Genomic DNA, 144,179 nt, shown 5'->3' with positions numbered 1-144,179 from the left:
TCATATAGCACATTCTCAGTTTCCTTTTCCATTCTTCTGTATTACATTCTTGTATTCAACTTGGATGCATGAGCTGTTAAGCTGATTGTGCGATAATTCTCGCACTTGTCACCTCTTGCAGTTCTTGGAATTTGTGGACATGATGTTTTTCCGAAAGTCAGATGGTATGTCGGCAGACTCATACATTCTACACACCAACGTGAACAGTCGTTTTGTTGCCACATCGCCCAATGATTTTAGATATTGTGATGGATTATCTATTCCTTCTGCTTTATTTAGTCTTAACTCCTCCCAAGCTCTTTTAAATTCTGATTCTAATACTAGATACCCTGTCCCTTCTAAAAGCTCTCTTAAATTCTCATTCTAATAGTAAATCCTCTGTCTCTCCTAAATCGATTCCTATTTCTTCTTCTATTACATCAGACAAATGTTCCCCCTAATAGACGCCTTCGAAGTACTCTTTCCACTAATCCGCTGTCTTCTCAGCATTTAACAGTAGAATTCCCGTTGCACTTTCTGTGTTACCACCCTTACTTTTAATTTCACCAAATGTTGTTTTGACTTTCCTCTATATTGATTCCGTCCTTCCGACAATCATTTTTTCTTCTTCACATTTCTCATGCAGCCATTTCGTCTTAGCTTCCCTGCATCTCCTGTTTATTTCATTCATCAGCGACTTGTAGTCCTGTATTCCTGAATTTCCCTGAACGTTCTTGTACTTTCTTTCATCGATCAACTGAGGTGTTTCTATTACTATCTACATATTTATCACAATACATCTACGTCTATACTCTGAAAAACCACTGTGAAGTGCCTGGCAGAAGGAAGTATCAGTTGTAGCTCACAGGGCTTCTTCTCGTCCCATTAACGTAAGGAGAGCGGGAAAAACGGCTGCGGACATGCAAGAACAGCGCGGCAAAAAATTGTCACGGGCAAGAGACATCACGCGAATACCGTGTAATACCACCTCAGTAGAAAGATGCAGAGGGGCCGCAAGTTTCTTCGGGTACCTCACATCCATATGAAGCCACCCATCGATGACTGGACCCCAGAGAGCTATCAAACTGCGAGGATGTTGCTTACTCCGTTTCACCCACCGTTCCGAAGTTCAAACATTTTCTACGGAATTAAAATCGAGTGATTTACAGGGGCAGCCCAGCCCAGGAACGCATGCTGCCGCCCTAAGAACACAGCCGTTGTCGTCTTTTGTCTTGTCCGTGCTGTCCACGCCATACTCATCATATGCTGTCAGAAGAAAGGACAACACTTGGTAATTGAGAATTATGAAATATAAATCCTGTTTCACGAACATGGTAGCCTGAATGCGTGGACACAAGTCTTTGTGCGAAAAAAAAGACCCCTAAAACATAAGAGAGTGGTATGTGATCTGAACTGCACCTTCCACAGACTTTGGGTTAAACGCCTTCCATCGCTTGAGAGGAGGCAAAACTGCGACTCGTCGATCCATACTACCCGCCCTATAGCTAAACGCAGTCGAATTTTTGTGCTATGTTTATCTTCGTATAGACTGAAACTTCGTGACAGATTAAAACAGGGGTTCGACGTCGGAACCTTTACCTTTCAGCGGCAAATGCTATTACCAGCTGCGCTATCTAGGCGCAACTCACGATCCGCCCTCGCTGCTATGGAACGTAGCAAACAGTAGCGATCCGGTCCACACTTGCAATCTCCCAGGAAGTTTGAAAACATTGTACACTCTCCTACAGTGCAGAAGAGTAATTCTGTTAATCTTAAATTGAAGAGCAGAAAACCATTTCTCAGTTATTTGGGAATGCTTCTGTATGTCTTCCAAATTGTTGGCCATTTGGTTCGTTAAATATATGAAGAGTAGAAGAAGAAAACTTTCTAAGTACCAAACTGATATCACTCAAAAAAAAAAAAATTGGAAAAAATTAGAAAATAAATATTTTATTACCAATGTTCTACGTGCCACACCAGGAAACTGGTTCTAGGTTCCAATAAAAAAGTTTGTTTTACATTCGGTGCTGTTTATGTTAGTAATTGGCTGTTTTTCCCTAAAATTAATGTAGACAGCAACAGATGAAATACAAACGTGAACAGTCTCCTGAAGGTGAACCCGTCGATTCGAAACCGTAACGGCGCTTTTTGTGCAAGTAATTAGCGGTATTAACAGTAGCTGGTTGCTGTTTGTTTCTTTGCAAAAATCAATTTATACTTTATACGCAGCCACGGAAATGTCAGTTTTCGACAAAACAGCAGGAAGAAAGTTTTTGTTAGAAACGTCATTAATACTAAGCCGCTATATTTTATTTGCGATGATATAAGTACATAAACACAGCGTTAGGCTTTTTAAGTATTAGAACTGCGGTCAACAAAAAGTGCTTTTCATAACTCTTGAACTTTGGAACTCCAGAGGGAAGAACAGCCTGGCACAAGGACCATGCGCCGGCCGAAGTGGCCGTGCGGTTAAAGGCGCTGCAGTCTGGAACCGCAAGACCGCTACGGTCGCAGGTTCGAATCCTGCCTCGGGCATGGATGTTTGTGATGTCCTTAGGTTAGTTAGGTTTAACTAGTTCTAAGTTCTAGGGGACTAATGACCTCAGCAGTTGACTCCCATAGTGCTCAGAGCCATTTGAACCATTTTGAACCAAGGACCATGCGACATTTTGTCACGAAATCTGGCAGAAAATCAAAAGAGGCTAGTGGTATGTAAAGCATGCTAGCGGCAAGACACAAACAGTGTCTTCTCTGGGCGATAGCAGTGAAATACTACCGATGACAGTGCTGCTAAAGCAGAGTTACTAAACGCAGCATTCCTAAATTCCTTCACCAAAGAGGGCGTAGTAAATATTCCAGAATTCAAATTAAGAACAACTGCCGATATGAGAAACCTAGACTATCCTCGGAGTAGTGAAGCAACTTAAATCACTTAATAAAAGCAAATATTGCTGTACAGACTGTACCACAATTAGGTTCCTTTCAGAGTATGCTGATGCAATAGCTCCATACTTAATAGTCATATACAACCGCTCGCTCGACTAAAGATCCGTACCCAAAGAATGGAAAGTTGTACAGGTCACACAAGTATTCAAGAAAGGTAGTAGCAGTAATTTATTAAATTACAGGTCCATATAATTAACGTCGATATGTAGCAGGATTTTGGTACATATATTGTATTAGAACATTATGAATTACCTCGAGGAGAACGGTCTATTGACACACAATCAACACCGATTTAGAAAATATCGGTCTTGTGAAATACAACTAGCTCTTTACTCACATGAAGTGCTGAGTGCTATTGACAAGGGATTTCAAATTGATCCCGTGTTTCTAGATTCCCAGAAGGCTTTTGACACTGTACCACATATGGCGGCTTGTAGTGAAACTGCGTGCTTATGGAATTTCGTCTCAGTTATGTGCTTGCATTCGTGATTCCCTGTCAGAGAGGTCACAGTTCGTATTAATTCTAGGAAAGTCATCGACTAAAACAGGAGTAATTTTTGGAGTACCCCAAGGTAGTGTTATAGGCCCTCTGCTGCTCCTTATCTATATAAACGATTTAGGAGACAATTTGAGCAGCCGTCTTAGGTTGTTTTGCAGATGATGATGTCGTTTATCGACTAGTAAAGTCATCGGAAGATCAAAGCAAATTGCAGAACGATTTAGAAAATATATCCGTATGATGTGAAAATTGGCAGTTGACGCTAAACAATGAAACGTTTTAGGTCAACCACACGAGTGCTGAAAAGAATCCTTTAATCTTCGTTTACACGATAAATCAGTGAAGTCTAAAGGCCGTAAATTCAATTAAATACCTATGAACTACATTTACGAACAACGTAAATTGGAAACGTAAATTGGAAACAACACATAGAAAATGTTGTGGGGAAGGCAAACCAAAGACTGTGTTTTATTGGCAGAACACTTATGAAACGTCCCGTTAGAAAAATTATAAATGACTGTGCTTAAACTGACACACAATATTTTTAGCGCAACGCAATCTGACTTTCAAAAATCCCTACAAAAGAATGGCCCTGACTAACAATAACCTATACCTTTCACGAATCACTTACCTCACAAAAATCTTCGTCACTCAAACTACTGCAATACAGCGTGCGCCAATACTGCCAGCTAAATAAAAGATTCTAACTACTGAAGGCACTAACTACTGATAGGCATAGTTAGCAAATGAAAGATTTTGATAGAGAACAAGCAATGTATTTACATTAATGGTGTTCAAAAGTCATAATATATATATCAGTTCATGACATCCAGTCTTAGAAATGTACTGTCTCTGATGGATCATCCGCTCTCAAAACTCCGCCATCTCTCTCCCCACATCCACCACTGCTGGCGGCTCACCAACTGCGCAACGCTACGCGCTGTTCACATCCAGCTGCCCAACACTACAATAGCAAATATTGCAACAAAGCCGACCAGCCTCAGACTGCACACAACACAGTCAGTGATTTTCATATAGAGCGCTACATGGCGTTACCAACATAAAAACCTAAACAGCCTACTTACACGTAGAGCGCTACATGGCGTTACCAACATAAAAACCTAAACAGCCTACTTACACTTAGAATATGTAACAGATCTACTACAGAGACTGCCTACACTACGCTTATCCGTCCTCTTCTGGAGTACTGCTGAGCGGTGTGTAGTTCTCACCAGATATGATTACCGGAGTACATCGAGAAAGTTGACACCGTCCCGCATTGCCTTTTAATGAAAAAACTACGAGCTTACGGAGTATGGGAGCAGACCTGCTATTGGATTCAAGACTTTCATGACCGGAGTACCACAGGAACGTGTAATAGGACCGTTGCTGTTTACAATATACATGGTGTCCATAAAGTTCCTTTACAACTTTAAAATTTTATTGTTATACGCTTACAAAGTGCAACTGCTACAGACTCTTGAGCCAAATGACAAGCTAAAAAGGACAGAGTTTGCACTCCACATGCTGGAACGCCTTTCGGAGGGTGAAGCATTCCTCAAGCGAGTTTGTTTCAGTGACGAGGCAACTTTTCATGTTTCTGGGACATTAAGCAGGCACAATGTGAGAATCTGGGTATCTGAACACCCCCATGTAACTAGGGAGCTTCACCGGGATAGACCAAAAGTGAATGTGTGGTGTGAAATCATGTGCAACCGAATAATTGGTCCATTTTTCTTCAATGAGTCAACAATTACTGCAGATGTTTACCTCGACTTTCTGACCGAATATGTAGCACCACAATTGATTAACTTACAACAAACTACCATTTTGCAGCAAGATGGTGCACTATCACATTGCGGACTGCATGTTCGTCAGTTCCCCAATGAAACATTTCCAACCAGATGGATTGGGAGGGATGGGCCCATTTCTTGGTCACCGCGTTCGTCAGATATCACTTCCTTGGACATTTTTTTATGGGGGTATGTAAAAGATATCATGTATCAAACACAGATGCGGGACACTGCTGACTTGAAGCAAACGATTCGTAATGCCATTGCCACCACTGATGACGCTATCCTATAACGAACATGGCAGGAAATCGAGTACCGCATGATGTGCTTCGTGCAACTAAAGGCGTCAATATAGAGGTCTATAAACACTGTCAAAACATCTTTTATAAACACTGATTACAATAAAAGAAATGTTAAAATATTTCAACAACTGCCATTGTAGTAAAATTTTAAAGTTGTAAAGGGACTTTATGGACACCTCGTGTATACAAACGATGTAGTAGAAAGCTTCGGATGCTCTCTAAGGCTATTAGCAGATGGTGCAGTTGTCTATACCAAAGTAGCAATGCCAGAAGATAGTAAGAATTTTCAGAACGACCTGCAGAGAGCTGATGAATGATGCAGACTCTGGCAGTTGATCCTGAACGTAAATAAATGTAAAATATTGCTCATACATAGGAAAAGAAATCCACTACTGTACAGCTACACTATTGATGACAAACAGCTGGAGACAGCATCTGCCGTAAAATATCTAGACATAACTATCTAGAGCAACCTTAAGTGGAATGACCACATAAAACACGTAGTGGGAAAAGCAGACACCAGACTCAGATTCATCGGAAGAATCTTAAGGAAATGTAACTGATCCACGGAAGAAGTGGCTTGTGAGGCGTTTGTCCGTCCGATTCTTGAGTACTGTTCACCTATCTGGGATCCCTATCAGGCAGGACTGATACAGGAGATAGAGAAGATCCAACGAAGAGCGGCGCGTTTCTTCACGGGATCGTTTAGCTGGTGAGAGAGCGTTACGAAGATGCCAAACAAACTCCATTGGCAGACGTTACAAGAGAGGCGTTGTGCATCGCAGAGAGATTTACAATTGAAATTTCAGGACAGCAGTTTTCAGGACGCCAGTCTGTATAGCCGAGCGGTTCTAAGTGCTTCAGTCTGGAACCGCGCGACCGCTACGGTCGCAGGTTCGAATCCTGCCTGGGGCATGGATGTGTGTGATGTCCTTAATTAGATTTAAGTAGTTCTAAGTTCTACGAGACTGATGACCTCAGATGTTATGTCCCATAGACCCATTTGAACCATTTGAACTTTTCAGGCGGAGTCGGACAACATATTACTTCCCCCCACATACACCTCGCGTATTGACCACGAGGAGAAAATTCGACAAATTAGAGCCAATACAGAGGCTCACCGACAATCATTCTTCCTATGAACTATTCGCGAATGGAACAGGGCTGGAGGGATCAGATAATGATACCGAAAGTACCATCCGCCACACACCATTAAGTGGCTTGCGGAGTATGATGTAGATGAAGAGCACCACATTCTCTATTATCGCGAAGTAGGGCAAAGAGGGTCACTGACATGATACAGGATTTGGGGTGGAAGTCATTACAACTAAGGCGTTTTTCGTTGCGACGGAAACTTCTCAAGAAATGTCAAGCACCAAATTTCTCCTCCGAATGCGAAAATATTTTGTTGTCGACGGTCGGCGAAACGATCATCATAATAAGATAAGGGAAATCAGAGTTCGCCGGGAATGATATAAGTGTTCGTTTTTACGGCGCGCTGTTCGAGATTGAAATAATAGAAAATTATTTGTGAAGATGGTTCGATGAACCCTCTGCCAGGCACTTAACTGTGATTTGCAGAGTATCCATGGAGATGCTTGAAAGAGTATCTCCATAGATCAGTCATAGGGATATGCCACAGAATTTATAAAACACAGTAACAATGGAAACGTGATTATTAAAAGAGAGAATGGAATTTGGAACATTCTGCATTTGCGGCTGCTAGTGTGTAACGCTGACTGTGCCTCGTTGTTGAAAGCAGAAGGTCGCATGCGTGTGTTTCTCGTCCTGGCGCCTGCTGAGGACTCTGTTTTCAGTACACGAGCGAGTACAATGTTTGCTCTAGTGATATTCCATTCATCACCTGCGAGGGGTTAATGTTTTGTGGAATCTTGAATGGGCTTACGTCAGACGAGTAGCAGCCGCCCTTACCGGTTTGTTCCAGTTCGTAATGTCTGACAGCGATAAAGAAGGCAACGAAATGGCAGTGGAACCTTACCAGCACCGCAAGGTTACCTAACAGAAGGCATTTCGGGAAACTACGTCCTGTGTTATTACCTCAGGAGAAGGAAACAGCTGTACCAGATGTACGAGGGTTGGAACTTAAATAGTGGCAACTATTTATTCACAGCTCGTACAAAATAGATACGTGTTTCAAAGTTTTACTGACTTTCAAGGTAGACACCAGCATTGTGTATAACCCGTTGCCAGCGATGTGGAAGTCGTAGGATACTGTTAGCAGTAGCAGTTGTGTTGACAGTTCGAGCGGCGCGGTCTAATGCCCGACGAATTTGTAGCAGTTGTGAAGCGAATGCCGTGAAGTGTTTCCTTCAGTTTAGAAATCGAGTTGAACTAAAAATGGTTCAAATGGCTTTGAGAACTATGGGACTTAACGTCTATGGTCATCAGTCCCCTAGAACTTAGAACTACTTAAACCTAACTAACCTAAGGACAGCACACAACACCCAGTCATCACGAGGCAGAGAAAATCCCTGACCCCGCCGAGTTGAACTCACGAGGGCTTAAGTTAGGGGAGTGCAATAGGTGGTATAGCACTTAGCAGCCCCATCTGTCAAACAATTCAGTAACAGCTTGTATTTTACGTGCTTTAGTATTGTCCTGCAAAATGATGGTCAGGTCCTGCAGAAGGTGTCATCACTTCTGTCTCTATGCTGTTCATTTTTGGAACACAACCTACGACCAATTTAGAGAAAGAAGTGATGACACTTTCTGCAGGACCTGACCATCATTTTGCAGGACAATGCTCAAGCACGTACAGTGCAAGCTGTTACTGATTTGTTTGACTGATGTGGCTGCTAAGTGCTATACCACCTACTGCAATCCCCTGACTTAAGCCCTCGTGAGTTCATCTCGATTTCTAAACTGAAGGAAACACTTCGCGGCATTTGCTTCAGAACTGCTACAAATTCGTCGGGCAACAGACCGCGCCGCTCGAACTGTCAACACAACTGGCACTGCTAAGAATATCCTACGACTTCCACATCGCTCGCAACGGGTTATACACAATGCTGGTGACTACTTTGAAGGTCAGTAAAACTTTGAAACAGGTGTCTATTTTGTACGAGCTGTAAAATAGTTTCCACTATTAAAGTTCCAACCCTCGCACTTGTGGAAGGGGAAACTTGTAGTACGTCAGCATTACTAATTGCAACGGGACGTTGAGCAGTATAGGGGAAAAGACGGCTTCAGAACATTCATTCATTTGTATTTACGAGGGGAATTTACAAAGTAGTAATTATCATCTCTGTTTAAAGAAGTTATAAATACATGTAAAGAAGTCGTCTGGATTGGCCTGACACAGGTGCAATATTTCCACTGCTCCTAGCGAAAACGGATTAGCAAGCAGTTTTCCACATTATAAACAGGCAGTATGTTTTACTGCATCTAACCGACAGTCCGATCTCTGCAGGCCACGGACTAATGTCACCCACAACCCAATTCACTAAATAATTTAGTTTCGGCTCCTCTAGCGGAGTGAGGAGTTAAGTGTTTATCATGACTGCAAACATGTACCTGCAAACAAAACAAAAAGTTAACCACATTGTTTTTTGGAGGTGTTAATACTTTATGACTATCCTGCCATTTTTTACTGTGAAAAGCTTAGCGAGTGACGATATCCCAATTCCATCACCAAGGATCCTACTGTAAAGATTCTGCTATATTTGGACACAGTTTTCTTTTTAATAACAAAGTTATCAAATACTGTGCAGTACTGTTAAGGCAAAAATACGATGACACCCATCTCGCACTTCCAGAACCGATACTGCAGCGTTCATATACCTGATGAGAGTGGGTACTGGGAAATTGTTTAAGACAACGAAATGAGGAAGCCTACTTAAACGTTGAAAGCCAACTACTCTTTTGTGTATCGCTCTGACTATATGAAAGTACGTCTTCAGAAAAATAGCCTGAATAATTGACCCTTTCTGCAAGTAGTACGAAGTTCGTTCAATAAGTAACACCCTACATTTTTTAAAAAGGTATTATTATACATAGACAAAACGTCCGTGTTGGTGCTTCTCATTTGATGTTTGTTCTGTGCGGCGGTGAAGTTTCGAATAATTTTGGCTGATGACTGAGCCGTAGTACAAGGTCAAAATGGCGTCTATATACGACTCAAGGTACAAGGAGCGTGCTGTTATTGAATTCTTGTGTGCAGAAAAAGAAACCGTGGTGAACATCCATAAACGTTTGTGTGCAGTGTATGGCGATGCTGCAGTTTATAGGAGTACAGTTGGGCGATGGGTAAAGAAAGTCACAGCCTCAGGAAATGCAAAAACAGAGCTCCATGGTCAGACACGCTCGGGACGTCCTGTCACAGCCACTGCTCCAGACGTGCTGAATCGTGCGGATGCCATTATTCGTGCCGACCGGCGCACCACAACTCGACAATTAGCTCTATAGTTGTCGGTCAGCATTGGAAGTGTATCTGCAGTGATCGAGATATTCAAAGAGGTGCTCACTATGGGTTCCACGAATGCTCACAGCGGACGACAAGATTCAAAGAACGGTCATTTGATCTGAATTGTTGGAGCTTAAAGTTTCTCTACGGGGAACACACTTTGAAGATGACGAGTTTGTCATGCATTGAAACCATGGCTGCGCCTACAGGTGAAGAGTTTTTACCAGCCGGGAATACATGCTCTTCCACAACGTTGACGTACGGCCATAGAACGTGATGGAGACTACGTAGAAAAATAGGACATGGACAAGACATGTTGACGTATATTGTCACTAAATTCTGACTCTTAACAATAAATATGATCTGAGAAAAAAATGTGGGGCATAACTTATTGAACGACCCTCGTAATTTGTAACGCGACCTGACCGTACTTCGAAAGCATATTCAAGAGTAATTAGGGCTGACTTTGCGCAACAAAAATAATTGTGGGTATAAATTGATACTTTACTGACTTTTATGATCACAGTCAGTTCTAGCGATTTCATAATCTGATTGGCAGAACATGTAGAAGGCATACATGACGTCCCAGGAGGAATGGTGCATATTAGGGGATATGACAACAACGATCATTCGAAGCAAAAAACTGTAATAAACGTGGATTCTAAAATCCACATCTTAAGAGCGATGGCCACTTCTTCATCTTCGATACCGTGAAACAAATCTCTTCACTGCAAGCTCTTTGCTTCCCATTTTTGGGAGGTTGTAGTACTGACCAAAACACGAAAAAAGTCCAGTAAACATCGGCTCTAAAGTGCCTACCTTAGGAGCTATGAACACTTGTTCGTCTTTGCTACTCTGGAACGCATCTGTTCTACAGACTAAGTTCTCAAACCTCTTGAGATAAGTCCATGTTTGCTGGACTTTTTTTTTCCTTGTTTTGGTACATACTACCTACCACCTCTCAAAATCCAGAAAGCAGAGAACTTGCTGTAGAGGAGATTTGCTTCACAGCATCGAAGATGAAGATATGGTCATCGCTCGTAAGATATGGATTTTAGAACCCACGTTGACTACAGTCTTTTGCTTCGAATGATCGTTCCTATCGTACCACTGAATATTTACCATTCCTCCTAGGACAACCAGTATATGATGCGCCTTATAGATGAAACATGTCCTATGCGTGGCTCTGTCTGATAACTTAACGCGTTTCTATAAATATAAAGGTCCAAAGAAATCACATCGAATATAATACGACCATCAAGCAGTCTCGGAACCTCCAGACTGTCACTTACCTTCTAACCAGTAAACCATGCAAATGATAGCAAAAGGCTTGTACTGACAGCAGTTCCGAAAAAGCTATACTGACTACAATTGTGGGTCACCTTGGCTGACATTATTGCCGAAGGCAGAATGTGGATGAGCATTCATACTTGAAGGTAGATTGCAAAATGCGTACAATTCCACGTACGTAGTCGTATCTTTAAACACGAAGTCATCAGTGACGCAGGAAAGTAAATAAATGAAAGAAGCTTCACTCCAACTTGTAATATGCCGTCCCGAAGACGAATACAGTTCTTCGCGCGTGCAGCACGTCGCGCAAGGGCGACCACATAAGAAAGAAACGAATAAATAGAAATTTAAGACACATTATAAAACCTTGGAATCTTTTAACTAAATAAGAGTATGATGTATTCAACACGCTTACTATTTGGGTGGATTCATGAAAACTTAGTTATGTACACTACCGGCCATTCAAATTGCTACACCACGAAGATGACGTGCTACAGACGCGAAATTTAACCGACAGGAAGAAGATGCTGTTATATGCAAATGATTAGCTTTTCAGAGCATTCACACAAGGTTGGAGCCGGTAGTGACACCTACAATGTGCTGACATGAGGAAAGTTTCCAACCGGTTTCTCATACACAAACAGCAGTTGACCGGCGTTGTCTGGTGAAACGTTGTTGTGATGCCTCGTGTAACGAGAAGAAATGCGTACCATTACGTTTCCGACTTTGATAGAGGTCAGATTGTAGCCTATCGCTACTGTCGTTTATTGTATCGCGACATTGCTGCTCGCGTGGGTCGAGATCCAATGACTGTTAACGGAATATGGAATCGGTGGGTTCAGGAGGGTAATACGGAACGCCATGCTGGATCCGAACGGCGTCGTATTACTAGCAGTCGAGATGACAGGCATCTTATCTGCATGTCTGTAACGGATTGTGCACCCACGTCTCGATCCCTGAGTCAACAAATGGGGACGTTTGCAGGACAACAACCATCTGCACGAATAGTTCGACGATGTTTGCAGTAGCATGGACTATCAGCTCGGAGACCGTGGCTGCGGTTACCCTTGACGCTGCATCACAGACAGGAGCGCCTGCGATGGTGTACTCAACGATGAACCTGAGTGCACGAATGGCAAAACGTCATTTTTTCGGATGAATCCAGGTTCTGTTTACAGCATCATGATGGTCACATCCGTATTTGGCGACATCGCGGTGAACGCACATTGGAAGCGTGTATTCGTCATCGCCATACTGGCGCATCACCCGACGTGATGGTAAGGGGTGCCACTGGTTACCCGTCTCGGTCACCTCTTGATCGCATTGACGGCACTTTGAACAGTGGACGTTACATTTCAGATGTATTACGACCCGTGGCTAACGCTCTGTTTGACTCAATGCCCAGGCGTATCAAGGCCAGAGGTGGTTGTTTTGGGCACTGATTTCTCAGGATCTATGCACCCAAATTGCTTGAAAATATAATCACATGTCAGTTCTAGTATAAGATATTTGTCCAATGAATACCCTTTTATCATCTGGATTTCTTCTTGGTGTAGCGATTTTAATGGGCAGTAAGTAGTGTATCAAGTGCATCGAACGCTAACACCCTCACTGAACAACATTCGTTAAGTTTGAGGACAAGTACAGCAAATTACTCCATTCGTTAGATTGTTTCAGAATAGATTTCTCATAAGAATAGTACTATTTTAGCGTATCTTTTTCCAATTATAGTTGATTATTTCCGAGACGTGAAGCAATATACTTATTCTAAGGATTTATAACACCAAAATCATTCACACAAAGTTCAATTGTTTGCAGTACACCATGTACCGTTTTTACGTAAATACGGTCAAGCCTTTGGTACGTGTTTAATTTTGATATTTGACTTGAGCATATCTGCTCGAAACTCTGACCATTCCTTTCTCGCAATGTAATTTTACGGTTTGTTAAAACTTCATTCTATTGACGAAATCCTTGGAGGTGTTGAAACCTAGGTCAGTGTACCAAACAGTTATTTGAAAACGGTCAGCTGTGTAATTCCTGTGCTGAGACTTCATGTCAGTTACCTTGGTATGCAGAGAGCAAAGTGCGCCTTCAGTTCGTTAACTATTGTATAAACCAGTTCTGTTGTTTCTGTTGGAATCGATAGCCACTGTTTTCGGCGAGTAAAACTTTGTTTCTCTTTCAACGGACTAAAAAAACTGCCTTGTTAGTAATTCATTTACGACTCGAAGCTCTGTAGGATTTTGTCCCTGACGCCGTAGAACCGTTGCTTCTGCTTCAGATGTCACTAGTTTTAGGATGATTAGCTGTATTATCGCAGTCTCAGTGAGTTGCCTTTGAACAGCCCGCAGCGCACTTTGTCGTCGCATAGGCACAAATTTTTTGCATCACCACGCTTTGTACTTCCGGTCTTCCGTCGTTCAAAACCCTGCTGTTTTCATAAATTTATAACGTATCGCCTGCAGTGGCACGGTCTGCACCATTACACGAGTCACTAAAACCCCTTTCTTCCAAAAAACATCGAATTCCCGTCGTGACTCACTGGGCACACGAAACGCGGACTAAATGCACGCAAACTCGATCTGACGCCTCAGTTTCAGAAATGCGCAACTTGTGCCATCTAACGGTATCACTCCATAACAATTACGGAAAGCAGCGACCTACACAAGGCTCGCTTGTTGGTGTCTACAGTGCCGCACTGCAACACACGAGTGTCCTATGACGGCTGTACCAGTTACTGTACGCGAATGGGTTAAAACATCATACTTTTGCAACTCGTTGCGTGAGAATGGGCATCAGAAAGCAACTTCAAAACAAGTCACTACATCAGTCGTCCATGGCAAAACACGGGCACGCAACAGCCGGACCTACTAGTGGAAGACCAGCCGAACACGCAGGCAGGAATAGCTAGACCGCTTTGTGTCACTCATCTGAGCCACATCGCCGAGACCACGCAGACGTGATGGCTTAATATTGGCTCAGACCTCTTCACAGGCAGTCAGATTCCTCCCAGAGAATGTAGACACAAAAGCTCCATATTTATAAGTCACATACAGTCGTTCAAAGATCCGTACCAAAAGACTGGAAGGTTGTGCCAGTCACACCAGTACCCAAGAAAGGAATTACAGACCCACATCGCTAACGTCGATTTGCAACAGGATTTTCTAATGTATACTGTGTTCGAACATTACGAGTTATCTCGAAGAAGACGAGCCAAAACAGATACAGAAGGTATCGTTCTTGTGAAACACAACTAGCTGTGCAATTCAAGTGTCATGTCTGTGGCACTATCTCCCCTATTTTGCAATAATACAAAAGGAGCTGCCCTTCTTTGTACTTTTTCGATGTCATCCGTCAGCCCCACCTGATGTGGATCCCACACCGTACAGCAATTCTCCAGAATAGGGCAGACGAGCGTGGTGTAAGCAGTCTCTATGGTAGACCTGTTGCATCTTCTAAGTGTCCTGCCATTGAATCGCAGTCTTTAGTTTGCTCTACCTACAATATTCTCTCTGTGATCGTTCCAATTTAGGTTATTCGTAATTGTAATCACTAAGTATTTAGTTGAATTTACAGCCTTCACGTTTGTGTGACTTATCGCGTAATCGAAATTTAGCTGATTTCTTTTAGTACTCATGTGAATAACTTGACACTTTCCTTTATCCAGGGTCTATAACCACTTTTCACACCACAAAGATATCTTATCTAAATCATTTTGCAATTCGTTTTGGTCATCTGATGAATTTATAAGACGGTAAATGACAGAATCATCTGCAAATAATCTAAGAGGGCTAGTCAGATTGTCCCCTATGCCGTTAATGTGCCGAGTGATCAAAAAGTCAGTATAAATTTGAAAATTTAATAAACCTCGGAATAATGTAGATAGAGACGTAAAAATTGACACACATGCTTGGAATGACATGAGGTTTTATTAGAAACACCCCATATTGCTAGACTCGTGAAAGATCCCTTGCGCGCGTCGTTTGGTGATGATCGTGTGCTCAGCCGACACTTTCGTCATGCTTGGTCTCCCACGTCCCCAGACCTCAGTCCGTGCGATTATTGGCATTGGGGTTACCTGAAATCTCAAGTGTATCGTGATCGACCGACATCTCTAGGGATGCTGAAAGACAACATCCGACGCCAATGCCTCACCATAACTCCAGACATGCTTTACAGTGCTGCTCACAACATATTGGGGGATTGAAGAATAAAATTGATGAGCTTCTGCTTTGTTTAGAAGATATAGAAACTGAGAATGTAATAGATGTACTATGCCTGTCTGAGCATCACATTGTCACTGATATGCAAAAGGTTAGCATCAATGGGTACAAATTAGCTGCACATGTAGGTAGAGATAATATGATGAGAGGAGGAGTTGCCATATATGTCAAAAGCTTCCACAGTGTAAAAAATATAGAAACTAAAATTTTTTGTGTAGAGCAACATATGGAAGCATGTGCCACTGAACTAAAACTAAATGATGGCACTTTCATAATTGTAACAGTGTGTAGGTCCCTCTCAGGGAATTTCCAGCTATTTCTAGAAAACTTGGATGCTTTGTTGTGTTATCTGTCAGACAGGGGGAAGCAAATTATCATTTGTGGGGATTTCAATGTTGATTCCCTGAAAGAGTGTAATAGGAAGAAAGACCTTGTAGTATTACTCAGTTCTTTCAATTTGAGCTCCGTCATTGATTTTCCTACTCGGATAACAAAGAACAGCAGGACATTGATAGATAACTTTTTTATAGACCAAGATAAGTTTAAGGACATAGATGCTTATCCTGCTGAGAATGGTCTTTCAGATCATGGTGCACAGCTGGTTACAGTACATGACATAGCTCCATGCAGTATATCAAATCAGAATTTCAAAGCAGTGCGTTCAATTAACAATATAAATATTGCAAACTTTAGGGAAAGCCTACAGCAGCTAGACTGGGATGAAGTGTATAAGGAACCCGATGCAAACTTGAAATATAACTTATTTCACGATACATTTTTAAGGGTATTTGAAAATTGTTTTCCCAAGGAAATAGTTAAACATAATTCCAAGAAAACATATAAAAGACCTTGGCTAACTAAAGGAATAAGAATATCTTGCAACCGTAAAAGAGAACTGTATCTAACAGCCAGAGGGAGTACTGACCCAGAAATTGTTCAATATTATAAAAACTATTGTGCGGTACTAAGAAAAGTTATTAAAAAGTCCAGAAGCATGTGTATCATGTCTGAGATCAGTAACTCTGATAATAAAATTAAAGCAATTTGGAATATTATTGAAAGGGAAACAGGGCAACCAAGAGCACAGGAAGACTCTAGTGCCTTAAAACTGAATAACAAGTGTACTAACAAACAATCAGAAATTGAAAATATTTTCAATAATCATTTTTTAAATGTTGTGGAGAAAATAGGATCTAGATCTTCACTAGAGGAGGCAAGGCAACTAATAGAAGAGGTCATACCTGTGCAGTTTGAAACAACTGTATTTCCACCAACCTCTCCCACTGAAATCAGTAAAATAATAAACTCACTGAAAAGTAAAAGCTCTTACGGAATTGATGGCATTTCCAGCAAGGTACTTAAAGCTTGTTCCCCACAGATAAGTAGGATTCTCAGCCACATATGTAATAGCTCTTTGGAGCAGGGTGTATTCCCCGATAGACAGAAATAAGCCATTGTAAAACCATTGCATAAAAAGGGGGATACTCGGATGTCAACAACTACCGCCCAATCTCTCTTCTGACAGCTCTATCAAAAATTTTTGAGAAAGTAATGTATTCAAGAGTAGCCTCCCATATTTGAAAAATAAAGTACTAACAAAATGTCAGTTTGGTTTTCAGAAAGGCTTTTCAACAGAAAATGCTATATACGCTTTCACTGATCAAATATTAAATGCTCTGAATAACCAGACATCACCCATTGGTATTTTTTGTGATCTCTCTAAGGCCTTTGATGGTGTAAATCATGGAATTCTTTTAGATAAGCTACATCATTATGGTTTGAGGGGGGCAGTGCACAAATGGTTTAATTCATACTTAACTGGAAGAATGCAGAAAGTTGAAATAAGTGGTTCATGTAATGTTAAAACAACAGCTGATTCCTCAAACTGGGGGGCTATCAAGTACAGAGTCCCACAGGGTTCGGTCTTAGGTCCTTTACTGTTCTTGATATACATTAATGACTTACCATTCCACATTGATGAAGATGCAAAGTTAGTTCTTTTTGCTGATGATACAAGTATAGTAATAAGATCCAAAAACCAAGAACTAAGTGATGTAATTGTAAATGATGTTTTTCACAAAATTATTAAGTGGTTCTTAGTAAACGGACTCTCTTTAAATTTTGATAAAACACAGTATATACAGTTCCATACATTAAATGGCACAACTCCAGTAATAAATATAGACTTTGAACAGAAGTCTGTAGCTAAGGAAGAATTTTCAAAATTTTTAGGTGTGTCCATTGATGAGAGGTTAAACTGGAAGCAACACACTGATGGTCTGCTGAAACGTCTGAGTTCAGCTACGTATGCTATTAGGGTTATTGCAAATTTTGATGATAAGAATCTCAGTAAATTAACTTACTATGCCTACTTTCATTCACTGCTTTCGTATGGCATCATATTCTGGGGTAATTCATCGTTGAGTAGAAAAGTATTCATTGCTCAAAAACGTGTAATCAGAATAATTGCTGGAGCCCACCCATGGTCATCCTGCAGACATCTATTTAAGGATCTAGGGATCCTCACAGTAACCTCACAGTATATATATTCACTTATGAAATATGTTGTTAATAAGCCAACCCCGATCAAAAGTAATAGCAGTGTGCATAGCTATAACACCAGGAGAAAGGATGTTCTTCACTATGCAGGGTTAAATCTGACTTTGGCACAGAAAGGGGTAAATTATGCTGCCACAAAAGTCTTTGGTCACCTACCAAACAGCATCAAAAGCCTGACAGATAGCCAACCAACATTTAAAAATAAATTAAAAGAATTTCTAGATGACAACTCCTTCTACTCATTGGCTGAATTTTTAGATATAAATTAAGGAAAAAAAAAACAACTTAAACATTTGTGTTATGCAATATTTTGTGTAATGTAATATCTTGTACAGACATCTTTCATTAACCTGACACGTTCCACATCATTACGAAGTGTCGTATTCATGATCTATGGAACAAGTATTAATCCAATCTAATCTAATCTAATCTAATCTACTACAGCTGTTGTTGAGGAATGATGGTGGACATATTGAGCATTTCCTGTGAAGAACATCATCTTTGCTTTGTCTTACTTTGTTATGCTAATTATTGCTATTCTGATCAAATGAAGCGCCATCTGTCGGACATATTTTGAACTTTTGTATATTTTTGGTTCTAATAAAACCCCATGTCATTCCAAGTATGTGTGTCAATTTGTACCTCTCTATCTACATTATCCCGTGATTTATTCAGTTTTCAAATTTATTCTGACTTTTTGATCACCCAGTAGATCAGGAGCAACAGAGGGCCTATAACGTGTCCTCGGGGAACGCCGGATATCACTTCTGTTTTACTCGATGACTTTCCGTCTATTTCTACGAACTGTGACCTTTCTGACAGGAAATCACGAATGCAGTCGCACAACTGAGTCGATATTGTACAGGCACACAGTTTGGTTAGAAGACGCTTGTGAGGAACGGTGTCGCAAGCCTTCTGGAAATCTAAAAATATGGAATCAATTTGACATCCCCTGTCGATAGCACTCATTACTCCATGAGTATAAAGTGCTAATTGCGTTTCACAAGAACGATGTTTTCGGAATCGGTGCTGACTATGTGTCAATAGATCGTTGTCGTGGAGGTAATTCATAATACTCGAACGCAGTATATGTTCCAAAACACTACTGCAAATCGACGTTAGTGATATGGGGCTGTAATTCAGAGGATTACTCTTATTTCCCTTTTTTGGGATTGATGTGACTTGAGCAATTTTCCAGTCTTTAGGTACGGAGCTTTCTGTGAGGGAGCGGTTGTATATAATTGCTAAATACGGAGCTATTGTATCAGCGTACTCTGAGAGTAACATCACTTGTTTCTCATCTTGGCAGTTGTTCCTGATTGGAATTCTGGAATATTTACTTCGTCTTCTTTGGTGAAGGAGTTGCGGAAAACCGTGTTTAATAACTCTGCTTTAGTGGCATTGTCATCAGTAACTTCACCGTTGTTATCGCGCAGTGAAGGTATCGATTGCGTCTTGCCACTGGTGTATTTTATATATGACCAGAATCTCTTTGGGTTTCCTGCCAGATTCCGAGACAGAGTTTCGTTATGGAAGCATGCGCTATATTTCGAACTTCTGGAAAACATTGCCAATCTTGGGGACTTTGCGTTCTTTTAAATTTGGCATGCTTTTTCCTTTGCTTCTACAAGAACGATCTGACCCGTTTTGTGTTCCATGCGGGATCAGTAGAGGAAATTTATTCTGTATTTGGATCACTGTTTAATTCGCGACTATGTTGCAGCTGATGCCACTTACAGACTTTCCAAGTCACGTGATCGCAATGCCACTTGACTACATTCTACGTCTGCGTCATCGATCCGCAAGTCGCCTGACGGTCTGTGGGGGAGGGTACTTCCGTTACCATTGACTGATTCCCCCTTGCCGGCCGATGTGGCCGAGCGGTTCTAGGCGCTTCAGTTTGGAACCGCGCGACCGCTACGGTCGCAGGTTCGAATCCTGCCTGTGTATGATGTCCTTAGGGTAGTTAGGTTTAAGTAGTTCTAAGTTCTAGGGGACTGATGACCTCAGATGTTAAGTCCCATAGTGCTCAGAGCCATTTGAACCATTTTTGATCCCCCCTTCCCTTTCCCCATGCCCGTGGCCCGTGGGAAGACAGATTGTAAGCCTCTTTATTAGTTCGAATTTGTCCGATTCTCGTTCTGGTCATGGATGTACCTACAGTCAAGCTCATAAAATAAGGATAACGCTGATACATTGTGAAACAACGCTCTGGTTGGCGGTTTGCGGGTTTAAATCACCTCGGGGTATGACCATGCGGCGCATTTGACCTGCGGTCGTCGCACGGTGGCGCTGGCAGCAGCCCACATACGCAGAGGTATGTTGGTGTATGTCAGAGAACGATGCAGCGAGTAAGTCTGCAGACGTTTCCAGACATGCTAATTGTGACTGTGTGTTGAAAATGACTCAAAGAACACAGGTCATAGCACGGGCCCTCCGTGTGTCACAAAGTGTGATCTCAAGATTATGGCAACGATTCCAGCAGACAGGGAACGTGTCCAGGCGCTACAGTACGGGGCGTCCACAGTGTACAACACCACAACAAGACCGATATCTCACCATCAGTGCCCACAGACGGCCACGGAGTACTGCAGGTAGCCTTGCTCGGGACCTTACCGCAGCCACTGGAACAGTTGTATCCAGACACACAGTCTACAGGCGACTGAACAGGCAGGGTTTATCCGCCTGAAGACCTGCAAGGTGCATTCCACTGATCCCTGGTCACAGGAGAGCTCGGAAAGCCTGGTGTCAAGAACACACTGCATGGTCATTGGCACAGTGGTCCCAGGTTAAGTTCACGGACAGGTATAGGCTGAACAGTGATTCTCGCCGGGTTTGCATCTGGCGTGAACCAGGAACCAGATACCAACCCCTTAATGTCCTTGAAAGGGACCTGTATGGAGGTCGTGGTTTGATGGTGTGGGGTGGGATTATGATTGGTGCACTACACCCCTGCATGTCTTTGACAGAGGAACTGTAACAGGTCAGATGTAACGGGACGTCATTTTGTACCAGTACGTCCGCCTTTTCAGGGGTGCATTGGGTCCCAACTTCCTCCTGATGGATGATAACGCACGGCCCCATTGAGATGCCATCGTGGAGGAGTACCTTGAAACAGAAGATATCAGGCGAAAGGACTGGCCTGCCTGTTCTCCAGACCTAAACCCCATCGAGCACGTCAGGGATGCTCTCCGTCGACGTATCGCTGCACTTCTTCAAACCCCTACGACACTTCAGAAGCTCTGACAGGCACTGGTGCAAGAATGGGAGGCTATACCCCAGAAGCTGCTCGACCACCTGATCCAGAGTATGCCACCTGCATACGGCTGTGTATGTGTGCATATCCCATATTGATGTCGGGGTACATGCACAGGAAACTGTGGCGTTTTGTAGCACATGTGTTTCGGGACAGTTTTCTCAACTCATCAACAATACCGTGGACTTACAGATCTGTGTCGTGTGTGTTCCCTATGTGCCTGTGCTATTAGCGCCAGTTTCGTGCAGTGCCACGTTGTGTGGCACCATATTCTGCAATTATTCTTAATTTATGAGCATGAGTGTAGGAGGAAGTAATATGTTCCCAGAATGAAATTTTCACTTTGCTGTCTGGTGTATGATAACATGAGACTTCCTGGCAGATAAAACTGTGTGTAGGACCGAGATTGCCGGCCGCGGTGGTCTCGCGGTTCTAGGCGCTCAGTCCGGAACCGCGCGACTGCTACGGTCGCAGGTTCGAATCCTGCCTCGGGCATGGATGTGTGTGATGTCCTTAGGTTAGTTAGGTTTAAGTAGTTCTAAGTTCTAGGGGACTGATGACCACAGATGTTAAGTCCCATAGTGCTCAGAGCCATTTGAACCATTTGGACCGAGATTCGAAGTCGAGAAAGGCAGTATATGAGGAACTGGCGGAAGTAAAGCTGTGAGGAGAGGTTGTGAATCGTGCCTGGTTAGCTCATTCGGTAGAACAGCTCCCTGCGAAAGGCAGAGGTCCTGTGTTCGAGCCTTGGTCCGGCACACACTTTTGATCTCACAGGAAGTTTCAAGTAATATTTTCATCGACCCTTCCGGGAAAGCGCTTCCTCGAAATTTCAGGGGTGAATATCTCCGTGATTCACAATGCCTTCGGAGTACCTCAAGGCAATGTGACAGGACCGTTACCATACATATTGTATACAGTAACGGTACTATCACACTACCTCTGGCTACTCCGGATATTTAAACTCTTTTTTTTTCTCTAAGTGACAGTGTGTGACTACGACTTGCATTTAAAAAAAGAGCGAACTTTTGAAATAGCGTGCCAGCCGGAAGAGGGAGCTCGCTGCGGCCAGGCTACAAGGCACCCGGAGCGGCAGCTGTAGACAACAACCTGCCATTACCAGAATGAGATTTTCACTCTGCAGTTGAGTGTGCGCTGATATGAAACTTCCTGGCAGATTGAAACTGTGTGCCGGACCGAGACTCGAACTCGGGACCTTTGCCTTTCGCGGGCAAGTGCTCTACTTGGAAGGTAGAAGACGAGGTACTGGCGGAAGTAAAGCTTTGAGGACGAGGCGTGAGTCGTGCTTGGGTAGCTCAGTTGGTAGAGCACTTACCCGCGAAAGGCAAAGTTCCCGAGTTCGAGTCTCGGTCCAGCACAGTTTTAATCTGCCAGGAAGTTTCAATCTGCCATCAGCCTCGTTTCAGTCTGATAGTTAGTAAATGAGCTGCAACTAGTGAAGAGATCAGGTGCACAAACAGCTCGTCGGATTACTGCCAAAGTGACAATGAAGACCTTGAAGAAGAACGTTTGTGTGTGTGTGTGTGTGTGTGTGTGTGCGTGAAATTTCGGCACAGACTTGACAAAATGTGCTAGGCCAAGCATATGGGAAGGACTGTACGAGTTCGACGCAGTGCTGTGAGTGAGTTCATCGTTTCCGGAACAGAATGACGGTCGGAACAGATTCCAAGCCTGGACGACCCTCTACATCGACAGATGATGACCACGTCGAGATAGTTCGTGCTGTGATCTTTGGAATTCGTTGTCTAACTGTTCGGCAAGTTTCTGACGAATCCTAGCGCACGTGAGGGATGCTATGCGCACGAAGAGGCCTATTGTGGAGAGACAAGAGTCACGCGTTGCACGACAATGTGCAGGCTCAAGTGCCGCTCCTTGTCCGCAACTATGTAGCAAAATTTCACATTCCCGTTCAACCCCGTCCACCGTATTCTCTTCACCTAGCCCCAGAACACTTTTCCCGAGCATGAGATTTTCACTCTGTAGCGGAGTGTACGCTGGTATGAAACTTCGTGAGTCGTGCTTGGGTAGTTCAGTTGGTAGAGCACTTGCCCGTGTAAGGCAAAGGTCCCGAGCTCGAGTCTCGGTCCAGGACACAGTTTTAACCTGCCAATAAGTTTCATTAAATGGCACACTCCGCAACAAAGTGAAAATCTCATTCTGGAAATATCCCCCAGGCTGTGGCTAAGCCATGTCTCCGCAATATCCTTTCTTTTAGGAGTGCTAGTTCTGCAAGGTTAGCAGGAGAGCTTCTGTAAAGTTTGGAAGGTAGGAGACGAGGTACTGGCAGGAGTAAAGCTGTGAGTACCGGGCGTGAGTCGTGCTTCGGTAGCTCAGATGGTAGAGCACTTGCCCGCGAAAGGCAAAGGTCCCGAGTTCGAGTCTCGGTCGGGCACACAGTTTTAATCTGCCAGGAAGTTTGATATCAGCGCACACTCCGCTGCAGAGTGAAAATCTCATTCTGGAAACATCCCCCAGGCTGTGGCTAAGCCATGTCTCCGCAGTATCCTTTCTTTCAGGAGTGGTAGTTCTGCAAGGTTCGCAGGAGAGCTTCTGTAAAGTTTGGAAGGTAGGAGACGAGATACTGGCAGAAGTAAAGCTGTGAGGACCGGGCGTGAGTCGTACTTGGGTAGCTCAGTTGGTAGAGCACTTGCCCGCGAAAGGCAAAGGTCCCCAGTTCGAGCCTTGGTCCGGCACACAGTTGTAATCTACCAGGAGTTTTCACACTTTTCCCTGTTTCCCAAACTTAAAGCAACGTTGCAAGGACGTCATTTCCAAATAATAGAGGAGATTCAGGACAATGCGATACGAGTCTTGCGTTCCATGACAATGTGCGTTCCGGGAGGCTTTCCGAAAATGAAAGAAACGGTGGGAACGGTTTATTGTTAGTAGAGGCGACTACTTTGAGGCGACAGTGCTTAAAATGTTGTACGACAAGGAACAAAAGTTTAGTTAATACTTCATTTTGAATACATTTTATATATCAAATGCCTTCCTGAAGTCAAGCAATACGGCACCAGCCTATCTGCTGGGTAGTGGCCATAATGTTTTGGTTCCTCAGTCGTATACCGCGTGTTTCCGTGCAAAATTTGAGAGGACATAGAGGATGCTGCAATCAACAATTTGGGGTAAGAGAAACCAGCTTACGGAGATAATAGGAATAAAATGACATTACTGCGTATTTTATTATTTACATGAGCTACAGTTAACTGCAAGTATCGTCATTGACAGAATGACGTACTGTTTGTACTGTATCTTACAAAAGTTGATGAAACTGACGGCCATCAACATCAATGCAAGCATGACATTGGCGAAAAAGATTGTGACGCATCCTGCAAATATCCCTGGTGTGCTCCTCATGTTGCCAGGTCCCTCGTTTCTTCTTTCCAATGAACCAGTCACCCGCATTCGTCGATCGAGAGAACCAAGCACTTATTGTGAAGGATATCTGTTTCGGAAATCGTTTTTTGTACAGCCTTTCAGCAGCGAGAGTACTGCAACGTAGTTTCCCATACACTAGCTGCATATCACTGAGTTCTGCGATACTGTGCTGGTACTGCTCCAACGTATTGCACTGTACGTACACTATGTGACCAAAAGTATTCGGACACCACCGTAAACATACGTTTTTCATATTAGGTGCATTGTGTTGCCATCTGCGACCGGGTACTCCATATCAGCGACCTCAGTAGTCATTACACATCGTGAGAGAGTAGAATGGGACCCTTCGCGCAACTCATGGACTTCGAACGTGGTCAGGTGATTGTGTGTCACTTGTGTCATACGTGCCGGTCGGAGTGGCCGTGCGGTTATAGGCGCTACAGTCTGGAACCTCGTGACCGCTACGGTCGCAAGTTCGAATACTGCCTCGGGCATGGATGTGTGTGATGTCCTTAGGTTAGTTAGGTTTAAGTAGTTCTAAGTTCTAGGGGACTGATGGCCACAGTAGTTAAGTCCCATAGTGCTCAGAGCCATTTGAACCATTTTTGTGTCATACGTCTGTACGTGAGATTTCCACACTCCTAAACATCGCTAGGTCCACTGTTTCAGATGTGATAATGTAGTGGAAACGTACAGGACAAAAGCGTACAGGGCGACCACATCTGTTGACTGACAGAGACTGCCGACAGTTGAACAGGGTCGAAATGTGTAATAAGCAGACATCTATCCAGACCATCACACAGGAATTCCAAACTGCCTCAGGATCCACTGCAAGTACTATGACAGTCAGGCGGGAGGTGAGAAAACTTGGATTTCATGGTCAATCGGATGCTCATAAGCCACACATCACGCCGATAAATGCCAAACGACGCCTCCCTTGCTGTAAGGAGAGTAAAGGTTGGACGATTGAGCAGTGGAGAAACCTTGTGTGGAGTGACGAATCACAGTACACTATGTGGCAATCCGCTGGCAAGGTGTGGGTGTGGCGAATTCCCGATGAACGTCATCTGCCAGCGTGTGTAGTGCCAACAGTAAAATTCGGAGGCGGCGGTGTTCTGACGTGGTCGTGTTTTTCTAGGAGGGGGCTTGCACCCCTTGTTGTTTTGCGTGGCACTATCAGAGCACAGGCCTACATTGATGTTTCAAGCATCTTCTTGCTTCCCACTGTTGAAGAGTAATTCTGGGATGGCGATTGCATCTCTCAAGACGATGGAGCACCTTCTCATAATGCACGGCCTGTGGTGAAGTGGTTGCACGACAGTAATATCCCTGTAAGGACTGGTCTGCACAGAGTCACGATCTGAATCATTCAGAACACCTTTGGAATATTTTGGAATGCCGACTTCGTGCCAGGCATCACCGACCGACATCGATACATCTCCTCAGTGCAACACTCCGTGAAAAACGGGCTGCCATTCCCCAAGAAATCTTCCATCACCTGACTGAAGGTATGCCTGCGATAGATGAAGCTGTCATCAAGGCTATGGGTAGGTCAACACCATATTGAATTACAGCATTACCGATGGAGGGCGCCACGAACTTGTAAGTCATTTTCAGCCAGGTGCCCGTATACTTTTGATCACAAACTGTATCTGAACAGCAGTGAGTGATCAAGAATGGTTCAAATGGCTCTGAGCACTATGGGACGTAAATGCTGTGGTCATCAGTCCCATAGAACTTAGAACTACTTAAACCTAACTAACCTAAGGACAGCACATACATCCATGCTCGAGGCAGGATTCGAACCTGCGACCGTAGCGGCCACACGGCTCCAGACTGTAGCGCCCAGAAGCGCACGGTCACTCCGGCCGGCAGTGAGTGATCGGTCTATCGTTCATTCATAGCGGGTTCCGTCATGAGACTTTGTGAATACGATACAACAGAGCCACCTTCTGGACAAGCAAGTAAACAAAGCCTGTATCAAGACTTCCTAGTAATCAGGCTTATCATCATTGTTTCCTTGCAAGAAATAAATACTGTACGAGTGCATGTAAATAAACAGCACAGTACGTGTAAACCTGTTCAAATGTTATAAATAAACTGGAAAACAGTAATGCTAGACGAGGAGGTTGACAAGTTAACTTCGATATCTCCTTAAGCTGGCCTCTCCGACCCCAGGTTCCCTACCTCAAATTGTTCAGTGGAACATTCTCTATGTCCTGTTAAACCGTGACGTCTGTTGTGTTGTTGTATTGTAAGGCGCCACGTATACCGTTTGTATATGTGTACGTGTATGTCTTCGTTGTCGTCTCTTCTTTCCCTCGTCGATATCAGAGCATGAGAAATGTTTATGTTTGTGTTTACCTATTTGCTGTCGAGAACATACAACTACACGGACACGGTATCACCTGATTCCGGAATAGCTAGCTTAATATAGTATAGTGGGTTTCGGTGCAGCCTTATTTAAGTTTGATATTAATCTTCACTTAACCTTTGAGACTTTAAGAACAAGCTACTCTTAATCAGGCCCAAAACTCGACTTGTAACGAGAGCACTTACGATCAGTCTGTCACAATATTAATAATACGGAAGGCTCTACACCAGTATAAGAAAATATCACTGTTCATGAAATAACAAAATATACGAATAAACTTCTTTATATTTTTCCTTTTATTTAATCAAATGCTTGCAAATGTTTATTTCGCGCCCACAAATCATCCACACCTCGATATAGAGTGTAAACGTGTGCATGAAAAATAGCACACTGTTTCTGCTGATAACCACGTATGAGTTTTTGGGTTGCTAGGCTAATTCGATCAACAGGATTTATATTGGATTTTGAAAATGATCTTTCTATCCAAACTTACGCCCTCCACAATGGCTCATCAAATACCCTTTCGCGATAAGTATTCGCGTAAATTGTATTTTCGCGAGTTTAAAGCAAACCATCGGCGGCGCGAAAGCAGTCTTGATGCCGCGACACACCCGCGACGCTTACTAGCCTCTCACGAAACTGATCTGCATACAGCTACAACCAATTTCAAGGTCATAATTCACCCTACACGATTGTGTGCAATTGAACTGCGTCAAATCAATTATTTCTGGAATCGTAATCGCTGATCTCGACACTGACCGTCCATAAACGCACATAACACTCCTTTTTTTTCTAAGAGTAAACGAATGACGTCACGTCATCTACATAGTTATTAAAATATTATTCCAAATGATCTCAAACATTTATCGTCATTATATTTTAATGTTAATCAGAAAAAAATATGATTTATTATCGGAAAGTAACACATAACAGCCAGCCACGGTGGCCGAGCGGTTCTAGGCGCTTCAGTCCGGAACCGCGCGACTGCTGCGGTCGCAGGTTCGAATCTGCCCCGGGCATGGATGTGTGTGATGTACTTAGGTTAGCTAGGTTTAAGTAGTTCTCAGTTCTAGGGGACTAATTGACCTCAGATGTTAAGTCCCATAGTGCTCAGAGCCATTTGAACCATAATACATAACAGATTGCAAATGTCACGTAACTAAACGACAGTTTTGCATAGCGTCGGGACTTAATCACGCAAATTTATACAGGGTGTTACAAAAAGGTACGGCCAGACTTTCAGGAAACATTCCTCACACACAAATAAAGAAACGATGTTATGTGGACATGTGTCGGGAAACGCTTAATTTCCATGTTAGAGTTCATTTTATTACTTCTCTTCAAACCACATTAATCATGGAATGGAAACATACAGCAACAGAACGTACCAGCGTGACTTCAAACACTTTGTTACAGGAAATGTTCAAAATGTCCTCCGTTAGCGAGGATACGTGCATCCACCCTCCGTCGCATGGAATCCCTGAGGCGCTGATGCAGCCCTGGAGAATGGCGTATTGTATCACAGCCGTCCACAATACGAACACGAAGAGTCTCTACATTTGGTACCGGGGTTGCGTAGACAAGAGCTTTCAAATGCCCCCATAAATGAAAGTCAAGAGCGTTGAGGTCAGGAGAGCGTGGAAACCATGGAATTGGTCAGCCTCTACCAATCCATCGGTCACCGAATCTGTTGTTGAGAAGCGTACGAACACTTCGACTGAAATGTGCAGGAGCTCCATCGCGCATGAACCACATGTTGTGACGTACTTGTAAAGGCACATGTTCTAGCAGCAAAGGTAGAGTATCCCGTATGAAATCATGATAACGTGCTCCATTGAGCGTAGGTGGACGAAACTAAAATGTAACACCCTGTATAAAGAAATCCCCCAAATCTCAATTTCTCCATACCAACTGACAGATACCAATAAGATATTCAATACCTCATAGGTCAATCCCGACATGTAATATTATACAATTTTACGCGCTGTTACAGAAACGCCCTGTATGGATGTAAATGTAGACAATGCCCGAGATGGACCGGCGATGTGACGTACGGTAGTTGGTTGCCGAACCGAGCCTCACTGAATACTGTGTGGGCCTCCGTGCTCCAGATGCTTGGCCACGCCGTGACTGCCCCTGCGATAAGCGCCGGACCGCCTATCGTCTGTGGGCGGCCGAAGGTCCCCGGGATGGGCAGTACTAGAGCAGTGCGCGTGCGGCGAGCTAATGCGTACGTAGCAGGCGGCGTCACCCACCGACAGCCACGCCCTCCAGCAGGTAAACGCCGCCGCTGCGGTACTTAACACGTTTATGCACTTCGAGAGACACTTTACGGTGTGTGAAGGTGGCGCGCGCTGCACATGGATTGTTTTCAAAAAGTAGCGGGAATTTTGTAATTTCGCGTGTTGCATTAGTCCGATTCTCGCTATGTTTTCATTATTGTTTTGGTAAACATCTCCGCAAAGTCTCGGTACAGTTAAAAATACCATTATACAATAAACAGCTGTACCACTATTTTTTTGGGGTTCCGTAAGTGAATCGGTAAAAACTGATCACTTTTTTTTACAAGGGAACCTCCCCATCGCACCCCCCTCAGATTTAGTTTTAAGTTGGCACAGTGGATAGGCCTTGAAAAACTGAACACAGATCAATCGAGAAAACAGGAAGAAGTTGTGTGGAACTACGAAAAAATAAGCAAAATATACAAACTCAGTAGTCCATGTGCAAGATAAGCAACATCAAGGAGAGTATGAGCTCAGGAGCGCCGTGGTCCCGTGGTTAGCGTGAGCAGCTGCGGAACGAGAGGTCCTTGGTTCAAGTCTTCCCTCGAGTGAGAAGTTTAATTTTTTATTTTCAGACAATTATCAAAGTTCAAGCACTCACACATAATCAACTTCGCTCTCCAAAATTCCAGGACATGTTCAGATTTGCTTGGACATATGCAGGATTCGACGGTCTACACAGGGAAAAATTTGAAAACGTTAAAAACATGTGTTTTGACAGAGCACAGGGAAAACTGTGCGACTGTGAAACTGTTGCATTCATTTGTTGCATTTTTGTGACAAACTCTTATGTTTTCATAACTCTTTTGGGAGTGATTATTACGTCCACAAGAAAACCTAAATCGGGCAAGGTAGAAGAATCTTTTTACCCATTCGTACCCAAGTGTACAAGTTAGGTGGGTCGACAACATATTCCTGTCATATGACGCACATGCCGTCACCAGCGTCGTATAGAATATATCAGACGTGTTTTCCTGTGGAGGAATCGGTTGACCTATGACCTTGCGATCAAATGTTTTCGGTTCCCATTGGAGAGGCACGTCCTTTCGTCTACTAATCGCACGGTTTTGCGGTGCGGTCGCAAAACACAGACACTAAACTTATTACAGTGAACAGAGGCGTCAATGAACGAACGGACAGATCATAGCTTTGCGAAAATAAAGAAAGTAATCTTTTCACTCAAGAGAAGACTTGAACCAAGAACCTCTCATTCCGCAGCTGCTCACGCTAACCACGGGACCACGGCGCTCCTTAGCTCACACTATCCTTGATGTTGCCTATCTTGCGCATGGACTACTCAGTTCGTATATTTTGCTTATTTTTTTCATAGTTCCACACAACTTCTTCCTGTTTTCTCGATTGATCTGTGTTCAGTTTATCAAGGCCTATCCACTGTGCCAACTTAAAACTAAATCTGAGGGAGTGCGATGGGGAGGTTCCCTTGTTAGAAACGGGTCGTTGTTATCAAGTTGAAATTTACACTCCTGGAAATTGAAATAAGAACACCGTGAATTCATTGTCCCAGGAAGGGGAAATTTTATTGACACATTCCTGGGGTCAGATACATCACATGATCACACTGACAGAACCACAGGCACATAGACACAGGCAACAGAGCATGCACAATGTCGGCACTAGTACAGTGTATATCCACTTTTCGCAGCAATGCAGGCTGCTATTCTCCCATGGAGACGATCGTAGACATGCTGGATGTAGTCCTTTGGAACGGCTTGCCATGCCATTTCCACCTGGCGACTCAGTTGGACCACCGTTCGTGCTGGACGTGCAGACCGCGTGAGACGACGCTTCATCCAGTCCCAAACATGCTCAATGGGGGACAGATCCGGAGATCTTGCTGGCCAGGGTAGTTGACTTACACCTTCTAGAGCACGTTGGGTGGCACAGGATACATGCGGACGTGCATTGTCCTGTTGGAACAGCAAGTTCCCTTGCCGGTCTAGGAATGGTAGAACGATGGGTTCGATGACGGTTTGGATGTACCGTGCACTATTCAGTGTCCCCTCGACGATCACCAGTGGTGTACGGCCAGTGTAGGAGATCGCTCCCCACACCATGATGCCGGGTGTTGGCCCTGTGTGCCTCGGTCGTATGCAGTCCTGATTGTGGCGCTCACCTGCACGGCGCCAAACACGCATACGACCATCATTGGCACCAAGGCAGAAGCGACTCTCATCGCTGAAGACGACACGTCTCCATTCGTCCCTCCATTCACGCCTGTCGCGACACCACTGGAGGCGGGCTGCACGATGTTGGGGCGTGAGCGGAAGACGGCCTAACGGTGTGCGGGACCGTAGCCCAGCTTCATGGAGACGGTTGCGAATGGTCCTCGCCGATACCCCAGGAGCAACAGTGTCCCTAATTTGCTGGGAAGTGGCGGTGCGGTCCCCTACGGCACTGTGTAGGATCCTACGGTCTTGGCGTGCATCCGTGCGTCGCTGCGGTCCGGTCCCAGGTCGACGGGCACGTGCACCTTCCGCCGACCGCTGGCGACAACATCGATGTACTGTGGAGACCTCACGCCCCACGTGTTGAGCAATTCGGCGGTACGTCCACCCGGCCCCCCGCATGCCCACTATACGCCCTCGCTCAAAGTCCGTCAACTGCACATACGGTTCACGTCCACGCTGTCGCGGCATGCTACCAGTGTTAAAGACTGCGATGGAGCTCCGTATGCCACGGCAAACTGGCTGACACTGACGGCGGCGGTGCACAAATGCTGCGCAGCTAGCGCCATTCGACGGCCAACACCGCGGTTCCTGGTGTGTCCGCTGTGCCGTGCGTGTGATCATTGCTTGTACAGCCCTCTCGCAGTGTCCGGAGCAAGTATGGTGGGTCTGACACACCGGTGTCAATGTGTTCTTTTTTCCATTTCCAGGAGTGTATGTCACATTCTCAGGTCTGCACACCTCTGATGGTGTCTGTCCCCGGTAGCTGAATGGTAAGTCTGCCTTCGGCAGGGCAACAGAGCGGACGCGTACGTGTTGACTTCGTGCGGCGCGCGAGCTCGCCTTGTTTACTTTCCGACGGCCGTTGCTTAAGTGCCGGCTTACCTTGTACGATCCATGGCGAACCGTTACCGTAAATCAACACTCCGATTTACTTTCTGCAACGATTATGCCCGACCCAAAGCACTTGAGGTGGAGCGTTTTCTGCGAGAGGAAGTGAAGATCCCGGCGACCGATATTATAGGCATACATTTGTCCATCGTGAGCAGCACGGTCTATGTGAAAATCATTAACGACGCGGCGTGCGAACGCATACTACGTGAGACCAAACAGGGGCTCCGCTTCTGTCACGCTGATGGCAATGTGGGAGAGGTAACCGTCGACCACGCAGGCTTAGGTATGTGAACGATACGCATTTTCGAATTGCCATTCGAACTTCCAGCTGAGGAAGTCGTCGCGGCACTACGCCCATACGGCACAGTCCACGGCCACACTGCGGAGAAGTGGACACAGTTTCGGACGTATCCTGTCCTAAACGGGGTCCGACAGGTCACCATAGATCTCCGAAGCCACGTCCCGTCCTACTTACAGATCGGCGGATGCCGTGCCATAATTATATACGATGGCCAGCCTCGGACCTGTTCCGGGTGCGGCAAAGAAGGCCACCTTAGATCCGAATGCCTACAACGGCGTATTACGCAACTTCCAGCTGCCGAAAAACCACCCACGTCGCAACCTACAGTGCTACCGGTGACCTATGCCGCTGCTCTGGCTTCTCCTACCGCTTTGCAACGTCGCCCGGTCACCACAAACGACGCCACCAACGAGCCCGACCAGACACTGACGGAGAGCGCCTCGGACGACCTGCCGCCTCGGCCGGCCATTGACGCCGCTCCGAAGATGCCGACGCAACCAGACGCTGACCCTGATCTCGGAAACACGATGGAGATCGACTCGCTCATCGTTCCTACAGCGGCCTTTCTGCCAGAACGACGTGACTCCCTTCCGTCGTCGGACACGGAGGGTCGCACAAGGAAACAACGTTCCCCGAAACGTCGCAAGCGAAGACGTCGCACCGTTTCCGGCCAAGAGGAGACGTTACAAGTCGAGGAGGACGTACCCGTCGACCAGCACGAAGCCTCCGAACCCGCTACTGCTGACGAAGACGTCATGAGCGCGGAGACATCTATCGGTGTGCCTGCGCCCCGTGCTGACGCTGAACTAAATCATGAACGTCTCACAGGCGACACGACACCACGCACAATTACAACATCTTCTGAAGACAAAATGGACGATACACCAGTTTCCGCTTCCACGGCGTGGCACGAGGAGGAGGTCACGGAGCAGGAGCCGTTACGGGACCCTGCGCCGTCACGGCCGCACCACTAATCTTACTCTCCCCAGACTCCCCTGCGGCCCAGCGGGATAACGTTCCGCTGCGACGCCCACACCCTTGCGCGGACGGCGGAGTGGACCAGCCACCAACAATCCGACACCAGGCCTACCGGATAGCAACCATCAACACCAACAACATCCGTTCCAGGGTGAAAATCCGCCTTATGCAGGAGATGTTCTGGGCTTCGGATATCGATTTCGCCCTTCTGCAGGAAGTTCACTTGGCTAGTCTCCCGGATATTAATGGCTATACCGCCCACGCCTCCGCGAGTGATCCTATGGGCCGCGGGGTGGCCATCTACGTCCGCCACGGGATTTCTGTGACCGATGTCGCCTTCCTTCCATCAGCTCGGGGCATGGCACTCACTGCCATGGGGACACGCATCATTAATGTCTACGCTCCCTCAGGCACCGAACGACGGCATGAAAGAGCCCAGTTTTATTCCGAGGAAATCGCTCCCCTGTTTTTAGGGCGTTATGACCATTGCCTACTAGGAGGTGACTTTAACAGCGTTCTGCATCCTAAAGATCAGATCCCCCACTATACTACATGCCAGGAGCTACGTATAGTGGTGCGAGACCTCCTGCTTCACGATACCTGGGAAGTACAACACGGCGACCTTTCTGGCCATACCTTTCTTACAAGTCATTCCGCAAGCCGACTAGACAGGATATATGTCTCACAAACTCTTAGATCTGCGATACGGGGCGCCGAACGCTGGCCGCTGGCCTTTTCCGACCATTGCGCTTACATCTGTACGGTCCTCCTTCCGCCGCAATCAGTATGGCGCAGCCGTGCGCCATGGAAACTCAATACCTCACACTTGCATGACCAGGCGTGTCGCCAACAAGTCACTGACACGTGGACAGCCTGCGAACGACGCCTTCCCCGCTACCCCTCGACATTGACATGGTGGTTGGACTGCACCAAGCCGGCGATCCGGAGGACACTGATGAGATACGGGAAGGACATGGCCGACTGGCATCGCACCACTGTTGACTTCTATTACGCGATTCTCCGAGATCTGGATGCTCAACCGCCAACCCCGGACAACCAGTTGGAACGGCAAAGAACTAAGGCGAAGATAATTGCGCTGGCACGCCGGAAATTGCAAGGGGTCGTGATACGGACGCGGCGCCACGATCACGCGGATTTAGAAATTCCATCCATGCATGATATAGTGTCCGACAACCGAAGGCGTCGTCGGCAGATCATCAGCACTTTGACAACGCCTCATGGAATGCAGGTGATCACTCAGAATGACATCGTCCGCGCATTCGTCGAGCACTACCGTCGTACTTATAGTGATGACGACTCTGAAACTGCAGCAGACGACTCCATTTTGAATTACGTCACGCGCACCCTCCCCCACACGGAGGCGGATGCTTTGACAGTGGCGGTCACGCTAGACGAAGTCAACAACGCAATCGCCAAGGGTGCAGTCAACAGATCGCCCGGCATTGACGGCTTACCGATTGAGTTTTACCGTACCTTTCGGGACCTCATGGCCCCACGGTGGACGACTATGTATCAAGAACTGATAACATCTGACCAAGCAATCCCACCCGCCTTTGCTGAGGGCATCATTATACCAGTCCACAAACCAGCCCGTGGTTCGATGGTCACGAGTTACAGACCGCTCACCCTCCTCAATGCCGATTACAAGATTTTCGCGCGCTTACTGGCAATGCGGCTCCGAACTACACTCCCTCATATCCTCTCGCCAGAACAAACGACGCCTGGCGGACAGATTAACATACAGACTGCCACAGGGGAATGCCGCGACTTAATTGCGATAGCGGCGGCATGCAGGCTCCGGGCAGCGCTCGTCGCTATAGACTTCGACAGCGCCTTTGATAAAGTGCGTCATCGTTTCCTGTTTTCGGTGGCAGCCCGAATGGGCATCCCCCCTCCGTTTCTCGACGTCATCCGGCGTCTTTACGACAGTGCCAGTTCACGTGTCCAAGTCAATGGACGTATAGCAGGGCCGGTACCTATCTGCCGTTCGATACGGCAGGGGTGCCCCCTCTCTACCCTCCTGTATGCTATTGCCCTTGAGCCCCTTATTGGGGGCTTGACGACCAAGCTTTCTGGCCTCACCCTACGCCAACACACTTTTCGCTGTCGGGCATATGCTGATGACCTCCTCCTCCTCATTCACTCCGGCTCTGAGATTCGGGATGTCCTCGACTTGATTACCCGTTATGGGGCTGCCGCTGGCAGTGCCATGAATGTCGCCAAATCTTCTGCAATGCACATTGGACGAGGCCTCCAGGAGGGTGAAGTGGCACCACTGCCGCTTGTGCGGACTTTCCGGTACCTGGGCATTACCTTTAGCGCCACGGTCACACGCACAGCGGCAACGAATTTCCGTCGCCTGTTACACGTCATCCGCAACGACGTCCGCCAGAACCTCTTGCGCCGACAGGACACACTTCAAAGGGTTGCGCTTATTAATCTTTATGTGGCATCAAAATTGGTTCACATCGCGCAAGTTCTCCCTCTGCCAACTGCAATTGGGCGCAACCTTCAGGCGGCTTTTGGCTATTACCTCACGGCTGGTGCAATGTTTAAAGTCCGTTATGAGACACTTACCCTGCCCACACGGTATGGTGGCGTTGGGCTCGTCAATGTCCGTATGCGATCTGCAGCCTTGAGTACCATGAGAAAACAGTGGATGGGCCAGGGTACATCTCTAACACGCAGCTTGCTTGAGGTCCTCCTACCAGCTTCCACCTCACCACCAGTGACTGTCGGCCATATCGTGCCTCATTTGTCCCATCTTTCGACCTTTTTCGTCGACTACAGTTATATACATACCAGTCTCCCAGATACACGCCCACCTAGGACTAAGGATTTTTACAGCTTGTTGCTGCGCTGTGTTCCCCGGAATGTGATGGAGACCAAACACCCCTCCATCCAGTGGCCCATAGTGTGGACTACCGTCCACCAGCCCTTCCTCCCTACGACCGTCCGGGCACTGTGGTATCACATAGTCAACAGGAAATTTGCCACGAAGCAGCGCCTGCACAACATTGGCTTGTCAGAATCCCCTCTTTGTCTCCTTTGCCAGCAACTGGACACTGATGAACACCGTCTGACATGCGCCTCATCGCAAGATGTATGGCGCTTCGTGCAGCAAATCATTGCCTGCTATCTCCGGGTGCCACCAGACACAGTCGAGCCTCGAATGTTTCTATACCCGGAGGACCGACATTTTCCCGCCACCAAATGTCATGCTATTACGTGGGTCAAAGGGTGGGCGGTCGCTTATCTCTTTAATGAGGGACCTAAATCCCGCCTGGACCTATTTACGAACAGCCCATGCAGCTCTCGAAAACACGCCACGTTACCGAACATTATTTGCTAACTATCTTCGAGCGGTCCTTGTTAGACCTCCACTGAGTTGGGGGGTGCCTGGCACAGAGGGCACCCACCCCTCCTCCCCCGGCGGTGTCTGAGTTTCAACCGCCTACGATCTATTCTACTTCTGACCTCCGCGGATGGGAGAGCGCGTCGCAGATTGCGCGGATTTTATTTCTTTTTGCTTTTCCTTTTTCCTTTCTTTTTCTTTACCTAGAATTTATAATTCTTTTGTCTTTCGCATATGTGTTCCCATAATTTCATGCTATTAGTGAATATTACAAAAACACATGCAAATAAATAAATAACAACGCCTTCCACTACTGTTGATTCCTGTTTCTCCCACTTCCCTAAGCACCACAGGCTCGGTGGTGGTGCGGGGGACACTGTGGCCAGGCCTCATGTTCCGACCCCTGCCCACTTTGCCCCCCGAGCCCCCACCGGTCCCAAAAAAAGGTAAAAAAAAAAAAAGAGAAAAAAAAGAAATAAAGAAAAAAAAATGGTCGGTGCGACAGAACGTCAATCATAAGGGCCCGGGTTCGATTCTCGGCTGGGTCGGAGATTTTCTCCGCTCAGGGACTGGGTGTTGTTTTGTCCTAATCATCATCATTTCATCCCCATCGACTTCGTCGAAGGTCTTGGAATCCCTGGGACCTATATCTTACCAATATTAGTGTCGACAGCTGCCAAAAATCGTCGAGATCCTCCGTCCCGGAATGGACGAACTGTCTATGTGTACACAATTAAGTTTGTACGGAGCCCTGTGTGCGCGAGTCCGATCCGCACCTGGCCAATGTTTCATTAAAGACCTAGATTGCAGACCAATGTCAGACAATTTTAGGGCCTCAAAAGCAACAAAGGTATGCATTCTCCCAGTTGCAATACCAATAGACCGTCAACAGTATAGTCCGAGATAGTTTATAACTTACAATTGATACTGCAACTGGAAAAATGCGCAGGCCGGTGTGGCCGAGCGGCTCTAGGCGCTTCAGTCCGGAACAGCGCGACTGCTACGGTTTCAGGTTCGAATCCTCCCTCGGGCATGGATGTGTGTGATGTCCCTAGGCTAGTTGGGTTTAAGTAGTTCTAAGTTCTAGGGGACTGATGACCTCAGATGTTAAGTCCCATAGTGCTCAGAGCCATTTGAACCATTTTTTGGAAAAATGCATAGCTGAGTTGCTTTTCAGATCCGAAGGTGGTCTGATGGACCGACATCAGAGTTTTCAATAAATAATGGTGATTCAGCTGTGTATTTTGTGATGGAATTCTTAACCTTTGTAAAAGCTGTTCAACATCACCATCACAAAATATTTCCATATATACCGTGTTAGCCGTATAGGATATTTAATCCATTGTCAGCTGGCAAAAAATTTACATGTGTTTCGGCAGTACGGGCGATCATTGCTTAATACACAAAACGCGATGTCTTGACTGACAAACTCATCACCGTCCAGCCCAAACCGCCAACGACAGACACTTGACATTTGCGCAGGGTGTTGATCTTGTACTGTAGGAGTCGTTCAAGAAGAGATTTTTCGGAATTCAGTGGATGAAAGAGTTTTCGAAAATACGTTGCTGTTACGGCAGTTTTATAGCTAGATCTACGAAAACTGGTATTTGGTTTCTCAGTCAGAAATAAAGAAAGACGAGTTTCAGAATTTTTGGAAATTTAGCTCCTATGGGGGGAGGGGGAGGTAAAACAGTGGGTATTTTTTTTAAATAAACCACTAGTAAGGAACTATCAACGTACCTTTAAAGCTTACGTCTATCACAATTGGTAGCTGACTTACCGGTTACAAATAAAAAAAATAAGTGTTTCGATGTTCTGGGAAATACAACCCCTAATTGGGGGAAATTGGGGATGGAATGGTTTATGAATAATTTCCTTATGAAAGCCGTTTTAAGGCTAAATCTATGAACTTTTTAATTTGGCTTGTCAGTTAGAAATAAGAAAACACATGTTTCATTAAGTTTGGAAATTTAGCCACTAGAGAGGAGAAGTAGGGTGTGGTAGTTTTATGGAAATACTTCAGCATGCAAATATTTTTGAAGCTCTAACTATGAAAATCTGTTTTTCGCTTCTCTGCTAGAAATAGAAAAACACAAATATCACTGGTTCTCGAAACTCGGGCCCTAATATGGTGAAATCTGTGCCACAATGTTTTATGAAAACATTTGATTGTGAAAGCATTTTTAAATCTATGTTAATTGGTACTTGCTTTCTCTTTCAGAAATAAAAAAATCCGTGTTTCACTGTTTTTGGAAATTCAGCCCGTAATGGGGCGAAACAGGGGTGAAAATTTTTAAGAAAATATTTCGTTATATTAAAAAAAAATTAAATCTAAATGTAAAAGTTGGTATACCCCTTGTTGGTTGGATGTAAAGAACTACCTTAGGGGATGAATGTTTCTATAGAAATATCACAAGAAAGCAAAAGTCATAATTAATAAAAGCCTTGGGCTCCACCTACGAGAATCGCTTTTTGCTCAGAATTAAATTCGGAAAAAACCATGCTTCTACGGCCTTAATTAGCTTAAAAGTGTACACGATGTTGCAATTTTTGAACAACATAAAATTTCGATTAAAGAACAAAAAAAGAAAAAAGTGGGACTGTACAGTCTACGTGAGCGAAGCAGAAAGCGCCATGCAAGTTGCATTACAAAACACAAAACTGTATCACCACATTTTTTATTGACAACATTGATTTCGGTCCAACATCATACACTATTCGGGTATCAAGGGCAGCTCAGTTATGCATTCTCCCGGTCGCAGTACCAATAGTGTGTCAAACGTATAGACTGAGACAGTCTCTAGGTTACAGTTGGTATTGAAACTGAAAGAATGCATAGCTGAGTTGCTTTTAAGGCCCAAAGATGGTCTGATGTTGGATCCAATTTGATGTTTTCAGTAAAAAATTGTGGTGCAGTTGCGTTTTTTATAATTCAGTTTATAACCTCCCTAAAAGCTGTTCAACACCGCCTACAGAAAATATTTCTGTCTGTATGGTGTTAGCCATATGGGATATTTAAACTGCTGTCAGGTAGCAAAAAACTTGCGTGTGTTTTTGATAGTATGGGCGATAGTATACATGCTATAAAAATGTGTGTGCGTGTGTGTGGGTTTTTCGTATGTCCTCCTCAACCTATGGACCGATTTCAATCAAACTAGGTATACATATACCTCACTGCCAGACATCAATTGTCGTGTGGGTAAGAACCACATACTTATCAAAGGAATGGGGGCGGGTGTGAAAAACAAGCGTAGTCCGCGACTCATGTGTTCCCAGAATTCATTCATCTTGTATTTGAGAATGACAGCGACGAGCAACAAACTTTACACATAATTTCAAAAATTTCAAATCTTTACGAAATCTTTTTCTCTCTGAGCTCCTGCTAAGTAATGAAACGAAAAATGTTTATGGCTTAGTACTTTTTCGCTGCTTACGCAGTAAATGTACTGCATGAGGTATTACTTCTTTACTACTAATTGCATTCGCGAGACATCTTACAGACAGTATGCACATATATCAGTGAACAAAAGTGCAAAATTACATCATTGTGCGACAGATAATTCAGTAGACATGGACTCATAAGCAGTGAGACGCTTGAAAAACTGCCTCATCATGCATGATGTGTAAATTTATTACTTCTTTGCGACTAACTCTGTTCGCTATAAATTTCTCAGACAGTATCCACATGTGCCGCTGAAAGTACCTACAACATTACACAGTTCCGGAAATGTGAGGTCATAAACAGTGAGATGCGTGAAGAACCGTCACATCGCACTTGGCTTTTAAATTTATTACTTCGTTGATACTACCTCCACTGGGAACACATTTTGCAGACAATATCCACATGTGCCGCAGAACGTAGCTACATAATTATATCATTCTACTACACACAGTTCAGGAGATACGACGTCACAAACACAAAGCACAAGGCGAGACGCTTCGTGGCACGGGCGTGGACGCACAGCTATGAACAATTACCCGGGCAACGCCGTGTTTCTTCGCTAATTGCTTATAAAATGGATCAGAGAATATGTAGTAAATTTTACTATAAGTACTCAATAAAGTACAGCAAACTTTTAGAGCCGTTAAATACTCCTTTTGAAGAATATGTTACAGGTAGAACTAGGGATTACGAGTGGTATAAGCGTTTCAAAGCAGGGCCTGAGGACGTTGAAGATGGCGTGCGACCTGCATGCCGCGGCACGTCATCAGCCGATGAAATCTTGCAAAATGTGAAGGAAACCATAATGCACGGCCATTTGAAAACGGTGTGAGAAGTCCCTTAAACGGCCTTAGTTTCATAAACATAGATGAGATTAAAATCGCATCGTTGGAAACGGTCAAAAATCGAGTTCGAGAAGTTTTCGAGGACTGGAAAAGGGGTGGCATATGTGTGAAATATCTATTGAAGACTATTTTAAAGGGGATAACATTCATGCAGAGATAAAAAACTTCCTCTCTACAAAGCAAAAACTCTCAAAAACTCTCGAACTCTCGCTTTTCCTTAACATATGCCGTACGCTATACAATACTGTAATTTTATTTAGGTACTATGTTGAGCTGATACTGTTACACTATGTGATCAAAAGTATCCGGACACCACCAAAAACACACTTTTTCATATTAGGTGCATTGTGCTACCACGTACTACTAGGTACTCCATATCAGCGACCTCAGTAATCACAAGAAATAGGTCCAAATGGCTCTGAGCACTATGGGACTTAACATCTGAGGTCATCAGTCCCTAGAACTTAGAACTACTTAAACCTAACTAATCTATGAACATCACACACATCCATGCCCGAGGCAGGATTCGAACCTGCGACGGTAGCGGTCACGCGGTTCCAGATTGAAGCGCCTATAACCGCTCGGCCAGACCGGCTGGCAGTCATTAGACATCGTGAGAGAGCAGAATGGGGCGCTCCGCGGAACACACGGACTTTGAACGTGGGTAGGTGATTGGGAGTCACTTGTGTCATACGTCTACACGCGAGATTTCAACACTCCTAAACTTCAGTAGGTCCACTGTTTCCTATGTGATAGTGACGTGGAAACGTAAAGGGACTCGTACACCACAAAAGCGTGCAGGCCGACCTCGTCTGTTGACTGACAGAGACTGCCGACAGTTGAAGAGGGTCGTAATGTGTAATAGGCAGACATCTATCCAGACCATCACACAGGAATTCCAAACTGCCTCAGGATCCACTGCAAGTACTATGACAGTCAGGCGGGAGGTGAGAAAACTTGGATTGCATGGTCGAGCCGCTGCTCATAAGCCACACATCACGCCGGTAAATGCCAAACGATACCTTGTTTGGTGTAAGAAGCGTAAAAATTGGACGATTGAACAGTGTAAAAACGTTGTAGGGAGTGACGAATCACGATACACAATTTGGCGAGCGGATGGCAGGGTGTGGGTATGGCGAATGCCCTGTGAACGTCATCTGCCAGCATGTGTAGTGCCAACAGTAAAATTCGGAGAAGGTAGTGTTGTGTTGTGGCCGTGTTTTTCATGGAGGGGTCTTGCGCCCCTTGTTGTTTTGCGTGGCACTATCACTGCACAGGCCTACATTGATGTTTTAAGCACCTTCTTGCTTCCCACTGTGGAAGAGCAGCTCGGGAATGGCGGTTGCATCTTTCAACACCTGTTCATAAAGCATGGCCTGTGGCGTAGTGGTTGCACGACAATAACATCCCTGTAATGGACTGGCCTGCACAGAGTCCAGACCTGAATCCCACAGAACACCTTTGGGATGTTATGGAACGCCGACTCTGTGCCAGGCCTCACCGACCGACATCGATACCTCTCCTCAGTGCAGCACTCTGTGAAGAACGGGATGCCACTCCCCAAGAAACCTTCCAGCACCGGATTGAACGTATGTCTGCGAAAGGGGAAGCTGTAGTCAAGGCTAAGGGTGGGCCAACACCATATTGAATTACAGCATTACCGATGGAGGGCGTCTCCAACTTATAAGTCATTTTCAGCCAAGTGTCCGGATGCTTTTGATCATATAGTGTATGAATGCTATGAGGCAGGCGTCGCTCGTAGTCAAAGGTGCTCGGATGGAGCCGCAGCGAAAGTTATGTGAAAGTATATTTTTCAACATTATAGGTGTACACTGGCTGACAAAGAAAGTGAAGTACTTGGAAGTCAACGTACCGCCATCCGCGAATTTTCTTTTATCTAGTCTATCCCTGCAAATCTTCGTCCTTTCAACGGGGTTTTCAACTTTGGAAATAAAAAAAGTCCACAGGAGCCAGGTCTTCAGAGCACAGAGGATGAGGCAGCACAGTGATTTTGTTCTTTGTGCAATAGCGACGCACCAGCAGGGATGAAAGTGCGGGTGCGCTATCGTGATTCAAGAGCCATGAATTGTCTCGCCACATTTCATGCCGTTTCCTTCTCACATTCTCTCGCAGGTGTCGCAACATGTCCCGACACTACGATCGAATAACAGTTTATCCCTGTGGCACGAATGTGTGATAAACTATTCCTTCAAAATCAAAGAACACTTGGGCAGAACACTACACCCCTCACCTGACGAGTTTTTTTTTAAATCTTGGAAAACGTTTCCTGACCCATTGTGAAGACTGAACCTTGGTGTCAACATCATAAGCGTTGATGCACGTCTCAATACCAATTAAGGAACATTTCTTTCTCAAATTAAAAGGAAGGTCAGCGTTGGTCGTAATATTGATAGCAGAATATCATCATCAATATTACGACCAACGCTGACCTTCCTTTTAATTTAACATACATGGTCGTTGTGCACACAGCACTCCACTCCATGAAGTCGCCAGTTTCTTTCTCATCTGCGTGATTCAATTGCTCTTCACGCATTGCGAAGACAAGGTCTTCCTGGTCCTGATTCATCAACCGTGGGATGAACTCGGCGGCAACGTGATTCATTCCAAGATGCTGTGTCAGGATTTCGTGACACGATCCAGCTGAAATGTTACATTTTCTACCATCTCTCGGACAGTCAGTCTTCGATTGGCACGCACAATTTCTCACATGGGCGTCGTCGGTAGACGTCCAAGGCCGTCCTAAACGAGGGTCGTCTTTAACCTCCGTCCGGCCACTTTTAAATCGTTTGTGTCATTCGTAACACTTCCCCCATGAACCATGGACCTTGCCGTTGGTGGGGAGGCTTGCGTGCCTCAGCGATACAGATGGCCGTACCGTATGTGCAACCACAACGGAGGGGTATCTGTTGAGAGGCCAGACAAACGTGTGGTTCCTGAAGAGGGGCAGCAGCCTTTTCAGTAGTTGCAAGGGCAACAGTCTGGATGATTGACTGATCTGGCCTTGTAACATTAACCAAAACGGCCTTGCTGTGCTGGTACTGCTAACGGCTGAAAGCAAGGGGAAACTACAGCCGTAATTTTTCCCGAGGACATGCAGCTTTACTGTATGATTAAATGATGATGGCGTCCTCTTGGGTAAAATATTCCGGAGGTAAAATAGTCCCCCATTCGGATCTCCGGGCGGGGACTACTCAAGAGGACGTCGTTATCAGGAGAAAGAAAACTGGCATTCTACGGATCGGAGCGTGGAATGTCAGATCCCTTAATCGGGCAGGTAGGTTAGAAAATTTAAAAAGGGAAATGGATAGGTTAAAGTTAGATATAGTGGGAATTAGTGAAGTTCGGTGGCAGGAGGAACAAGACTTTTGGTCAGGTGATTACAGGGTTATAAATACAAAATCAAATAGGGGTAATGCAGGAGTAGGTTTAATAATGAATAGGAAAATAGGAATGCGGGTAAGCTACTACAAACAGCATAGTGAACGCATTATTGTGGCCAAGATAGACACAAAGCCCATGCCTACTACAGTAGTACAAGTTTATATGCCAACTAGCTCTGCAGATGATGAAGAAATTGATGAAATGTATGACGAGATAAAAGAAATTATTCAGGTAGTGAAGGGAGACGAAAATTTAATAGTCATGGGTGACTGGAATTCGTCAGTAGGAAAAGGGAGAGAAGGAAACATAGTAGGTGAATATGGATTGGGGGGAAGAAATGAAAGAGGAAGCCGCCTTGTAGAATTTTGCACAGAGCATAATTTAATCATAGCTAACACTTGGTTCAAGAATCATAAAAGAAGGTTGTATACCTGGAAGAATCCTGGAGATACTAAAAGGCATCAGATAGATTATATAATGGTAAGACAGAGATTTAGGAACCAGGTTTTAAATTGTAAGACATTTCCAGGGGCAGATGTGGATTCTGACCACAATCTATTGGTTATGAACTGCATATTGAAACTGAAGAAACTGCAAAAAGGTGGGAATTTAAGGAGATGGGACCTGGATAAACTGAAAGAACCAGAGGTTGTAGAGAGTTTCAGGGAGAGCATAAGGGAACAATTGACAGGAATGGGGGAAAGAAATACAGTAGAAGAAGAATGGGTAGCTCTGAGGGATGAAGTAGTGAAGGCAGCAGAGGATCAAGTAGGTAAAAAGACGAGGGCTAGTAGAAACCCTTGGGTAACAGAAGAAATATTGAATTTAATTTATGAAAGGAGAAAATATAAAAATGCAGTAAATGAAGCAGGCAAAAAGGAATACAAACGTCTCAAAAATGAGATCGACAGGAAGTGCAAAATGGCTAAGCAGGGATGGCTAGAGGACAAATGTAAGGATGTAGAGGCTTGTCTCACTAGGGGTAAGATAGATACTGCCTACAGGAAAATTAAAGAGAGCTTTGGAGAGAAGAGAACCACTTGTATGAATATCAAGAGCTCAGATGGCAACCCAGTTCTAAGCAAAGAAGGGAAGGCAGAAAGGTGGAAGGAGTATATAGAGGGTTTATACAAGGGCGATGTACTCGAGGACAATATTATGGAAATGGAAGAGGATGTAGATGAAGATGAAATGGGAGATAAGATACTGCGTGAAGAGTTTGACAGAGCACTGAAAGACCTGAGTCGAAACAAGGCCCCGGGAGTAGACAACATTCCATTAGAACTACTGATGGCCTTGGGAGAGCCAGTCATGACAAAACTCTACCATCTGGTGAGCAAGATGTATGAGACAGGCGAAATACCCACAGACTTCAAGAAGAATATAATAATTCCAATCCCAAAGAAAGCAGGTGTTGACAGATGTGAAAATTACCGAACTATCAGTTTCATAAGTCACAGCTGCAAAATACTAACGCGAATTCCTAACAGACGAATGGAAAAACTGGTAGAAGCGGACCTCGGGGAAGATCAGTTTGGATTCCGTAGAAATGTTGGAACACGTGAGGCAATACTAACCTTACGACTTATCTTAGAAGAAAGATTAAGAAAAGGCAAACCTACGTTTCTAGCATTTGTAGACTTAGAAAAAACTTTTGACAACGTTAACTGGAATACTCTCTTTCAAATTCTGAAGGTGGCAGGGGTAAAATACAAGGAGCGAAAGGCTATTTACAATTTGTACAGAAACCAGATGGCAGTTATAAGAGTCGAGGGCCATGAAAGGGAAGCAGTGGTTGGGAAAGGAGTGAGACAGGGTTGTAGCCTCTCCCCGATGTTATTCAATCTGTATATTGAGCAAGCAGTAAAGGAAACAAAAGAAAAATTCGGAGTTGGTATTAAAATTCATGGAGAAGAAGTAAAAACTTTGAGGTTCGCCGATGACATTGTAATTCTGTCAGAGACAGCAAATGACTTGGAAGAGCAGTTGAACGGAATGGATGGTGTCTTGAAAGGAGGATATAAGATGAACATCAACAAAAGCAAAACGAGGATAATGGAGTGTAGTCCAATTAAATCGGTTGATGCTGAGGGGATTAGATTAGGAAATGAGACACTTAAAGTAGTAAAGGAGTTTTGCTATTTAGGGAGTAAAATAACTGATGATGGTCGAAGTAGAGAGGATATAAAATGTAGACTGGCAATGGCAAGGAAATCGTTTCTGAAGAAGAGAAATTTGTTAACGTCGAGTATAGATTTAAGTGTCAGGAAGTCGTTTCTGAAAGTATTTGTATGGAGTGTAGCCATGTATGGAAGTGAAACATGGACGATAACCAGTTTGGACAAGAAGAGAATAGAAGCTTTCGAAATGTGGTGCTACAGAAGAATGCTGAAGATAAGGTGGGTAGATCACGTAACTAATGAGGAAGTATTGAATAGGATTGGGGAGAAGAGAATTTTGTGGCACAACTTGACTAGAAGAAGGGATCGGTTGGTAGGACATGTTTTGAGGCATCAAGGGATCACAAATTTAGCATTGGAGGGCAGCGTGGAGGGTAAAAATCGTAGAGGGAGACCAAGAGATCAATGCACTAAGCAGATTCAGAAGGATGTAGGTTGCGGTAGGTACTGGGAGATGAAGAAGCTTGCACAGGATAGAGTAGCATGGAGAGCTGCATCAAACCAGTCTCAGGACTGAAGACAACAACAACAACAACATTCGTAACACCGAGTACGGCTTGAATACTCATCACCGTAGGCTTCCTGCATCATTTGGTGTCTCTGTAAAGGTTTTCTTGGGTTTCACGCAAAATTTAATGCAGACGCATTGCTCCTCTAACTCTGCCATCTCGAAAGTTCCAGACTGCGCGACGCAACGTTATACTCAATACAGCGCTGAACAATAACTAACAGACATACAACAATGAAGGTTTTGGGAGTTACACATTAAACACAGGCGTGTGCGGGGATCCGACCACATTTCGCTGCAACGCACCATTGCTGCGAAATTACGATGTTCCGGAATTTTTTTGCGCAGGCCATGCATAAGGCGACGCGGACAGCACCAGATACTTACTGATGACTGTGAAGGACAAGGAGCTGCCGTATACTGGTCTGAGGCTTCGTTATCAGGAGCGTTGTCAAGAGTGTAGCATAAGCCGGTATGGGAAATTACCGTCCCATGCCTAGATGACTCTAACAACACAAACAGCTGTTTTTGGAGCCTGTGATGACCTCACCCCATACGAAAAATAATTATCAAAATCTGAACTGTGAAGTTACCCAAAATTCTAGTTAGAAAACAAAACTATTTGTTGTACTTCTCAATTGGTCACAATCCCACTTCATTTATAAACTGAAAAACCGAATGTTTAAGAGAAACTGCTCTGAAAATAACCCGAGTCAACAAAATTGTGTATGTAGGCCTACTCTCTGAAACTTCAAAAACATCACAGATAATATCTGATAGAATTTAGAGAAGGTGACAAAATTACGTGAATCACATAAAATACTGTTAATAACTGCATGAACACTGGGGAGATTCACCATACATCTACCCACTTCTGTGTATAACCAGTATCTCTCAATACTACGACTCGTAGCAATACAAAATCAAAGCGTTTAACACTGTGTAAACATTCCCCACGTGTTTTTGCAACTGGCATATGTGATTCCCGCTCTAATAACCGTACCACAACAAAGGTTAGCATTTAATAACGATTGTGGTGTTGCTCACGCTGCTAAATACTGCATTTTCGGGCAACAACAGTCATATTATGTGGCAGGTGTTATTAGAGCACAGTTAATAAAGTCATTTCACGTAATAATCAAAAAACTAGGCACTCATTTTTTTGTGTTTCCCACGCTGGTCTCGTCGTAAAATCATGGCTCAATCGTTGAAAATCTAGGTGCAAACGGCCTAGGTTTTATTCTGCTATATTCAAAAGTTATGTAGATGCGCTTCACAAACCATCCTTGAAGACTACACTTTTGCTGGACAATGGTGATGTAAAAAAATACTCAGCACTCCGAAATTGTGTTACACTTCCTTTTAATTGCTTTTATTGCAATATCACGAAAACACAAAACATCACTTCACAATACAAACAAAAAAAAAATCTTGAAAACATCTTCCTCACAGTCACTGTTAAAGTTCACATTTTATAAGCGGACTACGTTATGCGTCTTTCCAACATGACGTCCAATACTTGACTTTCTCAAGGTCCGACTCTCTAACAACTTAACAACTAACTAACTATCGCTTACGCGCCCAAAAATCAGAGTTACAAGTACGTCAAAGATCATAGTGACAAAAGAAAGAATACACATAAGAATAATATCATTGCAATATAAACAGAAAGTGAAGAAGATTTGAGAACACTCTTACTGAAGGTGAAAGACGAAAGTGAAAATGCTGGTCTTATGCTGAATGTGAAGAAAACGAAAATTATAGCAACTACACCTACCAATTCGTGGGATATAGCAGGAGAAACCATGGAGGTAGTGACCACATTCAGTTATCTCGGTTACCAGATCTCTGCTGACGGTGACTGCAGCCATGAAATCCGGAGACGCCTGTTGCTCGGTAGACAGGCGATGTCAAACCTTGACAAGGTTATAAGGTCCAGAGATATAACACTAGCAATAAAGATCCGTATTGTGAGGGCTATGGTCTTTCGAGTTGTGATGTATGGATGTGAGACCTGGACCATTAGAAAGGCTGAACGGCGAAGAATTAACTCCTTCGAATTGTGGTGTTGGAGGAAACTTCTTAGAGTTCCATGGACTGCAAAGAGAACCAACAGATCAATATTGGAGCAAATTAAACCAGATTTCTCCCTGGAAGGTCTAATCTTAAAACAAAAGCTGACCTACTTTGGACACACAATGCGAAGGCATGCCTCGCTGGAAAAAACATTAATGCTGGGGAAGATTGAAGGAACTAGAAGAAGAGGACGTCAGAGGATGAGATGGATCGATGGCATCACAGAAGCAATGTGTTCCAACCTGGAAGGTCTACGGGAGAAAGTGCAAGACAGGAAAAAGTGGCGTGATTTGGTTCATGGGGTCACGAAGAGTCGGAACCGACTAAACGAATAGAGAGAGAGAGAGAGAGAATATAAACATATCGATGTATCAAAAGTGAAATCAAATCTGAATGTTGTCTCAGAAATATGCAAACTACTTTACAGAAACACAGTAGAATACTACTGGTATCGAGAGGTTCAGATGAGGTACCATAATGGTTACGTAATTCAAGTACCATTACAGCGCTCATGACGGGAAATGCACCAATGGTGAAATAGTAGCTTTTATGTCATTGGTAGGATTTCAGCGCAATTATGGCGTTCGCCGTAATTTACGGGCGCAACTGTATTTTGCGACAAAATACTCTTATTAGTCACTATCACATTGCTGTACTCATAACGATACACAAAACCACCTAAAAGAACGCGGCTACAATAATTTTGACATGCAAGGAGAAAGAGTTGTAATGAGAGGAAGAAGTTAACATTCACTGGTGTTTCAACATTGACTGCCGTGCAAGTGTTAGTTCACTAATGGTACTTTTATTTTCGATAGCATAAAGCAAACAAACAAGCAGAGAACTGATTTGAATCGAGTCCATAATTCTAATACTTTTAATATAGAAAGAAAGTTTTTCGAACAGGGGATAACGTTCGGCGAAATATCTTAACTTTTCGTTGCACACGAAGCGTTGCGCTGGGCAGCACGACGTCGGCGGGTTACGATGTTGGGGGCAGGACACAGGCAGTTCCGCTTGTTAATCTTCTCCTGCGAAACGCAAACTAAGTTTCTGCACAGCTGTGTCAGTAACCCAGTGTCGGTTAACACACCACGAGACGCTGGTATGCGACCGTTGTTGACATGTCCCCTCTTGCAAAGCACATTACGTAGGCAGCGTTCGTTTACATACTTCGTGCACTGTCCGTGAAGCTTTCGTCCATAACTACACAGTTCGTCACGTTCGTAGAGGCGTAGCCACAAACACACAGTTCATAGAATTCTTTTTTACGTGATTCGCACTGTAAACAATGCCCACTCTGTTCTCGCAGTCGAAACTTCTGCGACGTCATTGAAATTCATATATACTGCACAGATAGTTGCGGAGGTTTTCGCACTTGGCCGAATGCCAGGGTGTTAACATCCTCTCACTAGCCAAGAAAATATAAGATCACACAGGAAAAATCCCTACTGAAATAATAAATTGTGCCCCCACAGCAGTACATAAGATAAGCTAAGGCACTAAAGAACATTAGGCCCCCCCATGTGCCCGCACCCCCCCCCCATCAGGAGCAGGAATGAAAGATGGAAAAATAAGTGTCCACTGTCGTAGGTTGATGACAACAGCTCCACCACCCGAATGTCAGTGCCAGCAAAGCTCCGCTCGTGTCGGGCACAACAAAGTCTCGTGTCCTGCACTTCCGCAGTCCAGCTTATTATCCCCTGGCGATGGCATTACGTACCGCCGTGGTAAAACGAATTGACATTCTCATAGTTCGGCATCACTGTCCATACAATTCCGGGTGCTAAAAAAATGGCTCTGAGCACTATGGGACTTAACATCTGTGATCATCAGTCCCCTAGAACTTAGAACTACTTAAACCTAACTAACCTAAGGACATCACACACATCCATGCCCGAGGCAGGATTCGAACCTGCGACCGTAGCGGTCACGCGGTTCCAGACTGAAGCGCCTAGAACCCAGCAAAGCTCTGCTCGTGTCGGGCACAACAAAGTCTCGTGTCCTGCACTTCCGCAGTCCAGCTTATTATCCCCTGGCGATGGCATTACGTACCGCCGTGGTGAAACGAATTGACATTCTCATAGTTCGGCATCACTGTCCATACAATTACGGGTGCTAAAAAATGGCTCTGAGCACTATGGGACTTAACATCTGTGATCATCAGTCCCCTAGAACTTAGAACTACTTAAACCTAACTAACCTAAGGACATCACACACATCCATGCCCGAGGCAGGATTCGAATCTGCGACTGAAGCGCCTAGAACCGCACGGCCACAACAATTCCGGGTGCTTTTCATAAAAACATAGTTTCATTTTCCTACCTCCGATTCACTTTTTTTTCTCTAGGGTCTGCTGAAAGCCTACTTTTTTCAGGCGACCAATAGGTTAACACTGAACACTCTTTCGCAATCTGCATTGGTTCCTGTAATAGCGAAAATGAACTCCACGAGCCTTTCAAATTCTGCATAGAAACCACAACCAGCCTTCATACAGCACTGTAGGACAGTGTCCCATTTTTTCTGAGGACATCAAGTATTCTTCAGTTACTGACTTTATGGTGCAGTTGTAACCTCCCCACCGAAATTTTAAAAAGATGACAACATTTAATAGAAATGATGGAGCCAAACGTAACCTCCCTGCAATGAAAGGTACTGACAAAGGCAATAAAAATGTGAGAATCGCAATCTGACTCAAGGTGTAAACTCTCATGAAAATAATGAAAAACAATTCAATGCTAATGAGACTTCAGTGACAATGTAAACTCAATTAAACCGAAATATCGGTCTTTGGCCCTGTGCAAAAAATCATAATTAATTTCTTACCTCATTGAAACTGCATGTCAAATTTCTGCTCTTATTGTTGGCCACGGCTTGGAGGAAATGCATTGCAAATAATATTTTTTTTTAAATTTAACTGAAACTTTTCTTTAAGGGAAATGGAAGGAAATCGTTGGTTCAATTAAAAGGTTCTTTTGTAAAAATTGCTTTGAAATCAAAATTATTATTGGGGCGATTATTGCACAAATTAGTTACAGTTGATTTACATTATTAGCTGAGCGCATTTAAAAATAATATACCTCATCCTGAATCTTGACCAGAATGCCGTGTCGACGCCCGCCGACTCCTCACACACAACTGCACTCGACTGCTACTACCGACATACTGCACTGCTCACAGACTGCCCACTGACAGACTGCTCGCAACTGTACTGCACGACTACTACCGACCGACTACTGGACGCAACTGAACTGAGCTACTGCTACCGACAGAGTACACTGCACGACGACTACCGACAGAGTACTGCTGGTAACACTCGCACGGTCAAGCGCAGACTAACCACGATAAAAGGCTCTCTGGTCAAAGATTTTATCATGCCTCACCATCGCTGCTACGTTACATACGTGTTTCATAACCCTCCACTGGGGGGGCAAAAATTTGGCAGCGATGGTGAGTCATTTGGACTTGCCATCGCAAGAAATTTTTACAATTTACAGAATACTCAAATGTAGTACATAAATTAAATGTGGTGCACACGCACCAAGTACAAAATATATCAGACAAAGACAAAATGTGAGTACAAAACATAGTAGCAATTCAGAAAAATGTACACTCCTGGAAATTGAAATAAGAACACCGAGAATTCATTGTCCCAGGAAGGGGAAACTTTATTGACACATTCCTGGGGTCAGATACATCACATGATCACACTGACAGAACCACAGGCACATAGACACAGGCAACAGAGCATGCACAATGTCGGCACTAGTACAGTGTATATCCACCTTTCGCAGCAATGCAGGCTGCTATTCTCCCGTGGAGACGATCGTAGAGATGCTGGATGTAGTCCTGTGGAACGGCTTGCCATGCCATTTCCACCTGGCGCCTCAGTTGGACCAGCGTTCGTGCTGGACGTGCAGACCGCGTGAGACGACGCTTCATCCAGTCCCAAACATGCTCAATGGGGGACAGATCCGGAGATCTTGCTGGCCAGGGTAGTTGACTTACACCTTCTAGAGCACGTTGGGTGGCACGGGATACATGCGGACGTGCATTGTCCTGTTGGAACAGCAAGTTCCCTTGCCAGTCTAGGAATGGTAGAACGATGGGTTCGATGACGGTTTGGATGTACCGTGCACTATTCAGTGTCCCCTCGACGATCACCAGTGGTGTACGGCCAGTGTAGGAGATCGCTCCCCACACCATGATGCCGGGTGTTGGCCCTGTGTGCCTCGGTCGTATGCAGTCCTGATTGTGGCGCTCACCTGCACGGCGCCAAACACGCATACGACCATCATTGGCACCAAGGCAGAAGCGACTCTCATCGCTGAAGACGACACGTCTCCATTCGTCCCTCCATTCACGCCTGTCGCGACACCACTGGAGGCGGGCTGCACGATGTTGGGGCATGAGCGGAAGACGGCCTAACGGTGTGCGCGACTGTAGCCCAGCTTCATGGAGACGGTTGCGAATGGTCCTCGCCGATACCCCAGGAGCAACAGTGTCCCTAATTTGCTGGGAAGTGGCGGTGCGGTCCCCTACGGCACTGCGTAGGATCCTACGGTCTTGGCGTGCATCCGTGCGTCGCTGCGGTCCGGTCCCAGGTCGACGGGCACGTGCACCTTCCGCCGACCACTGGCGACAACATCGATGTACTGTGGAGACCTCATGCCCCACGTGTTGAGCAATTCGGCGATACGTCCACCTGGCCTCCCGCATGCCCACTATACGCCCTCGCTCAAAGTCCGTCGACTGCACATACGGTTCACGTCCACGCTGTCGCGGCATGCTACCAGTGTTAAAGACTGCGATGGAGCTCCGTATGCCACGGCAAACTGGCTGACACTGACGGCGGCGGTGCACAAATGCTGCGCAGCTAGCGCCATTCGACGGCCAACACCGCGGTTCCTGGTGTGTCCGCTGTGCCGTGCGTGTGATCATTGCTTGTACAGCCCTCTCGCAGTGTCCGGAGCAAGTATGGTGGGTCTGACACACCGGTGTCAATGTGTTCTTTTTTCCATTTCCAGGAGTGTATATACAAATTATTCTACAGATAACAGAGTGCATACGCACTGAAAAAATTCTTTAGCATTTTCAGAACAAATAAACAGAATGGCAAAAAATCATGTTGACAAGTGACATGAGTGCACATGCACTGCAGTTGAGAACGTATCAGCAAATGACGAAATGTATATACAATGAGTAACAAATGACATAAGTGCATATGCACTGAAGTATTGAACATATCAGGAAATCATAAAAGGTATACAGAATGAGTACAAATCATATTGAAAAATGAGAAAAGTGCACAGGCACTGAAGTTCAGTAGAAAACATATTAACACATAATATAAATGCACATGCACTGTAGTTCAGAACATATCATCAAAATAAAAATGTATATACAATATAAAAGACAAGAGTGCACATATACTGTACTTCAGAACAAATCGAAAAATGTCTTTAGCATTTTCACAACAAATAAACATAATGGCAAAAAATCATGTCGACAAGTGCCATAAGTGTACTCGCACTGGAGTTCAGCGAATCGAAAAAAAATGTATAACCCATGAACAAAAATGATGTTAGCAAAAAATGATTTTCACTATTAGATTAGGAAAGGGAAGGATTGCATCATGGTTGTAGCACTTTAGATTGCACACAGCTGTTCTGAAAGTCCATATCTTTCCACAGAAGTACAACACCAAGTGACACAATTTGAAGTTCTTTTCCCATCAGAATTTATCAGCGTACCCAAGACACTGAACTGTCGTAGTAATGTTCCATGTTTTCATTTTGGCAGTACACTAGGTACACCAAACAGTGCGACCATAATAACGTCTTCATCGCTCACGGTGGTGGACAGCATGTTGTGTCAACACCACGCTCTTACAAGGCACACCAACGTAGAATTAGTGCAAAAACCAAATATAGTGCTCCATGATCATGAGGATGGACAGGACAAATCGACATTCCAGTAATTCAGGGTAGTTAGCTCATAAGGTGAAGGACATTAAGTCACATAATATTGAGAATTACAGTAGTAGTTTGCGGCATTCATAGCCTAGTTATTGAACATTTCTGTACCATGTATTTAGTATTACAGAATAATGTTCACAAAATTAAATTATTGGCATCATGGGTAATCGTATTACAATAAACAGTGGCAGTCCTTGGCCAGTTACAAAGCATATTTAGTACGACAGAATAATGTTCATCAGACGTCTTAATTGAAAAGGAGAGTCAATTATTGGCCTAGCATTAACATAATACATTGAGTGATACAAATTATTGGCACTCATTGGCCATTTACCAAAACATGAAAAGTCAACATTGAAAACAAGAGCTAATTAATGGCATAACTAATAACATAATTCATTTAGTGGCTTTAATTATTGGCACTCAGTGGCCAGTAATAGAACATGAAAAATCATCATTGAAAACAGGAGCTAATTAATGGCATAATTAATAATGTAATTCATTAAGTGACATTAATTATTGGCACTCAGTGGCCAGCAAGTATTGAATAGAATAAAACATTGTTCATCATTCAGTATTATTCAGACCATTAAGAAGTCATTATTAAAAATCAGTTAATTACAGTATTGGCACTCAGTGGCCATCAAGTATCGAATAGTATAAAACATTGTTCCTCATTCAGTATTATTCAGTCCATTAAGAAGTCATTATTAAAAATCAGCTAATTACAATCATAGCATTAATAATCACAGGCATTATAAGTAGTCTCATTACAATAAACAGTGGCAGTTATTAGCCAGTTACAAAGCATTATTTTATATATATACTTTTTTTTGTCTCATTAAGAAGTCATTACTCAAGTGACATACTATTCAGAGCTAATCAGTATTATTCAGAATTATGATAAACTAGTGACATTATGTGGGACTGGTCATACATTTTTTTTGTTAGCAAATCATTGCGTTGGGATCGATAATTAATTGCTGAGGCATAGCACTATTTGCTTTTGACCTACTGCTGCAAATGAGGATAGGTAACGTCATTCGTCATGAGTCAGCTGTAGCAAGGTTATGTAACAAGGCAGTATATGTGATCACATTTATAAATGATAGACACAAATGGGTAAAAAAAATAAAAATGCAAGTACTAGAACAGGTATAATGAGTAACAGGTTTAGTAAGTATCATGAAAAGCTTCTCCTGGAAAAAATACAAAATGGATTATTGACCTGAAAGAAGAAACACATACTATGCTGAAAAGTAGTGAACTTCGAATTAACAGGTAGTGAAATGTGTATAAAAATGTGTTCCATAGCTGTCCTTTCCAGAACTTTCCGTCATCCTACTATGCAATATAACACCTGCTGTCAAAGCAAACTGCAACAAATACTTAAATAACTACATAGCATAAATACATAACTTCAACATTATCCTCATCTGTAAAGAAAAAACTTCATTATCAATCACTTCATTATCCATATTATCATAACTTCATTATTATCATCACCTATAAAGAAAAACTTCATTACTCATAACAGCATATCCTTCATCATTATCCATCAGCATTCATTATCATCTGCAAAAAGTCACTTCATTACTCATTACACAACTATTCCTTATCTCTAGCATATTTCATCACTAAAACTAAGATGTGTAGTTCTGTCTGACAGCCTGCATCAATCGCCTTGTATTCTGAAAGAAAAATTAGTTAAGACTGCTATTCTATGATGAGTATAGTATATTCTTGTTAATGCTTGCTAATCCTGATCCATTTCCTCTTCCTCATAAAGTTATTGCATCTTCTTTCGTTTATTCCGTAGGTGAAATTCCCATTTCTGTTGAATTTATTTCTTACACGCATAATTTCTTTCTGAAATTGATGAACAAAGATTAATGTCTTGCATTTAAATCATATAACCACTAAATAATGACTGGTTTATGGTGACATAATTAACCATACAGCATAACATGACAGAAAACGTAATATGTCAAAGACATTGACAGTGTTCAGAGGCAAAATGTACAGAGAATATCACAATGCAGCAGCAAAACGAAAAATGTAAAACAGTCACGATGTTGAGATATCATAGGACAACAAAAATGTCAAAGTCAACTGGTGTGTGTTATATCTTAACTATTTCACAGTGCATACAAAAAAAACTGGAATACAATCATATACACAAAAAAATGGAAAATGTGCACGGTCTGATGTGTAACGACAAGAAAAGCGACCTGCTAACCTTACCTTGTCGGGCACTTGCCAAGAAAAAATACGATAATCATCAGTAATTAGTCATGTGAAGATAATTGCATTAGTAAATGGCATCATAGTGTGTTGAATCATACAGGTCTTCATTCAATAAAGGGTTTAATAGTTGACCAATGGTGGTTGCCTTTCGATTTTCTGCTTCTCAAAGTTTCGACGTGTACAACATTCGGGTGAGGAATGCTGCGAACCCGATATGGACCTGCGTATAGAAGTTCAAATTTACTGCACTTACCTTTTAATTTGCTGGATAAATAGTGTGTACGCACTAATATCTTCTGTCCAACGTGAAAGTCGCGGCGTGTACAATCCTGTTTTTGCTGTCTTCTCCGGCGCTCTGCGGCACGTTTGATGTTGTTCAGCGCAATGTCAATTATTTCGTGGTGTCTTAGTCGACGACAGGTAGGGAAGTTTACTAATTCTTTAATTTTGTTTGGTGGTTCAACGTTTTTCAGTATAACAGACGGAGTTAGCATAGTGGATTCATTTGGAATGGAATTAATTACATCTTGGAATGAGAATATGTGTTTATCCCAATCAATATGTCTTTTGTGGCAGTATATTCGGCACAGCTTACGAATTTCTTTCATTAACCGTTCACAAGGGTTCGAAGAAGCATGGTACTTGGATATATAAATCGGAGAAATGTTTCTAGCTCGTAACATGCGTGTCCATATGGCATAACGAAATTGTGATCCATTGTCAGAAATTACTTTCATCACATGCCCTACATGAAATAGAAAATGTTTTACAAATGCTTTCGAAACAGTTTTAGCAGTAGCTTTGCGTAACGGAGTGAAAGTAACAAATTTTGAAGTGAGCTCAACAGCGATAAAGATGTAGCAAAAACCTCTGTTAGTTCTCGGAATTGGACCAAAAATGTCTACTGCGGCCATATGTCTTAATTTAACAGGTACAATGGGATATAAAGGAGGAATATGTGAAGTGGTGTCTGATTTAGCTTTCTGGCAAATTTTACAAGACGTTAAAACTCGTCGTATACGTTTCTCCATGCTGGTAAAATAACAGTTCTGTCTCAGTATAAGAAAACATTTTCTTGCTCCGTAATGTGCGTAACTTAAATGAGTGTACCAGATTAGTTTGTTAACCAGTTCGTCAGGAATGCATAATAACCAATTGTTGCTGTCAGGATGAGAGCGGCGAAACAGAATGTCATTGCGTACAGTGTAATGGTTTCTAATCGTAACATTATTCTTATCTTGCCAAAGGTGTTTAATTTCTTTCCACACGTTGTCTTTATTTTGTTCTTGTGCTATGTCCTGTAATGACGATGAAATAAAGTTTTCAAATGCAACTTGCTGAATGTACATGACACTGAAATTTGCTTTGCAGAAGTTGGTTGCTACGTCTTGCTGATTGTTGCTCAGAGAACGCGATAGTGCGTCTGCTATAACATTTTGTGTGCCGGGAATGTGAACTATTGTAAAATTAAATTCCTGTAAATAAAGTTTCCATCTGCTTAATCTGTCGTGAGTGAATTTAGCCGAAAGTAAAAATTGTATCGCTCTGTGGTCTGTGTAAACGGTGGTATGTCTGCCATAAAGAAAGTGCCGAAATCTCGTAAAAGCCCATACAACACATAGTGTTTCCAATTCTGTAACGGAATAATTTCGTTCAGCAGGTGACAGAATGCGGCTTGCAAATGCGATGTTTTTAATTACTATTGAACCATCTTCTTCAATTTCCTGGAAAATATGTACGCCTAAAGGAGTGTTGGAACTGTCGGTGGCAATGGAAAAATTTCTGGTAAGATCTGGGTGCGATAAAAGTGGAGCATTCAACAAAGCATGTTTCAGGTTCACGAACTCAGAGTGTGCTTGCTTATCCCATGACCAAATACTGTTTTTACCTGTTAATTGGCATAATCTGGGTGTGTCTAAAGCAGAATGATGAATAAATTTACGAAAAAAGTTAATTAAGCCCAAAAAAACTGCGTAATTGCTTCTTCGTCGTAGGAGCAGTAATGTCACGTAGAGCTTGAAGTTTTTCCGGATCAGGTGCAATGCCTTCTGCTGAAATTACTTGTCCAAGAAATTTTATAGAAGTTTTGCCAAAGTGCGATTTACTAAAATTAACTGTAAGTCCTTGTGCACGAAAAGTTTGTAACAGTTGTTCAAGAATCAGATTGTGTTCATACCAGTTAGCTTCTGCGATAAGAATGTCGTCTACGTACGTTGTAATTCTGTCCTTAAGTTCTGTCGGAAGTATTGTGTTCAAACCGCGAATAAAAGCTGCAGAAGAAATAGTTAAGCCGAATGGTAATTTTCAAAATTGATAACAGTCGCCAAAACAGAGAAAAGCTGTGTATTTTCTGCAGTACGGATGAAGTTGAATTTGCCAAAATCCCGATTTCAAATCTAATGTGGAATAAATAGCTGTACCGTGAAATTTCTGTAGAAGTTCCTCTAATGTCTGTGGTCGATCTGTTTCATTAATAATAATGTCATTAATGTGACGTGAATCAAGTACAAGGCGAAGTGAGCCATCTTTTTTCTTAACAATATGTAGCGGGTTTATATACGGACTAACTGCTGGTTCAATAATTCCTTGGTCAAGCATATCCTGCAATTCTTTTTTAACCTGTTCTCTGTGGATATATGGAATGGGATAATGCTTTGCTTTAAATGTGTCGTGCTGTTTCACTTGAAATTCATACGTAAAGCCGGACATAGTACCAGGAATGTTGTCGAAAACTGGAGCTTGCTGTAAAAGAATTTCGTGTAATTGCGTTCGTTCGTCGTCTGTAGTTGCACTGCTTTGTTTAACTTTATCGGAAATCATCTGTATTACGTCGTAATCAGCTTCGTCTGGCGTATTATAGTTATGTACGTACGTATCCGTGAACAATGCAGAACTACAGTCTATGTTACGTGTTGCGGAAATGACCTCTGTGCGGTTAATTGTTTGTTCTTCCGCAGATAGTGAGTGCTGAAATTCTAAAGCAAGTTGTACATTTTCATCCTTTAACATTAAATAAGAATTTTGAAAATCAATAACTGCGTCGTGTTGTACCAGAAAATTAGTACCTAAAATTACGTCTGTCGTCAATAAAGGAACAATCCAAAAATTTGAGTGAAAAGTATGACATCCAATACAAAATGATAAATGCGTCTGTAATTTGACGTCTACTCCTTTACTCGACACTGCTCCTTTTACTTTCATTTTGCCTAATGGTAATGTAGGATACGTATTCTCTTTGTTGCACTCGTTAAAAGTTTCTTCATTCATTACTGATATCGGTGAGCCGGAATCAATTACTGCTGAGAATTTCGATGAACCAATTTTAATTTCGATGACAGGATGTGAAATGGTTTTCTGAACAACAGGTCTTTCCTGTAAAAGAGTGTCTCTGATGTCGTCAAAAGTAATTACATTTTCGTGAACAACATTTTGCGTGTCAAAGGTAGTGCTTGTGTTATTGGAAGATGCGTCCTGTGCAGTATCTAGTCAGATTCTATCTGACGTGTTACTATTATTAGGACGATTCTGTGGCATTTCTACTATTTGAACTGTTCTATTACTTCTTCCAGACGTATTACGTTCTGGATGGTACCTACTGTCGGGTTCATTCATGAGAATATGTTTTTGCGTATGATTTTGCTGTTGGTGAGACCGACTGTTATTATATGTACGCTGATAATTGTGCTCATCGTTTTTACGTCTGTCGTGATAGTCATTCCTATACGGTGCATTGCGATAGGAATTGAAATACTGAGTTTTCTGTACGTAGTTATTTCCTTGCTGCCGTGCGTTACTATTTGTTGGAGGTGAGACTATACGTGCACGCGGCGAAACATTAAAGTTTGGTTGACCTTGTAACTGCATTGTTGGTTAGGTATGCTAAGCGGCTGACTTTCATGCTGTTGTGGTGAAAAACGTCTATTGTTACTAAAAATGTGGTTCCGATTGCTCAAAATTTTATACATACTGATGATTATGATTTTATCTGTTATCAAAATTACGGCGGTAGTTGTCATTACGGGAGTACTTAATAAAATTGTCACATTCAGTAAAGATTTGTCATATCCGGTTTTCATTACATATTCTTCATCCTAGATAGAGCAATAGTTAAAGAGCAGTTTTGATAGATATAAAGGATAGTAGAAGAGAAGGCAGCAGTGCAGAAAACTAAAGATGAAACAGCACTACTACAGCTCGGGGCCCTATGCTCGCTATGGCACATATTCATTAAAGCGTAATGAATCCTCGAGGTCTTTTACGCACTGCAAATAAATTTTAGCTTTTGCGTTGCAAGCAATAGCGGTAAAAATTCAAAAGCAAATAGTTGTATCCATGTTAATTCAAGTTTCCTCATTACAGGCAATGCTGATGAAAATGCAATAGCAAATTGTCGCATCAGGTTCAAAGCTAGTTTCTGCATTACACGTAATAGCGGTGAAAGCATAAAAACAAATTGTCGTATACAGCTCAAAGCGTGTACCTGTGTTCTGTCATTATTAAATTCTTTACATTTTCTTGCGGATAAAAATTGCTCGTAATCTACGTTCTCGTCATTGAATTTGAAAACACGTTCGGGTTTGTGTGTGAATCTGTTTGTCTGTGTCATTTCGTGCTTCAAGTTGCGTAGCTTTTCAGATTTCAAGTCGCGTAGCTTTTCGGATTTTAATTCGCGTAGTCTCTGTAAATTGTTCACATTATACACGCTGCGTGACTCTGACAAATGTTCGCAAAGTAGTGGATTCTGTGACGTATTGGTGACTGAAATAGTTTTCAACTCTGTTACTGTAACACTTTCGTCAATTTGGTTAGTGTAACCTCCCCACCGAAATTTTAAAAAGATGACAACATTTAATAGAAATGATGGAGCCAAACGTAACCTCCCTGCAATGAAATGTACTGACAAAGGCAATAAAAATGTGAGAATCGCAATCTGACTCAAGGTGTAAACTCTCATGAAAATAATGAAAAACAATTCAATGCTAATGAGACTTCAGTGACAATGTAAACTCAATTAAACCGAAATATCGGTCTTTGGCCCTGTGCAAAAAATCATAATTAATTTCTTACCTCATTGAAACTGCATGTCAAATTTCTGCTCTTATTGTTGGCCACGGCTTGGAGGAAATGCATTGCAAATAATATTTTTTTTTAAATTTAACTGAAACTTTTCTTTAAGGGAAATGGAAGGTAATCGTTGGTTCAATTAAAAGGTTCTTTTGTAAAAATTGCTTTGAAAACAAAATTATTATTGGGGCGATTATTGCACAAATTAGTTACAGTTGATTTACATTATTAGCTGAGCGCATTTAAAAATAATATACCTCATCCTGAATCTTGACCAGAATGCCGTGTCGACGCCCGCCGACTCCTCACACACAACTGCACTCGACTGCTACTACCGACATACTGCACTGCTCACAGACTGCCCACTGACAGACTGCTCGCAACTGTACTGCACGACTACTACCGACCGAGTACTACTCGCAACTGAACTGAGCTACTGCTACCGACAGAGTACACTGCACGACGACTACCGACAGAGTACTGCTGGTAACACTCGCACGGTCAAGCGCAGACTAACCACGATAAAAGGCTCTCTGGTCAAAGATTTTATCATGCCTCACCATCGCTGCTACGTTACATACGTGTTTCACAGTACATATCAGGAATAATGTTTCGTCACCATGGTGTTCAGTTATATTTTCGTACAGTTCAAAGCATGTCCGCCTCGTTAGCTGAGTGGTCTGTATGAAGCTTGGCTGTGGTGTGCCGGCACGGTAGCTCAGCGTGTTCGGTCAGAGGCTTAGCTACCCTCTGTAATAAAAAACTAAGTGAACGGGTCAACGAACAACCTGAAAGGGTGTCATCGGACGTCCGCCCCGAAGTAATTCAATGGACAATATAGAACAAAATGAGATCACAAAAAAGTGGTCAGCGCGGCCGAATGCCATGGGACTCGATTTCGATTCCCGGCTGGGTCGGAGATTTTCTCCGCTCAGGAACTGGGTGTTGTGTTATCCTAATCATCATCATTTTATCCCTATCGATACGCAAGTCGTCGAAGTGGCGACGGGTGTCCCTAGCCATACGACATTTGATTTCTGTTCAAAGCATGATTTAAATTATTCGTATGTTATAACAAAATTTAAGAGCAACTTCCTTAGTTCAAGCATGTCTGTAATAAATCGTCTAGAGCATTTTTTTAACTATAGGATACATGCGTAGTAAAATGCCCTGACAGTTTCCTGAATCTGAGTTTTGTTTCGAACACCATTCTGTGCTGATGTGCTCTGCAGTGTCAAGACTGTACATCGAATAAACGTATTCACTTGCCTGTCTTATAACTTCTGGAGTAGATTGTTATATTCTGCTGCTACTTCAATTGCAGTAATATCTTCCCTCTGAATTCTTGTAAGAAAATTAGTGAACAAATTAAGTTGTGCATGAATAAACCGACCACAGTTCACTATATTGCTGTTCAAAGAACTTTTTAAGGTTATTGGTATTACTTAAAAAATAGCTCTACAACGGTTCAAACAGTTTTAGGATACGCTCCGCCACAGAAAAGAGAGAGATCCACCGAGTCTTCCCATGCTGCAACACTTGCTGATACTGGATTCCAATCAAGTCACAGAATTCTTTCAGCTTATTGACACGTGCTGTGTAAATGTATTGTTTATGTCAACAGGTGTCGTCTTTCCCATTGAAGATTTCAGTGCATTACGAATAATATGTGCAGCACGCGCTACTGTCAGTATCTCCTTCTTAAATGTCTTTTACAGTGCAGAGTGTACATTGTTACCTTGACCTGTTTTTGCCAGAGAGCCAAAATTGACAGGTGCACTATCTGCAACAACATAACCAATAATTCTTTCTTCCAACATGCAACACCTTACACAGACTGAACATGTTCTGCAACAGTCTCGGCAGTCTCGTTTGGAAGAATGCAAACTCGCAGAAGCCTTACTTTTCCATTTATATTCATGTTGTTAGGCATGATGTAAAATTTGCAGAATCTAATCAGAACAGGAAGCATCTTCTTGTCTTTCCTATTTGCTGAATCAGTTGCCAGTACTCCGAAACTTGTTGACTTAATCTGTTCTATAAATCTTTCTTCGTAACAACTTCTGATTTAGTCCTTGCAACAGAAATTCGCTGACCACATGACTTCTTGAGCAGAGTGTTTGTACAGCACATACTTCTAAACGATTGACTGTGTGCAGCATTATGGTATGATATCACGAGTTCCATGTAAAGCAGTTTCAGCTCCTCTGAACACAGCTGCTTTGGTCTAAAGAACATTTCTAACCTAGCTTTGGGACCTGAACGCTACGTTGTTCAAATAGTTCAAATGGCTCTGAGCACTATAGGACCTAACTGCTGAGGTCATCAGTCCCCCAGAACTTAGAACTACTTAAACCTAACTAACCTAAGGACATCACACACATCCATGCCCGAGGTAGGATTCGAACCTGCGACCGTAGCGGTCGTGCGGTTCCAGACTGTAGCGCCTAGAACCGCTCGGCCACCCCTGCCGGCCGTTAAGTTGTGCAGTGGCGTACTTAAATGCTGTTCACTATCGTGCTTACCTTTGTTTTGAATTGACAAAATTGCATTGCAGGTGACAAATTTTGGCTTGCAGTCGTCGTCTTTAAGGGGCTCCGGAACGCCCTATACTTGCAATGTTAAAATAACGCTTATAAATTACATCTTTCCTCACAAAGTATTTGAGGTAGGAAGTTGAACTTTTTACAGATTATTTATTGGAATATGGGCTACAACTTAACACAGGGATTTTACAAAATTTTAGTTCAGTTATTAAAGATGATTTTTTTTCAATTGTAATGAAAATTCGCAACATTTTTTTGCAATTTTTTATTTATATATTCAAAAATATACAGTTTTTTGGAAAAAGGCTGTGTTAAATTATGCAGAAGGTACTGTGTAACATTTACTGAAAGTTTGAAACAAATATGTTTGGAAGATCCTTAGAAAACATGTAATTAGTATGAGAAAATAAAAGTTTTGGGAATCGAGCGACAAAGATTGGATTAACTTTTTAGTGCATTCCAGGCCCATAGGATGGATTATCTTCATCCTCTGCAAACTCCTCCTCCAGCTTCCTCTTGTTCCTCCTCCTGTTTACTCTTGCTTGTATTTCTAGACTCTTTACAGCCCTGTCTGCAGCCCGAAGGCGTTCCTTGTCTAAGGCAAGCATCGCTCGTTGTTGTGTTCGTTTATTTTGCTACCATTTTCTTCAGTTGCAGTTACTGCAACACTGTTCCAAAAGGTGGTCATGTATGAACACTTATCACATTTCATTTGTATTTCACTAGCAAGTCCTACGTGCTTTATTATGGAGAATTCCAGACCAACTTCACTACAATGAATACATCTTACACAGTTTGAAAAAATTCCTTTGAGGACCGACATATCATATATTTCATTCACATCCGATTCGCCCATAAAACATTCATAGTTTTCACTCATTGAACCAAGCTTCTTCTGTGAAGTATTTTCTTTCCCACTTTGACTGCTATGGGCAGGTGTACTTGAGAGGTTAGGTTCACTCACTTGGTTATCGTCTTTATTGTTTACAGTAATAACACATACCTTTGGCTTTCCAACATTTCTCCTTTTCTTAAAAGCCTTCAGAGGATTTCTAATAACTTTACTTTTACTCATTATTATACTTCAACAAAACAGAGACTCAAGAAACAGAATTAATTACGGATATTTTCGAGATAACGACAGAGTAAATAAACATGAAACAATCGACAATCACACCAGCGATATATATTGAACCATCACAGGTTAGCCATAACACATACTTTATCTCACATCACTAAAATGTACCTGATGAACACGGACGTTAATAATAACACTATTTGACAGCAGTTTAACAGCGCCACAGTGGGTCACGCCCATGTAGAACACATTTCAAAAAAAAAATTTAAAAATAGTTGTACTCTTCGGGATTGAATAAATTATATATCTATTAAAAGGTAATAGTGTGCAGATTCAGAAAACGCAAAAAAGTAAAAATTGAACTTTTCATGATTTTGAGCCTTTCCGGAGCCCCTTAATCCGATTTATGCCAGGGATCTCAAAACGCTCTTGAAATTTACATTTCCGGCGTGCCATTTCAGTTTTTCCGCTGTTCGTGTTGAGCAGCTGTTCTCTAGTTAATCATATATCGTCCACAATGAGGTAACAAATGCAAGCTAATCGAACAAAGACCCACATTCACTTGTGTGCATGTACAACTCTGCAGGTAAGTGCGGTGACGGCTAGACAGTGGTGGGGCTGCGTTGCAAGTTGGCGTCTGCTCAGTAAAGGCATTTCCATTCTAACACAGACAGCTTCTCCCTGCAATTAACGGAAAAGTCTCATCCTGGGTACACGAAGAGAACTGGTGTACAACACATTTGGCACACTGTGCCGCGATACGCCACAAACCGTCATCAGCGCTGCCAACTTCGCACTCAAAGCATTTCAGACTATGCGAAACTGAGTAGAGTACAGCGTAAGTAAACAAAGGGAAAGTGTAGAGTATATAGAGAATAAGATGTAAAAGAGTACTTGTACTCTATTTAGAGTATGCCTGGTCATCCTGCATGGACATGATTCATAAAATATATGACTGCATCGTTCTATTCAAGGAACTGAGCGGTCCATTTCAAAATACGGCAAACGAAAAAAAATGAATACTGTAAGTTATCCAGCCACTTAAAAATGTTTCATTGCATCGTTTTCTAAAATTAGTTTATTTTGAATGGCGTAGCAAGTCTTTCCAGTAATACGAAAATGGCTCTGAGCACTATGGGAACGTCTATGGTCATCGGTCCCCTAGAACTTAGAACTACTTAAACCTAACTAACCTAAGGACATCACACACATCCATGCCCGAGGCAGGATTCGAACCTGCGACCGTAGCAGTCGCGCGGTTCCGGACTGGCAGAAATACGAAGTTTTATTAGTTCAGGAACAGCATTCATTAAGTATAGGGACCATTATTTTCAAGTTTTGTTTTATTACCAGGACCAATTTCAGATCAGTAGTGTTGCATCAGATGCAGTTTTCGTATTACATAAATCTATGCAGTTTTGGTTTGATTTAAAGTTATTGACAGTTTACATTCTCGCAGCTAAATTACATTTTCGCAGTGAGAACAGTTCAGTATAAGCAAAGTGCATATACGACGAGATAAAATGCACGTTTACATGCCATTCCTATTATAACAGTTATGCTTGAAATTACTGTCAGGTGTGTAATTTCGATCATATTTCAAACGTACATGTTGCAGCACTTTTTTGCTTTTACAATGCCTGCAGAAAAACCAGGAGTTCTCAATGTATTAATAATTCTCCATTTCTTGCTCGGTATTCTGAAGGCACACTCTACGCACCTTCGTACGCTGTAAAGACGATAACTCAAAATTCTCTTTACAGCTGTCGAAACTCCCCTCCATACGGTCGAAGAAAACGGCCTTGCAGTCCAAAAGCCTCGTCCGTCCACAAAAAAAGATATCTTGGGGCTTACTTCTGTGGCAGATGTAGTTCGTCGAATATTGATAAATTCATTCGAAAGTACTGGAAGAGTTTCTCGGGATCACTACAGAATTCTTGAAATACAACGTGAAACGCCCGCATTCGTTCTTTTTTAAATTAATGGGATGAATCAACTGCATTCTGCTTTTTTTTCGCCTTCTTTTTAAACGACTATAAAGCAAAGTCCATGCAAGCACTTCATTTTACGACTCGCCCGGATCGCACTGGAAGAATTGGAAGGAAGAAAATGATGAAAGTGCCGTGACCGTCGTGCACAATAGCTGCCGGATAAACGTGGAGCCACCGTTACGGCGAACCTTGTACTCGGTGCCGTTTAGAGGGCTGCCGCACAAGTGTGAAACCAGAAACAACGCCAACCTGACACACTGAGAACTTGGGTCTTCACCCTTATAATTAACATAACTGATAATATTCATGTGAAAGACCTATCATCTATGGACAAACCATCATAGACGCTGGCTTTCATTGTTTTGTTTAAGAAATCCAACACCGATTCCTAGGAGTTATTGTCACTGATGCGGAAGGCACATCGGAGTGACGAGCGCTTCTAGTTCAAATGGCTCTGATCACTATGGGACTTAACATCTGTGGTCATCAGTCCCCTAGAACTTAGAACTACTTAAACCTAACTAACCTAAGCACATCACACACATCCATGCCCGAGGCAGGACTCTAACCTGCGACCGTAGCAGCAGCGCGGTTCCGGACTGAAGCGCCTAGAACCGCTCGGCCACAACGGCCGGCATTGTCGAGCGCTGAATGCTTCTGGGCTGCATGGTGATGCGAAGTGGAATCAAAATACTAATTAGTAGGCTTTTGACACAGTTTATGTCCTAAGATATTCTGGTATCTATGAAGCTACTCTATACTGTGTGGCCGAGTGGTTCTAGGCGCTACAGTCTGGAACCGCGCGACCGCTGCGGTTGCAGGTTCGAATCCTGCCTCGGGCATGGATGTGTGTGATGTCCTTAGGGTAGTTAGGTTTACGTAGTTCTAAGTTCTAGGGGACTGATGACGTCAGCAGTTATGTCCCATAGTGCTCAGAGCCATTTGAATCATTTTTTAATGTGTAGCCATGTAATAAATGTGCCATCCACAGAGCAGAGCCAACGAGAAGCCCTTAGTGGCGCATTTCTTACTGTGTATTGTTCAAAATATTCTATGAAAATGTCAGCTGCTACTGGTGATGAGCACCGTCACATTGTTCATAAAATTCTCATTCATTTTTTAAATATTTTGATCTCAGACATAATTCGATGTGTCCGTACTCATCTGAAGCAACTTTCTCCCCCAAGACCTCCATTATGCCTCCCACTGGTATAGCAAAAAATGAATTCATGTCCAAGTTTACTTTTAGGCTTGCTGATAATATTGTAATTCTATCAGAGTCGCCAAAGGAGTCGGAGGATGAGTTGAATGGTATGGATAATGTCTTGAGAAGATACTTTAAGATGAACACGAACAAAAGTAATGCAAGGCTAATGGAATATCCTCGCATTAAATCTGGCTGTGACGAGTGAGGGAATTCGAGGGTGGTTTGAAAAGTTGTCGGAATAACCGTGAGAGGTCAGCGCCAGCGCAACGAGTTGTTCACGTGATATTCATTGGACTGTTGCCTGTGCCGGCTCTGTGGCTGAGCGGTTCTAGGCGCTTCAGTCCGGAACCGCGCGACCCCTGCGGTCGCAGGTTCGAATCCTGCCTCGGGCATAGATGTGTGCGATGTGCTTAGGTTAGTTAGGTTTAAGTAGTTCTAAGTTCCAGGGTACTGATGACCTCAGATGTAAAGTCCCATAGTGCTCAGAGCCATTTGAACCATTTTTGAACCACTGTTGCCTTTAAACATGTGCCACGTCAGTGCTCTCGGAAGAGAGCTGTGGCGGTGACGTGGCTCTGTTGTTCCCTCGTAGTGACGTGCGAAGATGGAATCGAGATTCGAGCAACGAGTAAGTACTTCGTAAAAAGAGGTATGACAGCAAAGGACATTCATGCCGATTTCCAGAATACACTGGCGACTCTGCTCCTTTATATTGAACTGCTGCAAATTGGACAAATGGTTTTATATTTGGTCGGGAGAGCTTAGATGATGACCCGCGCAGTGGTCGGCCAAGATGTGTCACTACTCCTGAAATCATTGCAAGTGTGCACAAAATGAGCATGGACGATCGCCGATTGAAAGTGCCTGAAGTCGCTCATACTTGCCAGATGTCATCTGAAAGGGTATACCATTTTTAACTGAAGAATTAGAAATGAAAAAATTATCTGCAAGATGGGTGCCGTCACTCTTGACGCTGGATCAAAAACGCATGCCGTCGCCACGGCCAAATTACACGATCTAAGGTATGAATTGTTGCCACACCTGCCTTTTTCACCTGATACGGCTCCGTCTGACTTCCATCTCTTCCCAAAACTCAAAATTTTTCTTGGTGGCCGAAGATTCGCTTCAAACGAAGAATTTATAGCCGGAGTTGACAACTATTTTGCAGTCCTGGAGGAAACTCATTTTCGAGATGGGATCAAGGCACATGAACATCGTTGGACCAAGTGCATTTTCTACAAGGAGACTACATTGAAAAATAAAAAAATTATCCAGTGATGTAAGTACTTTTTTCTATTCTGTTCCGAGAACTTTTCAAACCATCATCGTACATTAGGAAAGGAGGTACTGAAAGTAGTACACGAGTCTCGCTATTTGGGCAGCAAAATAACTGAAGGCCGAAATAGAGGACATAAAATTCAGCCTGTCAATAGCAAGAAAAGCATTTCTGATGAAGATAAATTTCTTGACATCGAATATGAATTTAAATGTCAGGTAGTTGTTTGAAGAGACATTTGTCTCGAGTATAGACTTGTTGCGGACGTGAAAAGTGGACCACAAACAGTTCGGCCAAGCAGAGAATACAAGTTTATGAAATGTGGTGGTGCAGAAGAATGCCGAGTATCAAGTGGGTAGATCGAATGACAAATAAAGTATTACTGAACCAAACTGGGGCAAAAAGAAATTTATGGCACAACTTGACCTATCGGTTGATAGGACACGTACTAAGGCATCAAGGAACCGTCAGCTGGGTAATGCAGGATGTTGTGGAGTGTGAAAACTGTAAAGAGAGGCCAAAGCTCGAATGCAGTATGCAAGTTCAAATGAATTTAAGTCGCAGTTGTTATACAGAAAAGAAGAGGCTTGCACAGGAAAGCGTCAAAGTAGTCTTCGGATTTGATTCTCTTGACGAGGATGAGTGTGTCACAGACATATTTTTAGATATTTAGAACGCCCGAAGTGCTGTTGACCACAATATTATACTAATTAAGCAGGAATCGTGAGGAATAACAGACGTAGCAAATGAATAGTGCTGATCGTACCTAGCAGACAGGGTGCAAAGGGTAAAGATATTGTACCTCAAATAAGGCTAAACTTTAAGTGAACACTTTTCAGAATCAAAATACATAAATATCTCCTGGTTAGGGCGCATCCTGTTTATCATGCATATCAATGACTTTCCTAACACTGTTATGGGGAAAGAGTTCCCTTTCTTGATTACTGATGTAGTGTGTGCAGGGACAGGGAGTGAGAACTGAATGAACTTTTAGCTCTAGCCTTTAAATGACGTCTTTGCAAACAGTGTTGTTCAATAGGGATAAACCAAATGCCGTAGTACCGTTTTAAACAAACTGGCCTAGTATTCGAGAGGAAGTAGGCTCCAATGTTCAATTGGCCATTTAGATTTATGTTTTCTGTAGTTTCCCTAAACCAGTTCAGGCAAATGATGGTACGGTTGCTACTGCAAGGCCACGGCCGGCAACACGTCCCAAACTTATCAACCCAGATCCTAAGTATTGAAACATTCCAGTGCGAGTCGCTTCACAATCATCATACTTGCGATGACCTTCTGAATGTACAACTTTTAAGCAGTCGCTCTGCCCCACTACAGAAAAGGAAGCTGACTATTCACGCTAAGTGTAGACAGTTGTTTCAAAACGTTGCTAAGTCTAGCCATTCCCCTCCCTAGCGACACTTGCTTAACCCAGTCCGTACACACCCCTTCAGTATCAATCAAGTTAAAATGTGTGCACCATACTTATTTCTGGTATTTTGTGGGAACTGCCTAGAACTCGGAAACAGCATTTTCATGATATATTTAAATATATGTGTCATATATGTCTCAGTCATAAATGTATGCTAGAAAGTATGTTTGTAACAGGTGAATTACGTAAGGAAGGTGTTATGCATACATTAGTTTCACAAGCTGTAATCTCCACCACATTGTATCACGTGATAATTCTGGCATTTGAAAAACTGTAATTATTACTAATTTATTTAATCAGTATTACAATCTTAGAAATAATGATAATAATAATGTTTTTAAAAAATTCGTTTCGTGTCAGAAACACAATGGAACCCATTTATTTTAACCGTCAGAAAATTTCCTTTTACCTCTCAAGGGGTAGCTACTCCCAACATGGGAACGACTGTTGTTGTCGATGTCGTCGTAGTCGTTGTTGTTTTTGCGGTGTAGGAGTAGTATTAATAGTAGTCCTACTCATCTGTGGATCACATTTACAACGATATTGGACATGTCGTGGTATTACAGTTCACGAATAACAAAAATAACGTAATTCATATGCACAGAAGACATTAACATACTAAATAATACTCGGATAAGACAAAGGATAATGAAAAAAAACTAAGCTTGCATGTCATGGAAGATCATAAACTGGCTATGGCATCGATCTATAATTATATTACGTGTCTCTGTCTCACTTTTATATTAATTTTTATGCGGTGTGTATATACCTCACATGTAAGTAAACACATGTAGGAGGATAACAAAGGATCAGGATATATCAAATGAATTACCGAAACACTGTGTTTCTGTATTAGAGGGAACGGCGAGGGTTTATTTATAGGAAAAAGTCAAAAACGTGGGAACATAGACAACAAAATTTTACAGCACTTTTATCGGATAGAAATGCAAATTACAAGTATGAACACATTATTACAAGGAGTTACTGCTTGGAGGTTCCTTAGAATATTATTATAATGGAGCTACAAGAGTACAGAGAATGTGAACTGCATCAGAGTATTAAGATTCCAAACAGACACCACAAGAATCATATAATTTATACACATTCGCACCATAACGAAAGTGGGAAATGATTTCTTTTACCCCTACATACTATTAAAACAAGCAGAGAACGAAAGAAGAGGTCAGTAGCCACCGTTGTTGAAATTGCATGCAGTTTCAGTCATTTTGTCCAAAATTGAAAAAAGGATTTAAAAGGAGCAATTCTGTATGGATGTTGCGATTCGTTGGATACAGACTTTCAAGGGCTACAAAAACCGTGTGAGCGCTATACAAAAGCTATGAGATTATGGACATGTGGTACATGGTAGGTAAAGGCTAGTATGCTAAACACAAAGGATGATCATTTGGAAACGGCATAAAGTCCACGAGAAATTCCCCACACAACACCTACATTATTAAGCAAACAAATTTAACAATAACTTGAGCTCACAATAATTGTTACGGCACTTAACTCTGAAGACATGATATGATGAGCCGAGTTCACACGAAGAAGGGACTATCAAACTGCTCTCCCACACAAAACTAATTAAAATGCCTTCCTGTCGAAACTGGTATCTAATCAGAACAGATTGCACTCTTCTACAGACTTAAAGTAACATATTCCAATACGTGAGCCCACACTGGAACAAGGCAGCTAGGAGCCTAGCCGAAACGGTCCCACTTTCAAATTGCGGTGGTGGGGAGAAAGGACCGTTGTCTCTGACTATCTATATCACGGCAATAATCTGAACCCAGCATTTATCAATGGCTAAACTACCTCACTGTGTTGTTGACAAAAACTTTAGACAACACTTCCTAACTGTGATTGTCCGCAAAAACATGTCAGTTGCAGACCCACTCATGTTTACTCACTCATGATTAAATATGGAATTAGATATGGACAGAGAAGAACGTTTATTGTCGTCGTGAGGAAGCTGTAAGATCATGAACACGTGGTGGAATGGTAGACAAAGGTCAAGATGCTAAATACAAAGGATGATCACGAAAATATATCGACAGATTGGTCCATTCCTTCTCCAGAAGCCACTGGTAACACGCGTACAGCAACGTCGTCAAATTAAAAGAGAAGCGTTCGATGATAATCGTTTTTCATTCCAAAGGCGGTAATGTTGATGATAGAGGAGTGAGATTGGGGATGGGGATGGGTGGGTACTATAGTCTGATTAAAATTACTTGATATTTGACACTTCACGCGATGGAGCTGATTTCCTCCATCCAGAGCGCCCAACCTCACGCCCAAATCGTTCCCCCTTGCCAAACTGCCACAAGAATTGATCAGTTCATTTCCTATTTTTGTCCGGCATTCTTTCTTGATTTGTTTGAATTCCCAATCATGGGTCCGGCACTATTATTTCGTACTTCAAATGGCTCTGAGCACTATGGGACTTAACATCTATGGTCATCAGTCCCCTAGAACTTAGAACTACTTAAACCTAACTAACCTAAGGACATCACACAACACCCAGTCATCACGAGGCAGAGAAAAACCCTGACCCCGCCGGGAATCGAACCCGGGAACTCGGGCGCAGGAAGCGAGAACGATACCGCACGACCGTTTAGTACTTCATCACACATGATAACCACACCAAAAACAACACACACATATACACACAAAGATGCTAATGAAATATAGACGTTTCATACACAGCAACAACCAAACACCACTGGATACATCCCCATAAGACGCAGTTCAAGTCCAGCGTCACATGGCCTATACAGTTATCATAAACACCGGACAGGCTGCATTAGATGAGCTTCGCACGAAATTGCGTGAAAACATAGTGAACAAAATAGCAACTTCATTCACGTCGCAGCCTAGTGCATGAAGCTGACGTGCAAAATGTCGTACATTGAAATTTCAGCAAACGTAGCAGCAGTCTAATCAAAAGAGTCTGGTTATTGTTTTCATTTAATTAATTGGTTTAAATGTAAATATTTATTTCTAATTCATTACCAAGTAATTTTCATCGTCGTATTGACTTTTTTATTTGCTCTTTTTTTTTCTTCCTATCCTTCTTATTTCGTCTGGAAGCTGCCCATGTCGCCTATAATCTGCATCGAAGTGGCAACGAGGGCTGCTGTTCGGTTGTGCAACGCCGGCAGCTTGTCTAGCCGGTGTGAGGATAGTTTCAGGTAACCAGCGATAGCGAGAAATTACAGTTTGCTTTTAGCGCTGGAACTAATTTTTTTCTGTCCAGAGTTTGCTTGTAGACGTTAGCTTTAATAGCTGTGAACAAGGTGATGACTATTTTCGTTCCGCCGGAGATTTTTGACCGCCGTTTCCTCGGATACACTGCACATCGCGAGGTTGCAGTTAGGTTAGCAGATGAGGACTACGAAGCGAGAAGTCTGACACAGTTCATTTACTGGCCACTTAAAATAAGCTGTCCACACAGAATCTCGCATTTCCGTCATACACTATGTGATCAAAAGTATCCGCACACACCAAGAGACATACTTTTTCATATTAGGCGCATTGTGATGCCACCTACTACCAGGTACTCCATATCAGCGACCTCAATAGTCATTAGACATCGAGAGAGAGCAGAATGGGGCGCTCGGCGGAACTCACGGACTTCGAACGTCGTCAGGTGATTGGGTGTCACTTGTGTCATACGTCTGTACGCGAGATTTCCACACTCCTAAACATCACTAGGTCCACTGTTTCCGAAGTCGCGGTGGTCTAGCGGTTATAGGCCCTCAGTCCGGAACCGCGCGACCGCTACGGTCGCAGGTTCGAATCCTGCCTCGGGCATGGGTGTGAGTGATGTCGTTAGGTTAGTTAGGTTAAAGTAGTTCTACGTCTAGTGGACTGATGACCACGGCAGTTAAGTCCCATAGTGCTCAGAGCCATTTGTTTCCGAAGTGATAGTGAAGCCGAAACGTGAAGGGCCGCGTACAGCACAAAAGCGTACAGGCCGACCTCGTCTGTTGACTGACAGAGAAGACCGTCAGTTGAAGAGGGTCGTAATGTGTAGTAGGCAGACATCTATCCAGACCATCACACAGGAATTACAAACTGCCTCAGGATCCACTGCAAGTACTACGACACTTAGGCGGGAGGTGAGAAAACTTGTATTGCATGGTCGAGCCGCTGCTCATAAGCCACACATCACACCGGTTAACGCTAAACGACGCTTCGCTTGGTATAAGGAGCGTAAACATTGGACGATTCAACAATAGAAAAACGTAGTGTGGAGTGATGAATCACGGTGCACAATGTGGCTATTCGATGGTAGGCTGTGGGTATGGCGAATGCCCTGTAAACGTCATCTGCCAGCGTGTGTAGTGCCAACAGTAAAATTCGGATGCGGTGGTGTCATGGTGTTGTCATGTTTTTCATGGAGGGGGCTTGCAGCCCTTGATGGTTTGCATGGCACTATCACAGCACAGACCTACATTGATGTTTTAAGCACCTTCATGCTTCCCACTGTTGAATAGCAATTCAGGGATGGCGACTGTATCTATCAACACAATCGAGCACCTGTTCATAATGCACGGTCTGTGGCGGAGAGGTCACACGACAATAACATCCCTGTAATGGACTGGCCTGCACACAGTCCTGGCCTGAATACTACAGAACACCTTTGGGATATTTTGGATCACCGACTTCGTGCCGCGTCTCACTGACCGACATCGATACCTCTCCTCAGTGGAGCACTCCGTGAAGAATGGGCTGCCCTTCCCCAACAAACCTTCCATCACCTCATTGACGTATGCTTGCGAGAGTGGAAGCTGTCATCAAGACTAAGGGTAGGCCAACACCATACTTAATTCCGGGATTACCGATGGAGGGCGCCACGAACTTATAAGTCATTTTCAGCCAGGTGTCCGGGTACTTTTGATCACATAGTGTACATAGCTGCAGCCACTTCAAACATGAAATGTATTCGCAATTTGGAACAAGGACAACCACCAGCTGTAGAATGGAATGACGACAATGAAAATTTGTGCCGGACCGCGTCACCAACCCGGATTTCCAGCTTATCGCGAGCAGTCGCCTTACCATTCTTTTTTTTTTTTTTTGTAAGTCGCATTTTGTCCGTTATCGTTCGTTGCGTTTGTTCGGGGCCATTCATCATTGATTCATTTACTCCGTTATTTTGTTACAGAGGACGATTAACCCTCTGACCGAACACACTGAGCTGCCGTGTTGGCAGCCATCATGCTATACGTGCAGGAGTCACGGCCAGACCCAAATTTCCATATGTCATCAACCAATCATCTACGACCTGTACTCGTATATCCATTATCTATATTCCCATACAGGTCAGACATTGTAGTCGAAAGTCGCTTGCCTGGTATCGGCACAGAAATAGGATATTGCAGTGCCTGTGTTATTCTGATAATAACACAGGTACTGCAGTATCGTACTTCAAACGTTTCTCCACGTTACGCATTTAATAGCATTTGTGAAGCAACTCGACATGTCTGTCTCCTACAGCCGACAGTATCAAGTAGCCGATGTGGCAACACTGTAACGGCAAGCGACAGGCGTCAATTATCAAGGAATTTTAAACAGTCTATAGCTAATACCCGATTACACAAAGGGGTAACGCCCCTGGAAAGATTAGCAACCACTAGACTACAACAATAGTATGGCAGAATTTTGTTTCACGATCAAGAATCAAGAATCAAGAATTTTATTGACCATAGATCATTTTACAATGATATTGGCTTCGTCATACAGGATGTACTAGTACATACAGAATAATAAAATAAACAAGTGTCAGTGCATTATAGTATACATTTCAAGCATGACAGTGTACCAAATTACACCAGGATAGCTTCTAAAAGTTAATGCAATAAGCTATACTATAATATAATATAATATACTATTGTATTGTTTATTGTATACACTATGTAATTACATACGATTAACCACAGGACACCATAGTATACTTAACTACAGACATCTTTTAAATGCTAATATCCTCCTCAGTCATCTCAAAGAATTCTTTAATGTCATAGAATGGATGATCTGACAGCCAGCTGTACCCCTTAACTTAAAAAAATTATAGCCATAGACTGAACGTGAATTGATGGTTTATTGAACTTTTTGAGTGGGTTAACTTTGTGGGAATTTCTTCTTGCTAGTCTGTGGCGCAGTATGTCTAAATTACCCTTAGCCCTGGTGTTGTGTTCATGTATTTCCCCTCTGGAAATAAATTCTGAAATATCATTTTTAATACAGAGTACAGATACATAGATGTATACATTTATAATTATGAGTATTCTGAGTCTGGAAAACAGTGGACGACAGTGCTCCCTATGACCTCTTTTACATATTATGTATAAGACTTTTTTTTTTGTAATTTCAAGATGTTCTTGATGTGAGGGGAGTACCCCATATAATCAGACCATATGAAATATGTGACTGGAATAGCCCAAAGTATGTCACCCTAAGGTACTCTAAGCTCACTACTTCCCTTAGTTTCAAGATAAGGTATGCCACCCGAGATATTTTTTCACATACGTGACTTACATGATCCTCCCAATACAGTTTAGAGTCAATGTGAATACCTAAGAGTTTTACTTATTGCCTACTTCATTTGATGTTCCCATCAAAAGTTGTTGGGTTTGATCAGGATTGCACAGGAGCTTATTGGCTGCAAACCAGTCCAGGGCCTTATCAAGTGTTTCTTTTGTTAGTTTATTCAGATCTGAAATGTTCTGATGTGTGGTAAGTAGTCAGCATAACACACGACGGGGTGTGCTATGTTTTAGGTAAATCATTAATAGCAACAATGAAGAAGAAGGGTTCAAGTATAGAACCTTGTGGTACACCTGCGCTGATTTCCATTACGCAAGAATTTACATTTCTGACTGAAACGAATTTTTTTCGGTGACTTAAATAAGAATTTACCACAGCTAAAGTGCTCCCTCTCACCCCATAAAACTCTAGTTTCCCCAGTAGTACGTCAACATGATGCCGGTGTCAGGGCATCTTCTCAGACTGTACTCTCCCTGGCTGCACAGGTCGGTCCCTGTTGACAATGGCGTACCGCTGCCCAATAGATACGACGCAACGGCTGCTGATCGCGCCCATCTTGTGTGGACACTGAGTCCTATCTTGAGCTGCTGCTGTAAGTGCGTCGCAACCGAAGGTGCTGTTACTCGGTAGGCTGTTTACTGTGTAAGGCTGTGCCGTCCGCGGCTTCCCTAGCAGTCACAGAATTTGTACAGCGAAACGCACCAACGTGGACTGGTAAGAAATTTAGTTTTACTGTGTAGTTTCTGCGTAAACAGTGCAGATGATTTTTTCCCATTGTCGGATCTATTCCACTCTCGGACATCCCTTTCAGTTTTTACCCTCCGCAGCTCCGACAAGTGCCGTGTAGGCTATTCTGTAATGCCTTAACACATGTCATATAATCCCAACCCTTTTTTATCAGTGTTTCCCCACATGCACCTCATCGCCGATGCGAAATCTTCCTCAATCCTTATCGGTCGATCCCGCGTCTCCATGCAAATGCATGTCTGCATCTTTTCGCCAGTTATGGAGTAAATGCATATTTCGGAGGTCCCATCGATATAACTGCACCAATTTAGACATTTACAATGTACATTGCGTCATTTTTCTGACCTCAGTGCATATATTGCTATAACTTCATGTTAGCATCTTTTATCAACGTTTTATCCTGTGAATTACGCCAAAACTGCAGAACGTGAGGATTTTCGCGAATTTTGTTGTAGTCTATAAACTTCATAGTGAGCTCAAGCGCCTTCGGTCGGTTCGGTAGATGTCCGTGAAAGTCAATATACCGCCTGTTTCAAAATGAATACCAGGATTTTAAGGCTTTGTAGCATTTATTATATTCAGCTTACAATTATAAATAGTACACAAAATGAAAGGACAACTGAAACAGTTATGCTTGTATACAATCCTTGCAAAGGGAAGAGTACGGGGCGACTAAGAGTGACTGAAGACCGTGCTGAGCCAGTGATACGCTCTTCCACGCGTAGCTCCAGGAAACCAGTTCTGAAGGCTAGTCGTGAATTAGCAATTCTAGTGACGTCTTTGTGGAGACATAAGGAGACCCTTACAACTACGTCATCATCGTAGAATGACATTACGTTATTACTTACTTTTTACCTAAAATAACGTTGTTCAGAAGTACCTTTTTAGCGAACATTATTACTTACAACTTAGTTATTAATTTAATGACACACTCGATAAACCTACTACTTACTAAGCATATGAAGCAAGTATGGCGACAAAACAACATAAAATTTAAACATATTTGTTTTTCAAGCAAGGGCCGTTTTGGCGCTAGAACCTTGGGATATTTTCGGACACTACCTGAAGTATTCCAGTACATAATTTCAGTTCCTCTTTTTTTCTAAAATTCGTTTATTACTGCGTTCCACGAAGTCGACACCTGTCTCCGTCGGAAAATTTACGGGTCTCAGTTCAGTAACTAGGTGTAGTGCACTGACATCCTCATTTCTGTGTCACTGCGAAGAATCTGTATTAACTTGCCATGCAAATCAAATTGTTTAAATACACTCATATTTTATTAGAAACGAACAGTACAATCCCATCAGTCATAATTTTCGGGATTTCATCGATTTCTGCTTGAATACTTAAATGGTCTTTGTCTGACGTTTGCGCTTTATGGTTCGGCTCAGTGACTGCGTTCATTGATTCAGAAGATTAAGGCGACAGAACAAGGGACAGGAGCAGTAAACGAGATTTCAGTTTTTGTAAAGCCACACGCGGGATACCACTGTCGACACCTTGATATATGCATACGAAGTTTTTAAAGAATTCTGAAATCCAAATACGGAGGTTTGGCTTCTGAAGCGACGCAGTATCAGGCTTCGACTTACGTAGTGGTACGGAAGATACAAACAGAGCAAATTGCAGTCTGTTCTTGTGGTCGCAATTCATAACCTTTTTTCAACACACAGTTTTCGTCATACACTTTGGATTATGGATCCCTTTGGAGCACGCAAAGACACTCCTTGAGACGATTCTTCGAGAACAGAACTCGCAAATAATTCAAAAACTACCAATACAATCGTCTCACACAACTTATACCTGCAAGGTAAATACCAGAGATATTTGTGCAAAACGTTTTCAATCAAAATACGCGCTTCCTTAAAAGGTATTATATTTTGTTGTGACGGATCAGAAAAGCCATTCAGCGTGAGTTTGACGAACAATTTTTTCCACGCCTTTTCCGTAAGAAGTTAAACGACCCAATTATGCGAAAAATTAGTAGCTTCAAAATAGCAGTGGAATTTTCTTTTATTTTATTTTCAAATAAATTTGTGTGTATCATCTATCTTTTTAAGTACATTAATACGTAATTCTCTGATTTGTTGATTTTCATATTCGTGTCACTCTCGTCTGTTAATTGCTGCCTGTGCTCACTCAGAAGTTATCTCTCTCAAATAACTAATGACGGTTCTATGCATGTATCTTGGGGCCCTTTTCAAGGGCTAATTGATCAAAAACGAGTTATCTTTTTCATTTGTAAAGATCTCCAAAACAATGACGGTGTTAATTCGCCAAGGTTTTGGAAAAGAAATCTTTCTTTACCTTTCAATGGTACACTATGTGATCAAAAGCGTCCGGACACCTCCTGAAACATACGTTTTTCGTATTACGTGCATTGTGCTGCCACTTGCTGCCAGGTACTCCATATCAGCGACCTCAGTAGTCATCAGACATCGTGAGAGAGCAGAATGGGGCGCTCCGCGGAACTCACGGACTTCGAACGTGTCGGTGTCACTTGTGTCATACGTCTGTACGCGTGATTTTCACACTCCTAACCAACACTAGGTCCACTGTTTCCGATGTGGTAGTGAAGAGGAAACGTGAAGCAACACGTACAGCACAAAAGCATACAGGCCGATCTCGTCTGACGACTGACAGAGACCACCGACAGTCGAAGAAGGTCGTAATGTACAATAGGCAAACATCTATCCAGACCATCACACAGGAATTCCAAACTGCATCAGGATCCACCTCAATTACTACAACAGTTAGGCGGGAGGTGAGAAAACTTGGATGTCATGGTCGAGTCGCTGTTCATAAGCCACACACCACGCCTGTAAATGCCAAACGACGCCTCGGTTGGTGTAAGGAGCGTAAACTTTGGACGATTGAACAGTGGAAAAACGTTGTGTGGAGTGACGAATGACAGTACACAATGTGGCGATCCGATGGCAGGGTGTGGGTGTGACGAATGCCCGGCGAACGTCATCTGCTAGCATGTGTAGTGCCAACAGTAAAATTCGGAGGCGTTGGTGTTATGGTGTGGTCGTGTTTTTCATGGAGGGGGCTTGCACCCCTTGTTGTTTTGCGTGGTACGATCACAGCACGGGCCTACATTGATGTTTTAAGCACCTTCTTGCTTTCCACTGTTGAAGAGCAATCCGGGGATGGCGATTGCATCTATCAACACGATCGAGCACCTGTTCATAATGCACAGCCTGTGGTTACACGACAGTAACTTTCCTGTAATGGTTCAAATGGTTCAAATGGCTCTGAGTACTATGTGACTTAGCTTCTATGGACATCCTGTAATGGACTGGCCTGCACAGAGTCCTGACCTGAAGCCTATACATCTTTGGGATGTTTTGGAACGCCGACATTGCGCCAGGCCTCAACGACCGATATCTATACCTCTCCTCAGTGCAGCACTCGTGAAGAATGGGCTACCATTCCCCAAGAAACCTTCCAGCACCTGATTGAACGTATGCCTCTGAGAATGGAAGCTGTCATCAAGGCTAAGGGTGGGCCAACGCCATACTGAATTCCAACACTGGCGATGGAGGGCGGCACGAGCTTGTAAGTCATTTTCAGCCAGGTGTCCGGATACTTTTGATCACATAGTGTATTTCATACAAACGAACTGAAAACCAAGACATTGTACTTGATACGACTACACACTTCACTCATAAGTGGATGATGAATAGGCTTGTCCGTGCTGGATCGACATGGATTCTGTAATCCGTACTTGTGTTCAGCTTGTTCTGGGCTTTCTCGGTCTGCCTTGCGGTCAGTAGCCGTTACGTCACGCGACTATGTGATGTTTTCTGAGAACACATTCAGCCAAGAAAATCGAAGTAAACAATCTGTCTACGATAAGTAATCAATGACTTTATCATGCTAATATTTATGCGTACTTGAAATTTTTTTCGGAAATTTATCTAAAATCAATATAGCAGGAAGTGAGAAAGAGAAGGATCGGTGAACTAGTTAAAATGAACGGATCCCAAAACGAAACGACCGTCACTGAACTAGTTCCCAGAGATGAACGTATTTGCGGATCTCCATTCCAGATCTATTACCTCAGAAAAATTAGTAGAGGTAATGGGAACCGTACCCAGGTCTTTCGCACCGATGGCAGAGACGCTAGCCATTTTTTTCCTGTCAAAACGTTTTTAAGAAAATTAGTAGAACTGAAACACATCACAATAGCATCACAGTGCGTAAAACATATTATGAATTATTGCGTACGTTGTAAAATATTCACACTTCAGTCTTGAGTAAGGAAAGCTGTGCGAATACAGTTACACATTTTCTGATTGAGAATGGAACGACATCGGGATGTAGAACATTCTGTTAGTGTGATATATTTGGGAGCCATTCTTTTCGTATTCGCTAGCTTCTGCCTGACAACTTGCATTTAAAACGATGTTTTCGATCTCATATTGCAGTGCAGATGTATTATTCCACGTATGAATGATCATGGAATTGATTTTTAGACTGTATGACACAACACGATGGGCATATAGCGTACTACTTGTGAATAAGCGCTGGAAAATAGCTTAAGAGATAACTATACAGCCTACCATGGATAATCTTTTCTTTCACAAAATTCTTAGAGGCTGTGGCTCTACATATGAAGAAAATATTGAAGTAATTAGAAGGCTTTTACTGAAAATATTACGATAAAGAAAACTGAATGTTTACTCAGTAAATAACACGCAACCGAATTCCATCGGCCGTCCGATGGAGATATTGGTTTCAACACAATGATATCATGTAAGGCCTATATCATTTATGGTCTAAGAAACGAGTTAACCATCAATCAAACACAATAAGGTGAACCTGAGAATGTGTCTGTAAATATGCTCCGCTAAGACCCGTGTTACATTGTAAAAGAACATGGTGAAATATTTTTATATCAAACAGCTCTGTATGCGGAGAAACACTTAAACCAACAAGAAATGAAGATCTTGAGAAACTAGAGAAGGTCAAAAGAATAATTTAAGGAAAATACTGGGAGCTAAAAGAAACGATAATGCTGAATATAGGTTAAGACTAAACGGAGAGCTATACTTGAAAACTGAAAAACTAACTGATATAATGAGGAAGAGGAGACTACAGTTTTTTGGACATATATTCAGAATGGTTAACTACAAACCAAGCGGATATTCACATTACTCAATAGCTACAAATCTAAGCCCGTATGGTTCATAGACACTGCAAAGGACATGGAAAACGCTGTAATTACAATAGACACAATAAAAAACAGAACACATTTCCGAAAGGCAGTTCAACAGGCAGAATTTCAGGAGCAAAGAAAACAACTAGACGAAAGTGGACTCAAGAAGAAAGGGAACAACACTCTGAAAGGATGAAGCAAATAGCCAAAGTTGATTCATCGAACCCTCCAAATCGGTTATTCGAAAGAAGAAGAAGACGGCTTATCGACTTTTTGACGGCGTGCTAGGGTGCTTATATCTATTATAAAATTTAGAGCGCGGTCGTAGCTTTTATGAAAGACGAGTAAATCTCAGATTCTTTAAAGGAAAGAACGACAGTGTATACGACCGCTTCACAGAATACGACCGCGAAAATGTAGGAAGCGATAAACTTTCGTTTTAGCATTTTGTGGGGGATGTCAGCCAAAACGTTTCGGGAATTACCTTCTCAGTTTGTCAGAAGTCGCTATATGCTATCATTTTGAAATATTGGCTGAATGTACTCTGGGTAATTTTCGCATCGTCAGCTACGCTGCCTCACGATAGACACGCAGTTTCTAACTGCAGTACTTGTCTGGCGGTGTTGAACCTTTAACGTAATATTATATCTCTTAATGAGTCGATTACGACAACATTTTAAATTGGTCAAGAATTCTATAAAATTCTGAAAATCAAGGATCTGTGTCCCCGGACGGCGTTGGATATGCAATCTGCAACTGTGCCTCACCATCATAAACCATGAACCGTGTTTGCCATTCGAGCATTATGCCTTCAAATTTCTTTGACAAAATAAATCGATCAAGTATTCATTATACTTCTCTGACAAAGATCTCTGAGGTGGCGCAAAAAGGCGTATTACATTATCGTCAAATATTTTGTCACAGTGGCGCAAAAAGGCGTATCTATGACATTTTCAACGATTCCTTAATCACAAGAGTTTTCCCTGAGGCCTGCAAACTGTGACAAATTGAGCCACTGCCTAAAAAGGACGTTGCCACAGCACCTTCTGACTACCGCCCCATCTGCATTCTCCCTGCACTACCAAAAGCTTTTGAATATATAGTCCGTGACCAGCTCACCATGTACCTAATTACTAACAACCTACTAGACGAATACTAATCAGGTTTCCGTAAACATCGAACAACATCCGCATTGATAAAGGTGAAAGATGACCTGAAACTTGCCATGTATCGACAAGAAGCGACTACAATTTGCTTCTTAGATTTCAACAAAGCATTTGATACTGTCGACTTCGACATCTTACTTGCCAAACTTAGCGGTCTAAATTTCTCACCAAGTGCAGTGCAATAGTTTCACTCATACATGACGTCTCGTCAGAAACGCATCCTGTCCGGGAGTGTAAAATCACAATGGCGGCAGATAGTGTCAGGCGTTCCCCAAGGCTCTGTATTATGTCCTGTACTCTTCTCTCTGTATGTCAATGATATGTCATCGGTTCTGACCTATTGCAAATATCACATGTATGCTGATGACCTTCAGTTGCAGCTAAGTGCAAAACCAATCAGAAGAACGCTATTGAAAATTTCAATACCGACCGGGATGCACTATCAAAATGGGCACTGAACATAGGACTAAAACTCAACCCATCTAAAACCCAAGCGGTATTTGTTGGTCACTCTAAGCTCACCAGCCCAAAACATCGGGAATCCGTACCATCTCTAATCCTAAATGGAACAAATATCAACTTCTCTTCATCAGCAAATAGTTTGGGAGTAATAAAAGACGAAAATCTAAATTGGTCAGAGCATGTAACTGCAATGTGCAAAAAAGCATCAGCATCCCTTCATGCCCTACAAAAATATAAAAAACTCTTCCCTTTCGATCTTAAAAAGAAATTAGTACAAACGCCTATGCTCTCAATCCTTGACTACGGCGATGTTATCCTACAAGGTCTCTCTCAGGAAAATTCGCAACGTCTGGAACTGGTCATGAATGCGTGCGTCCGACATATCTGTGTCATTAGATTTTTTGATTACATTTCACCAGCATATACACAACTGTCCTTGCTGCGCGCAGACAAACGCAGAGATTTCCATATACTCCGTCTCATCTGCTGTCTTATAAATATACACTGTCCCTCATATCTCTCCTCGTCCTTAACGCTCATGTCTGAACAACATTACAAAAACACACGTTCTCATCATAATAAAATCCTCTCTGTTCCACTACATCGCTCAGACACCTTCTCGAAGTCCTTTACAGTAGCAGGAACCCGACTCTGGAATAACCTCCCTCGTTATATTAGAGAACTTAAAAACATGTCCGGCTTCCAAAAACAGTTAATGACGTATCTACTTAAGCAACAGTAATGCCTTCCTCTGTACATGAAGGCACTTCAACCCATTACTTCCTCCTTCTCTACTAGATCTTCCTCAGTTCCTTGTTTTTTCTTAACTGATGACACCTCCTTAAATCTCCCTTCCCCAAATCTCGCTGTACCAATAAACAGCCACTTTATACACCAATATACTAATGTACATCTGCACAAATCTTCATTACTATTGCCAATTTTTCTAATGGTTACCATTACTATTTCATTTTTTCTTTAACTGTTATTATTATTGCTTTTATCATAATTTTTATGTGTAGCAGCTGTTATAAAAATACTGCCAGTATTTACTTTATCAGGTCTTAGTCATTACTCTTTAATTCATACTGTCACTAGATTAGTCTATTTTTATTCGAACTACTGTCATGGTGCAACTATGATGTGCAAAAAGCTGCAAGTGTGGAACACTGGTCCGATGTAAGAGAGGGCCCTAATCTGATCAGGTTAAATAAATAAATACATTATCGTCAAATATTTCGTCAGAGTTGCTTCCGAGTGGGCGACGAAACCTTGTTACTGCGCTCTGCAGTTGTGTGTACTACGACTGCATTATGTTTACATTTGGAAGAGAAGAAGGAAAGAAGGAAACATAGTTGGGTGAAGCTGTGGGTTTCATAGCTGCCGCGCGGTTAGAGGTGCGACGTCACGGATTGCGCGGCCCCTCCGGCCGGAGGTTCGTGTCCTCCCTTGGGCATGAGTGTGTGTCACGTTCTTAGCGTAAGTAAGTAGTATGTAAGTTTTGGGACCAATGACCTCATCAGTTTAGTTCCTTAGGAATTCACACACATTTGAACATTTTTTTCATGGCTAAACAATAAAACCATTCAACAAAATTTGTTACGGGAGTTGTAAGTCGAGAACGTATATTTATATGAAAATTACGTCCGTATCAACGAAGGTACGTTTTTGCATGTACTCAGGAAAGTAGTTCCTCATATTCCGAAACGGAATACTCACCTAAGAAATGCTGAACCTGCAAAAGATAGGACTTTAGACTTCCTCTTGCAGTAAACAAAATGCGATTGCCTTCTTTGATAAAATGTAAAGCGAGGCGCTAGGTTTGATCACATAAATTTGTCGACACACAATATTTGATAAATGTTCCCTATTACATCACGTCAAATATTTTTGACAAACCAACTTACCCAAAAAAAAAAAAAAACTTGATAGCGTAACACAGGCCTTCGTAGCGCAGAAACTTATCGGCCGACCGACCCGCCAACTAGTTTCGCGTCAGTCTACACACGTCCCGACCGACTGCTCTCAGTGACTAGAGCGTCGCTCTGTTGCTGTGACTTTTTTTTATCCTAACAGGTAAGTTCATTGAGTTTATGTTCTACGAGATCCCGTTTGGTTTCACATAGAAACAAAAACGGGGGTCTGCCTTGGCTGTATTAAAGGTTGTTGTTGTGGTCTTCAGTCCTGAGACTGGTTTGATGCAGCTCTCCATGCTACTCTATCCTGTGCAAGCTTTTTTTCATCTCCCAGTACCTACTGCAACCTACATCCTTCTGAATCTGCTTAGTGTATTCATCTCTTGGTCTCCCTCTACGATTTTTACCCTCCACGCTGCCCTCCAATACTAAATTGGTGATCCATTGATGCCTCAGAACATGTCCTACCAACCGATCCCTTCTTCTGGTCAAGTTGTGCCACAAACTTCTCTTCTCCCCAATCCTATTCAATACTTCCTCATTAGTTATGTGATCTACCCATCTAATCTTCAGCATTCTTCTGTAGCACCACATTTCGAAAGCTTCTATTCTCTTCTTGTCCAAACTATTTATCGTCCATGTTTCACTTCCATACATGGCTACACTCCATACAAATACTTTCAGAAATGACTTCCTGATACTTAAATCTATACCCGATGTTAACAAATTTCTCTTCTTCAGAAACGCTTTCCTTGCCATTGCCAGCCTACATTTTATATTCTCTCTACTTCGACCATCATCAGTTATTTTGCTCCCCAAATAGCAAAACTCCTTTACTACTTTAAGTGTCTCATTTCCTAATCTAATTCCCTCAGCATCACCCGACTTAATTAGACTACATTCCATTATCCTTGTTTTGCTTCTGTTGATGTTCATCTTATATCCTCCTTTCAAGACACTGTCCATTCCATTCAACTGCTCTTCCAAGTCCTTTGCTGTCTCTGACAGAATTACAATGTCAGGGGCGAACCTCAAAGTTTTTATTTCTACTCCATGAATTTTTATACCTACTCCGAATTTTTCTTTTGTTTCCTTTACTGCTTGCTCAATATACAGATTGAACAACATCGGGGAGAGGCTACAACCCTGTCTTACTCCCTTCTCAACCACTGCTTCCCTTTCATGTCCCTCGACTCTTATAACTGCCATCTGGTTTCTGTACAAATTGTAAATAGCCTTTCGCTCCCTGTATTTTACCGCTGCCACCTTTAGAATTTGAAAGAGAGTATTCCAGTCAACATTGTCAAAAGCTTTCTCTAAGTCTACAAATGTTAGAAGCGTAGGTTTGCCTTTCCTTAATCTTTCTTCTAAGATAAGTCGTAAGGTCAGTATTGCCTCACGTGTTCCAGTGTTTCTACGGAATCCAAACTGATCTTCCCCGAGGTCGGCTTCTACCAGTTTTTCTATTCGTCTGTAAAGAATTCGTGTTAGTATTTTGCAGCTGTGACTTATTAAACTAACAGTTCGGTAATTTTCACATCTGTCAACACCTGCTTTCTTTGCGATTGGAATTATTATATTCTTCTTGAAGTCTGAGGGTATTTCGCCTGTCTCATACATCTTGCTCACCAGATGGTAGAGTTTTGTCTGGACTGGCTCTCTCAAGGTCGTCAGTAGTTCCAGTTTTAAAGGTAACAAGGTCAAAAACAAGGTCAAAAAGCAGTGAGAAAGCTATGGGCAAAGAAGTGGGTAAAGTAAGGAAATAATTCACCCTAGTTCAGTTACTTACGCAGCTGGGCAGCGATAACTTTCGTAATTATCTAAGAATAGATGAATCATGCTTCCGGAGCTGCTGAACATCGTTAAACCATTCTTAACGAAAAACAATACTTTCCGTAGAGAGGCTGTTTGCTACATTAAGATTTCCGTACAACGGCAGAAGTTAAGAGAACCTCAAACTGAGTGCTGTTGTATCGCCACAATTACTAACTAAAATGACTCCTGATCTGCGACATGATTTATAGTTAACTGAGGAAATACATCAAGATAAAGCAAAAACAAATAGAACAAAAGTAATTCGTGTAAACTTATTAATTTATCTGTGAATGTCGCATAAAATCTGTAAATTTTAAAACTCATTTCAAATTCGAAGGAGAAAGATTCTACATGGTGGTGGCGCATATCATCTAATAAATATACAGATGCATAAGAAATGAAGCATTTAGCAATTGTTAGAACGGTGAAATTATCCCACAGTTTGTTCTTCTTAGCAATGGGCTTGGATATGGGCTGGAATTTTTGTAACACATATAACAATGAAACAAGTAAATTTTTAGAATTAACGGCCACTGAATGTCGATATTTCGGTTTTTAGATTTCATTTCCTGTAAGTTGTTGTTGTTTTGGTCTTCAGTCCAGAGACTGGTTTGATGCAGCTCTCCATGCTACTCTACCTTGTGCAAGCTTCTTCGGCTCCCAGTGCCTACTGCAACCTACATCCTTCTGAATCTGTCTAGTGTATTCATCTCTTGATCTCCGCGATTTTTACCCTCCACGTTGCCCATCAATACTAAATTTGTGATCCCTTGATGCCCTAGAACACGTCCTACCAACCGGTCCCTTCTTCTCGTCACGTTGTGCCACAAACTCCTCCCCAATTCTATTCAATACCTCCTCATTAGTTATGTGATCTACCCATCTAATCTTCAGCATTCTTCTGTAGCACCACATTTCGAAAGCTTCTATTCTCTTCTTGTCTAAACTATTTATCGGCATGTTTCACTTCCATACATGGCTACACTCCATACAAATACTTTCAGAAATGACTTCCTGACACTTAAATCTATACTCGATGTTAACAAATTTCTCTTCTTCAGCTACGCTACCCTTGCCATTGCCAGTCTAGATTTTATATCCTCTCTACTTCGACCATCATCAGTTATTTTGCTCCCCAAATAGCTAAACTCCTTTACTACTTTAAGTGTCTCATTTCCTAATCTAATTCCCTCCCGCCCTAATTCGACTACATTCCATCATCCTCGTTTTGCTTTTGTCGATGTTCATCTCATATCCTTCTTTCAAGACACTGTCCATTCCGTTCAACTGCTCTTCCAGTTCTTCGGCCAATGTGGCCGATCGGTTCTAGGCGCTTCAGTCTGGAACCGCGCGAGCGCTACGGTCGCAGGTTCGAATCCTGCCTCGGGTATGGATGTGTGTGATGTCCTTAGGTTAGTTAGGTTTAAGTAGTTCTAAGTTCTAGCGGACTGATGACCTTAGATGTTAAGTTCCATAGTGCTCAGAGCCATTCGACTCATTTTCTTCCAGGTCCTTTGCTCTGACAGAATTACAATGTCATCGGCGAACCTTAAAGTTTTTATATCTTCTCCATGGATTTTAATTCCTACTCTGAATTCTCTGAATTTTTCTTTTGTTCCTTTCCGGTAAGTATCGGAAATAAAATCCAAAAATAGAGGTAAAGAAGGTCGACGGAGTTTTATTCTTTCCATGTGTCACACTAAACCGAGTCCTACAAACATCTGCAGTCTTTAAGTTTTTCCGGAAACAGTGGCAAAAGACGAACTTCTCTCGGGCTGTTGGCACGACAGCGCTACACACGGCACAGTTGGACGGGGGGTGGGGGGCGAGTGTAAGCCGTCGGGTGGTCCTACCCAACCGACATCCCGACAAGGAAAGTTCGTCAATCGGTCGATCCTATTTGTCGGTCGGTGTAGGAGCCTTAATGTGGACTGGTCCAAAACATTTGACAGTGTAATACGGGATTTTCGCAGGGCAGGCCTGCGACGTGTGGAGTGAACCGATGAATGTTTGACTGGTCCCGTTGCCAGACACTTTGCTTCTCCGTGCCACGACACAGCCGAGGAGAACCGTAGCGGCGGAATAATTATCCAGGGCTGGTGCGAATAGTCGCTGCGCCGGTAGATTGACTACGTGGCTGGTACAGCGGGGGCCGGCCTATTCCACGGTAAGTGCTGCGACACATCCGAAGCACTGCAACCGCCCGTCGAGAACAACTCTCGTTCAAATACCTGTCGCATCTGGACAGACAACGGAGGACTCCGGATCATCCGGTTTGCGAATTATCCGTGTGTGGTTGGGTCATTTTCGAAAAAGCAACAAAAAATAAACAAGCTTGAAATATCGTTAGAACTCGAAGATTTTCTTTTCGATCATACATTTCTGATTGTGAAGACGTTGATGACAAAAACCTTCACGAATTATTAGAGTTGCCTATGAATCGGGATTTGAGCTGCTAAGCGATACGGATACGGTGAACAAATTGTGTTAGAGGACGATAGTATCCAGGTAGCGCAGGATCTGAAATGCATTGATCTCTTATTAAAGTGCGCAGAAACAGAACTGTCGCCAGGAATAATATGAAAGCCTGAAAAAGAAAAGGGACGATTATTTCCAGAACTGAAAGAAAGTTTTTTTAAAAAAATAAAAATCAGTTTTCGAGGAGTGACTCGTTAAGTATTACTGGGGACTTCACTGTACTGTAAACCGAGTAAATATCAGTACCCTGTAAATGGTTCAAATGGCTCTGAGCACTATGGGACTCAACATCTTAGGTCATAAGTCCCCTAGAACTTAGAACTATTTAAACCTAACTAACCCAAGGACATCACACACACCCATGCCCGAGGCAGGATTCGAACCTGCGACCGTAGCAGTCCCGCGGTTCCGGACTGCAGCGCCAGAACCGCACGGCCACCGCGGCCGGCAGTACCCTGTAAGAACGTGTTTTTTGAATTATACGTGGCTCACATTTACTCAGACTTGTATTAACCCAAATTTAGGGAGCGTCTTGTATTTGTTAGCATGTGATCAGAACCCTTCTATTTATTGTTGGTACCTGTAGAACTTCCCTCTTGTCACAAGCCATCTGATCCACACAATGTTACCGATTGATTTTCCAACACCTCTTCCCCCCCCCCCTCCCTCCTCCTCCTCCTCCTCCTCCTCCTCCATTTTCCAAAAATCTTGGCTGTGGCGAGTGTTATGTGTAGTGTCGCCCGAGATCAGCTTGAGTTCGGTTAGAACGTGACAAATTTAGTTGTCGAAGCAACCGAATGTGAATACAAAATGGTGTTGGTGATGCATCTGCTGCATAGCATGATGACTACGTTCGCTCCATATGTAACGCAATTCTCATTGTAAAAACTAATACTGCAAGGTAAAATAAGACAAACGGTACTAAATTACACAAAACAGGGACGACGGATGTTCTAACTCATACTGTGTGCATGTAGCGTACAAAAAATATAAATGTCTGAGATGGGGGGGGGGGGGGGGGGGGGAGAGGAGGAGTTGAGGTCAGCTAACTGCTGAAGTCTTACCAGAGTGAACCACGCTTAATACGAAAGTGAGGGGACCAAAAATTTTTCCGCGAGTTAAAATACACATATGCATGCGAAAAAGAAAAAAACGGTACTCTAATGTCGAATTCCCGTCAAATTTTATTCTAGTTAAGTAATTACGTTTCGCGCTAAAATTAACTGTACTTAAATACCCTACGTTGAGGATAAACAGAACTTACCGATACGGGATGGCTGCTCTCACATAAAGTAATAGTATCACAGCAGACAGAGGGATCAGTGTTAGAAATATCGTCTTCCTCAATATGTACATAGGGACTCACACTGATGCTACGTGAGAGTTACATACGAAAGTCCTGTGTGACCGCCCCCCCCCCCCCTCCACTTTTCGTAACTGAATTATGGTCAGTTTGCTTACTCTGCGTCTTGTAGACTTTGCCTCAACTGGTTCGTCTCAGTCAGTCGCTAAACAGTGCATAAATATGTGATACGGGGGTTTAAATGCTTCAGCATAATGAGAATCGTAAAATGTCGGTATGTCAACTAATTTTATCTCTCCGATTGCAAAATTTAAAAGATTTCTAGAGCCAAACTATCGTAAATATTAACAAGAACCTCGGTCATTAATCAGTTTCCGAGCGCCATAAAAAACGCAAAGTGCTTCACAAGATCTTACAATCCCCATGGTATCGCAGAAATGTTCTTCGAGGCACATCTAACAATTAATTCCGTCTTTATGCGGAGTTGCACTTATGTATACCAGTGGTTTCCAGCATTTCTTAGACCATTCGACTTGAGTGTAATTAGGCTTTAGTTAGTAATCCCATCCCTCCCCCTCCCCCCACCACTCTCCCCCCTCCCCCCCTCTCTCGCCCCCCCCCCCCCAATTTCTGGCCGCTCCTCCCTCACATTACCATCTGTTTTAGCACATAACTAAAATTTAAATGGTACTTTTCTTGGAACATTTTTATTTTTAAAATGCTGGAAGGATGACCACTTAGTGTGACGCATGACAAAGGAAATCGCGGTCCATCGCAAACGGTACTGGCAATTCCTACTAAGAAAGCTAACTATCCACAGTGAGGGTAGACACTTTTACCAAAATACTTCCCCTGCATTACTCCTTTACATCAATAAGCAATGACAATAAGTAAAATCTGTAATTAGCATTTCCTGATGAACTGAGGATACTGAAATTGTTAGTAACAAGTTCTCAGTGCAGGTAACATCAGCACGGTTGGAGCTGTGTGTTGGTATTTAAACGGTAAATAAAACTAATAAACGATTCTCTCTCTCTCTCTCTCTCTCTCTCTCTCTCTCTCTCTTGCTGCTGCTGTTGCTGTACGACCAGGCTCTTGCTCGGCCGGCCGTTATCACTGTGGCTATCTGGCCCGTCGTTTGACGGGTCACTCCCGTAACAAAATATTGCTATACTGTGCATTAAAACAGAGGAACAAAATTGTAATTAAAGTGTGTGACGTAATACGTGTGCATACAGAACAGTGTCAATAATTTCTGTATTAGTTTTAAGAAGATAGTTGTGACGTGTAGATACTGCAGCCTAGAATAGGTTTGAAAGTGACTGAAAGTCAGTTGGTGAAGCGAAATCGAACGGTTCAGTTCATACACAATGTACTGTCTGTAGTTCTTTTCGTAAGGACTTCTGTTTATCCAAAGTGAAAATCCATATGCTAAACACAGCAGCCGCCAACCATGCCTTCTTGTTTGCCTTATGCTGGACTGTGGATGCTGTTACATGTCTTAACAATCGCGATTTTAAAATTTCCCCATGAGAAATAAGGCTAAGATCTGTCCAATGTAGTAATTCATTCCTCTTGACATTTTCACCTCAGAACATGACTATAGTGCTTCCGGTACGAAGCGATAGAATGAGCCAGTTTCGTCGGCGATGAAGAAAACTGTCGAGTCAGTTGTTAAAGTACTGAAAGAAATATAGGCTGCAAGCAGTCTGTGGTAATAATCCGTAAAAGTTGGTTACCTTCACAGCTAACATATTAACACTGAATAATTCCTAGCTTCTGGAATGTTCCAACCTGGATTGTCATAAAGCTCAGTACCCACTTGTTTTTCAAATTTATAGTCTTTCCAGCAATAAAGAGCCTGATGTAGGGGCATTGTGGGATCTAGCTTGTTTCAACTAAACAACGTAATCTCTGTATCTTCGTGTTTAGGCGTCTCCTACGTACTGTTTTACAGTCAAATATTGCTATGATTCGATCCGTTTTTCTCATCGTCAATTTCGTTATTAATACTAGTTTCAGATTCCCATTTTTAATCAACTACCTTACACAGCTCCCTCTTCATATTAAACGAAATGTCGCTATGTTCGGCCGAAAAAAAGAACGGTAGCCTATTCACAAGTAAAAACACAGGATAAGAATTAGATAGGAAATTCACTGACTGAAACACACAGATCAACAATTTCGAGAAATCTGAAACTGAATTCGAAAATAAATGTCTTAAACAACAGCAGTATACAAAGACAACGGTAAACTTACAGCAGTATTATGCGGACAGTGTGAAAAGCCAAACACACGTACCAACCGACCGACAGATCGGCCGGCCAGTTTCGTGTGCACCCTACATACGTCCCGACCGATTTCACTCGGAGATTCCAGTGCCGCCCTGTTCCTATCGGTGGCTGCGAATTGTTCATAGCAAACACACTGAGGTTATGTTCGACGAGATGTCACTTGGTTTTGCACAGCATAAAGAATAGGTTTTGTCTTGGCTGTTTCAGACGTGGCAAGACCAAAAGCAGCTGAAAGTAAGTTCACGCACATTGTCACGTACGGAGCTGGTAGCCGACGATTTTCGAAATTATCTAAGAATGCGTGAAACATGCATTTCGGAGCTGCTGAACACCATCAAGCCATTCGTAACGAAAAAGAATGGCCATGAGAGAAGCTGTGAGGAAAGGCTGTTATCTACATTGCAATTTCTAGCCACTGGCAAAAGTTAAAAGGACCTCAAATTCAGTCCAGTACATCCTCAAATTTTTTTTATTCAATGTGATTCCTGAAACCGGCAACATGATTTATAGTTGCCTGAGGAAATATCACGGTAAAGCGAAATAAATAAAAGATGTTCGTGTAAATTTATTATTTTACATCCATAAAAAATATTTGACGTTTCTCATGTAAATGAGATAGTTAAGTAAAAATTTGAAATTAGGATTAAAATTCACAAGGTGTCGCTAAGTATTCTCACTATCAGACAGTATGTTTAATTTGCTCTCCATTTTAACCAGATACTAGTGTCTTCGCGCATCTCAATGTTCATGACATATATTTCCTGAACGGCTAAGTAGATCATACGTTGAATATCTACTGCTCATAGATTGGCAACGCGTCAGTGTTCCGTCTAGAAAAAACTGGCATATGACCTGATGGTCCCACGCCACACTTTTACGCTCAATGGACACTGAAGTTCCACCTGACGAAGTCAATGTAGCCTGTAAACAGAATAATAGTGCATGTTTCGGCTTTTTATCTGGCCATAATCGGTAAATGTGGCTTCATCACTAAACGAGTTGTACGATACATCTGGAGTATCCTGTCGTAATGCCCATGTACAGAAGTTAACGATTCTCATAATCTTTTCCGTGCACCTCCTGATGGAGGGAGATGCGATAGGTACCGAAACTATTTCGATGGAGAATGCGTAGGACACGCGTGACTCATGCCACTTCCTCGTACGACTGCACGGAACCCAATGTGAGGATCAACTGCAACAGCAGCAAGAATATTGTTTTCTTTCCCCCTCTTCTTTCGTCACCTGTTTCCTTCTGTTGTGTGACGCGTTACACTGCCACTTCAACGTAACTGGTTGAAGAGGCCGACAAATAATTGCCGAGATGGTTGGCGTCTATTGGGATATCTTGCCGCATACGCCGTACAACAACGAAATGCATTCTTCCTACTGTCTCCATACACCATCAGCATACCGGCATTTTTTTGCATTGGTAAAAAAATGGAAGTGAGCGTATGGTGTCAGTGGCCAGGAGTTCCCAAACGGGATGTTCGGCCGCCAAGTGCAAGTCTTACTGAGTGCGACGCCACATTGGATGAAACGATGACAGCACAACAGCCAGTCCCTGAGGAGAGAAAATCTCCCTCCCCAGCCGGGAATCGAACCCGGGCCCACGCATTCGAACGCGCTGACCTTTCAGACTGCATTGGTAAATCCCATCGTCCACTCACAACCAACTGCTTGAAATGTCACAAACTGACTGTGAAGTTGGAATGCAATCGAGGAACACGCAAGAACACTGTAAGTAAACGTATCATACTTAGCAACTAAGCAGACTGAATGGCACAAACAATTGACTGTACGGAAACAATTCAAAATAGTGATCTTGTAAAAGACTCTGACTAAAATCCTGCAACAAACAACATTGACTTTCTAATTTACCCTGCTTTTAATTACTGTCAGTAGGCATTGTTCCATTTAAAAAAGTGTGTGTTTCACCAATTTTTATTACAGTTTGTTTATTGGATAACAATGCGAAACCCTGACTACCATTCTATTCTGTGAAAACGGCACATAAATAGAACTTTCCTGTCCGCAGTATTTGGTATGGTGATTCACCCTGTACAAACTGTCCATTCTCACTGCCGTACAGTCGTTAAGTGATAGATAAAATAAATCTGACTAAAACTGACTTCAAAATTAGTCCATTCTGTACGTGCAGCTACAGATGTGATCATTGCTGTGTACTGTCTCCGTATCACAAACATATCACCACTGCATCGGCGCTGTCTCTCACCTATCAATCACCAAAGTACAAAACGTGCAGACATGTTTATTACGTCACACTGAGCCTTTAACTTACACCGAAAACACGAAGTTTATAATCTGCATTAGATGCATCGTGGATGCTGAACTAAAATTGTGATTTAATTTGGCGCATTGTTTAGACACTACAGGCAATCAGTCACTTTATGAATTTGATAAGATTTATTTTATTGTACCACTAGCTGAGTACCCGGCTTTGACTCTGTGTGTTTGTTTTCCAACCTATCACTCGATCTGCTTCCTTCCCCCGCCCCCTCCCTCCCTCTCTCCACCACCCCCCTCGGTGTCTGTCCGCCTCCCTGTCCTCCCTTCTCCCTTCAATGTTTCCACTCTCACCGCAATAGAAGGCTGGTGGTTCTTACCCCTACAGTATTTCGTACCAGATTGCAACTATTCTGTGGCTGAAATCGTTCTAGGGGGCTAGGAACAGCTTTTTACACGTGGATTTGCTCGCATACGCACATGCCAAATATATTTCACACACGTTTAACATTTCATACGTATTTGTACACATCTTCAACCTGTGTCTAGTGAATTTCGTCTCGTCTGCGAAATGTGTTGTGAATACTTAGAAGTAAAGTAATAAGTTAAAACGTCATGCCTCATGTGGCAATTTTAATGCTTGAACAACGACAATGTACTAAGCGATAAACTTTTTTCTTTTCTTCATTTTGTGCAGGTCGTCGGGGAAAAGTATTGTAGAGGTTTGAAATTAAGTTTTTTGCAAGTCTGTAAGTGCTTTCACTCTAAAATACTGGATGACTGATATGAGTATTCCCGCATCATGGGCTACACTGCATTTTTACCCCCAACCACTTCGATAGGCGGGTGGTTCTTACCCTCACAGTGACTTCTTCCAGACTGCAAATGATGTGTGTGCCAAGTTTGCTTGCAATGGGTCTAGTGATTTAGGAGGAGATGTGGAACATACATGTTGTTGTTGTTGTTGTCTTCAGTCCAGTGACTGGTTTGATGCAGCTCTCCATGCTACTCTATCCCGTGCTACAACCTACGTCCTTCTGAATCTGCTTAGTGTATTCGTCTCTTGGTCTCCCTCTGCGCTTTTTACCCTCCATGCTGCCCTCCAATACTAAACCGGTGATCCCCTGATGCCTCAGAACATGTCCTAGCAACCGGTCCCTTCTTCTAGACACGTTGTGCCATAAACTCTTCTCACCAATTCTATTCAATACCTTCTCATTAGTTATGTGATCTACCCGTCTAATCTTCAGCATTCTTCTGTAACACCACATTCTGAAAGCTTCTATTCTCTTCTTGTCCAAACTATTTATCGTCCACATTTCACTTCCATACATGGCTACGCTCCATACAAATACTTTCAGAAACGACTTCCTGACACTTAAATCTATTCTAGATGTTAACAAATTTCTCTTCTTCAGAAACGATTTCCTTGCCTTTGGCAGTCTACATGTTACATCTCCTCTACTTCGACCATCATCAGTTATTGTTCTCCCCAAATAGCAAAACTCATCTACTACTTTCCTAATTTAATTCCCTCCCGCCTTAAGTCGACTACATTTCATCATCCTCGTTTTGCTTTTGTTGATGTTCATCTGATATCCTCCTTTCAAGACACTGTCCATTCCGTTCAACTGCTCTTCCAGGTCCTGTGCTGTCTCTGACAGAATTACAATGACATCGGCGAACCTCAAAGTTTTTATTTATTCTTCATGCATTTTAATTCCTACTCCGAATGTTTCGTTTGTTCCTTTACTGCTTGCTCAATATACAGATTGAACACTTTTATAATTTGTATTGGTATCTAGTTTTCGAGTTACTGCAGTTAAGTCACGAGGCGGAGATGTACAGGAACACTACATCTTGGCGCATGTGCAGTTAGACGACAGTACGGTCGAGGTTATTGCATTTTGCTGTGCATCCAAGTGATTCCAAAAAGCTGCCCCTCCGCGTAGAGGAAATAAACTGGCTCCTCCCACGCGCCTACGGCGCTAAGCGTTCGCGCTGGCCGCTCACCTCACCTCGCCGCTGGCCGCGTTACCACTGCGACGCCGCATGATCTGCGCCCGGCCTTGAGTAACACTCGCTGTAAGACTGACCTAGCGCAGCTCGCAGCTGGATACAGGCGAGCATCAGTAGCCTTGCGGGAGTCTGGACCGTGAAGAAATGCCGTTCTCGCTGTCGTGAGTACCTCCTTAAGTCTGTCGGCTTATTGTTCACTGTTCGAAATCATGTTGTGGATATAGTGTGCTAGTATCAAAGACAGTTGGGATATATTCTCTGTCATAAATGAAAGTTGCCGTTCGCGAGAGCGTACAATACAACGGTAGCGAAGGAAAGATCGAAACAATATGATTGTTGTTGTTGATTGTTGTTTTGGGGAAGGAGACCAGACAGCGAGGTCATCGGTCTCATCGGATTAGGAAAGGACGGGGAAGGAAGTCGGCCGTGCCCTTTGAAGGGAACCATCCCGGCATTTGCCTGGAGCGATTTATGGAAATCGCGGAAAACCTAAATCAGGATGGCCGTCGTCTCCTCGAATGCGAGTCCACTGTGCTAACCACTGCGCCACCTCGCTCGGTCTCGAAACAATAGATGGCGAATGTTTACTGTACCAGTGAGAGAGAACCAGCATGTCATATACCAGTAATTAGGAAAGTAATTTGAAGACTTTTTAATAAAGAAAAAGCTATTGTTGGAATAGGAAAAATCATAACCAAAAACTGGCTTTTCACTTGATTCGTTTCTTTGTATTACGGCGTAATCAAAAGATAAGTTTTTTCTTTTTTGCAAAATCTATTTTTCCTGATTGGAAGAGCCCTGGTAAGAGTAAAATATCTTTGTCTTTGCGAAAACCAAATATGTTAGTCACAAGTTAAATTACAAATTTACTCCTCTTCTGCTCGTCCAAACAAACTACATTCCTGTGGATCTGGCTCCACCCAACCCCAGGAGCCGGAAATGAACACTGAAATTACCAACACCGGAAGAAAGCTGTTTTACGACGCAAAAGTCTACTTCTCAGCATTCCGCTGTCGTCGACGAGAGCTCAACTGAGCGATTGCAAGCAGACGGCGAGTGAGGCCGCCAGCTCTCGTCGACGGCTGCTGCTTCTCTCTTTTCGTCCTCTTCCTTAAGAGGGAGTGTTGGTGGAGATTATTGTCGCATTTGGAGATTTCCTCCTCTTTTTTTTTTGGGTGATGTGATATATGTGCTGATCTTTTGTTAGTTGCTATTTGTTGTGTTTTTCTTTATTATTCTCCTACTGCAGGGGTAGCGACATGGGTCTTTTGTATTTCTCCCTTTGTTGCTCGTATTGCCCAAGGGTGTTGATGAGTTCATTTTGCGGAGTTTCGCGCCGTGGCGTAGAAAGCTTCTGCCAGGGCACGGAAATGCCTTGATAGTGGCTCAATGCTTCATGGCCGCAGTTTCCTTAAATAGCTGTTCCCCAGGAAGAGGCGTGCTGCCTCGTAGAAACTCGTGACCGGATGTAGGCGCGGTCTTGAGACGCGGCCAGCGACCTTCTGCTGTTGCCTGGCGAGATAGTTTGCTGGTCCGCAGCTTTCGGTGCACTTCCTGGCAGACTGGAGGCGTCCTTGAAAAAGCCGCATGGCTGCTTCGGACCGGGTGAGTTTTTCTATCCGTGACGCGCGCCCTGTAGCTGTCACGTGTGTTGCGGCTGGGGCCCCCGGACAGCATAGCATGCATCCTAAATACACAACTGGCCATTACAATTGCTACACCACAAAGATCACGTGCTACAGACGTGAAATTTAACCGACAGGAAGAAGATGCTGTGAGATGCAGATGATTAGCTTTTCAGAGCATTCACACATGGTTGAAGCCGGTGGCGACACCTACAAAGTGCTGACATGAGGAAAGTTTCCAACCGATTTCTCATACACAAACAGCAGTTGACCGGCGTTGCCTGGTGAAACGTTGTTGTGATGCCTCGTGTGAGGAGGAGGAATGCGTACCATCACGTTTCCGACTTTGATAAAGGTCGGATTGTAGCCCATCGCGATTGCGGTTTATCGTATCGCGACATTGCTGCTCGCGTTGGTCGAGATCCAATGACTGTTGGAATATGGACTCGATGGGTTCAGGAGGGTAATACGGAACGCCGTGCTGGATCCCAACGGCGTATCGCTAGCAGTCGAGATGACAGGCATCTTACCCGCATGGCTGTAACGGATCGTGCAGCCACGTCTCGATCACTGAGTCAACAGATGGGGACGTTTGCAAGACAACAACCATCAGCACGAACAGTTCGACGACGTTTGCAGCAGCATGGACTGTCAGGTCGGAGACCGTGGCTGCGGTTACCCTTGACGCTGCGTCACAGAGAGGAGCGTCTGCGATGGTGTACTCAACGACGAACCTGGGTGCACGAATGGCACAACGACATTTTTTCCGATGAATCCAGGTTCTGTTTACAGCATCATGATGGTCTTATCCGTGTTTGGCGACATCGCGGTGAACGCACATTGCAAGCGTGTATTCGTCACCGCCATACTGGCATATCACCCGGCGTGATGGTATAGGGTGCCATTGGTTACACGTCTCGGTCACCTCTTGTTCGCATTGACGGCATTTGAACAGTGGACGTTACATTTCAGATGTTTTACGACCCGTGGCTCTACCCTTCATTCGATCCCTGCGAAACCCTACGTTTCAGCAGTATAATGCACGACCGCATGTTGCAGGTCCTGTACGGGCGTTTCTGGATACAGAAAATGTTCGACTGCTGCCCTGGTCAGCACATTCTCCAGATCTCCCATCAATTGAAAACGTCTGGTCAATGGAGGCCGAGCAACTGGCTCGTCACAATCCGCTAGTTACTACTCTTGATGAACTGTGGTATCGCGTTGAAGCTGCATGGGCAGCTGTATCTGTGCACGCCATCCATGTTCTGTTTGACTCAATGCCCAGGCGTATCAAGACCGTTATTACGGGCAGAGGTGGTTGTTCTGGGTACTGATTTCTCAGAATCTATGCACGCAAATTGCGTGAAAATGTAATCACATGTCAGTTCTAATATAATATATTTGTCCGACGAATACGCGTATATCATCTGCATTTCTTCTTGGTGTAGTAATTTTAATGGCCAGTAGTGTAGCTAGGGGAAGTACTGTGATATTTCTGCTTTAATGGTCGCGACTAGTACTACGTCCTCAGTTTACTTAGGGGCTGGTATTGAAACAGCGCTTGGAGGTTTTCAGAATAGTTTCCAAAATGCGACTGCAAGAGATAAAACATTAGATTCATGTTGCTTTGAGCAAAAGATGTTATTTCGCTGTTTCAAAGCTAAAGACACTGAAGGCAGAACTCTCCTGCGAGAGGCGACATAGGATTGTTGTCCTTAGTCCGAAATTGATTTGGTTAATCTCCTAAAATTTTTATCGTCCCTCCACTCCTTTCATTATCAAACTCACGACTACTTACGGGGAGGTTTACTATCTTTTGGCCCGAAAAAAAGCACGTTCTTTGAGAAACTTTTTCTCGGGATGTTATAGATATTAATGTCAAATTTGGTCAAAATGTTTATTGCTATTTCCTGTACAAACTGGAATTTTTTCGATCGGAAATGTCGGAGAGCAAAGGCGGAAGTGCCGTCGGAACGAAACAAATATTCGCCGTAGACCTCCACGCGCAGTATGTCACAGGTCAGCCGGCTCGTCTGAAATCAAAATTGAGCTGACGTTAGCGAAGTATACAAGATTCATTAGGAGCTGTACCTCGCTTAAGTTATTTGAATCATAGGAAACTAAATGGCAGCCATTTGAAGAAATAGGGTTTTTTCATCGATTTTTCGACTTCGTCGACCAAGCAAAAATATTTATAGTTGATAGACTGTTTAGTTAGCTTCGTCGGAAACAAAGGATCATGTCAATCGGTTCAGTAGATTTGAAGTTACCATACCGCGCTATAAAGTAAGTCATTTCGAAGAAACGTATTTGAAGTTTTTACTACATACGAATGCAATATTAAGCACCTTATGTCCAATCTGCTATTCCGGGTCCATAAACTAGTCCTTCCTCTTCCTCACAGAGGGCTTTCTGCTCGACCTGGGCCATCCTGCGCTGCTCCAGAGCCGCTCGTACGGCCGGTGACAAGCGGTTTTCGGCCGCTTGAATCCGGAGGTCGTCCGAATGCTTGGCGAACTGCGTCGAATAGAGTCCCAGGGTGACGTCCATCGTTGACATGGTCTTCAGAATTGAATACCCTTCGTTGAAGCTGCTCACTACCAGGAAAGTTACAATCTCCACAGTCTTAGCACCAGAATGCAAACGCTTGGGGGCTAACTTCCAAACACACGAGTGTAAAATTTTATTTGAATTTTGTGTGTCTCCTCCCAAGCACCGGTACAATAGCTGGTCCTTCGAAAGAAAAAAACTGGTGCATGAAAAAGGCCGATTTCAAGCAGGTGCATTTTTTGTTCAACCGCGAATAACAAACATTTCCGTTCCGTATTCGGAAAAACTGTTTCAGGGGTGGATTCTAAACACTTTTATGGATCCAAAAATGTAATTTTAAAAAAATTTATTGTTTTAACCAAAAGGTAGTAAACCTTTGGTTAAAATGCATCAGGATGCATACTATCAACCGATACCTTCTTTCAGTCGAATTGTGGGATAAGGCTCTTTTTTTTTTAGATTCAGTTGCTCTTAAATGGTTATCCGATCCACCTATATAATTAGCATTCTTCTGTATCACCACATTTCAAAAGCTGCTATTCTCATCTGGACTGTTTATCGTCCGTTTCACTTCACACTGCAGACACCTATGTCCAGAAACGATTCACAAACATTTGAATTTATATTCAACGTCAACAAATATACTTCGCACGTGCGCGTTTTCTCTGTGCAGAATCGTATAGGTATCTCGTAAATGCAGCCGCCGTTAAAACGGTACGAGGCAGCTAACACTGACGTTGGTGCTGACGGGAAATCCAACGTCACCAGCTACTGCGCCATCGCCACACGGGACGTACTCGTGCACGTGATTTCACGCTATCAGCTCTGCCGACCCAGTTGTTGACTTCATTTGGTTCACAAGCCATACAGCCTGTTTACGAAAATGGAAGCGCGCAGAATCCATACGTTAGCTCTATTAAAAAGCTCATTTCCTGCCTTGTCCATCTGCTAGTCACGTTTCTCTGTCTTGGATACATAAATAAAAACATCAGTACACATTCCCTTGTAATAGGAGCAAGAAGAAACATCAGCTTGTAAAAGCTCACAAATCGAAAACTCATTCCTCACAGAGAGCGCGGTTATAACTTCAAATATTACGCAAATATTCCTATCACCCTATTAAGAAAGTCCCACAACCTTTTAGAAGAAACGGACATGGAAAAAATTTGGATGCAGCGGCACGCGAATCTGCTATCCACCGTCTTTAACGTGGTGCCTCTACCAACAAAGATACGCTGAAGCGTTCAAAAAGTCTCTCCGCAGTGCCGTATGATTGTTCGACTGACTGGGTTTCTTCCCTTAAAGTGGACTCTCCCAACATTACTCTGTTTCGTTTCTCAGCCAGCGTCAGTAGTACCTTTGGTGTGCGTGTCGTTACGTGTTGATGTAAACGTTTAAGTTTAGTTCCTTTGTTCATTTGTTTCGTTTTTGTCTCTTAAAATGCTAACCATTGAAGAACGTGTGTTTTTAGTTGAACAAGTGTTCAAAGCTGGCGGTAAATACACATTTTCAGTTCATCAAACATTTAATTCAGTTTTCCTGGAGAAAACACTCCCACATCGCGATGCTGTGCGAGATTTGATTAACAAATTTCCAAGTACGGGTTCAGTGAGAGATGCACCGAGAAGTGGTCATCCTAGCGTTCTGTCTGAGGATAAATTACTCGATATTTCTGGTAAAATGTCAGAGTCCGAATAAGTCAGTAAGAAATGTGTTAAGTGAAATACTGAACGGTTATTTTCAACAAGATGGTGCAACCGCGCATACAGCTCGCGTTTCTATGTCACTGCTTGCTGATATTTTTCGTGATCACATAATTTCACAGGGACTTTGGACTCCACGATCGCCTGACCTAACACCACTTGACTTTTTCTTTTGGGGTGCAGCAAAAGCAACTGTCTATAAAAACAGCCCAAAATCCATTGAATTCAAAACTGCAATATCCACTTTCACAGCTTCTTTTACAGAAGAAATGTTACAGCTTGTTTGGAAACATGATTAAACGAATTGAATTGTGTAGTCAACAACAGGGGGGACGCTTTCAACATTTAATGTGAAAACTTGTAAGTAAAAATGAATATTCAATAAATTAATAACTTGTATTTCACTGAGTTTCATTTCGGTATATTCACTGCGGCATACGGCACGCGCGGCTATCATACGGCACTGTGGAGAGACTTTTTGAACACCGCGTACAATAATCGACCACACATTTTATGTTCCGGTCTACTGAAGACTTTAATCGCTGATATGTCATTGACATATCATTTTAACAAATACTACTAAGAAATAAATATTTTTGATGAATCTCCGACGTTTAGTTGCCTTATAACGGCGTACTTTCGTAACACGCGAGTTATAACCGGAAAATAACTAAACACAAAAATACCTTAACCACCAATATGGCGTTTCACGTCACTACAGTGCAATAAGTCGTACTAATAACGACGCACTCCCAAGAGATTCAAAGTATTGGTGCTTAGAAACACCATATAATCACGTGGGGTAAATTGTAGCACAAAAACTACCAATTATAGGCTTCAATTGAGCACGACAAATACAATATGGCGTCTCGCAAATTCAGCTCGTGACGTAGAACGGTGCTTGTTTCTTATTGGTTCTACTTCAAGCGGAACGTTGCCGAAATATCGCGGAATTTGTGTGTTTCACGAGAGGAACAGCTTTTCAATGTGAAATATCAGGAAATGCCATCACAAAACTTGAAAAGAGCCATGACAGCTGTCGCCCCCATGTAACGACTGTTTTGTTTTAAGAAGATTTAGAGTGCAACTTTAATAAATTTAAGGTTCCCTTCATTCTACGAGTATAATTCCACATCCGCAGATATACTACTGCTTTTGTTGCTAAACAGTGTACTTCACGTTTCACATCAGAACAACACAATGATTAGAGCTGGTTGCAAAATCTCTCGTGTGGCGGGCGACCGATCGCACGCAATAGCGCTGTCGCTGACGAGACTGGCAGAGATATTTCGCATGTGTGGGGCACCATTCAGGAAACATACGGTATAATGACAGCAATGGTCCATTAGATCTACATTTTACGTAAACGGCAAAGCTTCCTATGTGGCACAAGCTGAGTGCCAACCAGGCAGTTTTAAAGACATTTAAATCAAAACATCTCTGCATATTCGCGCTTTTTTACTTGTTAGTATTTATAAACGTCATGTAACATAATGCATCGTATAGAGTATAGTAACGTGTTATATGATGTAATGTCGTATAACATGACACCAGCCATCATGTCATCCAACATGACATTTCTCATGTCGGGAAATATCAAACAACGCGTCATTAAAGTTTAATCCCACACTCTAGAAGCACAAATCTGTCTCTGTACTTGGATCCCTTAACATACATGTAATAGAGCGTGGGTTTGAGGAAGAAATAGTCCTCTCGGGAAAATAAATCATCCCTCCCACATCCAAAAATAAAAAAAATTGTTGTAGCGTTCGCCCTGGAATAATCGCATCCCCAGAAAAACTTTAAGTTATTTCATGTATATTCAGCCATATTGTATTATACACTGAAGAGCCGAAGAAAATCGTACACCTGCTTAATAACGCGTAGGGCCTCCCGAGCCCGCAGAACGGCGCGACATAGACTCAACTAATGTCTGAAGTAGTGATGGAGGGAACTGACACCATGAATCCTGCAGGGCTGTCCGTAAATCCGTAAGAGTGCGAGGGGGTGGAGATCTCTTTTGAACAGCACGTTGCAAGGCATCCCAGATATGCTCAATGTTCATGTCGTGGGGAGTTTGGTGGCCAACGGCAGTGTTTAAACTCAGATGAGTGTTCCTGGAGACACTCTGTAGCTACTGTGGACATGTGGAGTGTCGCACTGTCCTGCTGGAAGTGCCAAAGTCCTTCGGAATGGACAATGGACATGAACGGATGCAGGTGATGAGACACGATGCTTACGTACGTGTCACCTCAGCCGTATCTAGACGTCAGAGGAACCATATCACACCAACTGCAAACGCCCCACACTATTAAAGGGCCTCCAACAGCTTGAACAGTGCCCTGCCAACATGCAGGGTCCATGGATTCATGAGGTTGTCTCCATACCCATACATGTCCATCCGCTCGATACAATGAGAAACGAGACTCGTCCATCCAGGCAACATGTTTCCAGTCATCAACAGTCCATTGTTGGTGTTGACGGGCCCAGGCGAGGCGTAAAGCTTTGTGTCGTACAGTCATTAAGGGTAAACGAGTCAGCCACCGTCTCCAAAAGTCCGTATCGATTATGTTTTGTTGAATGTATATTTTAAATATGACAGTATGCCATCTTAGGCACTGTATAACATTATAACACTTGATAATGGCAACTTAAAGCCGAAATCATGATCGTGTAAATGTAACACTGGAAATAAAAAAGTCTAATGGCGGTACTGACTTTAAAGTTTTGTTGAATGGTTCGCACGCTGACACTTGTTGATGGCCCAGCATTGAAATCTGCAGCAATTTGCGGAAGGGTTGCACTTCCGTCACGTTGAACGATTCTCTTCAGTCGCCGTTGGTCTCGTTCTTGCAGGGTCTTTTTCCGGCCGCAGCGATGTCGGAGATTTGATGTTTTACCGGATTCCTGATATTCACGTTATACTTGTGACATGGTCGTAGGAGGAAAGCCCCATTCTTCGCTACCACGGAGATGGTGTCCCACCGCTCGTGCGCCAACTTCAACAACACTTCCAAACTCAATCAAATCTTGATAACATGCCCTTGTAGCAACTAACAACTGCACCAGACGCTTGTCGTCTTATATAGGCGTTGCCGATCGCAGCACGGTATTCAGCTTGTTTACATATCTCTGTATCTGAATACGCATGCCTATACGAGTTTCTTTAACGCTTCAGTTTATATTGCTTACTGTGGTTGGCGAATCTTCTGGTTTCTGGCATAGGATCAGAGATTTCAGCCCATAAATTACAAAGAGTAAGTGTGCCGACACTTTGCAGTTAAGAGATCTCTCTGCACTTGGGAGGTAGGGTTAATTCGTAAAGAAGAGCGAATGTCTAGATGTTTTGATTTAAATGTCGTTGAAGCTGCCAGATAAGTTGAGAAGATAGTTTGCTTCTTTTGCATCCCTAGCTCCGCCGAGGACGTATTCGCGTTTTTTGTGCTATGATAGCATTTTTAACTCTTTTACTCAACCATAATTTTGACATAGCCATCGACGTAAATTTTTTGCTGTCTCGGGAGACGACTGGTTCAGTATTGACTTTTTATTGGCTTTTTATTGTCTTTCGAACCATGTGCTTATATCGTGGCAACAGATAATGCTTTAACAAAACAACACGCCGATCATTAATTACATATATTTGACTACCTTCGTACAAAATTTCAACCGATTCTAACAACTTTGAAACACAGGTGGAGCGCGTAAAAAACCAAAAACGCTTTTTGCACGTATAATACGAATAAGGGAATTTTTGATAGCGAGTTTTCAAGTTTATCGTAAGAATGCATTTTTGTCTATTTGTTAAACTGCTCTCTGAAAGCCTTTTGTCGTCTGACGGAATTACAATGTCACTGGGAAACCTCAAAATTCTTATTTCTCCTCCTCGAACTTTAATTCCCTTTCCATATTTATGCATGGTTTCGTTACTGCTGGCTTCGTTGCTGCATTTCTGCGGATCCCAAACTGATCTTCCCCGAGGTCGGCTTCTACCAATTTTTCAATTCTTCTGTAGGTAAGTTACGTCAGTGTTGCACTCTATGTGATCAAAAGTATCCGGATATCTGGCTAAAAATGACTTATAAGTTCGTGGTGCACTCCATCGGTAATGCTGAAATTCAGTATGATGTTGGCCCACCCTTAGCCTATATGACAGCTTTCACTCTCGCAGGCATACGTTCAGTCAGGTGCTGGAACGTTTCTTGGGGAATGGCAGCCCATTCTTCACGGAGTGCTGCACTGATGAAAGGTATCGATGTCTGTCGGTGAAGTCTGGCACGAAGTTGGCGTACCAAAACATACCAAACGTGTTCTATAGGTTTCAAGTCAGGACTTTGTGCAGGCCAGTCCATTACAGGGATGTTATTGTCGCATAACCACTCCGCCACAGGCCGCATTATGAACAGGTACTCGATCATGTTGATAGGTGCAACCCCCATCCCCGGATTGCTCTTCAACAGTGGAAAGCAAGAAGATGCTTAAAACATCGATATAGGCTGGTGCTGTGATAGTGCCACGCAAAATAACAAGGGGTGTAAGCCCCCCTCCATGAAAAACACGACCACACCATAACACAGCCGCCTCCGAATTTTACTGTTGGCACTACACACGCTGGTAGATGACATTCACAGGGCATTCGCCATACCCACAACCTGCCATCGGACCACCAAATTGTGTACCGTGATTCGCCACTCCATACAACGTTTTTCCACTGTTCAGTCGTCCAATATTTACGCTCCTTACACCAGACGAGGTGCCGTTTGGCATTTACCGGCGTGGTGTGTGGCTTATGAGGAGCCTCTCGACCATGAAATCCAAGTTTTGTCACCTCCCGCTTGTCATAGTACTTGGAGTGGATTCTGATGCGGTTTGGAATTCCTGTGTGATGGTCTGGATAGATATCTGCCTATTACACATCACGGCCCCCTTCATCTGTCGGCGGTCTCTGACAGTCAACAGGCGAGGTTGGCCTGTACGCTTTTGTGCTGTACGTCTCCCTTCTCGTTTCCACTTCACTATGACATCGGAAACAGTGGACCTAGTGATGTTTAGGAATGTGGAAATCTCGCGTACAGAAGTATGACACAAGTGACACCATAACACCTGACAAAGTTAGAAGTCCGTGAGTTCCGCGGAGCGCCGCATTCCGCTGTCTCACGATGTCCAATGACTATTGAGGTCGCTGATATGTAGTACCTGGCAGTAGGTGGCAGCACAATGCACCTAATATGAAAAAGGTACGGATACTTTCGAACACGTAGTGTACATACAGGACTTTGGAAAACGATAACCGGATAATATTCGGAACTGTCAGCACATGTCTTCTTTGGAATCTTGGCTGGGTCTATGGATCTCAATTTTGAAGGAATGTCAGTTCCAGAGTCGTTTCCACCCAGGTCTTACAATGGCCTGTGAAATTTCTCGTTGGAAAAGACAGGTATGGCTCAGTCGAAATGCAGTTTCCTGTGCCTTAAATCTCTGCCTGCTTTGGGGGGGAGGGTGGGAGAGATGTTTTATGGGACAGTCTTTGCAAAACTGCTCCGTATCCTGATTAATAACAGACTATTGAAATTGGACCGCCAAATCAATTCAAATTACAAGCGGATGCCAATGACTGTTAATGTAACTAGTAGTACTTCATTTCTATGTGGGGGTGAAAGATACGTGTCACTTTTTAATAAATCCTAACTTATTAAGGGTGAAAATGTTGCACTTTAATTTCCCTAAACTTCATGAAAAATATAAAAGGAGAATGGTTGTTGTTACTCTTTAAATCGTTGCTTTGAAAGTTCAAGTTTCATACGAAGTTCCAATAAGTTGAATTTTGCAACACTGTTACGAGAGTGACGTCCATTTCACGTAAGTAGTTAAAGTCGGAAGTCTCACAATAATTGCAATTTGCTTAAAGATATGGCTACATTCATAACAGCGTGACGACGACTACTATTCTCTTAAACAGCAGATCAAAAAGAACAGCATGAGTTATCCTATTTTCAGGGTAAATGTGAATTACGAAATTACCGCTACTGATGACCTAAAAAATATTTACAAGTAGTTGAAAATAGTAAAACAGAATGAGCTGCGTCGTTCTTTAACCTACGCGGCTGTCTGCGTCTTAGTGTATCTGAAATAATTTAAAATTTGTGACCATATGTACCCCTATTGTTTGCACATTTTGCTTCCCTTGATTAACGAACCGAATTTCTAGCGAATATGTGGGCGCCAGGCGCCACCCCCATGTTTAGATGAATTTAGAGAATGTTGCAGCAATGACTGCTAACAATTAACGTAAATCTGCTAGACTGAAAATGGCAATAATTCAGGCGAAATGTAGTTTGCATGCATATGAACATTAAATAAAATCATTTGTTAACTAACAATGATTATATTCTGAGATAACAAACAGAAATTATATCACGGACCTTTCCATCCACGTAATAACATGTTAGTTTACAAGCTTGCGTCTTTTGTTCCAAGGACTCGAACGAAAGTACTAATAGTATCACAGTTCAAACACAAGTAGTGTTAACAACGAATATTGTATTTTCCATGATTTCGTTGCATCGCAGATACGGCTGTTATCTTAGTTAATTGGATTTCGTGCTTTTGTCACTTCGTGTCTTTTCACTCAAGAAAATATTTGTTTAGCACTTCTCCATTTCCATGCGACAACACAACTTTTCTGTGAGCTGAGTCCACTAGCTGCTTCCAAGAACGTGAGGGCCGCAGGGGTAGAATAGTAAGAGAGTCGTGAAATTGTTCTGAATCGCTGACAAGTGTGCCCTGGGAGACTGTGACTCTTCGTGACAGTCACGGCGTCCCGGCGTCGACCATGGCAGGAGGGCGTAGGTTGAACTCGGCGAGTTGGAAACTGACATTACCGGCCGCAGTGGAAAGTAAACTTCCTGAAAAAATAGGGATCTGTGCAGGAGGATGGGAAAACAAAGTGAAAGGCATCTGCTAGACTCAAAGGTGATCAGCAGTAATTTATATGTAAGTTTTGTAAGGGAGCACACGATTCTCTCACCAAAATTAGCTTCGTAATGGGAATGAAACCTCGCGAGTGCGTACGTGCAGCCACTATCGTTACGGGAAACACGAAACCAAATTTAGTGGGAGGGAATATCTGTTTTCTACACCAACGTTGAGTGAAATGTGTATTATTGGTTAGTCACAGCAGATTTTCTATGAAGAGGGAGACTGCTATGAGTTTTACCAATTTTGCATTGGACGGAACTCGGAAAATCCACAACGAGTGACTAAAGAGTACTCGGTGCTGGCAGTGCCAGGAGCATGTTTAGTAGCAGAGGACAGGAGCACTTTGGTCTGCATCTGCACAGCCAGCATATATTTTGGCTGATGGTCGTTCTGAGACTGTCTCAGAGCCGATCAGATGGTGTGGCCAAACTTTTAGCTTTCAGCTATCACTGTAGCCATTCTGAGTTTGAGAACGATGGTGAGCAGGTAGGGAGCACACAGCAAGTGATTTTAGATGGAGAGTCATTGTCAGATGTAGAGGTAATTTCGGTTATGCCCAGGGAAGTGTGTTGTGACCCCTGCTGTCCATATCGTTTATTAATGACCTTGCAGATAATATTAATAGCCGGCCGCGGTGGACGATCGGTTCTAGGTGCTTCAGTCCGGAATCGCGCGACTGCTACGGTCGCAGGTTCGAATCCTGTCTCGGGCATGGCTGTCTGTGATGTCTTTAAGTTAGTTAAGTTTAAGTAATTCAAAGTTATGGGGTACTGATGACCTCAGATGTTGCTCATAGCCATTTGAACCATTTGATAATATTAATAGTAAAATACGGCTTTTTTGCGGATGGTACAGTTATCTATGAGGTGCATTCAAGTTCTAATGCCTCCGATTTTTTTTCTAATTAACTACTCAGCCGAAATCGATGAAACTGGCGTTACGTAATCGCCCTGCAGACGCACACATTTTTCACAACGCTGACGCCATGATTCCATGGCAGCGGCGAAGGCTTCTTTAGGAGTCTGTTTTGACCACTGGAAAATCGCTGAGGCAATAGCAGCACGGCTGGTGAATGTGCGGCCACAGAGAGTGTCTTTCATTGTTGGAAAAAGCCAAAAGTCGCTAGGAGCCAGGTCAGGTGAGTAGGGAGCATGAGGAATCACTTCAAAGTTGTTATCACGAAGAAACTGTTGCGTAACGTTAGCTCGATGTGCGGGTGCGTTTTCTTGGTGAAACAGCACACGCGCAGCCCTTCCCGGACGTTTTTGTTGCAGTGCAGGAAGGAATTTGTTCTTCAAAACATTTTCGTAGGATGCACCTGTTACCGTAGTGCCCTTTGGAACGCAATGGGTAAGGATTACGCCCTCGCTGTCCCAGAACATGGACACATCATTTTTTCAGCACTGGCGGTTACCCGAAATTTTTTTGGTGGCGGTGAATCTGTGTGCTTCCGTTGAGCTGACTGGCGCTTTGTTTCTAGATTGAAAAATGGCATCCACGTCTCATCCATTGTCACAACTGACGAAAAGAAAGTCCCATTCATGCTGTCATTGCGCGTCAACATTGCTTGGCAACATGCCACACGGGCAGCCATGTGGTCGTCCATCAGCATTCATGGCACCCACCTGGATGACACTTTTCGCATTTTCAGGTCGTCATGCAGGATTGTGTGCACAGAACGCACAGGAATGCCAACTCTAGAGGCGATCTGTTCAACAGTCATTCGGCGATCCCCCAAAACAATTCTCTCCACTTTCTCGATCGAGTCGTCAGACCGGCTTGTGCGAGCCTGAGGTTGTTTTGGTTTGTTGTCACACGATGTTCTGCCTTCATTAAACTATCGCACCCACGAACGCACTTTCGACACATCCATAACTCCATCACCACATGTCTCCTTCAACTGTCGATGAATTTCAATTGGTTTCACACCACACAAATTCAGAAAACGAATGATTGCACGCTGTTCAAGTAAGGAAAACGTCGCCATTTTAAGTATTTAAAACAGTTCTCATTCTCGCCACTGGTGGTAAAATTCCATCTGCCATACGGTGCTGCCATCTCTGGGGCGTATTGACAATGAACGCGGCCTCATTTTAAAACAATGCGCATGTTTCTATCTCTTTACAGTCCCCCCCCCCCCCCCCCCCCCAGGGGGTCCACAACTCTTTTGTGGATACGTGCATGGCGAGCACAGGGCCCTGAGCCATCGCAGCCTTCTTTCTCTCCCGGGCTGCATTTCCTTTCCCTTCCCCTCCTTTCCCCTCCATGCTCCTTTCCCCTCCATGCTCCTTTCCTCTCCATGCTCCTTTCCCCTCGCCCTCTCCTCTCCCTCTATTGGTGTCCTTGCTTATGTTGGCACCTGCTATCCTCCTGGTTCTGTTGGTTTTACACTCCGGCTTTGTTGCGTAATCATCTCCTCCTTTTGGCATTCCTTGGTCCCCCTCTGGGGTTTGACCTCCATTACAAAATTTCTCCTCCGTAATGTGAGCCATTTGGGGAAGAGCACCTTACCTAGTGTCTCTGACATGCGCCCTCCTAGTACATTCCACCTTTTCTTTCATATCGTTGTCTGATGCTAGGGTGCATAGCCAGCACGGTAGCCAGCCCATGTGGTGGGGTCGCTATGTACCCTTTTGGTTGAGCCCCTTCTGATACCTGAGCTGTGACCTCCTCATGCATGCCTTGGAGTGGTTGCTCGTCATCCTGGAGCATCGGAACTCCCGGCAATGGCTGTGGCTGGGTGGCGCCCATGAGGAGAGCCCCTGATCGGAGTGGGTGGTATCAGGGCAGACGCTATGCTGATGAAACGCATACGGGTCCAAAACTCTGGCCGTTCTTCTGTGACCGTCTCTCTGTGTGGAACTGATTCCTCAAGTGATGCTTCTCTTTCCCCTTCGGCCTTCCCTTCCATTGCTACCCTCTGGGAAGAGGGTCAGGCCCGTCGTCTAGGGGCAAAACCTTTCCCCCATTATCTAGTTTGCACTAGGACTGATGGAGATACTTTCACCAGTGTCAAATCTTTATTCTTTGTGGAATACATTGAAGACAAGTTTTGCGAAGTGGACTCCCTGAGCAAGATGTGGTCAGGTTCGTTGCTGATAAAAACTGCTTCAGCTGCCCAATCTGCGGCCCTTCGTGCCTGTACCCATCTTGGCACAATTCCTGTGTCCATTACCCCTCACAAGGTGTGATTTTTCACAGAGACCTCATCCTTCAAACTGATGGGGAACTTCGGAACAATCTCGGACGGCGGGGTGTTCACTTTGTTCGGCATGTTCAGAAGGGTCCTAAAGATAATCGTATTGATACTGGTGCCTTTATCCTGGCCTTTGAAGGGGATATCCTTCCTGAGAAAGTTAAGATTATGGTCTATCGCTGTGATGTGAAGCCGTACATCCCACCTCCTATGAGGTGTTTTAAGTGCTTGCGTTTTGGCCACATGTCTTCTCGCTGTTCCCAGGACCCTCTCTGTGGTGACTGTGAACGTCCACTCCATGAGGGGAGTCCCTGTGTTCCCCCTCCTGTATGTGTGAATTGTCATGGTAGTCATTCTCCACGTTCACCAGATTGCCCAGTATATAAGAAAGAAGAAAAGATACAGGAGTATAAGTCCCTTGATCGTTTAAGCTACACAGAGGCCCGTAAGAAATATGCACGACTGCACCCTGTGTCCATGACATCTAGTTACGCCTTGGTTACATCTTCACCCCTTCCTCCCCCTTCCTTACCTCCATCCCGGACCCCTCTCCTCCCCCCCTCCCCTGCGGCTCCCACACCTTCTCCTATGGGCGCTGCTCCCCCTCCCCAGCTGGAGAAGTGTCCCACTCCTTCAGCGTCTGCCGGTCAAGGGCGCCTCTCCCGGGATGCCCCTTTCCGGCACCTTCCAGGTCAAAGGTCTGCTGCCGCGCGGCACCAGCGAGAGCCGCGGTCTGTCGGCTCCCCAGGTGGCCCGGTCTCTTTCTGTTCCTGATCTTGCTGCAGCTGGCTCCTTTATGCCACACAGCCCTCCTCGATCTCAGCCTGAAAAGAAGAAGAAACATAAGTCCCGGGACAAAGAGCCTCTGGTGTCACCGGAGGTCCCTTCCCCGACTTCACAACCGGATTCTGACCTGTCGTTCATGGATGTCGGCCCCTCCTTGTCGGTGACAGGTGGGGACCCGGCAGTATGACTGGATTTAGCGTGTTCAGCCCTCATTTAAACCATCGTTCTGTGGTTCTCCAATGGAATTGTAATGGATACTATCGTCACCTTCCGGAATTGAATTCCCTTCTTTCGTCCTACTCTGCAGCTTGTGTGGTTCTCCAGGAATCTCATTTTACTGATGCTCACTCACCGACCCTCCGTGGGTTCCGTGTTTTCTGTCGAAATCGGGTCAGACCCTTGCGGGCTTCTGGTGGCGTTTGTACGTTGGTCCGTACAGACATTGCTAGCACGTGGATTCCTCTCCAAACTACATTGGAAGCAGTTGCTGTTAGGGTCCACTTAGACTCTGCAGTCACAGTTTGCAATCTTTATCTCCCTCCTGACAGGACTCTTACACCTGCTGCCTTAACCACCCTTCTTCAGCAACTTCCTCCTCCCTTCCTCCTCCTTGGGGATTTTAATGCTCCTTTGTGGGGCAGTGCCTTTCCATCTAGACGAGGTCTTCTTATAGACCAATTTATTGCAGACCACGACCTGTGCCTTCTTAATGATGGCTCCCCTACTCATTTCAGTGCCGGTCATGGTACCTTTTCTGCCATTGATCTTTCTCTTTCTTCTCCCTCTCTCCTCCCTTCATTACACTGGTCGCCACACGACGACCTTTGTGATAGTGACCATTTCCTGTTGATTATCACGCTCCCTTCCCGCTCTCCGATGGACAGGTTACCTCGTTGGTCTTTCCACCGCGCCGATTGGCCGCTATACACTGCACAGGTCGAGTTTTCTCCCTCTTTGTCGGGTTGTGTTGATGACGTCCTACGTGACGTGTCTGACGCGATTGTTCGCGCTGCTAACCTTGCTGTCCCGCGCTCATCTGGACCATTTCGTCGCCGGCAAGTCCTGTGGTGGAGTACGGCCATTGCCATTGCCATCCGTGATCGCCGTCGAGCTTTGCAACACTTTAAGAGGCACCCATCCGTAGCCAGCCTTACTACCTTTAAACGCCTTCGCGCTAAAGCCCGTTATTTAATCAAACAGAGCAAGCGGATATGTTGGGAACGATTCGTTTCTTCCCTTGGTTCCACTGTCCCTCTGTCACGGGTATGGGGTACACTTCGCTCTCTCAAAGGTTGCCATCGGCAGTCCACCCTCCCTGGCCTTCACCTCCCAGATGGCATTTGTACGGACCCATTAGTTCTCGCAGAACATCTTGCGACCCATTTTGCAGTGGCATCAGCGTCAGCCTCCTATCCAGCTGCTTTCCTTCATCAAAAACAGCAGGCTGAAGCTCTCACCTTATGTTTCACCACTTGTGAGTCAGAATCTTACAACGAACCTTTTACTGAATGGGAATTTCTTTCTGCTCTATCTTCTTCTCATGATACGGCCCCTGGCCCAGATTCCATTCATAACCAACTGTTTCAACATTTCAGTGCTCCACAACGGCAACATCTTCTTCGGGTGTTTAACCGTATCTGGCTCCAGGGTGACTTCCCTTCTCAGTGGAGGGATAGCATTGTGGCTCCTGTCCTTAAGCCTGGTAAGGACCCCCTATCTGTTGACAGTTATCGGCCAATTAGTTTGACCAATGTTGTTTGTAAGTTGAACGGATGGTAGCTCGTCGGCTCACTTGGGTCCTCGAATCTCGGGATCTATTGTCCCCTTACCAGTGTGGCTTTCGAGAGGGACGATCTCCAATCGATCATTTACTTCGCTTGGAATTCGCAGTTCGGCAGGCTTTTTCCCAGCGCCGCCATTTGGTTGCTGTGTTTTTTGACCGTCGCAAGGCCTATGACACGGCCTGGCGCCATCACATCTTACTAACCATCAGTGGGGTCTTCGGGGCCCACTCCCGATTTTTATCCGCCAGTTCCTGATCCATTGGTCATTCAGAGTTAGAGTTGGTACTGCTTTTAGTTCTCCACGGACCCAGGAGATGGGCATCCCACAGGGCTCTGAGTGTCCTTCTTTTTCTCATTGCTATCGATGGACTTGTGGCCTCTGTCGGTCCCTTGGTCGCCCCTGCCCTGTATGTGGATGATTTCTGCATTTGGGTTAGTTCCTCCTCGATGGCATCTGCAGAACGGCAGCTCCAGGTGGCTATACGGCGTGCCTCTGCATGGACCCTGTCACACGGGTTTCAATTCTCTCCTTTAAAATCACGGGTGGTCCACTTCTGTCGCCGTACTATGATCCACCCTGATCCAGAGCTCTATCTCGCTGCACAACGATTGCCTGTGGTTCCACAGTTTCGTTTCCTGGGTCTTCTTTTCGACAACAAGCTCACTTGGCTGCCCCATATCAGACTCCTGAAGGTAGGATGTTTCCATAAACTCAATTTCCTTCGCTTCCTTGCCCACTCCTCTTGGGGTGCGGACTGTTCCCTCCTCCTCCTCCGTCTTTATCGTGCTCTAGTTCTGTCTCGTTTGGACTATGGTTGTCAAGTTTATGGTTCACCTGCTCCTTCCACACTGCACGTGCTGGATCCAGTCCACCATCGTGGTATCCGTTTGGCCACCGGTGCCTTTCCTACTAGCCCTGTTGATAGTCTCCTGGTTGAAGCTGGGATCCCCCCCCCCTTTCTGTTCGGCGGTCCCAGCTTCTGGTGTCTTATGCCCTCACTATCCGTTCTTCTCCCACTCATCCTTCCTTCTATCCTGTTCCCAGACCATGGACGTCGCCCACCCGACTCCCGCTGCGGGTTTACCGGTTGGGCTGCGCCTTGCGTCTCTTTACCGTGATTTTCAGCTTCCATCTTTGTCTTGTCTTCCTCGCTCCCTCCCCTCCACCCATCCTTGGTTAGTTCCTCGGCCTCGAATTCGGATGGATCTCCGCCGCGGTCCGAAAGATTCCATCCCCCCGGTGGTGTTCCGTTCCTTTTTCCGCCAAATTTTATGGGTGTTTCGGGATGCTGTTGTTTTTTACACTGATGGCTCTAAATCTGCTGCTCATGTTGGGTATTCCTTCACGTCCTCTGTTGGAACGGAAAATCATTTGCTGCCACCTACATGTGGGGTGTTTACTGCGGAACTAATGGCAATTTCCCGGGCCCTTACCTTTATTGAACAATCCCCACACAACCGCGTTTTGTTATGTACGGACTCGATGAGTGGCCTTCTTGCTATTGACCGGTGTTTTTCGCGCCATCCCTTGGTCTCTGCCATCCATGACCATCTCGCTGATATTCACCGTGCTGCTTGTTCCATTGACTTCCTATGGGTCCCTGGCCATGTGGGTATCCCGGGTAATGAGCTCGCTGATCGTTTGGCTGGGGGAGCAGTTACGTACCCCCAGTTTTCTGTAACCCCTCCTGCAGCGGATTTACGGCTTCACATCAAATCCCACTTCGCACAGTCATGGGCCAATTCTTGGGAGGCTACTCCACTGTCTAATAAACTTCGTGCAATTAAGGTGACACCAGGCCCATGGCGTTCTTCCTTTCGCCTCTCCCGAAAGGACTCGACCACACTGTGTCGTCTCCGCATTGGCCCATGGCGTTCTTCCTTTCGCCTCTCCCGAAAGGACTCGACCACACTGTGTCGTCTCCGCATTGGCCATACCAGGCTGACCCATGGTTTTCTTTTGCGTGATGAGCCACCCCCGCTATGTGGTTGTGGAGCCTTCCAGTCAGTGGCCCACATTTTGGTTGAATGCCCCCTTCTTTTGGCTCTGCGTGCTAAGTACAGACTCCCCCACACTTTACCTTTGATGTTGGCTGACGATTCCCGGATGGTCTCTCTGGTTCTCGGTTTCCTCCGGGAGAGTGGTTTTTATTCTCAGTTTTAAGGTTTTTAATCTCTCTCTGGTGTTGGGGCAGGGCGGTTAGTGTTTGGGTGTCTCCCACTGTACAGAGATTCCCGATTCACCTCCCTGACCGGAATCCTCTTTTCTTCCCCTTTTACTCTGTTTTTACCCTTTTTTTATGGCTTGGTTAGTCTTTCTATTCCCATACGTACTTTCTGCATTATAGCAGTTGTACCTTTTAAGTCACAGGTGGTCTTGCCTATGCTGCTTCAGCATTGTGTTGGGTTCGTTCTCTTGCCGACTTCCCTCATTTGTTTTTTACCAACGACAACGTGACTGCCCTTTTACGTTTTTCCCTTTTTCCGTTTTATTGTTTTGACTTTTCTGAGATGTTCCGTTAGCAGAATGGAGTATATTTGAAACAAGGGACTGATGACCTTGCTGTTTGGTCCCTTAAACCTCAACCAACCAACCAATCTTTACAGTCCGGAGAAAAAAATCGGAGGCCTTAGAACTTGAATGCACCTCGTATAATGAAGTCTTATCTGAAAGAAACTGCATGAATATTCAGTCAGATATTAACTTTGCAGAGACTGGCAACATGCTCTAAATGTTCAGAAACGTAAAATGTTGCACTTCACAATACGAAAAAACGTATTCTATGACTATAATGTCTGAGTCACTATTGGAACTGGCGAACTCATATAAATACCTGAGTGTTCCACTTTGTATGGATATAGAATGGAATGATCATATAGGCTCAGTCTTGGGTAAAGCAGGTGGTAGACTTTATTGGTAGAATACTGGGAAGTGCGATCGATCTACAAAAGGAGATACCTCGTGTGACCTTTTCTAGACTACTGCTCAAGTGTTTGGGACCTGTACCATATAGAACTAACAGGGGATGGTCAGCATATACAGAGAAGGGCAGCACGAATGGGCACAAGTTTCTATAAATCGTGGGAGTGTGTCACAGAGGTTAGCACACTGGACTCGCATTCGGGAGGACGACGCTTCAAACCCGCGCCTGGCCATCCTGATTTACGTTTCCTATGATTTCCCTAAATCGCTTTCTGTCAGGATGGTTCCTGTGAAAGGGCACGCTCGACGTCCTTCCCGACCTTTCCCTAATCCGATGGGACCGATCGGATTTTGCGCATGAACTGATCTCCTTATTAGGTCCCATAATGTTCGATTGGATTCATGATGGGTGATCTGCGAGGCCAAATCATTCGCTCGAACTGTCCAGAATGTTCCTCAAACCAATCGCGAGCAACTGTGACCCACTGACAGGGTGCATTGACATCCATAAAAATTCCGTCATTGTTGTTGGGAACATGAAGTCCATGAATGGCTGCAAGTGGTTCCCAAGCAGCCGAACAGAACCGTTTCCAGTCAGTGACCAGTTCAAATGGACCAGAGGACCCAGTCCATTCCATGTCAGCACAGCCCACACCATTATGGAGCTACCGTCAGCTTGCACAGAGTCTTGTTGACAATTTGGTTCTGTGGCTTCGTGGCGTCTGTGCCACACTCGAATCCTATCATCATCTGTTACCAGCTGGAATCTGTGCTCACATGACCATGCCACGGTTTTCTAGGGTCCAACCGATATGGTCACGAGCCCAGGAGAGCCGCTGAAAGCGGTGTCGTGCTGTTTAGCAAAGGCACTCGTGTCGGCCGTCTGCTGCCATAGCCCATTAGCGTCAAATTTCGCCGCAATGTCCTAACGGATACGTTTGTTGTATGTCCCACATTGTTTTCTGCGATTACTTCATAGAGAGCTACTTCTCCGTCACCGCTGACAACTCTACACAAACGCCGCTGCTCTCGGTCGTTAAGTGAAGGCAGCCGGCCAATGCGCTGTCCGTATTGACAGGTAATACCTGAAATTTGGTATTGTTGGCACACTTCTGACGCTATGGATATCGGAATATTGAATTCCCTAACGATTTCCGAAACTGTGTGTCGTATGCGTCTACCTCCAGCTGCCATTCCGCGTTCAGAGGCTGTTAATTCGCGTCGTGTGGCCATAACACGTTGGAAACTCACATGAATCTCGTGAATGCAAACGCAGCTCTGCCAAAGTACTTCCCTTTTATACCTTGTGTAGGTGATACTCCCGCCATCTGTATATGTAGCTATTCCATAACTTTTCACACATCGTTGTAAGGATTTTCATAAGCGTAGACGTTACGATGATGACTGAAAATCCCGTAAGATGAAATGCCAGGCTTATCGGTGACGAGGTTCCAGGTAGTCATAATTAAAGTACAAGTACCTAACAGAGGTCCAGTGTGGGCTGTAATTATAGTATGGAAGGAGAATGTGGTAGATATGCTAATGCGTTAATGCAGCACCGATTTACGCTAGGAAAAAAAAAAATTCCAATTTTGGTCAACTGGTGCAAATCTGGCGATGTGAATACGATAAATATTATAGAAATATTTCCATATGTAGTGAATTAGGAATGGGATATGTGCTGAAAAGGACAAACAAGTGAGAAAGGCATAATGCTGATTCTGTCATTACCTACCACTTACACAACGTGTCCATTATGAGCACTAGAGACATCGACGAAATGTTCCGTCCGTAAAACGACGCAATCGACAGTTGCCTGCAGCATTCCAGTGGAATCTGAGAAAAGTGTTTGTTGTATACCGGTTTTCAGATCGGATAAAGACCGAATGTGTCCCTGATAAATGAATTCTTCTGGATACCCCCAGAGCCAAATCTATCATGGATCAGATCAGGCGATCTTGCAGGACGGTACATCTGGAAAAACTCGGGGGATAACATGAAGGTGGAAGGTTGCATCAAGCAGATCTTTCAATGGGGGAGCGACGGGGGGTGTTGCCCCCCCCCCCCCCCATCTTCCATGAAAATAGTGCTCTCCATATAGATGAGCTTTGCCGATGCAGGAATCACATGTTGGGCAAGGTCTCGCTAACATGTAAATATCGTGATACCCTGGGAGTATTCGCTTCAAGAAAAAACGGATCGAAAATAAAGGTGATCGTGAATCCACACCAATCAATCACATACGGCGGTGTGCAACACGCAGTTGAACAGCACTCCATATTCTGCAGTTCTATGTATTCAGTGCAACCTGTAGTTTAAATGTTCCCATTCAACAGAACATTGCGTGGCCACATGTCATCAACTTCAGAAATAGACGAGCCTATTCAGGACGTTGCTGCTGATCATGAGGTTCCAGTTGCAGTTTGTAAGGGGTCCGTAGGCCTTTACTATAAGTTTTGCGGCAGCACAGGTCGACAGGACAAACAATCGATAGTGTGTGTGTGTCGGGTTGCGAGAGCGAGAGCGAGTGTTGAGTCAGTAAGTGTGGTACGCGCTGTGGGCCGAGCCGGGTGGAGGTCTGTTGCTGGAATGCAAGACCGTACCGACAAAGGGAGTGGCCATCGCCGTGGTTTAACCCCTTTGTGTTAGGAATATTCGGGAAAGTGAAAAGTATAATTAATAGAGTCATTCAGTGATATTTCAGTGCCGATATTTGTATTTCCGCGTCTACCGCGCCAGCATTATTTGGATTGCAGTGTTGGATTGCAGTGTTGGTTTACAGTGATTAAAATTTGCGTGTGACGATAATGAACAACGAAGAGGCCTGTGCTGAGATTAGCCGTTATTAGTTCTGTACGACGAAGGCAGTGGCTGTCTCCTTCCTTTTGGTGTTGTTGTGATGAATATAGTTCGTTGATTAATGAAACTGTGTTGTTGTTCTTCTTGGCACCAGACATTTTATTATTACAGCATTCGAGAAGGACAAAATGGAATGTAACATCTCCGTAGCAGTCCAGTCCGATTGCCAGCCCCATTAGGTACACGGTCACATTAGTTATTATCTATTTGGGCTGCTATCAGATCCCGATCGAGCGGGAGAAGTCAGTAGATTAAACCGGAGTGTTACAAGTTGTACAGGTACCAGTGTAAAATAGACAGCAAAACGTTCCGTGCTGTTGACGGTGGGATGGACATTTCTCGTGACATTGCCTGAGCACTAGCTGCATGGTCAGTTACAGCAGCAACAGCAACCTCGCCAATGAGTTCCTTCAGGATAGGACGCCCCCTCCCCCCCCCCCCCTCTCTCTTCCAGGCGCCACACTAAGCTCACCCGTGTTTTCGAATTTCATTATCATCTTAAAACCATTAAATGACATCGGGCCTCTGCTCAAGACGTTTCAGTCGGCGATTCCTTCTCAGTTCAGCTCTGTAACTTCTACCGTCCGCGTAAAACAGTTTCGCCAACAGCGCACGGTCTCCCTTCTCGATAGCCGTACTGTTCACTCCCGTTATGGCTTGTCAAATGACAGCGAGGATGTCGTACTATCACACACACTTGTAACGTGGCAATTTCTCGCTGAAACTCTCAACGAACATCTTTGAGGTTGATACGCAAATTCTCTTGATCAAGAAGTCGTTGAGACCACTGCTCTGTAATTTCAAATCGATTAGCACTGCCAGTGGATGTTTTTTCTGCACTTAGCGGTGGGTCTGAAGACTTTATCTGGTGACTTCAGTTTTATATTTTATGGAAAGAGCAGTTTTTTATTTTTTATTGGTTGTGACAATGATTTTATCAGATGGTCTGCCTCATGTGCCATGATGTCCATATGATTTTATAAATGTTAATCCACGTTTCAGATCTGGTGATGGCACCTTCAGAGTGCTGAAACCGGTCATCTGATAAACGATTGAGGCGATCGTGGCTTTTCAACTATTTTAAAAACAGAGTGATCGCCCCACGACACACCATGTGTTCACTGCAAAAAAGTTTCAGATAAGCTCCACGATGTACTGTTTCGCATAAAGTTACGCGCCATGACATTCGATGTTCTCATCACCCCATTACGCCCATATGATTCTATATGCACTCCTTAGATGTGGATACCTACCTGAACGTCCTGCTCAGTTCGTAACTTCCAAGAAATTGGCCTTCGATCTTGATGTTGCGAATCTTTGTGATCACTATGGCGCGCCATTTTTCATTCGGTATTCATCGTGCAAGTTAATTGTTTGTTTCGAACATTTCTTGAGTGTCGACAACATATCTTTTGTGAAGTGTTGTACATACGACCCATAGGTCAATCTCTGGACCTCCCGGTCACTTATTTCCTGTCGCCCTCCTGACACACATGAGCAGTCAACAGATAATATTTTTCCTGTCACAGATGTTAACACTTTCAAATGAGCTTTACCAAAGACTGAATCTGCGACCGGGCACTCAAGGTGTTCCATGTTAGTCACGCATCCAGCTCGTTACGATTTTGGCAGTCTATCTTTCCGTGTACGTTCTACATCTAATTAAAAATTTACACAGTCACTGGCAGTGTCTGCGTTTCATCCTCCGTAGTCACCTGTGTCAAGGTTACCCTTGTCAGATTATTAATGGCTCCTTCTAAGACACCAGTTGGTAACTTCCACGTTCAAAGCCAATAAATCTATTTGCTATAGGGTCCATTTAGTTCCATCCATAGCTGAAAGGTCCATCATATTAATGTCTATGCGAGTAGTGTAGTTGTCATTTTTATTATGCTTAACTGGGCCACCACTATTAATATTAATTTAAATAAGACGTATTCCGTTGCACGACGGTATCCTTGTTTTGAATCAATTTGCATGATTTGTTGGGGTAGTTCCCATTCTGCTGGACTCCAGACTGTGTGTTAGTGTATCCTAGGGTACGCGCTGACCACAACGAGCATACTTTACATCAGCAACAATAATTATTGCTGTACCTACAGGAATTAAGGTATTTGACACACCACACCACAGTGTGTACAGCACCTGGTGGCCGCAACTGGAACTAATGTTCTCTAACGTAAATGGGTTCCGCATTAACGCATTAGCATACGTATCTTGTTTCGCTTCGCTGCCGTACGATAATTACAGCCCACACTGTGCCTCTGTGTGTAACTGCACTGTAATTATAACCACGCGGTACGTGCAAGAACTGCAGGAACGCAGCACCTTCCCTAACACGTGTTGTCTGAATGTTATTCTTGGCTGAAAGTCTGCCTCATTTAATACCTACACCCGTTTAATATGATACGCATACAGGTTGTCATACAGAATGTTCCAATCATCATGTGATTGGCGCCTTCCCTTCACGCAGTTCTCCTCGTACTGGTTTTAACGTGAGAAATGTGTGTTTTCGAGAGCATGTAGAAGTAATGCCGTTTGTTGGTGTATTGTGCGATCCTGAGACTCAACTTTCTTGCTGAACACCACGCAAAAACTGACCCTTCGCAGCATACAGTTTAACTTGGTGGGACATTGTTTTCGCTAAGAGCAACAGCTACAAGTCTTCCATTGTCGCAAGATTCGCTACCTACTGAACTGTTGCCTCGGGCTCAAAACATCAACTCACGTGATACGATACCACGAGATACAAGGAAGCTGATCTGGATGAGCACAGATATGGACCAACCTGAGGATTTATTATATGTTGTAAAGCCATTTAAAACTAACGAAGAATTGGATAAGTCAGTGTTTTGTACGCAGAAGTATAATACTCGTCAGTGAAGTGGATGGAGAGTTTATGGTTCAAGTCAGTCTTGATAATTTTGGCAGAGATAAAGTGAGTCTACGTTTACTAGTTGCTAATTTAGATATTTTGGAGGAAAATGACGTGGATAGGTCAAGTGAGGACCTCTGCCGTTAGTCAATCATCAATGTATCTGCATTATGTAAGAAAGTGAAACAATTACAGACAAATGATAGAGACGCAGTGGAAGTTTTAAGACTGCAGTTCATAGGTTGGTTTAATTTGAGTGGTCAGTTACCAGTAACGCCACTCAGGCGAGCCGTTCTGTCCAGATGACCCGTACACGTCATCTGGCGACGAGAATTCCGAACTCACTGCGCTGCATCATTTCCTGTGTCACTTTGCTATTCCTTGCTTGCTTCTTCGTTAACTTTTCCTGCATGTGCAAATTTTCTCTTACAGATTGGTACTCTTTTTGCTATTTAATATCTGTGCTCCCATAGTTCATAAGTTAGCTTTAGGATTTCTTGCCGTCCTTAAAACTCAGGCGTTGAGGCATCGCGTGGCCTCACACCATCTGCAACTCTTCTCAAATGAGCGTCTCTGGCGCAAACGTTCTTGCACAAGTAGCTGTCTGTCGGGATTATACTTAACATAAGACGTGCTGCGTCCATATTCCCGTATCAGGCCATACATGTAGTGCCTGTCAGTCATTTGAGACACTGACAACATCACTGTGATGTAAGTTACCCTATAACAAGACAAACACAATCAGGCAAAACGAAACATGACCAACTGTAAACTAAAAGAACTCACTAAAAGGAATTCCTTTCAAACGTCCCTGACGAAGGATTTTTGGACTCGAGCTCCTATGAATTTTTTTGTAATGTTTTGATGTCAAGAATGCTTTCCCTAGAGTTTTATTTGTGTTTTTTACATGCCCTGAAAATCTGCAGATACCCCCCGATCTGTGCAGAACTTCCGGTATAGGTACTTCTCACGTTGTTGGACTCAAAATACTATACGGCAATGAATAGAGAGAATTGCCACCCGCCTTAAGTCACCAGACTCCAAAGCTGATCAGCAAATAATGGAATGACAAGTTAATGTTTTGTGCTTTATTGCAAGGTTACTGTTTAATTTCGATGACTGGTTGCACATATTTTCTGTTTATATCCGTCCTCTGTATCAAAACGAAATTAGACATCTCAGTCGGCCCAAGGTAATTGGCTTGTGGCTTAGTGTCTGCACATGGTTCTTCTACCTCTGACCTGACCAGTAAATTACTAAAACTTTTGAAAAAGTGGACTCGCTTTCAAGAGAGTCGCATATCAAACTCCGGGAGCTCTAGGCAATGAGACTTCGTGGGGAACGTCACCAGATATCTAAACTTAGTTCATGGCGACGCTACAGGTTGAGGTGGTGAGTGATGCCTATGCAGGTTCCTAGGGTATAGTTCATATGAAATGAATTTTGGAGCAATGCATGTGGAATCAATACTGTGCTGCTCTGTCCACAGTATACTTGCGATAAGTACAACTCAATACCTGAAGAATGTCATATTTGGTGGAAAAGACAGGAGTTTCAATATTTCCTATCTTTCTTCTGGTAAACCTTGCGGGATGTAAGGTCGTGGTCCACGAAACTCTTCAGCTCCTAACGTTTCGTCCAGTGCTTCGCTGGACATCTTCAGAGGGGTTTTTCTCCTCCGGTGAGTCTTGCCGGAGGAGAAAAACCCCTCTGAAGATGTCCAGCGAAGCACTGGACGAAACGTTAGGAGCTGAAGAGTTTCGTGGACCACGACCTTACATCCCGCAAGGTTTACCAGAAGATATGTCATCCGGTCGTGAAAGCCTTCATACTATGATTTCCTATCTTTCATCTTAACAACCATTTCTGAGCTACCACGACAAAGAACATAAAGATTGGCAACATTAATCCACTGAATAATTTCAGGTAATACCAAAGCAGGGTTTGCGTCAACTGAGCAGGTAACACCTTCTATGAAATGTATTGCTTTTCACAAAGTGTGCTAGTTTTGTTTAGACCTGTTTCAGATTTTGCCAGAAACTATAGTGTTTCGTCTGAATCCGCTATCCAGCTTCGATTTCGCATTAGCTTTGTTAATGACACACGGTTAGTCTTTCTCAGCTCTCGCTATCTTCCATGAATAGTTTGCTAGCAGGTGACACACAATATTCGAAAATTTGTGCCACAGAAACTGCAAGTTGTCCAGAAAGCTAAATGTTCACCGCAGGCCGCGCGGGTACTTGATCAACATTTTATTTTTTAACTAGTAAGCAGAAATGCTTTCGCACGTATCATACATAGCCTTCTGTTGGGGACCAGTAATCAACACAGCTACAATAATCCTCTCGTTGTCTGTTCCCACACCTGTTTCCACTGAATCGAAATGTTCGGGCATTCCTGTCGAAGCAGATCTAATGCGTTTATTTCCCGTATTTTTATAACCATTTACCTTCGATCATTTTGCCAATACTAGCTTGTAGTTCGCCTGTAACGAAGTCAGCGCCACCTGGAAGTGAAACACTAACATTCATCTCATTGCTGTTTTGTTCCTTCTGTCTCACCTTCATTTATAACTTCCTGTTTTCGTTTTCTTCTTTCCGTCATTTACATTTCTCTTCATACCTTCCTTCTATTTTGTGGTTTTTGTCATTTCTTTTATACTGTCATTACAGAGTTTTCGTTTTGTTCGATTTTTCTTAGTCTTCTTTATTTGTTTATTATTTATTTACTTATTTCCTTTCCTATCCTTTATTTCCTTTTTTTCCTCTCTCTATTTTCTTTGTTTACTTTATTTTCTTTACTTTCTCTTTGTTCGTCTCTCTGTTCGTCTCTCTGTTCGTCTCTCTGTTCGTCTCTCTGTTCGTCTCTCTGTTCGTCTCTCTGTTCGTCTCTCTGTTCGTCTCTCTGTTCGTCTCTCTGTTCGTCTCTCTGTTCGTCTCTCTGTTCGTCTCTCTGTTCGTCTCTCTGTTCGTCTCTCTGTTCGTCTCTCTGTTCGTCTCTCTGTTCGTCTCTCTGTTCGTCTCTCTGTTCGTCTCTCTGTTCGTCTCTCTGTTCGTCTCTCTGTTCGTCTCTCTGTTCGTCTCTCTGTTCGTCTCTCTGTTCGTCTCTCTGTTCGTCTCTCTGTTCGTCTCTCTGTTCGTCTCTCTGTTCGTCTCTCTGTTCGTCTCTCTGTTCGTCTCTCTGTTCGTCTCTCTGTTCGTCTCTCTGTTCGTCTCTCTGTTCGTCTCTCTGTTCGTCTCTCTGTTCGTCTCTCTGTTCGTCTCTCTGTTCGTCTCTCTGTTCGTCTCTCTGTTCGTCTCTCTGTTCGTCTCTCTGTTCGTCTCTCTGTTCGTCTCTCTGTTCGTCTCTCTGTTCGTCTCTCTGTTCGTCTCTCTGTTCGTCTCTCTGTTCGTCTCTCTGTTCGTCTCTCTGTTCGTCTCTCTGTTCGTCTCTCTGTTCGTCTCTCTGTTCTCTTTGATCACTTACTTTCCTTAGAGTTTCTTTACTTTCCTTTTCCCCCTTTCCTTTTTCCCTTTCCTCTTGTTTCCCCTTTCCCATTTCTTTTTCTTTTCTTTGCCTCTTTACTTTCCTTTTTCTCTTTCTTTCCTTTCCCCCCCCCTTTTCTTTCCTTCCCCCCCCCCCTTCTCTTTCCTTTTTCTGACTTAATTCTTTTGTCACCCTTTCACCTTACCTCCATCCAAATTACCACCTCAAGTTACCTTCTATTGATTGGTCTTGGTATTTGGTCTATACTATTCTTTACGGTGCTGGAAGGATAGTAGTAGAGACTTATTTATTGGAAGTAGTATGTACAACATCAGCATTGTTTTCTTTTAGACAGTGCCAGCTCATGGAATGAGTCAGAAACCAGCCCTTTTCTGGGAAACCTGGTCCCCATATTGTCTTTCGTGAATTTTCCCATTTCTGGCATTAGACACACATACAATTAGATGCAAATGGCATTGCCGTTTCGGGTTCCAGGTGCACCATGATCAAGCTGGTGCTGGTGGTGAACGCGGCCGGGAAGGTGCGGCTGAGCAAGTTCTACGACCCGCGGCCGGCCGAGCCCCAGTCGCAGCAGCGGCTCACCCGCGGCCTGCACTCGCGCCTCGCCGCGCGCCAGAAGCACAACTGCAGCTTCTTCGACGTCAGCGACCTCTTGGGCCCCGACTCCACGGCCGTCTACCGCCGCTACGCAGACCTGTTCGTCGTCTTCGTGGCCGACGGCGCCGAGTCGCCGCTCGCCACGGTGGACCTCATCCAAGAGTTCGTGGACGCCGTCGACCGCTGCTTCGGCCTGGCGTGTGAGCTGGACTTCGTGTACCACGCGGACCAGGTGCACCACATCCTGAACGAGGTGCTGCAGGGCGGCCTGGTGTTGACCGTAAACTCGGCAGAGATCGCCAGTCACGCGCTGGAGCAGCAGGCCGCCGAGGACCGCCAGACCAGGCCACTGAGGGCGGCGGCCGCCCAGGTGCTCAGCTCCATACAGGAGTTCCACGTCTTCCACAGTACGTGACCCCCAGAAGCCGACCGCTCCATCCATTGGTTTGTCTTCCAGTGTCTGATCCCAAAACCCTGCAGCAGCCATCGAGGACTGCATAATCGGGCCTCTGAGGGTGGCCACTGTCCAGGTGCTCAGTTCCATACAGGAATTCCATGTCTTCCACGGTGTGTGACCCCCCAGAAACCAACAGCTTCATGCAGCCGATCGTCTTCCAGTGTCTGATCTCAAAGCTCTGTGTAAGGCTGACAAGGACTGCCGGGTCAGGTTACTGATGGCAGAGGAGTTCAGTCTTTCCCAGTGTGTGACCTCAGAATCCACCAGCTGAGTCCAGGGGTTAAAAGTCTAAACCGTTTCTGGACCCAAAACCCAAAAACAGGCTATCAATAAGCGCCAGACTATTCCCAAAGACTGGCAGCTGCCAGGTGCTAAAATCTAAGCAGGAGTTCCACACTTGCGACAGCACCTGACCTCAAAAGTGAACAGCTCCAACCAGCTGTCCAATGTCCTTCAGTGCCTGACCTCAAAACTCAACAGCAGGCTGACTACGACAACTCACCACTCACCACCACCACCACCACCACCACCACCACCACCACCACCACCGCTACCACTGCCACCTAATTTTGTTACAAAGTGGGTCTAACAGAAATTTAATAAGTAGAAACTGGGGAGGGAATTGTTTCCTGCTGCCTCACATACAAAATGCATCATCTCAATTTTTAGAAACTGAATCATTACTTAATGAGTAAAGCTGAATAAAACCGAATTCTTCATGCATCATGAAATGCCGCCTGCAGCAGAAAACATCCCAGTAAACTGAAATCATGCACGCTATGCCCTACTGTCATGAGATAGAAAACTCATTTATAACAGCATTATACATGGTAAATACTATATGAACACTACCAACATTTTTTAATGTTCTTCCAAAATGTTAGGCTGAACGAAAAATACTCCAAGAGAAGACTGCACAATCTCATTGCTTTTTTTGGGGTGATCCTTCTACTGTCTCGTAACGAACATGATATACGTAATTTCATTTCCGTTGTAATGAAATTCGAGAACACTTGAGGACTGCGAGAAGAAAAAGAAAATACAAATCAACCCAGTGCATCTAGTACTAAAACGGACATGCACAAGATACAAGTTAGCATTTCAACTGTGTAATGCGTAATACAGTGCAGTAAGTACATTAATACAGGATGCACGCCAATGAGGAAATTTGTGTCTTATAAGACACTGAAATTGTTTCGAGTGTGTGTATGCATTACTTCGTGTCATAGGAATATGCAACAGTGTTTTTAAAGATTACCTAACTTTGCTCTTACAGGTATCTTTCGTAAACTCCAGTGTTGCCGTGTGAATCAATATCCACATTCACTAAACCAACGTTATCACTCCTATCTGACAGTGAGCCAGAAGTAGCCTTCTTGTGTTCCTAACTAGAAATTTTTGTTAAACACATGTTGGCAATTTCTTTTCTTCGACATTTTTATGTTTGAATATTTTCAAGACTTTTTTTCACAGTACATGTTGTGAAACTGCAAAACTTGAAATCATACACTGCCATGAAATATCTTTGTGGTGCAATGTAATAAATATTTTATCAGTATCAGATAATTTTATTTATATGCTTGCTCTCTCTCTCTCTCTCTCTCTCTCTCTCTCTCTCTCTCTCTCTCTCTCTCTCTCTCTCTCTCTCTCTCTCTCTCTCTGTGTGTGTGTGTGTGTGTGTGTGTGTGTGTGTGTGTGTGTGTGTGTGTGTGTGTGTGTGTGTGTGTGTGTGTGTGTGTGTGTGTTTTTGGGGGGGGGGGGACAAGTCGCTATTTCTGAAGGTAGAACGACCACATAACACCATACCAGTTGATAAGTAACCTTCATAAAATCATATGGATGTATAATGAACTTCTCCTTCTGAAATTAAGAAAGCTATAGATTCTTTCAAAAATAAGATTACGTGGTTTCGATGATGTTTCTAACACAATTCTTTAGTTTTGTACCCATATAATAAGCCCAGGTTTATCTGAAACATGCAATGCATCACTGACTCGGTGCAGTTTTCCAGAGATACTGAAATATGCCTTCGTTAAACCCTTCTTTAAGAAAGGTGATAAGAGTCCTGTTTCACTGCAGATATTCTTTTCTTAACACATTAAGTAATGGTAAAACAGTTAGCAAAGGTATTGGGTCAGCAATCGTGGAAATAAGTGGCGCAAAAATAAATGGATGGACGGAGCGAACTCCGCCATTGTCGTGCATTCCAGATGCACTTCCTGTAAGGTAGTCTGTTGAAACTGCGCATTTTCGAAGGTGGTGGTATACAGTGCGATGCCAATGAACTGGAAACTGCTTCGAAATTGTGTAACCAATAACTCGGACTACATAAAGCAAAATTAAACGCTGGATTTGATGTCTGCTATTGTAGTGCTGTTGGGTGCTGTACTGATTGATTGATATCACAGGCAATCATGTGACAAAAAACAGTTGCAGTCTGTAGTTTTCATATATCTAGAAATTTTCAAAGTTTGTGAAATCACTGATAACAACAAGTTTCCAGATAGTACTACTGAATTACCTCGCACACTTACTACTTATATACGAGGTGCAATTGAACTCTGTTCCAAAATAGAAATCACTTATCCGTGACAAGCCTGCACTCTCGAACTATTTAATATCATAAAACAGGTGGAGTACAAAATTCCTTGATACAATGGTGAGATAGAAAGGGCCATCGATTTCGAAGTACCATAGCGAAACTAAAATGGACAATGGATCCGAAATGCTGCTATTGGAGATGTGATTTTGAAAATATCAAGATTGCATGGTTTGACAAGAATTATGTAGAAGAATAAGTGTACTGCAAAAAATATGGACCTATAACACCTCCACGCTAGTGAATGTCTTTCAGTTGCTTAAAACCATGCAGAAGCTACAGTTCCTGAAGAAAAATAATGGATGTGGTATGGAATGAAAACTGAAATTTCAAAGCAATGCGAAAGCCCATGAGACCGTGGAGCCCTTATCACAGATTCTGAGCTGGATACCGACAGCTGCAGTAGAACTAGACTATCACTGTAAATAACACAATCACTGCTTTAACTCCCTGTAGGTGGAGCAATATTTTCTCATCTCACTCTACTGATTCTGCTCGTTATCCATTACTGTAGTAAAAGGAACATAAATCTGTTCCATACTGCTCATTCAGATTCCACATTATACCAAAGAAATGCGAATACATACAGTATCCAATATTTTGCTTAAAAAGATGTTGCCCATTTTCTATAAAGCACTCTCGTAAAAGAGTCTTCACATTTCTGACATATATTGCGTATACTAGCCTTTGGTCGCAGCGCTGTGTAACGTTTGGCGGAGGTTTGAATTTATGGCGACGATGCATATGGATGCATCTAAGGTAAGATATGTACAGTGGACCAAAGTTAGAATGCGACGACATGTCACGACTCGCTTTGTGATAGCGATTTGAACAACCGAAATTCGGTTGTAATATCACGTATCGGTTGAATATTTACTCTTTCGAACCGAATGAAAACAATCGACATACTCCGGCGCATTCACTTTTGAGTAGAAACATTCGATCGTTTTTCTATTGTTAAATTATTGTTGTTGATTGCACTGTTATCGCCTAACATCACTGTTATTACTAGTATATTTGCAAAACGTAGGGACAAGTCTCTACTCGTACGGACTTTGGCTCTTTTTTCCCAAAATGTAGGGACGGATTATCCATCGTTTTCATTTGCAGCTCCTTGTACTGGCCGTGTTTGCAGTTACAAATTTTTGGATGTGAGGTCCGCCAGTTACGCAAAACACCGTTTTTCTCAGTATCCAAACATGTTTCGGCACCACTGTGGCATCATCAGTGGGTTTTCGTTTTTATTTATTCTGCAATGTGAACATTTTGTTAAATGATTAAAATTATTTGCATTTTTAGGTCAAACAACAGATCGTGTCTTTTTGTAAACACCTTTACATTTGGTGAACATGAATTATCTGGATCACTTTTGCGTTATTTGTCACAGTTAGCTTGTCATCTGCAACCAAACGATGTTGATGAGAAAAGTTTTTTGCTGGGAGTTAACCTATCTTCTAGAATGTAATTTAGTTTTTCGCGACGTTTTCGCGCCTATTTTCGTATTTACAAAAGTTTTCGTGTGGCAAGCACTTTCATTCTCCGCATCATGCTGAGATGTTGCGATGCATACGTAACTATAACAAGTGTTTTCCACAAGAAAACGTAGTAAAACACTTTACTACCCCAGAACACAGTGTGATTGTGGTTTGTGTCCCAGCCCAGTCACTGTTCATTTGTTCACCAGTGTGTTCGGCGTCAAATTTGAATTTTATTTGCATTTTATCTTTATTTTATCTTTGTGTGTGTGTGTGTGTGTCCGCGTGCAGACTTTATCTGTTTGTGCTGGTTTTATTTGTAATGTTACTTTAATGTGTTAAGTAGTGTGTCCTTGTAGAGTGTACCGTATTTGTTTGAGACCTGTTTCCCTTCTGCTATTGCCTTCTGTATATGTACGGACGGATTTCCACTCCCTCTGTAAAACTTAGGGAATTTTTGTCCAAGAAAGAACAATTGGAAAATTAAAGAGAGAAAGTTCCGAAACAGTGTAATTGTGGAACATTGTACACGTCTGTGTCCATTGCGTACGGAAAATTAACCGAAAGGGCCTATCTCAAAGATGAAACCAGGTGCATAAGGAAAGTACACTCACGTTCAGAAAAACAGAATACCCTGAACGACCGGGGACAGGACACTTACATTCATAGGCCATGTATATTATGTTCTGCAGAAAGGACTAGTATTTGAACCATGTTGGCCTGCGGTTTCAATACCAACAATAACGCGGCGCAATGCACCTACCAGTAACTTGTGCCTGCGGCTATCTTTGGCGCTATAAACCGGAGGTAAAGGATCACTGTGACGTGCAGGATGCCTCCCAGAAGTATTCGCAAACCGTATCGTCAAATCAGTGAGTTTGAAAGAGGGCGTATTATTGGCATGAGAGAATTTCCTAGGAAATTGCTGCTAGTGTGGGGCTGTTTCAGCAGTGCAACGATGTGTACAGAATGGTTCATGGAAGGCCCTAGAAGACGAGAAGCCTCACGGCGCAACATTCAGGTCACTGCCCTCCCCTCCCCTCCCCCTGGGTAGATAGACATCTCATCCGAATGGCAGTGCAGGACAGATCTGCGTTCTCCTCGGCTCTGGAGCAACAGTGGAATAGTATCTCACACCGTACATTAACAGGGGTGACAGTTACCGTTTATTGCAGTATGGGTTACATGCGTGTCGCCCACTTCTCCACACACCTATGACGAATGTGCAGAAACATGCTAGATAGCAATGGTGTATGGAACGACATCACTGGGGACAGGAATCCAGGTTCTGTTTGTTTGAAAATGATGGCCGCATTATGCTTCGCCGCAGACAGGAGCAGCAGCATCAGAGTGACCGCATTCGCACAAAACGTATAGCGCCAACTTAAGGCCTTATTGTGTGGGGTGCTACTGGGTACAACCACAAATCGCAATTCGTGAGTTGCCCAGGGCACTGTGACCAGTATGATCTACGTGAATGACGCTCTGCGATAAGTAGCCATACCCTTTCTGCACAACACCCCAGACGCCATTTTTCAGCAAGACAATGCACGACAGAATGTTGCTGCACGAACACGTGCCTTCTTAGAGTGACAGGATGTCAGCCTTTTGCTCTACCTCACCAGACTTGTCGCCAATCAAAAATCACGGCAGGTGCAGCACTGTGACCCAATGCCAATCTTCAGAGATGAACTTTGGAGCCGGGTGACCGCAGAATGGATGGCTGTACCACAGGACGCAGTTAGTGCCTTATATGCGTCGGTGCCGCCACACGTGGAACAAGTTATCATGGCCCATGGGAGACTCTGTGCCTACTAGGCAACAGGACACAAGCTGAACCGATGTGACTGAAATCAAGCTGTTCTGTTTCTTCTGAACATGTGTGTATTTTAGACACTGTAGAGAGGGTACGTGACGGGGGAAATACTGACGTGTTTGTTGCTTACAAGGGAACCTCCCCATCGCACACCCCTCAGATTTAGTTATAAGTTGGCACAGTGGATAGGCCTTGAAAAACTGAACACAGATCAATCGAGAAAACAGGAAGAAGTTGTGTGGAACTATGAAAAAAATAAGCAAAATATACAAACTGAGTAGTTTATCCGCAAGATCAGCAACATTAAGGACAATGTGAGCTCAGGAGAGTCGTGGTCCCGTGGATAGCGTGAGCAGCTGCGGAACGAGAGATCCTTGGCTCAAATCTTCCCCCGAGCGGAACGAGAGGTCCTTGGTTCAAGTCTTCCCCCGAGTGAAAAGTTTAATTTTTTATTTTCAGACAATTATTACCTGTCCGTCCGTCCGGCCGATGCGAGGTAACTGCGCCGTAGTATGGGGACGCTACACCTAAACAAACATCGAAACACGACGTCAGTCGACTACAGTGCACGGAAGAGAGTATTCCTGCTAACGAGGCTCCCTGGCTGGCAGTTGACTGTTCGCTACTTTGGACGGGAGTGCATTAAATACGTGAGATGTATTCCGTGGGCAATATGAATCCAGCAAATATGGCTTGCGACTTCAATAACAAGGTCAATGAATATTTTCCGAACTGTAAGGAATCGGAAAGTTCCTTAAGGGATCGAACGATTGTCGAACATTTGTATGATTATTTCCTATATTTGTTGATGAACAGTACGTGTGGTAATGACGATACCTTGCACTTCCTTTCGTCTACTAATCGCACGGTTTTGCGGTGCGGTCGCAAAACACAGACACTAAACTTATTCCCCCCAGGGGATCCACAACTCTTTTGTGGATACGCGCGTAGCGAGCACGGGACCCCGAGCTAATGTGGCCCTCCTTCCTTTCCGGGCTGCATACCTTCCCTTTCCGCATCCTTCCCCATCCCCCATCTTCGCCCCCCCCCCCCTCACCTCTGGCTCTTTCCTTCCCTTTCTCCCCCTCTGGGAGTATGGTTTGTGCCTACGTCCGGAGACGGACGCTTGTAAATGTACCGCATTCTTCGCCTTCGTTGCTTGTATGTCTTCATCCTTCCTTTGTCCTTCTCTTTTCCTTACCTCTTCTCTTTACCCTTTTCTCCGCTGCGGCGTTTGAGACCCCCTCTTCTTTCCTTTCCCTTTCTCTTTCTTCCTCCCTGTGCGTGTCTGAAGGCCGACCCACGCACATCCATGCGTAGCCGGTGACGGGGTAACGCGTAATTCCCTGCCCCGGGTAGACAGGTAGGACACGGTACCCCCTGGTAATGGCCAGGCCCAGGGAGGGGTGATTACCCGAGCTGATACCTTCCGAAAGTGCCGATTAGTCCCTCCGTCCGTTTGTCGGGAGGTGTGACCTGAGGTGTGAACAATCACCTAAGGAGGGAGTGCCGTCAGAGAGGGCCCCCACAAGGGAGGAGCGCGCCATCGGAGACGCCGGTAATCATGGGGGATTCTTCCGCAATGGTTTCTACACCTTCCACTATGTCTGCTCACAAACGTAAGTTCACTGAGTCTCAGCCACAGTCAGTTCTTCCATCGTTGCCACAGTTCCTTGTTGTTTCTCGGTCTGACGAAGGTCAGGACTTCTCCACGGTCAACCCTTTCATTATTCAGAAAGGTGTCGACGCAATTGCAGGTCCTGTAAAGTCTTGTTCCAGATTACGGAATGGCACCCTGTTGTTAGAAACAGTCAGTGCCCTCCAGGCACAAAAATTGCTGCGTACCTCACTACTACACACCTTCCCTGTCCGGGTGGAACCGCACCGTACTTTAAATTCCTCGCGTGGAGTCGTTTATACACGCTCCCTCGATGGCTTGTCTGACGAAGAAATTCAGCACTACCTGTCTGACCAGGGCGTAACGGCTGTTCATAGGGTTATGAAAAGGGTTGACACGAACATCATTCCAACCCGCACTGTCTTCTTGACATTTGACAAAGTTCAACTCCCATCGAAAATCAAAGCAGGTTATGAGATAATTTCCGTTCGCCCTTACGTCCCAAACCCTACGCGTTGCTATCGGTGTCAGCGGTTCAATCACACCAGCCAGTCCTGTTCCAATCCGGCCAAATGTGTTACGTGTGGCAAGGATGCCCATGAGGGTGCTAGTCCACCTCCATCCCCTGGCTGCATCAACTGTATGGGTGACCACGCTGCTTCCTCTCGAGATTGTCCCATTTTTAAGGACGAAAAGCTCATCCAGGAAATTAGAGTAAAGGAAAAGGTGTCGACCTTTGCTGCTCGAAAATTATTCGCCAGTCGACAGCCCACTGTGCCTCAGAAAGGAAAATACAGCACTGTCCTTTTTTCTCATCGGCCAACAAAGGAGGCGGCCATGCAGACTTGCGACCTCACCTTCAGTGCCACGGTCGTCAGATCGGCCAGCGCAAAGATCGCCTGTTCAACCTCACCACTTTCGCCTGCCCACTCTCTGGCTCACCCTTCGTCGAGTTCTGCTAAATCTCGAGCCCAAAAGTCAGACACCAAGACTTCGGAAAAAGAGCATACTCGTGAAGAGTTTTTATGTACGGCAACTTCCCAACCATCGGTTCCTCCTTCCTCTAAACATCATACTTCCAAGAAGGCTACAAAGAAACCCAGTTCCTCTCCTTCTCCGCAGAGGCGTGTCCCATCTACAGCACCACCTGCGGAAATCGCCATCGGCCGTCTTCTGTGTCGCCGAGGCGCACTGCTGGCGGCCGATCAACCGGCCGATCGCTGGTGGCAGGAGCTGCTCCTGACCAACCCATGGATCAGGATCTTCTGCCTTCGGCTGAATGCCATTCCATGCTGTCGGTCGCAAGCTCAGAGCAGTCGTTCAGTTGACAGCGACCTTGGTCACATTCCTCCATTTTCTGTTCACCCTATGTCCATTATCCACTGGAATATCCGCGGTATTCGAGCCAATCGTGATGAATTGTCGATCCTCTTACGATCCTACTCGCTGGTCATCTTCTGTCTTCAGGAAACAAAGCAGCGCCCCATGACCGCTTTGTTCTCCCTCATTTTCAGTCCGTCCGATATGATCTCCCTTCTGTTGAAGGCACTCCAGCACATGGAGGACTCATGATTCTTCTCCATGAAACTCTCCATTATCACCCAATCCATTTAAACACTTCCTTCCAAGCTGTTGCCGTCCGTCTTTCCCTTTCCGGATACACGTTCTCTCTTTGTACTGTATACATTCCATCGTCCACACCAATGGCACGAGCTGATCTCCTTCATCTCCTTGGTCAGCTTCCACCCCCATATGTGCTGGTTGGGGACTTCAATGCCCACCACCCGCTTTGGGGATCTCCACATCCTTGTCCACGTGGCTCACTATTGCTAGACGTCTTCCACCAAGCAGATCTAGTTTGCCTCAACACTGGGGTCCCTACATATTTGTCAGCCTCCACGACAAATTTATCTCATTTGGACCTTGCGATCGGTACTGTTCCGCTAGCTCGGCGCTTCGAATTGTTTGCCCTTGATGATACACACTCGAGTGACCACTTTCCATGTGTCCCTAGACTGCAGCCTCAACTGCCCTACATGCGCCCGCGACGCTGGAAGTTTGCCCAAGCCGATTGGACACTTTTTTCGTCTCTTGCGACATTCGATGACCGTCGCTTTCCCAGCGTCGACGATGAGGTCACACATATTACCGACGTTATTCTTACAGCTGCGGAACGTTCAATACCACGCACCTCCGAATTGCCCCGGCGCCCCCCAGTTCCTTGGTGGAACGAGGCATGCCGTGACTCAGTACGTGAGCGGCGACGTGCTCTCCGCGTTTTCCGCCACCATCCTACTTTGGCCAACTGTATCCGCTATAAGCAGCTCCGAGCTCGATGCCGTCGTGTCATCCGCGATAGCAAGAAGGCAAGCTGGAAATTCTTTACTAGCTCATTTAACACCTTCACTCCCTCCTCGGAAGTTTGGAGTCGGCTTCGACGGTTCTCAGTCGCGCCTAGTTTCTCCCCGGTCTCTGGGCTCACTGTCGCGCATGATACCTTAGTGGACCCCGTCGCAATTTCTAACTCATTGGGTCAGCACTTTGCTGAGATTTCGAGCTCTTCAAATTACCCGCCAGCGTTTCTCCCGAAGAAACGTGCAGCGGAAGTGCGACATCTTGCTTTCTCCTCTCAAAATCACGAAAGCTACAATACTGTTTTCTCCATGCGAGAACTCCAACATGCCCTCTCTTCTTCTCGCTCCTCCGCCCCAGGACCGGATGGTATCCATGTCCGAATGTTGCTGCATTTATCAACCCATAGTCTGCGTTACCTCCTTCGCCTTTATAATCGAATTTGGACCGACAGTACCTTTCCCAGACGATGGCGGGAAGCTATTCCCGTTCCGAAACCTGGAAAGGACAAACATCTCCCCTCTAGCTATCGCCCCATTTCTCTCACGAGTAGTGTCTGTAAGGTTTTGGAGCGTATGGTGAATTACCGTTTAGCTTGGTGGCTGGAATCCCGCAGTCTTTTAACACCAGCCCAATGCGGATTCCGAATGCATCGTTCTGCAGTTGACCATCTTGTTGCTCTCTCCACTTATATCATGAACAATGTTCTCCGGAAACGCCAAACGGTAGCAATATTTTTTGATCTGGAGAGAGCATACGATATCTGTTGGAGGACAGGCATCCTCCGCACACTGTTCTCTTGGGGCTTTCGAGGCCGGCTGCCCCTTTTTCTTCGCGAATTTATGGCAGAGCGCACATTTATGGTGCGGGTGAACACTACTCTCTCCCGTACTTTCTCCCAAGAAAACGGGGTACCCCAGGGCTCCGTGCTGAGTGTTGTACTGTTTGCCATCGCTATAAATCCAATTATGGATAGTCTCCTTCCTGATGTCTCGGGCTCCCTCTTTGTGGACGATTTTGCGATCTACTACAGCTCTCAACGGACCAGCCTTCTTGAAAGACGTCTTCAAGGATGTCTCGATCGCCTCCACTCGTGGAGCATCGAAACCGGCTTCCGTTTCTCACCCAGTAAGACCGTTTGTGTTAATTTTTGGCGACGTAAGGAGTTTCTTCCGGCCTCCTTACATCTAGGTCCTGTCAACCTTCCGTTTTCAGACGTCGGTAAATTCTTGGGTCTTATGTTTGACAGAAAACTGTGCTGGTCCTCCCACGTTTCCTATCTTTCGGCTCGCTGTCTACGTTCCCTTAACACCCTCCGTGTCCTGAATGGTACCTCCTGGGGAGCGGACCGAGTGGTCCTTCTCCGCCTCTATCGCGCCTTAGTGCGCTCGAAATTGGATTATGGAAGCATAGTCTACTCCTCTGCTCGGCCGTCTATTCTTCGGCGTCTCGACTCTATCCACCACCGTGGATTACGTTTAGTGTCTGGAGCTTTTTACACCAGCCCTGTGGAAAGCCTTTATGCTGAGACTGCTGAACCTCCGCTGTCCAATCGGCGGGCAGTCCTTCTGAGTCGTTATGCTATCTGTCTTCCATGCCTGCTAATCCAGCTCATGACCTTTTTTTCGACGCCTCGTTTGATGTAGGGTATGCAGGCCGCTCCTCATCCCTACTACCCCCGGGAGTCCGCTTCCGTCAACTGCTCCATTCTCTTTCCTTCCGCTTTCCTAAAACCTTCTTGACAACTTGGGGTACAGCACCGCCTTGGCTCCGTCCCCGGATCTACTTGCTCCGTGACCTTTGTCGATTTCCCAAGGATGGTACCCCTTCACTTGTTTATCGTCGGGCATTTGCTGCTCTATGTGCACAAATGACGGACGCCACATTTATTTACACCGACGGCTCCCAAACATCGTTAGGTGTAGGGAGTGCCTATATTCTTGGCGACACCCCAAATCACTTTCGGCTTCCCGACCAGTGCGGAGCTTTACGCTGTTCTCCAG

The 144,179-nt window shown here is 43.9% G+C and overlaps 1 protein-coding gene across 2 annotated transcripts; it reads left to right on the top strand.

The window, feature by feature from the left end:
* Window positions 1-29,253: 29,253 nt before the first annotated feature.
* On the top strand, window positions 29,254-133,817 carry LOC126424922 (uncharacterized). Of its 2 annotated transcripts, none has more exons than XM_050087765.1 (2): window positions 29,254-29,323; window positions 131,737-133,817. In XM_050087765.1, exon 2 carries the CDS (start codon window positions 131,744-131,746, stop codon window positions 132,272-132,274), a length of 531 nt encoding a protein of 176 aa, XP_049943722.1. In that variant the 5' UTR covers window positions 29,254-29,323; window positions 131,737-131,743; the 3' UTR covers window positions 132,275-133,817. The 2 variants fall into 2 exon arrangements, with proteins under 2 accessions (XP_049943722.1, XP_049943721.1); XM_050087764.1 differs by lacking the exon at window positions 29,254-29,323 and adding an exon at window positions 100,595-100,658.
* The last annotated feature ends 10,362 nt before the right edge of the window (window positions 133,818-144,179 follow it).

Source organism: Schistocerca serialis, chromosome 10 (assembly GCF_023864345.2).
Source record: "Schistocerca serialis cubense isolate TAMUIC-IGC-003099 chromosome 10, iqSchSeri2.2, whole genome shotgun sequence".
Lineage (NCBI taxonomy): Eukaryota > Metazoa > Arthropoda > Insecta > Orthoptera > Acrididae > Schistocerca > Schistocerca serialis.
Note: the sequence above shows the minus strand (reverse complement) of the source record. Positions and strands in the feature narration are given on the sequence as shown.